The 140,839-nt window shown below is 38.8% G+C and overlaps 14 protein-coding genes, 3 long non-coding RNA genes, 4 other non-coding genes and 1 pseudogene across 25 annotated transcripts in view; 15 read left to right on the top strand and 7 right to left on the bottom strand.

Moving 5' to 3' along the window:
- The window catches only part of LOC106429065, a 3,950-nt gene extending 899 nt beyond the window's left edge, over positions 1–3,051 (top strand). The window contains exons 1-4 of the long non-coding RNA XR_001285747.3: positions 1–1,073; positions 1,832–2,056; positions 2,503–2,703; positions 2,807–3,051. The exon at positions 1–1,073 is cut by the window's left edge and continues 899 nt beyond it. This is a non-coding gene — a long non-coding RNA (uncharacterized LOC106429065). The remainder of the gene's footprint in view (positions 1,074–1,831; positions 2,057–2,502; positions 2,704–2,806) is intronic.
- A 1,273-nt stretch (positions 3,052–4,324) lies between these two features.
- On the top strand, positions 4,325–6,547 carry LOC106357271. The gene is made up of 9 exons (XM_013796953.3): positions 4,325–4,592; positions 4,681–4,777; positions 4,848–4,972; positions 5,060–5,144; positions 5,246–5,378; positions 5,481–5,670; positions 5,758–5,881; positions 5,963–6,136; positions 6,210–6,547. Exons 1-7 carry the CDS (start codon positions 4,361–4,363, stop codon positions 5,766–5,768), a joined length of 873 nt encoding a protein of 290 aa, XP_013652407.2. The 5' UTR covers positions 4,325–4,360; the 3' UTR covers positions 5,769–5,881; positions 5,963–6,136; positions 6,210–6,547.
- Positions 6,548–10,211: 3,664 nt separating this feature from the next.
- Positions 10,212–13,278, top strand: LOC125575771. Its single transcript, XM_048734840.1, has 2 exons — positions 10,212–10,714; positions 10,965–13,278. The coding sequence occupies exons 1-2, from the start codon at positions 10,212–10,214 to the stop codon at positions 11,671–11,673; spliced, it is 1,212 nt and encodes a 403-aa protein (XP_048590797.1). The 3' UTR covers positions 11,674–13,278.
- On the top strand, positions 12,023–13,161 carry LOC125609954 (ATP-dependent DNA helicase PIF1-like). Its single transcript, XM_048781583.1, has 2 exons — positions 12,023–12,491; positions 12,578–13,161. Exons 1-2 carry the CDS (start codon positions 12,023–12,025, stop codon positions 13,159–13,161), a joined length of 1,053 nt encoding a protein of 350 aa, XP_048637540.1.
- Positions 13,279–19,701: 6,423 nt separating the features above from the next.
- On the top strand, positions 19,702–21,304 carry LOC125575770 (peroxiredoxin Q, chloroplastic-like). Of its 2 annotated transcripts, none has more exons than XM_048734839.1 (4): positions 19,702–20,039; positions 20,545–20,682; positions 20,758–20,847; positions 20,926–21,304. In XM_048734839.1, exons 1-4 carry the CDS (start codon positions 19,836–19,838, stop codon positions 21,142–21,144), a joined length of 651 nt encoding a protein of 216 aa, XP_048590796.1. In that variant the 5' UTR covers positions 19,702–19,835; the 3' UTR covers positions 21,145–21,304. The 2 variants fall into 2 exon arrangements, with proteins under 2 accessions (XP_048590796.1, XP_048590795.1); XM_048734838.1 differs by having other exon boundaries at positions 19,708–20,039; positions 20,542–20,682.
- A 16,125-nt stretch (positions 21,305–37,429) lies between these two features.
- Positions 37,430–38,843, top strand: LOC125575769. 4 transcript variants are annotated; one of them, XR_007314352.1, is made up of 4 exons: positions 37,433–37,708; positions 37,809–37,958; positions 38,090–38,565; positions 38,641–38,843. It is a non-coding gene; the product is annotated as an uncharacterized LOC125575769 (long non-coding RNA). The 4 variants fall into 4 exon arrangements; XR_007314355.1 differs by having other exon boundaries at positions 37,434–37,708; positions 37,809–37,939; XR_007314354.1 differs by having other exon boundaries at positions 37,430–37,708; positions 37,789–38,565.
- A 1,375-nt stretch (positions 38,844–40,218) lies between these two features.
- On the top strand, positions 40,219–42,808 carry LOC106377604. Its single transcript, XM_048734833.1, has 7 exons — positions 40,219–40,911; positions 41,000–41,401; positions 41,502–41,600; positions 41,686–41,733; positions 41,811–42,424; positions 42,516–42,587; positions 42,666–42,808. Exons 1-5 carry the CDS (start codon positions 40,240–40,242, stop codon positions 41,892–41,894), a joined length of 1,305 nt encoding a protein of 434 aa, XP_048590790.1. The 5' UTR covers positions 40,219–40,239; the 3' UTR covers positions 41,895–42,424; positions 42,516–42,587; positions 42,666–42,808.
- On the top strand, positions 41,974–47,868 carry LOC106362840. Its single transcript, XM_022717419.2, has 11 exons — positions 41,974–42,042; positions 42,139–42,207; positions 42,804–42,938; positions 43,038–43,106; positions 43,200–43,286; positions 43,364–43,723; positions 43,807–44,235; positions 44,371–44,624; positions 44,712–44,793; positions 44,916–45,300; positions 45,397–47,868. The coding sequence occupies exons 1-11, from the start codon at positions 41,974–41,976 to the stop codon at positions 45,660–45,662; spliced, it is 2,205 nt and encodes a 734-aa protein (XP_022573140.2). The 3' UTR covers positions 45,663–47,868.
- On the top strand, positions 46,721–48,233 carry LOC125609953. Its single transcript, XM_048781582.1, has 3 exons — positions 46,721–47,596; positions 47,680–48,093; positions 48,195–48,233. Exons 1-3 carry the CDS (start codon positions 46,721–46,723, stop codon positions 48,231–48,233), a joined length of 1,329 nt encoding a protein of 442 aa, XP_048637539.1.
- Positions 48,234–48,424: 191 nt separating this feature from the next.
- Positions 48,425–49,242, top strand: LOC125575768 (protein AGENET DOMAIN (AGD)-CONTAINING P1-like). Its single transcript, XM_048734835.1, has 3 exons — positions 48,425–48,528; positions 48,610–48,708; positions 48,790–49,242. Exons 1-3 carry the CDS (start codon positions 48,439–48,441, stop codon positions 49,240–49,242), a joined length of 642 nt encoding a protein of 213 aa, XP_048590792.1. The 5' UTR covers positions 48,425–48,438.
- Positions 49,243–49,312: 70 nt separating this feature from the next.
- Positions 49,313–52,128, top strand: LOC106382266. Its single transcript, XM_048734834.1, has 7 exons — positions 49,313–49,369; positions 49,440–49,520; positions 49,595–49,651; positions 49,743–49,960; positions 50,047–50,128; positions 50,261–50,648; positions 50,891–52,128. Exons 1-7 carry the CDS (start codon positions 49,313–49,315, stop codon positions 51,166–51,168), a joined length of 1,161 nt encoding a protein of 386 aa, XP_048590791.1. The 3' UTR covers positions 51,169–52,128.
- Positions 52,129–53,947: 1,819 nt separating this feature from the next.
- Positions 53,948–56,608, bottom strand: LOC106426477. Its single transcript, XM_048781581.1, has 4 exons — positions 56,425–56,608; positions 56,098–56,129; positions 55,854–56,003; positions 53,948–55,759 (listed from the first exon to the last, which is right to left on the bottom strand). Exons 1-4 carry the CDS (start codon positions 56,606–56,608, stop codon positions 53,948–53,950), a joined length of 2,178 nt encoding a protein of 725 aa, XP_048637538.1.
- Positions 56,609–57,867: 1,259 nt separating this feature from the next.
- Positions 57,868–58,682, top strand: LOC125575767. The gene is made up of 2 exons (XR_007314351.1): positions 57,868–58,276; positions 58,362–58,682. It is a non-coding gene; the product is annotated as an uncharacterized LOC125575767 (long non-coding RNA).
- A 16,205-nt stretch (positions 58,683–74,887) lies between these two features.
- On the top strand, positions 74,888–78,907 carry LOC125575765 (annotated as a pseudogene).
- On the bottom strand, positions 76,214–82,352 carry LOC125575764 (photosystem I P700 chlorophyll a apoprotein A2-like). The gene has a single exon (XM_048734831.1). The coding sequence runs from the start codon at positions 81,143–81,145 to the stop codon at positions 80,018–80,020; it is 1,128 nt and encodes a 375-aa protein (XP_048590788.1). The 5' UTR covers positions 81,146–82,352; the 3' UTR covers positions 76,214–80,017.
- TRNAS-UGA lies at positions 76,941–77,033 on the bottom strand. The gene has a single exon. It is a non-coding gene; the product is annotated as a tRNA-Ser (tRNA).
- Positions 82,353–86,397: 4,045 nt separating the features above from the next.
- TRNAS-GGA lies at positions 86,398–86,484 on the top strand. Its single transcript has one exon. It is a non-coding gene; the product is annotated as a tRNA-Ser (tRNA).
- A 2,919-nt stretch (positions 86,485–89,403) lies between these two features.
- Positions 89,404–89,476, top strand: TRNAF-GAA. Its single transcript has one exon. It is a non-coding gene; the product is annotated as a tRNA-Phe (tRNA).
- Positions 89,477–90,911: 1,435 nt separating this feature from the next.
- LOC125609952 lies at positions 90,912–93,700 on the bottom strand. Its single transcript, XM_048781580.1, has 3 exons — positions 93,495–93,700; positions 92,104–93,410; positions 90,912–91,810 (listed from the first exon to the last, which is right to left on the bottom strand). The coding sequence occupies exons 1-3, from the start codon at positions 93,698–93,700 to the stop codon at positions 90,912–90,914; spliced, it is 2,412 nt and encodes an 803-aa protein (XP_048637537.1).
- A 3,797-nt stretch (positions 93,701–97,497) lies between these two features.
- Positions 97,498–99,930, bottom strand: LOC125575766 (ATP synthase subunit beta, chloroplastic-like). The gene is made up of 2 exons (XM_048734832.1): positions 97,954–99,930; positions 97,498–97,888 (listed from the first exon to the last, which is right to left on the bottom strand). The coding sequence occupies exons 1-2, from the start codon at positions 99,431–99,433 to the stop codon at positions 97,542–97,544; spliced, it is 1,827 nt and encodes a 608-aa protein (XP_048590789.1). The 5' UTR covers positions 99,434–99,930; the 3' UTR covers positions 97,498–97,541.
- A 9,431-nt stretch (positions 99,931–109,361) lies between these two features.
- Positions 109,362–109,435, bottom strand: TRNAW-CCA. Its single transcript has one exon. It is a non-coding gene; the product is annotated as a tRNA-Trp (tRNA).
- Positions 109,436–135,426: 25,991 nt separating this feature from the next.
- Positions 135,427–138,520, bottom strand: LOC106426916 (pollen receptor-like kinase 3). The gene is made up of 2 exons (XM_013867647.3): positions 136,753–138,520; positions 135,427–136,524 (listed from the first exon to the last, which is right to left on the bottom strand). Exons 1-2 carry the CDS (start codon positions 138,065–138,067, stop codon positions 135,956–135,958), a joined length of 1,884 nt encoding a protein of 627 aa, XP_013723101.1. The 5' UTR covers positions 138,068–138,520; the 3' UTR covers positions 135,427–135,955.
- Between the last annotated feature and the right edge of the window lie 2,319 nt (positions 138,521–140,839).

Here is a 140,839-nt window from a genome sequence, read left to right as displayed (position 1 = left end):
GTGGAAGGAAAGACCGGAAGCTAGCAGTGGCGTACCACAGACAGCATAATGGGAAGAGGTGAGACCGGTGGTTCTTGCAATGGGACCGTGGTCTTGTAAAGTGTACTTATGTGGAATGTCATCACAAGCTTGCCGTCTCGGCACGAGCTTCTTATCTCGACTTTCGCTTAGATCAAGCCTCTTCAATGGCTGCTAGTTGTGGAAGAGTTTCAAGACAAGTCAGTGACGATAAGGCTTGGTTTCTTCACTCAGCTCTCGAGACAAGCTTGCCGTAATCGGTACAAGCTCCTCATCTAGAAGAAACAGCACATGAGACATAACCTTATCTCCAGGTCATCTCTCCAAGAAGCCACGACCTGTTACATCCAGCAACTCAGTAATCATCTCAGAGTTCGATCTCCGTCACCGTTATACAAGAGTTGTCGAGCTTCTCATCACAAAAATCAATATTTGTGATCTCAGTGCAAAGGCTTTGCCGTCAGAAGCTTGGCTAGTCCACTCATCTCCAACGTCACGATGCTATCTTCTTCAAAGTTGCCGACACATTAAAAATAAAAAAGATAAGTTTTCGAACTTTATAATATGACCTACCAGTATTAGAAGTTGCATTGCTAAATAATCACTGGATCATCATCCTTTTATTATAAGCTCCGCCTTGTCTCGTAACGTGTTTAGAAAGCTAATTGCCTAGCTTTTTCTTTTCGAGAATATACATGTTAAACATTACTATACATACGTATATCACGTTTTGACCATATTATTTTTATGATCACAGAAAATCTGATGATCTCATGATGAGCTCTGTCACTATGGAGCGTGAAAGACTGAGCCTTCTTGTGGGCAAGCCACCATGAGCGAGTTTTTCTTGCATAGAACTGGGGTCCACATGAAGGTTATAGGCCAAGATCAAGCATAAGTCAAGTTCGATCTTGGCAGTTACGTGATCTCTACCTCGGATGCTTGTTTCTTCTCCACCTCAAAGACGAGCTCATAGTCTCCGAAGTGGCACGAGATATACGTTCGGTCACGGCACACACGATCTCAACACGAGATTTCGGGTCGGCAATAGTTCGGTAAACGTGTATTTTAGACACGAGTTTAAATTGAACTTGCTTTTTTTAGGCACGAGTTTACGGTCAACTCGCTTATTTTTTATTATTTTTTTTTGGTCAACTCGCTTATTGTTAGACACGAGTGTACAAAAACTCATCTTTGGCTAGCCATAGGTTTACAGAAGCTCTCCTTTCACTAGGCACGAGTTCTCAGTAAACTCGCCTCTGCCTTAGCATGAGTCAAGTAAACTCGTCTTTCGCTAAGCACGAGTTTAAAGCAAAATCGCTTTTTATTGGGCACAAGTTCGAAATAAACTTGCCTAAATCGTCATAGGCATGAATGTGTCTAGTTCATTGTCTAATAAACCCTATTCGTAAAATTCACAAAGACCTACTTCATCTCTCTCTACGAACTTGAGAGACTTACTGTTGGGGATACATCGTCCTCAAGGTCCATTAGACATTGAACTAGACTCATATTGCTAAGAAGTCCTAGGTTTCATCTTTCTATAAATAAGGAGTTACCTCCTTCTGAGAAAGAATCTCTTCTTCTCCATTTTAAACTTAGAACACTTCTAACAAAGATATAGATTTAGATTTACTTGATCACTCTTGTAATACAATCTTTGATCTATAAATTCTTTTTGATGTTCATTTCTCATTTGATTATTTGAACATTTCTCCTAAACGTCAAAAATCTAATCTCTTATATTTAGTTTCTTTTATTGTATTGATTCAACAAACACTATCAGCATAAACACCATTTTTGGATTAAACAGCTCTGATGGAATGAGGTGAGATGGCTACGGGTGTGGCCTATGATGATTGGTCTCGATGCTGCGTCTCGTCTTCTCCGATACACATATACATATGTGAAGACGAAAGTGACACAGGTGATGAGCAAGCAAGAGAGATGAGGAACAAGGTGATGAAGCTGATGGTGGTGAACGACAAGCCTGAAAACTTCTTTCAGGTTTTCACTTTGACGGCTAGGTTTAGTGAAGGTGGAAATATATATGCCTACACACACATACACGATTTAGAAATCCCCTAGACTATATTTGAGAAGTGATTTTTTAAAAATTTGCTTACATTTCATCTCTACAAAGACTCTCACAAAAAAAAAATATGACATGGCACACTTAAATAGATGACATGGCTTATGAATAAGATGACATGGCTTGTGGATACTTAATACTCTTAACATTATTCCCGGAAGAAAAACTATATGGAAAATATATGATTCCTATATTCAATCAATATGGAAAATTTATTATTCATATATTCAATGACGTGAATTCAATGACGTGTATATATATATATTCATATTACCTTGCAATAATCATTTAACAAAAAGCTTTAGGCCATGTCGTCTCACACACCTAAAAAAAATTCTTCTTCTCTTTTGACCAACACTTATTCAGTTGAGGAAAAACTCAAACCCCTGCAGGTTCCTATCGACGATGATAAAGAATACATTGAAGCTATTAAAGAAGCAAGTTTTGGTGTTCAGCAAAGTGTCTTCGTCAACTGTTTTGTACAATGTTGCTTTCAAATAATACCATAACTCCAGAAAACATATGGAATGTTACTTGGAAAATACTATCAACAGATATATCATGCAACGAAAGGAAAAAAATGGATGATACAAGTAAGATCCTTTTTTATCCAAAAAAAGTAGGATAAGTAATACTAATTAAATTTCATTATAATGCTCAATGCTTATAATTTAAATTTGATTCTTTTTTTTTCAGATTTAAATTTCTCAGAAGATCAAATTAAGAGTTTAGCTTTGGCGGATATCGAATCACTCATGCGTATCAATGGAAGCTCCTTGACAATATTTAAGATTTGAAATGCCTTATCAATAATATAATCTCTGTCTATTGTTAAATGGTGGCTTTGATTGCAATTCTATTTATCTTTTATGTTGTATTTTATTAATATTAATTTAAAATATGTTATTATAATTAAATAACAAAGGCATTTGTGTTCAATACCTAATGATCTTTTGATACCCTTCATATATACAATTGTTTCATTAGGCGTTTTCCTTGGTCTTCTAAACTACAAATTCAAGAACATTGAAATACATTATTACGTGCACATGAGCTACGCCTGGTGAGACAGTTGTGTGTGTTTTTTGGACACTTGCAGGTCTCTTGGCAACCATGCATAATTTCAGTTATTAAATAATCTCACCAGTTAAAACTTTTATTGGAAGATACATGCATGTATTCAATAGTTTAATAAATTACGAAGTCAATAAAATTAATATTAAAAATTCTGGTATAGATATACAAAAATCAATTAGACGTGCTCATAATGATTCATATTCCAATTTATATTCCAAATTAAATATGTAAAAGTCACATCTTATTCCAATTCGGTATGCATATTTAGTTATGATAACTCTTATTTATAGTTATGGGTAACTCTTATTTAGTTATGGTAACTCTTATTTATTACCATATTTAGTTATGGTAACTCTTATTTAGTTATTGTAACTCTTATTTATTACCATATTTAGTTATGGTAACTCTTACAATTGCGTGTCACGCATGTCATGACGGTGACTTTGTGACTTCAATATTTCTTAAAGATGTAAATTTTACTATTTCACTCAATTGTTTTGTATATTTCCCATAAATAGAAAAACCCAAAAGGAAAGAAATAATTATGGAAAATATATAATTTTCACGTGAATTTGACTTATTATGCTACATATAGTAACTATTACAATTGCGTGTCACGCATGTCATGTCGGTGATTTCCTGACTTCAAAATTTCTTAGAGATGTAAATTTTACTTTTTCCCTCAATTGTTTTGTATATTTCCCATTAATAGAAAAACACAAAAGGAAAGAAATAATTATGGAAAATATATAATTCTCACGTGAATTTGACCTAGTATGCTACATATATATATATATGATAGACAACTTTAAAATTCACTACCCATATTAAAATTGCTCTCAAGTTTTACAAAGTTTATTGCAATGTCAGTTATATTTAAGAAAAACAATTCCTTTGTTCTTGTGAAAAACATTGATTCCGCTGATGAAACACAAAAAATCAAAGTGAAGGTTCTGGTACTTTGGAAGAGCTACAAGAGTTCTGGAAACACTCATGAGATGGTGTTGATTGATGAAGAGGTTTGTTCTTAATCCCATAAAAACATGTTTATTTATTTATAATTTATATGATTATATAAATTCATTCATGTTCTCTTAAAAGACCTTTTAGTTATCGTTGTTATTTTTGTGTTTATATGGAACAAGAATTCATGCTCAAGTTGAAGAAGACTTGATGAAGAAACACCTAACTGTTCTAAAAGAAGGTGAAGCTGTGAGCGTCAATACTTTCCAGTTGAAGGACTATCTTGGGGAATTTAGGACCAATCCTTATCCTTATAAGATTACATTCTTCAGAACAACTAAGGTGAAAGCAGCTGATGATTTTCTCGAGTATTATCCCGTAAAATACTTTTCAAACTTTGAAAATATATTATCCGGAAAGCTAGACAAAAACGTTTTGGTTGGTAAGTTATATTTTCTATTTTGAATAATTTTGAAAATATTCTTCTATTTAAATTCAGGATTTATGACAGAGTTCTTTTATATTTTCAGATGTGATTGGTCAAATTGTGAATATTGGACAAATGGAGCAGATAAAAACAAAGGGGAAGGATAACTCAAAGCTTGACATTATTCTACGAGATACAATGTGAGTTAGTCTCCAAATAATTCTTATAAACTTTTCGAAAAAAAAATTAACTCAAACAATATATATGCAGGAATGTTCATCTGACATGTACTTTCTGGAGTGACTTTGCGAAGAAAGTGATGGACTATACTAAAGAGAACAATACCACCATTGTTATCTGTGTGATTAAGTTTGCATGTATCAAGGAGTACAAAGGTAACTATAATCCTTGAAAGTTATTTATACCTACCTTTGTGCAGTTCCTTTTACAAATAATTTATTAAATCTTTGATTAATATGTAGGTAATATCTCTATATCAAATGCGTTCAACTCAACGCAAATCTTTCTCAATCCAGAAACTGCCGAAGTGAAAACGTTTACAGCCATGTATATCACACTTACTCCAATAATTTTTTTTTATTATTAGTCTTTTACTTCAAATAAAGTCTTTAAGTTGTTCAAATATTGTATTGTTCATGTTTTTTAAGGTTATCAGGCGACAATCAATTGGTCACACATAGTGACAGCAAAGTGTCATTTGGATCTGCAGTTTCACTTCATGATGAGATGCTGGTGATAAATCCGAGGAAAACAATTTCAGGAATTCTTGATTCAAGATCGGTAACTAATATTTTTTATATTTACTTTCAAGAGTTTTCTTTTTGTATTATTTTTATGAAAATTGAACAAAATTTAACGTGTGCTCAAATATATTTAAAATAGGTTGGAACCTGTGTGGTTGTAGCCAAAATCGATTATGTTGATTTGTCAAAAAAATGGTACTATGTTGCATGCGATGCAAAAAGAAAGTTCAACCATATGGAGATGATTCTGATGATGAGGATGATTGTCTTCAACACAAACCTCGATACAACTGCCCAAAACACAATGACATCGAAGATGTTATCTACAAGTATTAACATTTTATTTTCATCATGCATGATCTTATTAATTATTAGATAATTTGATACTAATTTGATTTTTTGTTTGTTTGTTATAGTTATTTCTTGATTCTGCGTGTCTCTGATGAATCAGCATCAATAACAAAGTTTCTTTTGTTTGACGAAACTGCAAATAAACTCATTGCGAGGCCCGCTTTAGAGTTAGTTGAAGAGGCTGCAGAGGTATTGTTTTTTTTTGTGAAGTATATATTGATATATTGGCAGTCGGATATTTAATTGAAAATTATTTCTATATATTTTCAGGAACTTCCTTCTTTCGTTCCTCAATCTCTAACAGACTTAGTTGGGAGAAATTTTTTATTCAAGATCAAAATAGAATCAAAGAATCAAAAAGGCAGTAGTTCACCTTATATTGTTGATTTAGTGGCTGATGATGCAGATATGATTAAAGAATTTGAGGAACTGCCTATAATGAAGATAATATTGTATTATTGTTTAATTTTTTATACATTGATAACTTTACAAAAAAGTCAATTGTTCATTTTTGCAGTCACCTATTGTGAAGTTTTCTGATCACGAGTGGGAAGCAGCAGAGGAATTTTCAAGAACGCCTTCATCCAAAAGAAGAGAAGAAACTTCGTGTTTGATGTCAGTTGAGGATCAGGGTTCTTCAACCAAAAAGCAGAAGATGATGCAAGTGAAAGTTGAGCAGCGTAAAAAAAATGATTTATTTTTTTTTTTTTACCGGTTTTCCGTTGTTTTCTCATTAGCTTTATTGATTTGGTTTTATAATAATTAGGATCACTTATGATCTGCATCAATTGTTTCGTGGTAGCAGCTATTTCTTATATTCAGCTTATTTTCCTATTAATAAAAATATATTTTGTCTCTTTTTGTCACTTAATTTAACTATTTTAATAAAAAAAATAAGTAATATCAGAAACAACAAAAATGTTATTTAAACTGACGTATAAACACAAAAGTACATTAAGAGAGTTAACAACAAAATATTCTGCCATGCAATGTACGTAATTTTTGATCAGAATACTTTTTTGGAGATAATGGAAGGGAAAGACGCAGGAGTAGCGTATATATTGGGAAAGTCTTACGCAAAGGCGAAGCAATCTTCTTCCGTGTTGAAGAAGTTAGCGGTGAATGTTATGTTTGCGTTTATGAACACGAATTGCAGAGGAACAGATGTTGTGGTTAATCTTCCTCATACTTCTCTGCTTCAAATTGGGATGGTTTATTACGTCTGAAAGAGAGAGAAAGATGTTTAGGATAGTACTGTCCTGAAATAAGCCTCCATCATGAAAAAATAAAAATTATATGTACGATTTGATTTTAAATAAGAATCTATCATTTTTTGTAAAAAAAAGGAATAAAATCTATGACATTAAAAGTAAATATATTTTTGCGTATATTTCACAATTTTTCTAAACAATAAAATAGAAAGGTTTGTGTATATCCTAAAAAAAAAATTACAACTCACATAGAAACCGCATAGACTTGCAATTAAAAAGCTCTAAACAATAATTAGAGCTTCCTAAGCTCTAATTGACTTGTGTATATCTGTTGTCCCATAAACAATAAGGTCAAAACACAAATACAATGAAGCGTTCAAGCACAAAACCAAACAAGCAAAACACAAAACATGGACCCCCATATCAAAAGCGTAAGTGATAATCTATATACTCTACAAAAATATGCAAGAAGTACTTACTTCAGCTATGTTCATAGGTGGAAGACCAAGAAAAGAACAAGCTTCTCCGACCGAAACAAATGATGTGAATATGGATGAACAAGATGAACAAATCACTGATAACACAAAAGCACCACCTCCTTTACAAAAGCGTTATTTTATTTACGAGTTTCTCTTCATTCAAACTATTTAACTACCAAAAGTTATAATCAAACTCCACAGGTGGAAGGCAAAAAAAACAAACGCCTGCAGAAATAATCCAAAGCTCCACTACGGTTTTGGCACAAAGCAATGAAGTTATATATACACCACCTGCTTATCAAAAACGTAAGTGCTTATTATCAAACAATTTTGCTAACCATATCAATTACTTGAAAGAAAGGATAACTTCAGGTGGGAGACCAAGAAAGGCTAAATCATCTCAAACCCCTGGAACATCATCAACTATCTCAATGAATGCAAGAAAAGAAAGAAGGAAAATTCTTGACGAAAAAAGAAAAGGTGTTAACAGCAGCACAGCTTCAGGTTAAGTAAATTTCTTTTAAGTGATCAACATACTGACTTTTACAGAATTTAGGAAACTCTGAAAAAAAAATTATATTCTCAGATTTTACAGGAGCCACACATGTGGGTACACATGACATTAGTGGAATTGGTCAACCAAGCAATCAAGAAGAAGGTTAACATTTATTTCAGAACATTGTAATGTTCAAATCATACCCTCAAATGCGTATATGTTTAACACAGTTTTCATGAAACAGAATTTTTCTTAAACTCTACGAATACAGAGGATTTCATGGCTTTCATAGCAACTGATTCTGAGCATGAAGGAGAATCTGATTCAGTAGGTAATTAATTTCAGTATGTTGGAGGTTTATGTCGTTACAACGAACTTTGCCCGTATTTGACTACTTATAAAATAATGTACAGATTTGGATCCGACTGGACATTACAATTCATCTCATTATCAGTCTGATGATGATATCGACATTCATCATGATAAAGACAGTTAAATACATCAACAGAAAAATTTAAACCACAATCAGATTGCTTTGAAAGGATTTATCACAAAGAGGAATGCAGCTAGAACTGTCGAACTAGGAGAATCAGAGAATGGTAATTATTTCACATTATTGTTTTTTTAATCTTTGTTTTTAAGCTGAACTTTAAAATTCATTATCTACAATATATTATTATTAAATGTATATTTGTTGCTGGTTTATTAATCTCAGGTTACTATGATGATGGTGATCCTTTATATATGTGTCAGCATTGTAAAGCATACATGTGGTTCGGTGAACGGATAAACAAAAGAGTCAAAAAGACACAACCTGTGTTTACTATGTGTTGTAAACAAGGCAAAGTCAAGCTTCCAATACTTAAGACTCCACCAGCCACATTGCTAGCATTATTTTATAATGGAGATGAAAAAAGCAAACACTTTCGTGAATTCATAAGAGCATACAATATGATGTTTTCATTCACATCACTTGGTGGGAAAGTTAACCATTCTGTAAACAATGGAAAAGGACCTTCTGTATTTCAGTTATGTGGTGAGAATTACCACAGGATAGGTGATCTTTTTCCTGGTCCCAACAAAGATCCAGCATTTTTGCAACTGTATATACATTATACGGTGAATGAGATACAAAATAGAAAAAAGCTTACATGTAATATATAAATTTATATATGTATATTTTCTATTGAGTGGCAATTTTATTATTATTTAGGAACATATTTTTATTCTAACTTCTTGAAACATTTTATGTAGTAAAATGGGATCTGCTGCAAGTTTGGATGAATCAATCGTTGGACTTCTAAAAAAAATGTTAGACGCTCACAATCCTCATGTCAAAGCCTTAAGATCAGCAAGAGAGAAGTTTGATGTCACCAAACCCACTGAAGGTTTGAGATTAAGGCTGCCAAGTGACAGATATGCTGATGGAAGAACTCATAACCTCCCTACTGCAAATGAAGTTGCAGGTTTAATTCCAGGTGACTTCAACATTGGTTTGAACACCCGTGACATTATTATTGAGAGTAGATCAGGGAAGTTACACCGGATTAGTGAACTACATCCTGCTTATTTGCCACTCCAATATCCACTACTATTTCCTTATGGTGAAGATGGTTTCAGATTGGGAATCGACATTGGTTTTGTTGATACAGCTGGTCGAAAAAGGAAAACTGTGACAATGCGAGAGTATTTTGCTTTTCTTGTACAAGAACGGGAGGGAGAATCTCCTACTATAACGATGGCAGGACGATTGTTTCAACAATTCTTGGTAGATGTCTACACCATGATTGAGACAAATAGACTGCGTTATCTGTTTTTTAATCAGAAGAATCTTCGGTCTGAAAACTTCGACAATATTCAAAAAGCAGCTGACCAAGGCGACTGTAATTTAGCAGACCAAGGTAAACGAATTTTTATACCATCTTCTTTCACTGGAGGTAAAAGATATATGATGCAACACTATCTTGATGCGATGGCAACATGCAAAAATTATGGTTATCCGGATATTTTCATTACAATTACTTGTAATCCTAAGTGGCCAGAAGTTACAAGGTATCTTCAGAAACACAACTTAAAATCAGAAGATAGGCCAGACATATGTTGCAAGGTTTTCAAAATGAAACTTGATGGTCTAATACACCATCTTACAAAAAAAGGAGAGAAAGGCACTTTCGGAAAAGTTAATTCAGGTAATATCTTATTTACTTTGTTTTATTTTTAATAATTATAAATATTTCTATATTTTCTAAACAAAAACAAACTAATTTATTATTATTTTATTTCAGCTTTGTACACAATTGAATTTCAGAAAAAGAGGCCTTCCACATGCACATATGGTACTCTTTTTGCAGCCAGATTCAAAAATGCCTACCGGTGAAGATATTGACAAGTATATAAGTGCAGAACTTCCTGATAAAGATCTGGAACCGTACTTGTACGAAGTTGTAGGAGATTCTATGATACATGGGCCATGCGGACCTGCTAATAAAGCCAATGTATGTATGATTGATGGCAAGTGTTCTAAATTCTTTCCCAAACCTTTTAGTGCAGTCACTAAAGTTGATGCTGGATTTCCTATTTACAAACGGAGGGAAGATGGAAGAATGGTTCACAAGAAAGGGTTTGACTGTGATAATATATATGTTGTTCCATACAATAAGGATCTATCACTTCGTTACCGTGCTCATATTAACGTTGAATGGTGCAACCAAACACGCTCTATCAAGTACCTTTTCAAGTATATTACTAAGGTACCTGACTATGTGAATGCATCCGTAGGAAGAGACGACGGCAATGATGATATTGTTGATGAAATAAAGAAACACTATAGCTGCAGGTATTTTTTTTTACGATTTGGAAATAATATTATTAATTCTGTAGTATTTTGATAATGGTGAGACTGACTATCAGATTTAAATTATTGTTAGGTTGTTCACGATTTTAGATTAGATTCAAGTATTGTGATGACTGAAAAATATTATTAATTCCTTTCCTATCTTTTGAAAATAACATGGAAAAGCAATCAGATTTATCGTATGATTCTTAATGTTCATTAGCTGAATTTTAGTTTGGCTGATTTTTTTCAGATACGTATCCGCATGTGAAGGTACTTGGAGAACTCTTGCGTTTCCTACTCACTATCGGACTACACCAGTAGAAAAACTATCATTCCATCTCCCAGGTCAACAACTGGATGTTTACAATGAAGATGACCCTGTTGAAGAAATACTAAACCGAATTTCTGTCGGGAAGTCAAAGTTTGTAGCCTGGATGGAGGCCAATAAGATATATCCAGAAGCAAAAAATCTCACTTATGCAGACTTCCCATCGTACTTTGTCTGGCATCTAAAAACCAGAATGTGGAAACCAAGGCGGAGGGGTTTTGCAATCGGAAGGATCACTTATGTGCCACCATCTTTAGGTGAAGTGTATTATTTAAGGGTTTTGCTAAATATAGTCAAAGGTCCAACAAGCTTTGAAGAGATAAAAACAGTATACGGCATAATCCACGAGAAATTCAAAGATGCATGTTATGCATTGGGTTTGCTGGATGATGATAGAGAATACATTGAAGCTATTAAAGAAGCAAGTCTTTGGAGCTCTAGAAAGTATCTACGAAGGTTGTTTTCTGTAATACTGCTATCAAAGAGTGTCACAACTCCAGAAAATGTATGGAATGCTACTTGGGAAATACTATCTGAGGATATATTATATAACCAGAGAAAAAAGAAGAAGAATCCCCGTAAGATACATTTAATACCAAAATTATTTTTAATAATATATCTATTAGCTTGATGTCACCAAGCTTATGTCCAAAGTGTTGAATTCCATCTTTTATTTTTCTTACAGATTTGACTTTATCAGAAGATCAAATTAAGAGCTTAGCTTTGTGGGAGATTGAATCGCTCCTGCGTATCAATGGAAGTTCATTGGAAAAATTGCTGCACTGCTTTTGCCAGGTGGCCGGACAGCTCACTCAAGATTTGGAATACCAATTAATGTACACGATTTTACAACATGTACAATGACAAAGGGTTCAGATTAAGCAGAATTGGTACAACAAGCTAAGCTCATAATTTGGGATGAAGCTCCCATGATGTGCAGACACTGTTTCGAAACTTTAGACAGAAGCTTGCGTGACATAATGGGATGCAATGAGCCTTTTGGAGGTAAAGTTGTTGTTTTTGGAGGAGACTTTAGACATATTCTACCGGTAGTTACAGATGATGGTAGAGTAGAGACTGTTTTGGCTTCTCTGAATTCATCATATCTGTGGAATAGCTGCAAGGTTCTAAGACTTACAAAAAACATGAGACTTATGGCAGGAATTACTGATAGTGAAGCTAAAGAACTTGAAGCTTTTTCTAAGTGGATTCTAGATATCGGTGATGGAAATATCAATCAACCAAATGATGGAGAGGTTGAGATTGATATTCCTGAAGATTTGCTGATAACTGAGTGCGAAAATCCTATAGAAGCCATAGTGAACGAAGTTTACGGAACATCATTTGCAGAAAAACGAGATCCCAAGTTTTTTAAGGAAAGAGCTATATTGAGTCCACGGAATCAAGATGTTGATAGTACTAACGAGTATATGCTATCACAACTATCAGGTAGCATTTTGGTTTTTAAAATATTAAATTTTGTTGCTAAAATCAAGGCATGTAATCTTATTTACGCTGATTTATATTGTAAACAGGTGAAGAAAAAATCTATCTCAGTTCTGATGGTATAGATAAATCTGACAAAGGACCGAAGGATACCATGTGTTACTTTCAAGAGTTTCTAAATAGCATCAAGATCTCTGGATTGCCAAACCACTCTTTGAAGTTAAAGGTTGGTGCAATAATTATGCTACTTAGGAACATTGATCCTCAAGGTGGTTTATGTAATGGTACAAGGCTGCAAATTACTCAGTTGGCTGATCATGTTATTGAGGCTAGAATGATAACGGGTAATAGGACTGACAGAGAAGGTGGTGAAAGGGTCAAAATACCAAGGATGTTTGTATCTCCGCCAGAAACGAGATTCCCTTTCAGGATGCGTCGTAGACAATTCCCAGTTGCGGTTTCTGTCGCAATGACCATAAATAAAAGTCAAGGTCAAACACTAGAAAAAGTTGGGTTGTATCTTCCAAGACCAGTTTTTAGTCATGGACAATTGTATGTTGCTGTTTCAAGAGTAAAGTCAAGATCAAGACTGAAAATTCTTATCACGGATAAACACGGTAAGCCTAAAAAAAACCATGAATGTCGTGTACAAGGAGATCTTTCAAAACATTGACTAAGTTTTAGTTTTTTTTTCAAGGCGTATGGTCACTTTTTTGATTAATACATAGATTTTTTTTTATATTTTAGCAACTGAACGTGGTATTAATGATCATTATAGTATTTGAGGCTACTTTGCATTCTGGAAACTGTGATGATTTGAGAATGAACTTGATTTAACAGAGCATGGGTAATAAAAAAAAACCGATTAACATTTCAACCTGCATCCAATGCACATCTCACCGTTGCATCCAATGCACATCATCAACTCTATGGACATCACTCATATGATCAAACATTGAATTATTTTAAAAATATTTAACAGAGCATATCAGATAGATCACCCTGTCAGAATAATAGAATTTTTAATCAGGAAACAATTCAGTCAAAAAGTGGATTATTCTTCCCTAAAGTTTTAATGGAAACCAAACCTGTACAGCAACACGGTAAAAGACCTATTCTCCTATCGAACTGGCTGCCACAATGAGTATGAACAGGAGAACACACGAACAAACATAATGAAAACTCAAGTGACTCAAAAAATTTGAAAACGTAGTAAAAAAGCTCACCTGCCATGGAGACATTCCAAAGAAAAAGCTTCTTAGTTCCTCATCTTCCACATCTCTAATAGCCACCGCGTGCGGTGAAAGTTTCACAACTTCATCCTAATATCACAGGATTCTTTAAAACCAATTCAAACAAACACTATAGTAATCATAAAAGGGCTAATGCTCAACGGTAATGGAGTTAGCAAAGCCACGATCAAGTGTAGTAACTTCCATTACAGGACCGGCGAACTGTCTTGCTCCTCCTCCTCTGGTGCTGTCTGTTTTCTCCATCACTTCGCTGCTTCGTCCAGCTGAAGCTTTAATGCTTCGGGCATTTTCACCACCGCTGAAACTTATTCTCAAGAACCTTCTTCTCTCCAGCTTTAACGTCCACTATATACATATAATTCTACTTTCATGACAAAATTTATATATGTTATAAATAAATAATAATTTTCCATAATAAAAGTATAAACACTAAAGAATTTAACTATAACGTGCACTTTATACATATAATAATTCTACTTTCATATAAAAATTTATATATGTTATAAATAAATAATAATTTTACATATAAAATTTATATATGTTGGTTTGCATCAGCGCGGGCAGATCATAAAATTAATATTAATAATTCTGGTATGCATAAATCAATTACACATGCTCATAATGATTCATATTCCAATTTATATTCCGAATTAAATATGTAAAAGTCACGCATGTCATGTCGGTGACTTCGTGACTTTAACATTTCTTAGAGATGTAAATTTTACTTTTTCACTCAATTGTTTTGTACATTTCCCATTAATAGATAAACACAAAAGGAAAGAAATAACTATGGAGAATATATAATTCTCACGTGAATTTGACTTATTATGCTACATATATATATATATATATATATATGATAGCTTTATAATTTACTACCATATTAAAATTGTTCTCAAGTTTTACAAAGTTTGTTGCAATGTCGATTATATCTAAGAAAAACAATTCCTTTGTTCTTGTGAAAAACATGGATTCCGCGGATGAAACACAAAAAATCAAAGTGAAGGTGCTGGCACTCTGGAAGGCCTACAAAAGTTCTGGAAACACTCATGAGATGGTGTTGATTGATGAAGAGGTTTGTTCTTAATCCCAAAAAAACACGTCAATATTTATAATATGTTTATATGATTATATAATTTCATTCATGTTGTCTTAAAAGACCTTTAGTTGTCGTTGTTATTTTTATGTTTATAGGGAACAAGGATTCATGCTCAAGTTGAAGAAGACTTGATGAAGAAACACCTAACCGTTCTGAAAGAAGGTGAAGCTGTGAGCATCATAACTTTCCAGTTGAAGGACTATCTTGGGGAATTTAGGACCAATCCTTATCCTTATAAGATTACATTCTTCAGAACAACTAAGGTCAAAGCAGCTGATGATTTTCTCGAGTATTATCCAGAAAAATATTTTTTAAACTATGAAGAGATAATATCCGGAAAGCTAGACAAAAACATTTAGGTCGGTAAGTTATATTTTCTATTTTGAATAATTTCAAAAATATTCTTTTATTTAAATTTGGGATTTATGACAGAGTTTTTTGATATTTTCAGATGTGATTGGTCAAATTGTGAATATTGGACCAATGGAGCAGATAAAAACAAAGGGGAAGGATAACTCAAAGCTTGACAATATTCTACGAGATACAATGTGAGTTTATCGTATGATTCTTAATGTTCATTAGCTGAATTTTTATAATGTAGTATTTTGATAATGGTGAGACTGGCTATCAGATTTAAATTAGTGTTAGGTTGCTCACGAATTCAGATTAGATTCAAGTATTGTGATGACTGAAAAATATTATTCCTTTCCTATCTTTTGAAAATAAAATGGAAAACCAATCAGATTTATCGTATGATTATTAATGTTCATTAGCTGAATTTTAGTTTGGCTATTTTTTCAGATACATATCAGCATGTGAAGCTACTTGGAGAACTCTTGCTTTTCCTACTCACTATCGGACTACATCAGTAGAAAAACTATCATTCCATCTCCCAGGTCAACAACTGGTTGTTTACAATGAAGATGACCCCGTTGAAGAAGTACTAACCCGAATTTCTGTCGGGAAGTCCAAGTTTGTAGCCTGGATGGAAGCCAATAAGATATATCCAGAAGCAAAAAATCTCACTTATGCAGACTTCCCATCGTACTTTGTCTGGCATCTAAAACCAGAATGTGGAAACCAAGGCGGAGGGGTTTTGCAATCGGAAGGATCACTTATGTGCCACCATCTTTAGGTGAAGTGTATTATTTAAGGGTTTTGCTAAAAATAGTCAAAGGTCCAACAAGCTTTGAAGAGATAAAAACAGTAGACGGCTGTTATCTTCCACAACTACTTATTAATTGAAACCTCACATTCCAAAGAAAAAGCTTCTTAGTTCCTCATCTTCCACATCTCTAATAGCCCTCGCGTGCGGTGAAAGTTTCACAACTTAATCCTAATATCCAGAAAAAACAGGATTCCTTAAATCCAATTCAAACAAACACTAGAATAATCATAAAAGGGTTAATGGTCGACGGTAGTGGAGTTAGCAAAGCCACGATCAAGTGTAGTAACCTCCATTACAGGACCGTCGAACTGTCTTGCTCCTCCTCCTCCGGTGCTGTCTGTTTTCTCCACCCCTTCACTGCTTCGTCCTGCTGAAGCTTTAACGCTTCGGGCATTTTCACCACTGCTGAATCTTATTCTCAAGCACCTTATTCTCTTCAGCTTTAACGTGCACTTTATACATATAATAATTCTACATTCATAACAAAATTTATATATGTTATAAATAAATCATAATTTTACATACTAAAAGTATAAATACTAAAAAAATTTAACTATAACGTGCACTTTATACATATAATACTAAAGGTACGTTGCGGAGATTCTCTCTCTCTTTCCTAGAGAGAGAAATTCTCTCAAACCCTTCTTAACAATTTCAGATCTTTCAGAAGGGGGAGAGATTTAATCCTTTTTTGTATGTGATATATCTTCGATCTCTGATCGATTTTGTCTTCCGGTTAGCGGATTTAGCTCTCGCGTTGGCGAATTTTTGATGTGCTTCTTCAATCGCTTCCGAACTGATTTTCATGCTCAATCTTATCGGATTGTTGATTGAAGATAATAAACCCGATCACTATGGTCGGTTTCATGAAATCAGTCTTTCGTTGTTTTTCATCACTATTCCGTCAGCTTCTGTTCGGAAACCAGTTTCATCGCGTCAACCGAAGCTTCTTCTGCAGAGAATCAGTGTTTACTGGTATTTGGCCGTTAGAGGTGTTAAAGTAAAGCTTCTCAAAGAAGGAAGGGAAAGTTTGTTGGATTTTTAAGCTCAGTTGAAGACGATTCAGTAGAAGTTGGTGTTTTAACAACGGTCTGACAAAGAATCAAATTTCAACTTGGTTTAAGCTTCCACTGTGCTTAACTCGTGGTGACTCTGACTTTCTTGATCAACTAGCCTCGGTTCGAGCGAAAGACTTCTTCAGCGAGTTCGAGATTCAGATGAGAAAGATTGCGGTTCAATAGAGGAGGCTCATGCTGTTCGTCGTTTGCGGCGGTGTGGCGTCTCAGACTTCTCAACACACGGCGGCGCGTAAGAAATGCGTATCTCCACGCTTGAACATCATGCATCAGAAGATTGTGACGCGTGTCTGCAGCTTTCAGTCGATAGGATGCGTGGAAGTGTTCGTGGCACTCGATGGGGATTTAGGTCATTAAACTGGGCCTAATCTTTGGGCTTTAAATTTATGTTGAGTGTATTAATTGAAATTAGAACTGTAACCATCTCATGTATCTTGGTCCGCTGGGATTTGGGGATTTAATAAAAATCCAAAAGTTGACAAAAAAAAAACATATAATACTATTTCCATAACAAAATTTATATAGGTTAAATAAATAAATAATAATTTTACATAATAAATTATAAATACTAATTAACTTAACTATACCCGCACATCAGCGTGGGCGGATCACCTAGTAGGAATTATTTAGTTTTTTTTTTTTTTTTTTTTGACAGCAAACGGCTCTTCTATTACTCAAACTTGAGGTGGTCTGGGGAGCCAGACCGGAATAGAACAACCAATAAAACATAATGATCTATGAAAAGAACGTGCATTTCTAGCTAGCGCATCCGCAATCTCATTCTGCGTCCTTGGAATGTAGGTAATCTTGAAGTCTGAAAAACACAACCGAAGAGTTTGAATGTTTTCCAGCTCAGTTGAGAAGTTGGGCCAATCTTGTGGCTGCTCTATCATTTCTATCAAATCCTTGCAGTGCGTCCCAAACTTTTGACAAGTCGAGTGTTGTATCATGCTCTCCATTGCCCACTTTAAAGCTTCCAGTTCCGAGTGTAACGATGTCTCCCTCCTCCGTAAGTTCCTTGACCCCATGAGTTGTATCTTCCCCATTGCATCCTTCCAGACCCATCCTATTCCACTAAATTGAGCTGTGGAAGTCCATTAACCATCCACCATGCAGATATTACCCAAGCTTAAGACTTGTGGTTCTTCAATAGTCTGTACATTTTGCAGAACCGGTACAGAGTCTCTTGCATTGTACCAAGCTTGGCACTCACTCTCTGCATACCTGACTAGCTCCAATGGATCTCTGTTTATGCCTCTAAACAACTTATCATTCCTAGCTTTCCAGATATACCAAATTATCCAAGGATAAGGATCTCTATCCTCTTCTGGTTCCATAATATCATTCTTCCTCCAAAAAAGGAAGTCCATATTAGCGTAAATACTCGATACAGGAAAGATTTCAGAGCTCGATGGTGTTGATGATAACTCCCATGCTTGTAAGGCCGGTGGACACTCAAAGATAGCATGAGTAACGGTCTCTTCTGGCGCTCCACATCTTGGGCAATAATTGTCACATCTCATGTTGCGTCGTACCAGATTTCTTGTTACGGCTATCTGTCCAAATATTAGTTGCCATATAAGATGGCAGATCTTTTGTGGCGCATTCACCTTCCAAGCAAAGGCTTGAAGTTTTGTGATGCTTGGCTGTAGAACTTCTAACTCCTCTTCATCTCTCATCAAGTTTGTCGCAACCCAATATCCCGATTTGACAGTATATTGTCCAGTCTTTATGTAACTCCAGCAAAATGTATCACATCGATAAGTAGGACTAATGGCCAAACTCAGAATCATCGGGATATCCTCTTGAGCTACATATTGCTCCAGTAGTCGAGTATCCCACTCTTTGGTAACAGGATTAATAAGGCTGCTGACAAGCATCTTAGGATTCACTGTTGGAGCTCGGGCACGCGCCGGCCTAGCTGGCATCATAGGGATCCAAGGATCTTCCCACACATTAATTTCGTACCCTGAGCGCACATTACTTCTAATTCCCAGAAGCAATAACTTCCTCGCAGCAGTTATACTTGTCCATACATAAGATGGAGTATCTACAGTGCCTATTCGCAACGGCGAACTGAGACGGTAATATCTTCCTCGGAGAACTCTCGCTACTAGTGAATCCAGAAATTGCACAAGTCGCCATAGCTGCTTTGCTAGAAGAGCTTGGTTAAATTCATGGATCATACGGAAACCAATTCCTCCCTCTTCTCTAGGCGCACACATCTTTTCTCATTTTGCCCAGTGAACTCTTCTTTTCGGAGGATTCGAGCTCCACCAGAACTGTGCAATGGCACTTGCTAGATTCTCACATATCTCCAAAGGAAGCAGGAAGCTGGACATGACATAGGTCGGGAGAGCTAGCAATATCGATTTAATCAAAACCTCCTTCCCACCCTTCGATAACCATCTACCAGTCCAGCCATTCACTCTATGTAGGAGCTTCTCCTTTAGGAAGGCAAATAATTTGCACTTTGAACCACTAATGTCCTCTGAGATTCCTAGATATGAGCCCATCCCATCCTTTAGTAGGAATTATTTAGTTAGAGAACTGGTTTGGTTCAAATTAATTAATGAAAAACTAAACCAACTCCGGTTAATAAAACCGGGTCCTTACAGCTTGGAAACACAGTGAGGACGTGTTACCACAGACACCAATCTTTCCCTATCTTTATCATCTTCTTCCATATCACAGTTATTTGAAGGAAGTGCGTGAAGCAGTGGCAAACGTCTTGATAGGGAACAAAAAGACATGGCTTCTTCTTCTTCTTTTTTCACTTTCTCTAGTCAGACCACACTGCACTCCCATCTTCACAGAAACACCTTTCTCACCAAAACCCAATTTCCAGTTCCCACAAAATCATCAGAATCTAACTTCTTTGGTCTCAGACTCTCTCCCTCCACCTCTCGCTCTCCCCTCTCTCCCTGTTCTTTCAAAAGCTCAATCTTTGCTAAGGTACATTCACGAATCTTCCCATATCCTATTCCTATTGATAGATGTTTTGTTGGCTACAACGGGGTAACGAGTTCTGTGAGTTAATTTATTATTTTGAGAATATCATATACAAAAGTTTCTTGAGTTATGCTATATCTCTGCTAAGACGGTTTAGGTGTTGCATGATTAAATAATTAGCACTCGATGGTCAGAAACATGAAGGTATGAAATGTATACAAAAATTGAGATTTATGTGCTAATGTCTGTTACAAGAATCGAAATCTTGGTTACGGATGTAAAAGTTGAGTCTTTGGGTCTGAATTCTAATAAAGTGCACACTTAAACACAGATTCAGCAAACAAAGATAAATCAACTTGTTATTGAGACTTAAACTTTCAAGTCAGCTAAATACTAGAATGCTTCTGAATATGTTGATCAGATGACCAGTTTACGTTAGGCCATGGACTGTTCTTGTCTTCTTTATGAAGATTTATCACATGACTATTGATTCTTTTTCTGTTAGCAGGTTAACAAGGGGCAGAGTGCACCAGACTTCACACTAAAGGATCAAAATGGAAAGCCGGTGAGCTTGAAGAAGTATAAAGGGAAGCCTGTTGTTGTATATTTCTACCCTGCCGATGAAACCCCTGGCTGCACCAAGCAGGTCTTTCCTTTGGTTTAGTTTCTTCTGATCCGATTTTGGTGATTTAAAGTAAACATGGTTTACTTTGTACAATAGGCTTGTGCGTTCAGAGACTCTTATGAGAAATTCAAGAAAGCCGGCGCAGAGGTCATTGGCATAAGTGGTGATGATTCTGCTTCTCACAAGGTACATTTAAAGAAAAAAAGCTCTGATTTCTGAATCTAAAACCGGCCATTTCATTTTCAAACTTTTGAAACATTGCAGGCCTTTGCAAGCAAATACAAGCTTCCTTACACATTGTTGAGTGACGAAGGGAATAGGGTGAGGAAAGATTGGGGAGTGCCAGGAGATTTATTTGGGGCATTGCCAGGGAGACAGACTTATGTTCTCGACAAAAACGGTGTCGTTCAGCTCATCTACAACAACCAGTTCCAGCCTGAGAAACACATTGATGAGACCTTAAAGTTCCTCAAAGCTGCTTGATCTTGTATTCTTCTCTTCTTCCTCATCTGGATGACTGGATATTTACAACAACAATTCATGACGTTCCTCTATTGTTATCATTTCTCTTTTCCCAATGACTCCAAATCAAAACACCAAACTTGATGATAAAACAATAAATATAAGAGTTTAGTTTCACAAATTTTTTTTCCTTTTCACGTAAACAAAAGACTTCACTGACGTCATGAAAAAAATATATGAAAAAAATTAATATCTTAAATTTAATCAAATCCAAATTTAATCTAAATATGTAGTAAAATTACAAGTAGCTTTGTAAGCACTGAACAATGAAGTCTTCCCGAAAATCTGCTTATAAGTTTAATCTTATAATTAAGTTATATAATTCTGAATTTTATTTTGATGAACAGTTATTTTTTGAATCATGTAAATTAAAATTGAATAAATTAAATAGTTATGAAACAGATAAAAATTATAGTAAATCAATTCGTGAGAATTTTGTAACGTATGTTCAATTAATGTTTTTTTTTTTCAACAAAAAAACATAACTATACTAAGTAAATTCCTGAACCCAGAACCATCTCGGAGACCCAGGAGAAAAGCAAGGCAGCGAGAAGGCGTCCCTCTTCGTGGAAAAGGAAAAGGCTCGCACAAACAACGGGTCCACTCACCTCTACTCCTTCGGTGGTTCCATCCAAAGCGGGCAGTGCCGAAAGGAAACCATCTACTCTGGCTCCTTCAGACAATAAATCTTTCAAAGTATCAGACTCTACGGTGGCTTCCGTATTGAAGCCGTTGTCGCCCCAATGAGTGTTATGTGCTGGAACTGTCAAGGTGCTGGTAGTACTGAGACAGTTGATCATCTCCGGGAGTTGAGACGCAAGTTTTTTCCGGATTTTCTTTTTTTTAATGGAAACAAAGCAACAGTCTGATTACGTGAAAGGGTTACAGAAAAGTTTGGAGTATGATCAGCTAATTACAGTTGATCCGGTGGGTCTGAGTGGTGGTCTGGCTTTAATGTGGAAAGATAGTTACAAGGTGGTGATCTTAGAATGCGATAAGAGACTTATTGATCTGAAAATCTCTTATGGATCGATGGTTTTCTTCCTGACGTGTGTATATGGGGATCCGGTAGCAACAAGAAGAAGAGCGGTATGGGATCATCTTGAGAATATTGGTTTGGCAAGAGATGAGGCTTGGATGTTGGCTGGGGATTTTAATGAGCTCATGTGAAATGGAGAAAAAGTGGAGGGGCTGTAAGGAATGAGTCAAGCTTTTGGGATTTTAGAAATATGGCGCAGAATTGTAAACTCCAAGAAATACGTTACTCAGGGAATTTCCTTTCTTGGGGAGGTTGGAGAGAGACAGGTTGGGTTCAGTGTAGACTGGATCGAAGCTTTGGCAATAGTGAATGGTTTTCACTCTTCCCATGGGTTAAGATGGAGTATCTCGACATGTTTGGCTCTGACCATCGGCCGATAAGAATATGTTTTGCTCACGAAGCCTTTGGCTCTCACAGTAGTAGATTCTTCTTTGATAAACAAATGATGAAGAGAAAAGGGTTTGAAGACATCGTTAAGCAGACTTGGGGTGTTATTTCAGGAGACACTAGCAATACAATGACAAGAATAATTCGTTGCAAGCGAGGCATTAAGCGATGAAAAAGGCAAGCTGATCTCAATTCACGGAGTAGGATTACTCGTCTCAAGGTTCTGTTAGAGAGAGAAATCTCAAAGTCAAACCCTTCCTTCCAAGTGATGAAACGCCTCAAACAAGATCTTGCTTCAGCCTATCATGAGGAAGAAATTTATTGGAGACAGAAGTGTCGTGAGGAATGGCTGAGAGAAGGTGACTGTAACACTACATTCTTTCAGAATTGTGTTAAAGGAAAGAGGATGCAAAACAGAATCTTAATGCTCCTAGATGAATGGGGGCAAGAGAATTTCTCAGAAGGTTCAAAAGGAAATATTGCTGTGGAATTTTTTCGAGATTTGTTCAGAAGCTCTGATCCTTTTGATTTGGAGACATTGTTTACGGGTTTCAGTAGCAGAGTGACTGATGACATGAATGTGATGCTTAGTGCTCCGGTTTTAGCTGAGGATATCCGAGTTGCAGCTTTCTCTGTCAAAGGTAGCAGTGCACCGGGGAAGGATGGGCTTACTGGTGCTTTTTATCAAAAATATTGGCACATCATTGGTCCTGGTTTGACGAGTGAGATACAAGGTTTCTTCAGGACGTCTGTGATGCCAGAAGGATGGAATCATACGCTGATCAGTTTACTCCCAAAGATTACCAAACCAACCAGAATGCAAGATATGAGGCCAATCAGTCTTTGCTCAGTTCAATACAAAGTGATATCAAAAATCCTTTGTAACCGCTTGAAGAAGGTACTTCCGCAGATTATCTCAGAGACTCAATGTAACACCCCCAACCGTTCTAGGCATAGGTCAAACCACCGGCCAACAATCAAACAAGAACATGACCGACGGCCCGACCGTCTACCAAGGCTCAGGAGCGCTACAAGACGGGTTAACGGGCAATCCAGCCAAAGTTACAAAAAGTGCAATTTGTAACTAGGCCAGGCCGCCCACTAACACGTCCCGTCAGACCAAAGCCTAAGGCTTCTCAACCCGTACTCCAATCTGACGTTGTGTTAGCTCGGACAAGCTAATATCAGAACAACAAGGCAGTTTCACAAAACATTCGCTTTATTTATCTTATATAATATCTGGTTTACAATACACAAAATATTATACAAGTGGTGGCATGCCAAGAAAGCGAAAGTACATACTTATAGTCTGAAAGCGTCTTAAGCAAAAAGATGCAAATCTACACCAGCCAGCCTAGCCTCCCGCGCTTTCTACGAGCTCACTACTGGTCACCTGAAAACAACAACGAGTGAGGAGTGAGTAATCTAGCATTACTCAGCGAGTTACAATCCCCCACTAACAAATACAACCCCTCGCTATCCCACCCCAAACAATCTAAAGCGAGAGGTTCACCTAACAACACAATTTAATAACAATGAGCAATATTCGAAATACGCAGCGGTAAACCATAGCAAGATAACTAGCATTACGCTAATTACTAGCTTATCACCAAACTCAAACTCGATTTAAACCAGGGTTTAACAACCCAAAACACGATATAATATATATAACAAACTCGGGCCCTGGTGACGTTAGGTTCCTCCTTCACTATCGGCAATATCCTATCTCCCTACCACAAAGGCCGGAAGAAGGAACTTTCAACCGACCGCGGCCCACAGTCCTTCGGGTCACCGCGCGACAGCCCACAGTCCTTCGGGTCACTGCCCCATTACACCGTCGTGTAATACTCAGCCATAGTACATGACACCGTTCGTCTGAGTCTTCCCGATCCAGCGAATAAGGGGTTTCCTTGAACCCGCCGGGTACGAGGTCTGAAGGAACACTAACTCACCCCAATATGCCTAGCATTGTGGGTTACACAAATGCTATCGGCCAATATACGATTAATACTAAACCCGGTAAAAATAACACAAGGTTTCAAGTAATAATCACAACACAATCAACCACATTCCAGAATCTAGCATAAAGACTAATTCCAGAATACCTAACTATCCACAACTTAGCGATATCATCTAAGCATTCTGCATTCGCTAACTAACCAATCAACCTAACCATTAGCATGCTACTACGGTTCTCAAGCAATAACTAAGCATGCTATCAACTTAATCAACATAACCTCAATTATTAACTACTCAAACCGTTACTCAGTTAGACCTGGCCTCCTGCCATGATCCAACTTCCAAGTAACGGGACCCTGCATAAAAACAACTCAGCAATCAATTGATTATAACTCACAGTTTTTGGTTGACCGTGGCCTTGACCCCAAACCCGACTTCTGTGATCCGAACCCTTTCCCGACCTTCACAAGTAGACCCACGTCTGGACTGATCTTCACTTGAACTGGTCTCCACTAGAACTGATCTCTCTTCACTTGAACAGAATCTTCTCCAAGTGCTGACTCAAAATCGGCAGAGTAACTGTTCTCGAAAACTGCCTAAATCGCTCGAAAACTATCGAAACTCGATCTTTCTTTCTTTGCTTTCTCTCTCACGTTTTTCTCTGAGTTTCAGGTGTGCTGGATGGTTTAAAATGAGCTGGGGTCGTGGGGTTTATATAGGATGCAGCAACCAATCAGAACAAGCCGTGTGGCAGCCCGTGTGTCGCCTCGCATGGCTCCGGACGCATGCGTCGCGGCACCTCGTGCTCCACATGTCTGATGGCATGACCAGGACATCATGCAGAGTGACACCATGCCCTCCAGATGTCTGATCCACGGCCTGACCTCATCCAGATTGACACTCAGCGCACACATGTCGCTCAGCATGCTCCGATCGCAGGTTTCGCGGCACCTCGTGCTTCTGGGTGTCAATCAGCATGCTGTGCTCTCCTGGGCTTCAACACCTCCTGCTTCCCTTGCCACATACCATGCCAGGCAGGTTACATCACGTCCTTATCTCATAGATAAGGCCAGCTCGAGCTTCTCGGTCCATTCGACTGATTTCGACCCTTCCGATGAATTTTCGTCCCGCGATCAATCCCGAATATTTTTCTACGCCCGTTCTGATGAGATGAATATTTTTAATAAACTCCAAGTGAATCCTGACCTTGATGGAAAATATTTCTCGAGCCTCCGGCTTCCTCGAAAAATCGATAATACCAAAATTAGGGTTTTCGCCCAACTTCGGGTTTTCCCGTCGTGCTTCAATCCCGTCGTGCTTGCTTCCTGTCCTGCTTAATTCCCGTCCTGCTTCCGACTTATAATGTCTTCAGAATAATATTTTACTGATACGAAGATATTCTGAGAAAACTTCGCGATGAAGAAACGTCAATCTTCAAAAACGTCGAGCTTCTAAACCGTCGTGCTTCAAAAATGTGATTCTTCCAAAACTGCCGTCTGATCAATCTAACACTTTTCTAACCATGGTCCAGCAGCTTATGGTTCACCCAAGATCAATTCTTCGACCATCCATTGCCCGCGGTAAAACCACTAAATAAAAATATTTTTTTTTTTTCTTTTAAGGGTTTCTACATTCTCCCCCCGTTAACAGAATTCGTCCTCGAATTCTAAGGCTCTGAGGGGCCTCCTTCTTCCATTACAACGTCCTCTCGGAATAACTCCGGGTGATCGGTTTTAAATCTCGCTTCATCCTCCCAAGTAACATGAATCCTGTTTTGTCTTCCCCAGAACACTTGTACTTGAGCAATCTCACGCTTTTTGAGCTTCCGAATACGCCGTTCTCCTAATCTGATTGGTCCTTCCGGATACGTAAGGTTTGTCTCCAACTCCTCGATTCTCTCGGGTTCAACAGTACTTGGATCCCGTATATGTTTCCGAAGCATGGAAACATGGAATACTGGATGTAGATGCAGATCTGCTGGCAGATCCAATCGGTAAGCTACCTCACCAACTTTCCCGATGATCCTGTACGGACCAATGAACCTGACCGCAAGTTTCCCGCCCTTGCCAAATCTGTCCTTCCCTTTCTGTGCAGTAACCTTCAAATAGACCCAATCTCCTATCTCAAAAGTTACTTCTCTTCTTGACTGGTCTGCGTACTTCTTCTGACGGTCTTGAGCCTTCTTCATGTTGGCCTGAATCGTCTCCAGTTTAATCATGGTCTCCTTAACAATAGGTGACCCAAACATTCTTCTTTCACCCACTTCCGTCCAACACATAGGCGTCTTGCATGGCCTTCCGTATAATGCTTCATAAGGTGACATCCCTATGCTCGAATGATGACTGTTGTTATACGAGAACTCAACCAACGGTAAATGCTTCTCCCAAGTTCCTGCCCAATCGAGAATACACATCCGCAGCATGTCCTCGATGGTCCGAATGGTCCTTTCCGTTTGGCCATCTGTTTCTGGATGGAACGCCGTGCTTCTGTACAGTTTAGTTCCCAAGGCTTCTTGCAGTGCTTCCCAAAATGATGCCGTGAACCTTGGATCGCGATCTGAGACGATGTCAGAGGGTACACCATGTAACTTCACGATTTGGTCGATGTACAGCTCGGCCAAAACTTCAACTTTATCAGTGTCCCGCATAGGCAACAAGTGTGTGACCTTGGTTAACCTATCCACAATCACCCATATCGAGTTGTTCGATCTACCTGGAGCAATAGGTAATCCGGTGATGAAATCCATGGAAATAGAGTCCCATTTCCATTGAGGTATCGGAAGACTCTGCAACAATCCTCCTGGAACTTGATGTTCCACCTTGACTTGTTGACAAGTTGCACACTGAGCAACCCATTGTGCTACTGATCTCTTCATGCCCGGCCAATGATAGTATCTTCTCACGTCTCGGTACATCTTCGAACTTCCAGGATGGATACTGAGTAAAGAATGATGTGCAATCCTTAGTATCTCATCTCTCAGCCCTTGTCCTTTAGGAACCGTGATCCTCCCATTAATTAGCAAGGTTCCGTCCTCCGCCAAGTAGTATCCCGCATTATTTGGCCCGGCTTGTCCTTTGAGTTCTTCAGCAATCTTCAGTAACTTCTCATCCTTAAGTTGTTCTTCTCGAATTCTCTGAATCAAGCTGGCCTGATTCACCGCTTGAAGTCCCAATGGCTCGCTTGTCTGCCCTTCCAAAACGACCAACTTCACTTGTTTCAACTCCTGGTTCAATAGCTCCACTTCTTTCTCTAAATCTGCGTCCAACTTTCTTCGACTTAAGGCGTCCGCAACAACATTCGCTTTACCAGGATGGTAGCGAATCCGTATGTCGTAGTCTGCCACAAACTCCATCCACCTACGCTGGCGCAGGTTGAGATCTGGCTGAGTGAAGAGGTATTTAAGACTTTGGTGGTCCGTGTATACCTCCACTTCTTCCCCGTACAAGTAAGATCTCCAAATTCGCAAAGCGAACACCACGGCCGCTAACTCCAAGTCATGTGTACTGTAGTTATCCTCATGCTTCCGTAGTTGTCGCGAAGCATATGCAATGACTCGCCCATCTTGCATAAGAACACAACCTAACCCAACGCGTGAAGCATCCGTGTAAACCGTGTAAGGTTTACCTTGCTCGGGCAAAGCTAACACAGGTGCGGTCGTGAGAGCTTCCTTCAACTTCTTGAATGCCCTCTCGGTTTCTTCCACCCATAAGAAAGGAACTCCTTTACCGGTAAGTTTAGTTAAAGGCTTTGCAATGGAGGAAAAGTCCTTAACAAACTTCCGATAATAGCCCGCAAGTCCGAGAAAACTCCTCACTTCTGTCACAGTGGTAGGTCGAGGCCATTCTCGTATGGCTTGGACCTTTTCTGGATCAGCAGCCACGCCCTCTCCTGATACTATGTGACCCAGAAATCCTATCTCTCTCTTCCAAAACGAGCACTTGCTGGACTTGGCAAATAGCTTCTGATTCCGTAACCTCTCCATAACCAGTCTCAGATGCTCTTTGTGCTCTTCCTTACTTTTCGAGTACACCAGGATGTCATCAATGAAAATGATCACGAACTTGTCGAGATAGTCGTGAAACACTTCATTCATCAAACGCATGAAAGCCGCAGGCGCGTTTGTGAGACCAAAGGGCATAACTACAAACTCGTACTGCCCATACCTCGTCCGAAACGCCGTCTTCATAATGTCTGACTTGGCAATAGGAATTTGGTGATACCCTGATGCCAAATCAATCTTCGAAAACCAACTAGCTCCCTTTAGTTGGTCTAACAACTCGTCTATCCTCGGAAGAGGATACTTATCTTTTATCGTGATGTTGTTGATACCACGATAATCGATACACAACCTCATGCTTCCATCCTTCTTCTTCACAAATAACACAGGAGCTCCCCAAGGTGAAGAGCTCGACCGGATGAATCCCTTTTCCAATAGATCTTCCAATTGTTTCTTTAGCTCGGCTAATTCCGCAGGTGCCATCCGATATGGTGCCTTAGCTATAGGTTTTGCTTCAGGCTCCAAAGTAATGGTAAAGGGATTACTCCGAGGTGGAGGTAATTCCTTTAGTGGTGCAAAGATATCCTCAAACTCTTGGACCACTTCTATGTCTTCGACCTTAACTTCATCATTAGTGGCTCCTCCACTAACCGATAAGGTCACCAAATATACATCCCCGTCTTGAAACAAATCTTGTACTCTCATCGCTGCTACTAAAGACACGGTCATACTAGGACTGATTCCATAGTATACCATCTCTGGTCGTTTACCTCTGCCGAACAACAACCTTCCCTTTCCACAGTCGATCTGAACTCCGTAGCTCGATAACCAATCCATTCCAAGGATTACCTCGTACCCTTTCAAAGGCACAACTAACAGATCTGCCACAAACTCTTTGCCTTGAATGACCAATGGAACATTCTTGATACACTGATTTGCTTGAAGGGTTCGGTCTGCGGGGGTCAAAACGGCCACGTCTATCCTGTCAACCACAAAACAATCCCAAAACCGGGCAGCTACTTCAGGGGTCACAAAACTATGTGTTGCCCCCGAGTCGAACAATACATGTGTGGGTTTACCAGCAACATGTATGGTTCCTGCCACAGTAATCCAATCAACAATATCTTAATCACAAAAATACTAATCAAAATTCTCACAACCATCAATCATCATCCTAAATTTCTAAACGCGCAACCTAGCGATCAAGCAATCTATACCTAACCAGCATACTAACTAGATTCCAGCAACTAAATTTCCATTCAATAAAAAGAAGAGGTTAAGCACCCACAATACCTGTGATGGGACCGCTTGACGGTCCTGCATTGTCTGGGTTTTCTACACCTAAGGCATAAACTCTACCTCCTAGGTTTTGCTTCTTTGGTGCTGGCTCAATAGCTGGACGGCTAGGAGGAGCTCGGATTGCGAGAGGGGTCGCAGGGATTGGCTTGTTTGGACATGACGATGCATAATGGCCCTTCATACCGCAAGAGAAACAAGTAACATCTTCCATCCTTATAGATGAATAACCCTGCTGGTTACTCCGTTGTCTGTTGGGACAAAACTTAGAAATATGTCCCGGTTGATCACATATGTAACACACCACAGTGTTACCACGATTGTTGGCTTGGCCTCCAAATCCTCGCCCTTTTCCTTTGTAAGATCTTGGACCCTTGTTGAAATTTGGCCTTTCTCCTTGGCTAAACTTGGTGTGTCCACCAGAATGTGGTAAGGTCTTCCTTTCAGCCTCCAATACAGTTTCAACATTAACAGCTTTTTCCACTAGCTCAGATAAGCTGCTAAAGTTGCTTCCAGCTAAACGACTTCCAAGCTCCGGCTTCAATCCGTACATAAAGTTACGGATCATAGTTGCTTCATCTTCACGCCCATCAAAGACATGTCGCCTCAACCTTGTGAACTCAGATTCGTAACTCCTCACTGGCCTATCTCCTTGAACAAGGTTCATGAACTGGCGCTCCAATCGATGCTTTGCTTCTGGAGGAAAGTATTTCCTCTCAAACTCTCCCTTGAACGACTCCCATGATGTGATGTTGTGTCCACGCTGTCTGTCTATGCTGTCCCACCATCCTGTGGCGTCGCCTTCCAAGTAGTACACAGCGATCTTCTTCTTATACTCCTCCGGGCACTCCATGGCTTCAAAATTCTTCTCCATCATAGTAATCCACTTGTCGGCCTCAATAGGATCGGATCCTCCTTTGAACTTGTAGGATCCAATGTTCTTCATGGTAGATAATAGCTTGGAAACTTCAGGGGGTTGAGTACGCCTGCCTTGGTTACCAAGTGCCTCGGTCATCACGTCATGTAAAAGCTTCAAGGTGTTTTCGGTTCCATGATCTTGTGGTCTTTCGGTGGCACGGTTCTGATCTGGCCTTGGGTTTGATTGAGCGGATTGATCATGTTGATGTCTCTGGTCCCAATTACGACTTGGGCCAATACTCGCCATACTGTCTTCTCTCACTCTAGTCATGTTACCGTAAACAGGAAAAGATCTTGTTCTCTGCAGAGGGCTCCTATCGTGTCCAAACATCTCACTAATGCCATTTCCATTATCCTGATCTGATCTGTGACCCAATCCTCCGCCTGTCCAATCCATACCCTCTCCCCATATCCGACCTCGTCCATCATCACCTGTCCCGCGATTAGCCATCTGCACACAATAAAAAGGGTAAGTCATATTCCTACCACGGGAAGCGGCTGGTTTCCTAATCATCTTTTTGCGACTCCTTTGACTCGATAAAACCGTTAAAAAAAGCACTTGTGTCACGCATGGACGAAACCATGCTCTGATACCACCTCTGTAACGCCCCCAACCTGTTCTAGGCATAGGTCAAACCACCGGCCAACAATCAAACAAGAACATGACCGACGGCCCGACCGTCTACCAAGGCTCAGGAGCGCTACAAGACGGGTTAACGGGCAATCCAGCCAAAGTTACAAAAAGTGCAATTTGTAACTAGGCCAGGCCGCCCACTAACACGTCCCGTCAGACCAAAGCCTTAGGCTTCTCAACCCGTACTCCAATCTGACGTTGTGTTAGCTCGGACAAGCTAATATCAGAACAACAAGGCAGTTTCACAAAACATTCGCTTTATTTATCTTATATAATATCTGGTTTACAATACACAAAATATTATACAAGTGGTGGCATGCCAAGAAAGCGAAAGTACATACTTATAGTCTGAAAGCGTCTTAAGCAAAAAGATGCAAATCTACACCAGCCAGCCTAGCCTCCCGCGCTTTCTACGAGCTCACTACTGGTCACCTGAAAACAACAACGAGTGAGGAGTGAGTAATCTAGCATTACTCAGCGAGTTACAATCCCCCACTAACAAATACAACCCCTCGCTATCCCACCCCAAACAATCTAAAGCGAGAGGTTCACCTAACAACACAATTTAATAACAATGAGCAATATTCGAAATACGCAGCGGTAAACCATAGCAAGATAACTAGCATTACGCTAATTACTAGCTTATCACCAAACTCAAACTCGATTTAAACAAGGGTTTAACAACCCAAAACACGATATAATATATATAACAAACTCGGGCCCTGGTGACGTTAGGTTCCTCCTTCACTATCGGCAATATCCTATCTCCCTACCACAAAGGCCGGAAGAAGGAACTTTCAACCGACCGCGGCCCACAGTCCTTCGGGTCACCGCGCGACAGCCCACAGTCCTTCGGGTCACTGCCCCATTACACCGTCGTGTAATACTCAGCCATAGTACATGACACCGTTCGTCTGAGTCTTCCCGATCCAGCGAATAAGGGGTTTCCTTGAACCCGCCGGGTACGAGGTCTGAAGGAACACTAACTCACCCCAATATGCCTAGCATTGTGGGTTACACAAATGCTATCGGCCAATATACGATTAATACTAAACCCGGTAAAAATAACACAAGGTTTTAAGTAATAATCACAACACAATCAACCACATTCCAGAATCTAGCATAAAGACTAATTCCAGAATACCTAACTATCCACAACTTAGCGATATCATCTAAGCATTCTGCATTCGCTAACTAACCAATCAACCTAACCATTAGCATGCTACTACGGTTCTCAAGCAATAACTAAGCATGCTATCAACTTAATCAACATAACCTCAATTATTAACTACTCAAACCGTTACTCAGTTAGACCTGGCCTCCTGCCATGATCCAACTTCCAAGTAACGGGACCCTGCATAAAAACAACTCAGCAATCAATTGATTATAACTCACAGTTTTTGGTTGACCGTGGCCTTGACCCCAAACCCGACTTCTGTGATCCGAACCCTTTCCCGACCTTCACAAGTAGACCCACGTCTGGACTGATCTTCACTTGAACTGGTCTCCACTAGAACTGATCTCTCTTCACTTGAACAGAATCTTCTCCAAGTGCTGACTCAAAATCGGCAGAGTAACTGTTCTCGAAAACTGCCTAAATCGCTCGAAAACTATCGAAACTCGATCTTTCTTTCTTTGCTTTCTCTCTCACGTTTTTCTCTGAGTTTCAGGTGTGCTGGATGGTTTAAAATGAGCTGGGGTCGTGGGGTTTATATAGGATGCAGCAACCAATCAGAACAAGCCGTGTGGCAGCCCGTGTGTCGCCTCGCATGGCTCCGGACGCATGCGTCGCGGCACCTCGTGCTCCACATGTCTGATGGCATGACCAGGACATCATGCAGAGTGACACCATGCCCTCCAGATGTCTGATCCACGGCCTGACCTCATCCAGATTGACACTCAGCGCACACATGTCGCTCAGCATGCTCCGATCGCAGGTTTCGCGGCACCTCGTGCTTCTGGGTGTCAATCAGCATGCTGTGCTCTCCTGGGCTTCAACACCTCCTGCTTCCCTTGCCACATACCATGCCAGTCAGGTTACATCACGTCCTTATCTCATAGATAAGGCCAGCTCGAGCTTCTCGGTCCATTCGACTGATTTCGACCCTTCCGATGAATTTTCGTCCCGCGATCAATCCCGAATATTTTTCTACGCCCGTTCTGATGAGATGAATATTTTTAATAAACTCCAAGTGAATCCTGACCTTGATGGAAAATATTTCTCGAGCCTCCGGCTTCCTCGAAAAATCGATAATACCAAAATTAGGGTTTTCGCCCAACTTCGGATTTTCCCGTCGTGCTTCAATTGCGTCGTGCTTGCTTCCTGTCCTGCTTATTTCCCGTCCTGCTTCCGACTTATAATGTCTTCAGAATAATATTTTACTGATACGAAGATATTCTGAGAAAACTTCGCGATGAAGAAACGTCAATCTTCAAAAACGTCGAGCTTCTAAACCGTCGTGCTTCAAAAATGTGATTCTTCCAAAACTGCCGTCTGATCAATCTAACACTTTTCTAACCATGGTCCAGCAGCTTATGGTTCACCCATGATCAATTCTTCGACCATCCATTGCCCGCGGTACAACCACTAAATAATTATATTTTTTTTTTTTTTAAGGGTTTCTACACTCAAGGTGCATTTGTCTCAGGAAGACTTATCTCAGACAATATTCTGATTGCCCATGAGATGGTACATGGTCTCAAAACCAATACCAAAGTCTCCAAAGAATGCATGGCGATCAAAACTGACATGTCAAAAGCCTATGATCGGGTTGAGTGGAACTTTCTTGAGGTGCTGTTGGAGAAAATTGGTTTTGACAGAAGATGGGTGTGTTGGATTATGGCCTGCGTTACTTCAGTCACATTCTCGGTTCTGTTAAACGGTAATACTCATGGGTTTATCAAGCCTGAACGAGGCATTCGGCAAGGAGACCCTTTATCTCCATTTCTCTTTATACTCTGTGTAGAAGGCTTGGTTAATTCTCTAAACAATGCTGAAGCTACTAGACGCATCCAAGGGATTAAACTATCTCCGGCTTGCCCTTCTGTCCACCATTTATTGTTCGCAGATGACAGCTTGTTGCTGTGTAACGAAAACTCGAGGGAAGCAACTGAGATACTAGAATGCCTTAAACGTTATGCTGAAGCTTCTGGCCAGGTTGTCAACCTGCAAAAGTCGTCAATAATCTTTGGAGCAAAGGTTCCGGAAAGTATCAAAGTGGAGGTCAAAAACATCCTAGGCATCGATCAAGAAGGTGGAGAAGGCTCTTACTTAGGGCTGCCAGAATGTTTCAGCGGTTCGAAAAGGAAACTTTTATCAGAGAGAAACTACAGGGAGACTAAATGGCTGGTTTGCAAAATCACTCTCTCATGGAGGCAAAGAGATTCTGTTGAAATCAGTAGCGCTTGCTCTTCCGGTATTTGCAATGTCTTGCTTTAAATTGCCAAAAGATTTATGCTCCAAGCTAACAAGTGCTATGATTGAGTTTTGGTGGAGTAGTGGTACCAACAAGAAAAAGATATCATGGGTGGCTTGGCAGAAGTTATGCAAACATAAGGAGTTGGGAGGATTAGGCTTTAAAGATATTGAGAAGTTTAACCAAGCATTACTTGCAAAGCAAGCTTGGAGAGTATGGAAAAATCCAGATTCTCTGTTGGCCAGGATCTTACAGCAGAGATACTTCTCTCGGTCAGTCGTACAATTGTATATTGGTACTTTGATTTTTCTCGGGTCAGATACCTTTGTATTAGAGATGCGAGTAGTGAAAGGTGTTTTCCGAGCTCTCTCAAGTAATATGTCGATCTTTGGGGCAGCGTTGGTAGCATGATGGATCTGGGATTTCACGGCCCTTAATTTTGCTGTAGTTTTAGTTATGAAGTCTTGAAGGTCGCGTATGTCCGATTTTTCGCCAGAAGCTTTCCGAGCCTGTCGGCCTTTGCTGCGAGTTATCTCGGTTTGTTTTTCGGCTAACTCCTCCTGTTTGACCCAGTAGAGGTTTTCCTCTTCTTCCGTGTCCTCTTTCGTATCGTCGGAAACGTCGTTGGGATCCAAGTTGACAGGCTCGACTTCAACGACCTCTGTGGCCCTTGCGGGAGGTAGAGGGTTTTCAGAATTCCGTTCCTCGGCAGGGGTTGTTTCGCTGGGTTTTTGACCCGAAGGACGTTCCCGACACGTTCTAGGCCTGTAGAATGGAGTTGCGAAGTCAAGTTTTCTTCCGCAGATTTTCGTAGATCCGCGAGGGAGGACTGCACGGGTTCTTACCGTTAAGGTTTCGACCTTTTTCATCAAGGTATCCACGAGTTTGTCATGTTCTCCCGACCTCTTTTCGTCACCAGAGAACATCTTTTTGAACTCCTCGAGCGCCGCTACGTTAGCTGTTGCGTTGGCCGCGGAAACAGCCGCTTCTAGAGTGGTTTGATTGTCGTTGTTTCCTCCGTGGAGAGGAGTTTGCAAGTTATGTGTGTCGTCAGTTGTCATGTCTGTTTGAGCGTCTTGCGGCTGAGAGTTAGATTGATCCGTATCTCCCTACTTCTAGCGCCAAACTGTGGAAACCGAAATTCGCACTGTCGATATCCCTAATTTCCCAGAGGTCTCGGATATCTGCTAAGCCACACGCCAAGCAATCTGAAGACGAAATAAAGACGAGAAAAATAAGAAATCGAAAAGAGAGCAAAATAGATCTTTTTCCGAATTCGCATTACAACAAGGTAAGAGTCTAGGCTACGAGAGCTGTCGGCGAGATTCCTAGTTCTAAAACCCTAAGACTGTAAAACCTAATTGAGTTGCAGCTCGAATAACAATAACGAAAAGTTGCCTAAAATTGCTCTAAGTGCTAAGTTTGCTCTGAAAAAGTTCTCTATTTGTGCCTCTCGCCTACGACTCCTTATATACTCCTCCAAGGTCGGTTTTAGCTTTTCTCTTTCTACCCTTAAGCCGTCTTAAGTGAAAAAATGGAGATGTTTTATTTTTCCGATCTTCATGTGTATTCGCGGAAACTTAAAATTTTTTCTTTACGAGGATTACTTTTCGTAAATGCGTTCATGCCGATTTTTAGGGATATTTGGATGTTAACTTCGTCTTGTCTGTTTTTGACCCCAACACTAATTCAACAAAAATCAACATTGCAAATTTTGGTTCCCACAAAATCAATCAGCATTCGCTTTCTAGATTCGTCTATTGACTAGATCTAATGATCTCAACAATCGTTTGTCGATCAATCAGAAAGAGTCGATCGATGATTTTAGAGGAATATCGATCGATACACCTTTCATGACGCCGATTGATTATTCTATTAGAATATCGATTGACAAGCTTCTAGCAAACTTTGCGCGCGGGTTGATAAAGTACTTACTAGGGTTCCTAGATCAGTTATCACTTGTTTCTAGCAATCCAAGTTCAATGAGGATATATTCATAGAAAAGACCAAGCTATCACTTATGCCTAGTGATTCTAAAATCAGGGTTCTAGTTCGCGACTCTAGAACACAAGCAGTAAGAACATCCTATTGATGAATAACACAACCTAGCAATTCTATATTTTGGGCTAATCCCTCGTAACCTCACTACAAGAAATATAAATATTGGTAGCACATCACGGTAGCACTAATTCACAAACTGCTACTAAAAACGGCTAGTTTGAATGTCTAACTCTATTATAGCATTAAATCAACGCTACCTAGTATTTTGCGGGGCTTTTACGAAGCGGGAAGATAAAAATCCAATTTTTATACTTGTGACATTCATTGGTGCCAAATACTTAGGCTCCGAATGGTAACAGCGGATTGAGCGGTGCGGGACAAGCGGTCTAACTGCGGTGCGGTTTTGACAGTTATAAAAACGTATAGATATATAGTATATGTAGAGATTTTTGTTACTGTTAAGTGCGGTGCGGTGCGGGACGGATGTTACCATTCGAAGCCTTAGTGAAAAAAATAACTTTTGCCACCAAAATATTTTGTTTTAGTATAACTATTTTTTTTTCTCTAGTTCTTTTCGTTTTTTTTTCTTCAGAAGAAGAAAAAACCTCAGTCCTCTATTTTATCTTCTTCTCCGTTCGTGAACAAAAAAAAAAAAAAAACTTGTCTCCATTACTTCAATCGAGCTTCTTCATCCTCCATCTTCTTCTATTATGGGTCATCTCTTTCTCTAAGTTTCCCTTTAATCGATTTACTGAAATCGAATCAGCGAAACTAAATCTAGAGATTGAAAAGTATTAGCGGAGGAGGAGACGGAGCCACGACGGAGATTCTGCCGGAGTTTCAGTGACGGTAACATCGGCTGCCTTTCTGCAAGCCTGGTAACGTCTCTTGTATGTTTATAAGCTAAAGCTTGTTCCTTTGAGGCTTTCCTTAGATTTGGTCTCACAATTTCTTTTAGCTACTCTGTTTCTTTTGTAGAAGAAGCAGACATTTCTGGTGCTTCTGATTCCAAGGAGATTTTCTAGGGTTTGTGATTTCTGATCTTTGTTTCCAGAGCAACCTGAGTTTGACGATGAGATTAAGGAAATCGTTGTGAAGTTTAACTTCAGGTAACCTGTTGCCTCTGAGGTAAGACTCTTTTCTTTTGGCTCTTGTGTTGAAGATGGCTTAAAAAATTGAGTGTTGACCCTCTAAGCATGAACACAGTCTCAGGCTTATGATGTTTGTATCTGAGGGGAAATTGGATTTGTTTGCAATAGGTAGATCGATAACTGGTTCTGGGCTATGGAGATATATGAATCCAGCGTATCATCTCAAAAGGCCGAAGCATTTTGGCATTGCTTTTCATTGTGTTCGTCTCTGTTTCTATGGACGTTTGGGATCGTATATATCTTGCCCGAGAAAATGAGTTATGTTTTGTATGAATATCTTTTGTAAGAGACAGTTTTAGTATCATGTAAGCATTAGCTTATGCTGATTTTTTATGTTAGGGAGCGTAAAGCTGTTCGGTTCGTTGATGATGGCCAGAGTTCGTTCCTTTGGTTTAGAACAATTTTAAAGCTCATGTCTGAACCAATTTTAAAGCTTATGTTTCTCTTAATTATCAGGTATGCATGTTTATTTCTTCTTTCTTCGAGAGTGCATTCTCATACACAAGACTGAGGAGCTTGTCTTGTGTCTGAATTGCCTTTTGCTGTGACTGGACTGTATTGAAACTGCAGTTTGATATCTTGTGGTGAGATCTTATTTGTCTTTCTCTGAATCTGATCGTAGCTCTTATTACTGAGTTTAAGTTTTATATCTGTTGCAGATGACTGAGCCCATCTTAAAGGCTGCTAGGTATTGATTCGGTTGGAATGGTGTAGAGCCTGATGAGTGACGAAGCTTCAAGGGTTGCGAGTGCCAGAGTACAGAAAATGGAATCCTTCATTTTGATTTACATTTTGCACTGCAAATTATGTGACAATTAACACTTCAGCAATAATAAATTTGAAAAAAAAAACAATTTTTTTTCTTCAAATTCTATACCCTAAACATGCCCTAAATCCTAAATTGTGAAAATTTTATCATAAAATCCTAAGATAACACAACAAGTAATATGATAAAAAGAAAATCTAATACTGATAATAAATTAGAAATGAACATTTGTAATTATCAAACTTTTAAAAGTCATAAAATCCTAAGATAACCCTAAACATGCCCTAAATTTCAACATCCAACACTTATAATAGATTTCAAATGAACATTTGTAATTATCAAACTTTTAAAAGTTATAACTTTATAAATTTATATTTTATTGTTTAAATCTTAATTATAAAATTGAACTCCAAAACACCAAGTATGTTTTTAACCCCTAAACTCAAAACATAATTAAAACTCCAATTTGTGTTACAGAATAAATAAATAAATAATTAAAAGGGCAATTGTCAATAATAGCACCTTTTGAAGTTTATGTCTCAAAAATAGCACTAGAAGGAGAAAGTCACAAAAATAGGTTTCATTAAAGGGGTAATTTACCCTTATACCCTTTGTTATAAGAATAAAAAAAAATTTCATTTCTTTCGATCGTGAATCGTGTCGTCTCCTCTCGGGAATCTTCATACCCTCACCGGCACTGTCGTCTCCGACTCGGGAATCGTCGTCTCCGGCTCGGGAATCATCTTCTCAGACTCGGGAATCATCGTCTCCGGCTCGGGAATCATCTTCTCCGGCTCGCTAGTCATCTTCTTCGGCTCGCTAATCATCTTCTCCGGCTCGCTAATCATCTTCTCCGGCTCGCTAATCATCTTCTCCGGCTATCTAATCATCAGCGTCACACTCTCTACTCTCAAAATCGGACACAAATCACTATGTAACTTTTTAAAATTAGGGTTTTTGAATTAAAATTTGGGAAGCTTGCGTTTTGATTTTGATTTGTTTGTTACTCTTTCTTATTAACCAGCGAAGCAAATGAAAGACTTTTGAATTGTGGGAACACAAAGTTGTTGGAGTGTAATTCATCTCTTTGAGGTATGTTGCAGATTCAACCTTATGTGTGTTTTCTTTCTGAGAGATTGGTCTCCTGGTTTTTGCTTGTGTATAGACTTGCTCGTTTTAACGTAATATGATTGGTAGAATTCTAGTTCATGTGAAAGCATGTGTATAGACTTCAGGAAGGATTTGTATTGTTTCAGGAAACTCTTCCTGAAAATTGGATTTTTTTTTCTTGTCTACGCAGGATAGAAACAAGATGGGAGATTCAGTACCTCTAAAACTAGCACTGCCAGAGCTGAAGTATCCTATTGGTTCACAGCCAAAGGAAAAGTCAGCAATCTACCAATATTCCGGCTCAGAGTATATCTCTATTGTCAAAAGCATCCTAAAACCAGATGAGATGATAAGAGTCCGAGGATCATTTCTGGGACCTATAATGAAGCTCAGTGAGAGAGGATTGAAGTTATCAGCAAAGATAGTCTACGCCATTCTCACTAGAAGCATCGTTTCTGTCAAGGAGAATGAAGCCTGGTTCCATTTCGGTGCACAGCCAATGAGGTTCTCTATAAGAGAATTTCATATGATGACAGGCTTGAAATGTAGTGGTACATTAGAAGGACCACGAAGGAAAACCGAGAGATTTAATTGGGAATTGCTAAAGGGGCGTAGTCATAAGTTAAGTGACGTGGTGGACCAGCTCAGAAACACAAGAGAAGATGCTTCTGAGGAGAGAGTATGCCTCGCAATGATCATCCTGGTAGAGAGCATATTATTGCGGAAGAGCAAAGGAGGGAGTTTTCCTTTGGAATATGCGAAAAATGCACAGGATATGACATATCCATGGGGAAAAGAGGCTTACATTGTGCTCCTGAAGTCAATTCAAAACGCTGTCGCGAATCATTTGGAGAATAAATCCAAATTTGAGTTGCAAGGTTATCCTCTAGTATTCCTTCTTTGGATACTAGAGTCGATTCCTTTGCTAAGGAATAAGTTCAGTAAGTGTGTACCAACAGTTGAGGTTCCTGGGCCGACTTACTTGTGTGAAAAATACACTGAGGTAGAGAATCCATCACTTGATAGGGTTTTACAGGTTGAAGCTGATACAAAGGTAAGCTTTTCCAAGTATATGTTTCTCAGTTTATTTGGCTTCTTCTTTTTAATATGTTTCTCATTGGTCTTTTTTTAAATACTCTCAGCTGAAGGTCCATTGCATACTACCTTCTATTCCTCATGATCCAGAAGATGATATCTCCATTGAAGACAAATATAGTGACGAGCTGGAAACAGTGAAAGATGTAACAAAGAAAGGGTACAAGATTACAGCCGATGACTGGGAAAATAGGTGTGTAGACACATTTGACACATTGGATGCTCTTATTCAAATGATGGCAAATAAGGAGACTGGCCAAGCTTCTACTCCGATTGATGAGGATTCAGTAAATGAAAAAGTGAACAGGATCATCACGGTAATGGAGGAGAATCTGAAGAGCATGAAGGATCGAATGTCATTACTGGAAGAAGAAAACATACATCTTAGAGCTCGTGTGTCAGAGTTGGAAGGAAACAACAATGTTTTTCCCACTAACGTGACACAAAAGGTAAATTCTCAAAACATCTTCTTTTACATTTGCATTTTCAAGTATTTTTTGGAAGATCTTGTACATATTCTTGAATGCCTTCCTAATATTTGACAAACAGCGATCCAGTGGGACACCTTTATCTCCAATGTCTCACACGCAACCATCGAGTGAGACACCTTTATCTCCAATGTCTCAACAGCCTAATTTGACACATGAGGTATGTAACCAATAAATATTGTTGAGTTTTGAAGTAATATTTGGAAAGCTTTTGTACTTCTTGAATGCATTCCTGATTTTTGCAGGAGACAATGATTGAATCAGCTGCATCTCCAAAGTCTCAACAAAATGAGGTATATGCTCAAAAATTTTTAAGAAAATATTTGGAAATTCTTGTACAAAATCCTGAATGCCTTCCTGATTTTTGCAGGATTACACGCAACCATCGAGTGAGACGCCTTTATCTCCAATGTCTCAACAGCCTAATTTGACACATGAGGTATGTAACCAATAAAATATTGTTGAGTTTTGAAGTAATATTTGGAAGCTTTTATACATATTCTTGAATGCGTTCTTGATTTTTGGAGCAGACAATGAATGAATCAGATGATGACACTCCTGCCCTTGATACTCAAGTATTCTCTCCTAATCTGACAAAAGAGGTATATGCTCAATGATATTGTTTTCACAGTTGGAGTTTACAAATTAGTTTTGGGTGATTTTTTTTTACATATAAAGGCTTTTCTGATTTTTGACAGAAAGAAACAGAAACGTCTACCGATGAGAGGCCATCCAATCCTAATCAAGATGGAAAACCAGATGATGAGGTAATATTTATTCTAGAAATTATAGTTGAATGTATTCATGATGGCCATTCCTGATATTTTTTTGCAGATTGTGAGAGAGAAATTAACAAGTGAGTCACCTGCTACTCAGAGTCAAGTTTTGCAGAAAGAAACAGTGGAAATGAATGAGACACCTTCTTCTCCAATAGCTCCAAAGAGTATTGAAACTCCCGTTTATACTCCAAGTCAGACTCAGCAGGTACATGGTCAAAAAAAAATCTTGGATTTTTAAGTTAATGTTTGGAAGCTTTAGAACGTACTCTGGATTGACTTCGTGATAATTTTTACAGATTGAGAGAGAGCCATCGGATGACACGCCTGCCCTTGATACTCAAGTTTTTACTCCTAATCTGACAAAAGAGGTATATGCTCAATGACAGTTGGAGTTTACAATTAGTTTTGGGTGATTTACATATATAGACCTTTCTAATTTTTGGCAGAGGGAAACACAAACCTCTACTGATGAAACGCCACCCAAAACTAATCAAGAAGAAGGAAAACCAGATGATGAGGTAATATTTACTCTAGAAATTATAATTGAATGTATTCATGATGGCCTTTCCTGATATTTTTTGCAGATTGTGATTGAGTCACCTGCTGCTCAGACTCAAGTTTTGCAAAAAGAAACACTGGAAATGAATGAGACACCTTCTTCTCCAATATCTCCAAAGAGTATTGAGGCTCAAGTTTTTACTCCAATTCAGAAACAGCAGGTAAATGTTCAAAAAATCTTGGAGATTTCAAGTAATGTTTGAAAGCTTTTGTACGTGTTTTTGATCCCCTACCTGACTTTTTTTTGTTTTTTTTTGCAGACGGTAACAGAGGAAACGTATGAGGCTACACAGCCATTGACTGAGATCATTTCAGCAAACAATAAAAAGGTAAGCATAGAAATGTCTTTCATAAGTACAACTTGAATTTTAAATTGTAGAAACTTCTTCATAACTACCTCTTTTATTTTACTGTTATTACAGGAGGATACACATGCTGTGCATCACACACCTTCCTCTCCATTGTCTTCACTAATTGCACTAGTTATTGAAGAAAATAAGAATGCTTTGGTAAGAAGAAATATTTAAAATGTTTATGTAATATTTTTCTATTCAACTAACTCTTACCATTTACTTTTGTCTTATAGAGTGAGACAGAAACTGCGACCCAATATTTTTCTACAAGTGAAGGAGAGCATACACAATCAAGCAGAAAGAATCAAGCAGAAGAATATCTCAAGGATACTACAGAACCTACTACTGAGCTAGTTTCCACAGATGTTTCGAAGACACAGCCTCTTACTCCGCAAACACAGCACCTTCAGACAAGTGAGGGAGATCAATCCGATGAGACACCATCAGAGCAGAATCAAGCAGAAGAAAATCTCAAGGATACTACAGAACCTACTACTGAGCTAGTTTCCACAGATGTTTCGAAGATGCCGCCTATTACTCAGCAAACAGAGCATCTTCAGACAAGTGCTATAGATTTTTCAGAAACAAACGAGGTATGCATCGAGTATATTTGATCTTTAATTATTATTCTAACAATTTAAAACCGCTGATGTTACTGAATCTTCATTTTTAATAGGTTGAAGTAAGCAGGCTTCTAGCTCACTTTCAAATAGGCGCAGAGGTTGAGATTTTGTCTACTGATGACGAAATATGGTATCCAGGAAAGGTTGTTGATCTTAAACTGTGTGAAGGACTAGAGGAGCTGACAGTTGAGTACACGACACTCTTCACAGACCAACATAGACTTCAGAAACTTCAGGATACTATCACGGCTGACAAAATACGTCCTGCAACACCAACTAGTGACCAAAAATCCTTTGAGATGATGGATAAGGTAGAAGCCTTTTACAACAATGGCTGGAGCAGCGGACAAATTAGCATGGTACTTGGTGATAACACATACTCGGTGTGTCTCTATACTTCTATGGAAACTATTCTATTCAAACATTCAGATTTGCGAATTCATAGAGAATGGAAAGATGGAGTCTGGAAGATGGCAGATAAGGTAAATCATAACTAGAATTATACTTCACGTGAATTGTTTGATATACATACATTTTAGTTTCAGGAATGGTTTCCAGAAATTCCGATTGCAACAAATTTGATAATATTTTGCTTGGTGTCTATTGTTTGATTAAAGGTGAAGCCTGATAAGAAAAGGAAAGCTGCTGCCTCATCACAAAATTCAGGAATGGATAATGTTTTCCTAAGAAGGAGCGAGAGGGTGCCTAAACGATCTAGAGACACAAAAACTCCATTCAAGTCTGACAGAAATCCGGCTTTAACTGTAATACCTGAGATTATACCTGCAGTTGATCCGTTTTCAACTCCTGCGGAACATAAGCTTTCAAGGCTTCAAAATTGGATGACATTAAAGCCCGGCATGCATGAAACGTAAGCATGTTTCTGTCCTTGTCTATATATTCTTATATTTATGTATAAGAGGTTTGGTAATTCCTTTGAATCTTTAATCGACTGCAGGTCCCTATCAATCAATGATAATAAGATAAGGAAATCTTTCTTTCAAAGCATGGAAAATGCAAAAAAGGACCTTAAGAAAGAGGTAATTTGTTTACATATGTTCTTGCCTTGAGCTTTTTTTTAAAAAAAAAATTCAGGAAGGATTTGTTTAGTTTCAGGAATTATATAGTAACAAATTAGATAATGTTTGCCTTTTTTTTGCAGCACATTGATGGAGCCTTTGCAATGCTAAATTGCAGAAGAAATGAGAATGCTGCTTGGTTCCACAACTACAAGATTCCAAAGGCGTGCTTCCTACCTATGGAGTTCTTGCATTGCTTGCTCTCTGATGATTTGGCTTACAAGAAAGAAAAGGTCAAAGGAAAAAAGATTTTCAACGATTTATTTAAAGATACTGTGAGAGGGAAGGTATATCCAGAGAAGACATGGGGAGAAGATGTTGATGTTGTGTATGGGATTACTCTTGGAAAAAAAAGCAATGTCTGGATTGGGATGGAAATTCATTTGAAGAAGAAAAGAATCACAGTATATGATTGTTTTCAAAAGGAAAGCAACAGCATTGATATTCCTCAAGTGAAAAAGTTGGCAGGTATGTATAAACAATTTGTATTTGATGTATTCAACTGTTTCTTGGTTTGAAATATTCAACTGATTCTATCTTGATATTGATTTTTAAATATGACAGTGTTGATTTCTAATCTGCTGGTGGAATCTTCTGGTGATGAGGTAGATAAAGTGAAGATGATTCCATTTGAGATTGAGCAGGCACAAGGTTTACCCAAGACAAAACATCCTTTCAACTGTGGGATATTTCTTGTCAAGATTCTGGAGTGCCAGTCATTGAAGATAGGAGACATGACAAAGATTAATGATGACAATGCATTGGAGCTAAGGAGAACCTTGTCTTGTGAGATCTTCAACCAATTTGTGGATGAGAGCTTTGGGAAATGAGAATGATGCATGAAAACATTTTTTGTTTTAGTTAAGACTCGGTTTTAGTTATGACTGTTTATTTTGTTATGTTGTTGGCGTCTGGTTACATAAGAAAGATTGGAAGGATATCAAGTATTTTTTTTGGGTATCATATATCTTGGAAGGTTAAAATAATGTTTCTGGATGGGTTTCCAGAAAAAAAGTTAAGTGTTTCAAATGTAAAAAAGAATGAAATGAGATTATATACTAAGGATTGGACATGTATATGGTAAGCTTAAAATTGTGATGTTTACAGACAACAAAAATTTAGAACCACAAAGGATCGAACCCAGAGGGAGAGAGTTTGCGTATTTGGATAGTGTGGGAGTTTAGCCACTAGGCCAAGAAGAATCATCTGTTAATGGATTACATTTAATTTTATTTAACTCCAAACTGTAACACAAAAAAAAATTAAAATTGATTTTGAATCCACCACATATCGAACCCGGGGATAGAGAGACTTTTGAGTTATGAAATGCCTTGGTTTAACCGCTGGTCTGAGGAGAATCATCTGTTAAAGAATATTACATAAGCATACTTAAACCAATTAATATAGGATAGGTTTCCAAAACAATACATTTCGATTGAAAAAAGACAAAACTCTTGCCGTCTCAACACTCTCGCCGTTTCAAACTTCTCGAATCTCACTCGTCTCCGCCTCTCGAATCTCTCTCTCATCTCCATATCTCTCGATCTCCGACGAAAACCCATCTCCAGAACTCTCTCTCTCTCGATCTTTTACGCGAGCTCTCTCTATTCTCCGAGAAAAACCATTTCTAGAGCTCTATCTCTTTAAGGTATGTTGCAGATTCAACCTTATGTGTGTTTTCTTTCTGAGAGATTGGTCTCCTGGTTTTTGCTTGTGTATAGACTTGCTCGTTTTAACCTAATATGATTGGTAGAATTCTAGTTCATGTGAAAGCATGTGTATAGACTTCAGGAAGGATTTGTATTGTTTCAGGAAACCCTTCCTGAAAATTGGATTTTAATTAATTTAGACAAATAAATTTTTCTTGTTTACGCAGGATAGAAACAAGATGGGAGATCCATTACCATTAAGACTAGCACTGCCTGAGCTGAGGTATCCGATTGGATCAGAGCCAGAGAAGACGATATCGATAAACCAACACTCGATAGTTGCTTATATCAAAACTGTTAAGGAAATTCTAGGAAATGATGAGTTCAACAGAATAAGAGGGACGTTTTTGGGACCGGTGATCAAGCTTGGAGAGAGGTCTTTGAAATTATCAGCTAAGATAGTGCACGCAGTTCTCACCAAAAGCATCAAGACAGTGAAGAGACACGAAGCATGGTTCCATTTTGGTGCTCAGCCAATGAGGTTCTCTATAAGAGAATTCCACATGGTGACTGGTTTGAAATGTAGTGGTGAAGCAAGAGAACCACGAGAGGAAACCGAGAAATTTAAGTGGGACTTCCTAAAAGGGCGTACTCATACAGTAAAGGACGTGGAGAAGCAGCTCAGAAACACAAGAGAAGATGCTTCTGATGAGAGATTCTGCCTTGCAATGCTCCTCCTGATTGAGAGCATACTACTACAGAAGAGCCTTCTCGACGGTGGCACAACTTTTACTTTGGATTATGTGAAAATAGCGCAGGATATGGATGTCTTGATGACATACCCATGGGGGAGAACAGCTTATAATTTGCTGTTAAAATCACTTCAGAGAGCTGTCGACAAAAGCCTCGACAAAAACAATTATGATTTGCAAGGATTCCCTATGGCATTTCTTATATGGATACTTGAGTCAGTACCTTTGCTACAGTATGCATTCAGTCAAGTTGTTCCTATTCTGAGCGTTCAACCGTCTACCCCAATATTTTTGTGTGAGAAGTACCTTCAAATAGCTTCTCCACAGCTGATAGATGTTCTCCTAATTGAAATCAAAGATCATGTAAGTTTTTACATTATTTTTTTCTTGTTTCTGTTTTGCCTTATGATTCTCCATTTAAAAGCTAATTATTTTTATGGTTTCAGCTTAAGGTCACATGCATCCTACCTCCTATTTCTAATGATCCAGAAGCTGATGTTTGCATGGAAGACGAAGCTAATAAAGATCTGGATGACATGGCCGATTTATCCAAGAGAGGTTATAAGTTTAAAATTAGAGATTGGCGAAACATGTCAGTAGACCTATACGGTGCTAATGAACAAATAAGAAGAGCATCTTTACTGTTTGGGAATGGAGGGATGAGTCAAGCTTCTTCTTCGTATCAGGAGGAGTCTTTGGAATCAAAGATCAACAGAATCAGCGAGATGGTGGGAGATAATTTAAGGATCATGAACGATCGTTTGTGTTTGATTGAAAAAGACAGGAAACAGATTAAAGAACGTGTGACAAAACTAGAGAAACTACAAAGAGTTACTTCATATGAAACTCCAAACAATGAGGTAACTTTTTTTCGGAAATTAAAATTAATGTTTATCTAGTTCTTGATTCAGTTTTTTTTTTGAGTTGTCAAGTAATTTTGGAAGATGTTATACATATTTAGGATTGCCTTCCTAATTTTTGTTGTACTTGCACAGACTGACACAACTCCATTTCATGAGACGGCTTCCAGACAAGGTGAAGCCAATGCAGATCAAGCAGATGAACAACTTAACAATGAGGCAAGTATAATTTTGAAAACTGTTGGTATTTATAAAATTATGAATTTGGTTGTACTTAAATTAATTTTTGGAAGTTCTTGTACGTGTTCATAATCCCATTCCTGACTTCAGGATACACGAGAGCCTATGAATGAGATCACGAAAGAGACACCTGGTTCTCCAATAGCTCAACAGAATATTGAGACTCCAGTCCTTACTCCAATTCAGACGCAGCAGGTACCTTCTTTAAAAAATTGGACTTTTCAAGTAATTTTTGGAAGCCCTTGTACGTGTTCATTCAACCATTCCTGAATTCAGGAGACTCACGAGCTTATGAATGAGATCATTTCACCAAACATTTCCGACACACAGCCAAATACCCGAGCTCGCAGAAATCTTTTAACAGAGCAAAATAAGGTATTACTTTCATTAAAACCTTTAATAAATATACAGCAACTATCAAAATGACTGGATATCCTTGAATCTAAACCATCACAGGATGTAGAAAGCAGAGTTCAAAATCCCTTTGAGATCGGAGCAAATGTGGAGATTTCATCACAAGATGACAATACTTGTCATAAATGGTATCCAGGAAATGTGTTGGCAACATATTTGGTTGATGGGGTTGAGATGGTGAAAGTTGAGTACTCCGTCCCGTCTCTGGACGAAAAGAAGAGGAAAAGGAGTGTTGAGACACGTGTATCAATTGACAGAATACGTCCTCAACCACCACCTGAGAGATCTGGAGCGAAGAAAAGTTATGAGCTAATGCAGGACGTGGAGGCGTTCGACAATGGTGCCTGGTGCGCTGGAAAAGTTAAAGTCATTTTGTTTGATGGCTCGTGTTTTGTCTCTTTGAACAATTCTAAAGAACAAATTTACTTCCACCATTCTGAGATGCGAAAACCAAGAAAATGGGTAGATGGTGTTTGGGAGATGACAAAAAGGTAAAACAAATGCCTTGGATCACTTGAATTGAAAAATAATGTCATTTGTTTAATATCTCGGTATTGATTTTCAGATGGAAGAAGAGCAGACGCAGAGTGTGAATCCAAGTGAAGGAGATGGTGATAAAAAGGTATGAAATATTTATACATCATACTAGGAATTAAGATATAAATGTATCTGAATTTTTGTCATTCAAAAAGGGGAAGGCGAAGGCTGTCGCTTGTAAGAAAAATGAAGCAGCTGGTCCATCAGAAGATGGTGTTGGGAAAATGGCAAAAGAGGTAATAAAAATGAATAAGATCCACTTGAATTGAAGTTCAGGTCAATAGTTTGATATATCGGTTTTGTTTCACAGATGGAAGTAAAGCAGGGTAAGAGTGTGAAACCAAGTCAAGACGATCATGCAAAAAAGGTATAAAAAATATTTTTACTTCATATTAGGAAGGCATTCAAGTATAAAGATAAAAACGATCCTGAATTTTTGTCTTTATTTTTAATTAAAGGGGAAGCCTGATGTTGGTAAGAAGAAGAAAGCAAATGCTCAGCCAGTAGATTTGCTTCCTTTTCTACAGCGAGAAGAGAAGAGGCCAATACGACCTAGAAACCCTCCTATACCTGTAACACCTGAGGTAATCCTTCCAATTGATCCATTTGTGACACCTGAATTTCCTCGGTTTTCAAGGCTTGCACACTGGATGGATCTACGGGGCATATATCGTGTGTAAGCAACTTTTTGTCCTCGCATAAATATTCCTAATTTATTTTGTAAAAGTTTCGATTGATACTAGTTAATTTTATCAACTACAGACCGTTTTATATCAATGGAAAAGAAATTGAAAAAGAGTTCTTTCAAAAAATGGACGATGCAGAAAACAATCTCAACAAAGAGGTAATCAACACTCTGTTCTGTCTTCTATTTGATTGTGTCATATGTTTAGGAAGAGGTTGAGTTGAGCTATGCTAGATGTCCATGTTATAGCAGTTCTATATGAAGTTTCTAACTATATTGTTACATTGGCAGCACATAAATGTTGCATTTGAAATGCTAAATTGTAAGAGGGTTGAGCAAGGTGCTTGGTTCCGCAACAACAATCTTCCAGCAGCATGCTTTGTACCAGTCAAATTCTTAGAAGTGGTTGGGTACGCTTATGAATCTGTCAGGAAGCCACATAAGAAAAAACAAACGTTATTGGAGGGCTGTGTAGGCGAACTTGTGAAAGGTTTAATACATCCAAAGAAGGTATGGCTGGAAGATGTTGATGTTATATATGGTGTCATTGAAGATAAGTTGAGCTATCACTATATTGGGGTGGAGATACAATTGATGGACAACACAATCACACTCTTCCATTGTGGTCTTCCAAAAGCAAATATCAAACGTGCTCTTAATCAAATCCAAGAACTGGCAGGTAAAAACTCTTTGTGATTTATTAATTTTATCATTCAGTGTAGAAAAATCAGTTTAATTTATATTGTTACATTGATAATGGATAGGATTGTGAAAGTATGCGTATCCTGAAAAAAGAATTTTAGCTAATTTAGAAAATAAAAGTTTGTCACTTGCTGCTTGTGCTTGTGATGCATTTTTACATATTCATTTTGTTGTCTGTTGGTGATTGATTTATTGTATAATTTTGGGTATTTATGACAGTGTTGATTAGTGCCATAAAGATGGAACTTCTTGGTGAAGAGGTTAATTTCGAAGATATCAGTCCATTTGAAGTTAAGTTTGCAGAAGGGCTTCCAAAGACAAAATTTCCATACAACTGTGGTATTTTTGTTGTGAAGATGCTGGAATGCAGGTCACTGGGATTGAAGAGCATGGCTAATATAAATGATGAAACTGCGATGGACTTACGAAGCAAGCTATGTTGTGAGATCTTCGACCAGTTTATGGATAAAGATTTCCAGGAAGGTCAAAGGAAGTGAAAATGTCATATTTGTTCTGTTTTCTACTCTGTTTTTCTACTTTGATATTAATTATCCCTAACGTTTAAGTTTAAGTTTGTAATGAATTATCCCTAACGTTTTTTTCATTTAGATTGTTATTGAAAAATTTTTAGGATGTATTGATGAATTGTCAAATGCTTATGGTACTTTTAGGATGAGTTTCCAGAAAAAGAGTGAGAAAGCAAAATGCACCAAAGCCTAGCAAATTCCTTTAAAGTTTACAAAAAAAATGAAAAAGAATGTGATCCGATGTTGATTGAACTCGTGAACTCTCGAAAGATGAATCAAAGTGTGCAGCCGCTGTGCCAAGGGTGTTATACTTGCCAAAAGCTATAATAAAACGAAAATAACTTTTGAATATTTAATTAAAAACAGAAAAAAGTGTGAGTATACACAACGGGGATCGAACACGGCTTATTGTGTGATAAGGGTACACTAAGAGTAGAAGGGCTTGCCACTAGGCTATGGTGGATATTCGATAACAGAGTAAATGTGAACTTATTTATTCACAGACGATAGATTTATATAATCTGGATATCATTTTAGGTATTCAGGATAGGTTTCCAAAAACAAATTCCTTTAAAGTTTACAAAAAAAAATGAAAAAGAATGTGATCTGATGTTGATTGAACTCGTGAACTCTCGAAAGATGAATCAAAGTGTGCAGCCGTTGTACCAAGGGTGTTATACTTGCCAAAAGCTATAATAAAACGAAAATAACTTTTGAATATTTAATTAAAAACAGAAAAAAATGTGAGTATACACAACGGGGATCGAACACGGCTTATTGTGTGATAAGGGTACACTAAGAGTAGAAGGGCTTGCCACTAGGCTACGGTGGATATTCGATAACAGAGTAAATGTGAACTTATTTATTCACAGACGATAGATTTATATAATCTGGATATCATTTTATGTATTCAGGATGGCTTTCCAAAAACAAATAAGCAAATCAGATAACCAAGTTACAAGAACACTAGGCCAAACCATTACAAAATAGTGAAAAACATTGAACAAGTTTTTTATTTAGGTTGTTAATTGAAGAAACAACACAAGAGAAACAAAAGTACTTATTCATTTAAAATAAAAACTGAAAATCAAACATAATGTGGTCCTTAAAAACATAAAAAGAGAAGATGATAACATGAAATTACTCATGACACAGCCAACTTTCGCCAAGTTTATCCCAATCAGGGACTTTGACCTTCACATCAGCAAGCATTCCTTCCGCTTCCGAGTGCTCTTCTTTGAGTTTCTCCAACTCAGCAGTTAAATCAAATTTTCCATCAGCTTTGATAATATCTTCAAGCAACTCGATTTGGACAGCAATTGAATTTGCTTTGCTGGATGCCAGATTCCAATCATTCTCAGATAGCCTGTATTCGTTGGACAAACGAAGAAGAGCCCTGTAATGTACCACAGTTTCCTTCTTCCCCTTATTGAAACCTTCGGCGGCATCACATCCGTAAACCTCCTCTATGGGACGCTTCATCATCTTCTTTGAACTTCCTTCCATTGAAACTTTGTCCTGCAACAAAATCGAAACTAAGATGTTATGATAAAATAGAAATAGAAAAAAGTTCATGAATTGAATGGAAAATGAGAAAAATCGAAAACTAACTTGTATTGCAAAAGGATAAATCAGACGAAATGAAGTGAGTGAATAAAAGGTCTGATATCGTCCCTTATATTTATAGAACTAAAAGGAACTCTTCGATTATTGAAGTCAGTTAAAATAAACTCTTCCGTTACTGAAATAACCAATCATATAACAGCCAATCTTGACGAAAAGAAACTCTTCGGTTATTGAGTTACATGATGTCGTTTGGAAGAGACTCTTCGATTCCTGAGATATATGTTTGAACAAAAAAAAATCAACCATTACTCGTAGGAGAGTCAAACCCGGGTCGAACAAATGTTTCGGTATCATAGGTTTCGTGGTTTAGCCGCTAGGCTGAGGAGAATCATCTGTTAGTTGCTTCCACATAATTGAATTTAGCCATACAATTAATAGTATAATACATTGGAAAGATCTTTGATAGTTCAGGATGGGCTTCCAGAGTATGCATGAATAATATACATGAATATTAATGTGCTTCTTTCTTAAACTAGAAAAAAATGAAATGAGATCAAAACTAAGATTAATATCTACACATTTGGAAAATTTGATAATGTGATTTGCAAATTTTGGAGGAAAAAAAAATATATACACATCTCATAGGATTCGAACCTGAAGATGACTAGGAGGAAAGAGGGAATTAAGGTGTAGTAGCCACTAGGCCAAGTTAATTTCAGTCATTACATGTTGTAAGTAAAGTAATATATTTCTTTTATTTTTATTCAACTTAAATTTTTTTTAAAAACTCTGATTAGTAGGGGAATCGAACCCGGGTCGAGTCAAGCGTTACAATTTCGACAGATAGGTGTTTTAGCCGCTAAACCGAGGAGAATCATCTGTTACACTTTTCCACATAATTATTCTTAACAGAAAATGTTGTATTATAAACCTTGGAAAGGAACTCGGTATTTCTGGATGGGATTCCAGAATAGTTGAATATTACTGTGTTTTTTTCTAGCAAAGAAGTTTAAACTAAGAATTGAAATGAGATCAAAAGATAATGTTGTATATTACAAAAGTTGGAAGAAATCATACTTATTCAGGATAGGGTTCCAAAAGAAAAAATGTATATTGGCTTGTGCATATCATGTAACCATCAAATAGCCAACATCCAAATAATAATCGATAAAAATGTAGAACTTCATCCTATAGGCCTCTGGCATGTGATCTTGTTGTGCCCTCCTGTGCCACATCTGCTGCACTTGTGGGACTGAGATTTAGATCTAGGAACCCCAAACTCGCCAACGGATCTCTTTCTCTTTGTAGGAGGGCGTCCACTTTTCTTTTTGGTAGCTGGAGGTGGGCAAGACAGTTCATCAATATTCTCTGGATAGGTGGACGTTGACAACTCTCCACCAGGATGTATGCTTTCAGCATAAGCTTTAGCCCACGTTTCTGTCAAGTGAGAAGCATCAACAAAACGGTTTTCATCTCTCTTGATATGCTTAGCAGCAGCGATGGCATGGATGCAGGGGATCTTGTCAATGTCGAAAACATTACATGTGCAATGCCGCTTCTCCAAGTCAACAACAAACTTCATTGTTTCATTCTTCACCTCAAACTCGCTTCGATCAACTTGATACACATTCAACAACATTGCGGCCCCTAACCTAGATACCAATTTCTGCACAACTTTTGGAGTAACCAGGTGCTTATGTTTCGCAGCCGCTTCGCGTCGCTCAAAAAACCAAGTGGTCATCGTCAATCTGATAGTTTCAAGGAGAGAGATAATGGGCAACTCACGAGGCATCTTCAACATAGAATTGAGAGACTCTGCAATGTTGGTAGTCATGATATTATACCTGTTCGCAGGCGCATAGCTTCGTGCCCACTTCCTAAAATCAGACTCTTCCAGATACTTAGCCAATTCAGGACATTTATCCTTTATGTCCTTGAAGATTAACCAGAACTCGTGACACGTATAGGCATCAGCAGCGCTTTCCACCAGAGGTAGCAACCCAGTCTTCGCATATGTAGGAGTGATGTTGCGGAGCAGATGGATCCTGCAAATTCCATGGTGAGATAAGGGATATACATCCTCCAACGCTGAAGAAATGGAGTTAGCCCTGTCTGATACAAAAACAAGATCCGAAGCGTCCGGGATCTTCTGGCTCAAACCTCTAAAGAACCATTTCCAAGAGGCGCCGTTTTCTGCGTCAACCACTGCAAAGGCGAGAGGATATAGATGATAATTCCCATCTTGAGCACAAGCTGCCAATAAAGTCCCATTGAATTTTCCCTTCAGAAATGTACCATCTACTGCAATAACTCTCCTCATCAATGAGAATCCCCTTATCGATGGACCAAAAGCCACAAATGCATACTTGAACTTTCCTGCAGCATCAACATGTTGATAAGTCAAGGAACCAGGGTTTGTTTCTGTGATTTTATACAACCACCTAGACAAATTGTAATAGCTGTCTTCAGGAGTCCCTCTAACCAAAATCTGAGCTTCTTCTCTCACTCTCCAAGCTTGTTTGTAATTGATGTGAACACCATGCAGCATCCTGACCTGTTCAATGATCTGTTTCGGTTTGAGACCTTCCTTTTTTTCTCCATAATTGCTGGAAATCAAAGAACCCAACAACTTTGCAGATGCTTGTCTGTGGTTGGCTTTCCTGTGTGTTGTATCGCATGTATGCTCATGAACATACTTTTTAACAACGAAAAAATCTGAAACAGGTAGCTTGATAGCACGCATCCTCCACGTGCAATTTTCATCAACACAACTCAAAAGCACTCTTGACTTGTTAGAAGAGACAGTCTTGTACTCAAACTTCCACTCTAAAGCCCATTTCTTCATCCTCAACATCAACTCTCTCTTTGTCTTAAAATAGCTATTCACCTTAATATCGCCAGCTCCTCTCGTGGTTGGTGAAAGTCCAATATGGACAGGGCTAAAATCCGGAAGAGCATTCAGAGGAACTGTAGAAACACCTTCATATAGAAGACTCTGCAAAAGTCAAGTAGTTTTGTAAGGCATAATACTTGATTATGAAGCATATCATGCAAACACAAACAGAAAAAGGAAATTAGGGACAATGTACCTGTTTTTCACTCTGCACAGTAGAAAGAATCACTGGATTAGCATTCAATGGAACAGTAGAAGCAAATGTATCAGAAGCTTGAGTGTTACAGCTAGCTGAATCAGGAAGAGCATTCAGAGGAACTGTAGAAACACCTTCATATAGAAGACTCTGCAAAAGTCAAGTAGTTCTGTAAGGCATAATACTTGATTATGAAGCATATCATGCAAACACAAACAGAAAAAGAGAATTAAGGACAATGTACCTGTTTTTCACTCTGCACAGTAGAAAGAATCGCTGGATTGGCATTCAATGGAACAGTAGAAGCAAATGTATCAGAAGCTTGAGTGTTACAGCTAGCTGGATCAGTACTAACCTGCAAAAGTCAAGTAGTTCTGTAAGGCATAATACTTGGTTATGAAGCATATCCTGAAAAGTCTAAGTAAGAAAAAAATCATACAAACCTTAACACACAAACGACAGGTTCCATCAAATGCTCTAGTCTTGGAAATGAAAGTTCTGAGCTGACGAGTATTACCTATCGAGAGTGGGGGGAAACTTTCAATAATACATTTCATATCCAATGAAAAACCATAACTCAAACTGATTTCTTCCTCTTTAACACTAAAATCTTCAGAGACAATCTTCATCAAATCTTCATACAGTAGATCTTCTTCTATGGAAATGATTGATGCATTCCTCTTCAAATCAACAAGAAACTCCCACTGGAGAGATTCTTTTGAGATCCATTGTCCACAGATGCACAAAACTTCCATTGTTCTACAAAATCAACTTCAATTCATCAACAAATGAATAATATATAACAAAACCTAGATAATGTATAACAAAATGAAATGATTCAAACCTTAATCAAATCAGACACACGAGAGAGAGAATGAGATGAATAGACGTAGAAACGACAGATCAATTGAGAAACGACAACGACGACGATAAATAAACGGAGAGACGACGACGACGGATCAACGGAGAGGCGAAGACGACGACGACGACGGAGAGACGATGACGACAACGACGGAGAGACGACGACGGAGAGACGACGACGACAACGACGGAGAGACGACGACGACGAAAGACAGCGATGAGGAGAAGAAGAAGCGATGAAACGAGGACGGCGACAATTGATTTCAAATTTTTTTTTTAAATTAGTTAAAGAAGAGGGCATAAGGGTAAATTACCCCTTTAATGAAACCTATTTTTGTGACTTCTGATCCTGAGTGCTAGTTTGGGGAGGAAAACTTGGTTTAGTGTTCTTTGTGTCATTTTCTCTAATTAAAACTCTATTTTTTCACACCATAACATATAATATTAAAATTAAACTTAAAATTTAATTTTTTAATCGTAAGTTATAACTTACAAACATAAAACCTTAAATCTTCAATCAAACTCCATACCCTAAACCCTAACTCCAAACATTAACCATATCTCCATTTAATAAAAACCTGAAATCTAAATTTTAATTTTTAAAAGAAAAACTTTATACAAGTGTGTTATAGCAAAGAAAGAAATGTCATAGAAACTAAAATGTTAAAATAAATAAATAACAAAACACAATTGACAAAACAAAACAAAATAACAAAACACAAACAAAAGAAATGTTTTTTTGGTTAATAAACAAATAAAGGGACTGAAAATATGAACCACTAATACATAAGTACGCGGATCACCATATTAACCGTTGATATCCTTTAATCCAAAGGTCAGATTTAACCTTGTTGTGTTTCTTCTCTTGTCCTTCTCTCTCCCCTGTCGTAACTTTTTCTCCTCTATCTCACAGTTTTTTTTAATTCTTCCTCTGTCAACCTTTATCACTGATTTATTCCGGAGGTGTTATTAGTTTATATATTTTGATTGATTTAGAAATTTATATAATATTTATAAATCCAAGTAAAATATGTAAATACGAAAGTTTTCTCTCGGATTTGAGTCTTTGTATTTTTAACTAAAAAATCCAAACAAATCTATTCAAATCTATTATAAAATCAAATATATTAGTAAATCCGTACGATTGAATAACACTTGATTTAATATAGAATTTATGAATCATTAAACCAATAACACATGATTTTAATACATATTTGAAAATCATAGAACCAATAACACATGATTTTAATACAGATTTAAAAATCATAAAAACAATAACACTAGATTTAGTTCGGATTTTCAAATCTATTAAAATACGACAACCAATAACCCCTACTCCATTTTCATCCTCTATCTCACTGATTTCTCTTTTCCGTCTCTCTCCCCTGTCGAACTCATGAAGTTTGTGGCTTTTGTTTAGGGGTTTCGCTAAGCTTAACAGAGCAAACTTTACTAAGTCGAGGCAAGAGAAGCGTGTTGCTCCTACGTCCATCTTCTCCGACTCCCTCTTTCTCTCTCCCACGGCTCCATGTCTCTCCATCTCCATACTGGCTATGTCAATGGTAATGAATCCCGTCCTTCTTTTTAGATCTACAAATAACTACTTTCTCATCATCTCTCCTCTGTGTGGTTTTAATTTTGGTGAAGGTAGAAGAATTGAACGAGTGAAGAAGAAGCAGAGGAGGTATGCGACTGGCGTAAGCGAATAGAGGTTGTGGAGGCTGGAGTAAGAGAACCAAGGCCTGAGGCGGATGCCCCGGAGGCTGTAGGCGCTGCATGCGGAGGCTGGAGGCGGAGGCTCTGGTAGCGGCGGCTTAGGTTTAGGTTAAGCTTAATTATGTTTTGGTTAGTTAATTAGTTTTAAACCCGGTTTGTATGTAAACTGGTTTAATTTATAAACTGAAAACATTTGTAATCTGGTTTAATTTGTAAACCGAAATCAGGTGTAAACCGAATTTTTAATATCAACCGAAATCATTTGCAAACCGGTTAATTTATATACCGAAATCAGTTGTAAACTAATTTTTAATATTTAATAATAATAATAATAATCAATTTTTTTTTTAATTTTTTCAGCAAAGGATATATTAATTTTAATTTTCATAGCATTGAAAATATGTCAATATAAATTGTGTCATGGCAAAATAAAAACGCGATAGAAAAGAATTTACTAGCTAAAATATGGTGCTATTAAAACAGTTTAATATAGTACTGGCTAAATGCTATAATATCTTTATTTTTTATAGCACACGAAAATACGCTACGATAGAAGAGGGATCTACCATAGCTGCGGCTGTCACGGCGTTCTTCGAAACGCTACAAAAACGTTATGGTAGCACATTCTCGACGTTACTAATGCTGATATTTCTTGTAGTGCCTATTTGAACTGTAAACCTAACATGTGGATCTATTCAAACATAAAGTTTGTCACAGAAATCATAGATATGCAGAGATATAAAATTGAAATAGATATAAAAACCAAAGGATTTCCAGGATAACTCTGAAAGATTTCCTCCCTTCTCTCCTAACCTAAGAGAAAACAATAAATAAAATAAAGTTTAGCCGTCAACAATGGCTTAGAAAACACATAAATAGGGTTTTAGGTCGTCCAAGGATATTCTGGTAATTTGTGGTTGTTTCTGGACTTCAGTCGGTCATAAAATATGCTTGGCCAATATTCTGGCATCACCATCGATCAATTCTAAGGGTGCACCGTCGATCCACAGTCCTTCATCTCCTCTACAGCTTTCGGGAGGCAGACTGATCATTCTTTAGTAAAACGGGCATAACTTCTGATACAGGATGCTGATTGACCTCAAACTGGTGGCATTGGAAAGCTAACTCAAAGCTCTATCTTGTGTCAAATGATACGCTCAATCTAACGGTGGGAAGATCTCCATACATAGCTAAATATCTGATGCGTCTGTGCAGCTCTGCACTCAAAAGGGCTCCAAAAGACAACAAAATTACCACTTTCCTCCAAATCGTCTCTGAACCTGTAAATACTCAAAATAGACTCTATACTAAAACACTTATAAACCATGGCTAAAAGTGGGTAAAATCCATGGTCTATCACTTGACTTGTTCTCTTAGAACATTGAGAAGAGACTTTGAGTGATCACTTAAATCTGAGAGAAACATGTGTGTGGGTGAGAGCAGACATTTGAGAGAGTAAGCAATTTCTTTTGTCTACTAATATTTTGTGTATAAAAAGTTTTCAGGAAGACCATGAGTAGTGAAGAAGAAAGGAGCCGACCTGGAAAATTCTTTTGCTGGTTTATCTAACTTGCAGATGAGAGCTTTGAATGATTCCATGACTAACCTTATGAATACAGGTGTAGATCATATCTACCAGAGGCTTGATGAGCTTCAAGCCGCCCAACAGCCGCGTCCTCGAACCGGAACAAGGAGCGAACGCTCAAGGAGGTCCAACCGGTCCGATGATGAACCTCAAGAGGACGATGATAGATCCATCAACCGACCTAGGAGAGGTCAAAGAAACCGTGATCAAGGTGATGTTAACCCTTTTGCTAGAAATGAATGAGTTGATGATAGCTTAGGAGGTGTGAAGCTAAAAATTCCCACTTTTGATGGCAAAAATGATCTGGATACTTATCTTGTATGGGAAAGAAAAATTGAGCTTATCTTTGATTGTCAAAACTTTTCTGATCTTAAGAAAGTTAGATTGGCCGCAGCTGAGTTTACTAGCTATGCTATTAATTGGTATGATCAAGTTGTGACCCACATGAAGAGAACAGGTGAGCGTCCAGTAGCCGCATGGGACGATCTTACAATGGAAATGAGAAGACGGTTTGTACCTGACCACTATCAGCGAGATCTACACCAAAAACTCTGATGCCTGCTCCAAGGCCCAAAAACAGTGGAGGACTATTACCAAGAGATGAAGATCTTGATGATCAAGGCAGACGTGGACAAGCCATTGGACGCAACTATGGCCAGATTTCTTACGGGTCTTAACTGATACATTAAGGATCGAATGGAGCTTCAAGAGTATCGAATGGTGGAGCGGATGTTACACAAGGCCATTCTGATCGAACAGCAAGTTAAAAGAAAAGGTTTCTCTAAGCCGGCCTTTGCTTCTAAACCGGCCTTTGCTCCTAAGCCGGCCTTTGCTCCTAAGCCAAGCTATAAAGACAAAGGTAAGTCTTCGACCATAACAAATACTGCTTTTATAACTGATTTTTCTGCTCGTGTTGACAAAGGAAAAGCAATTGAGACTCCTAGTAGAGCAAGAGACATCCGGTGCTTCAAGTGTCAAGGTCTTGGACACTGTGCCAACAAATTTCCTAACCAACGAGTGATGATTCTCATGGAGAATGGTGAGGTTGAGTCCGAGGATGAAAAGGAGGACAAGGAGGATCTTAGACCAGTCTTTGATTAAGAAGAAGAGCCATTTGACTATCCACATCATGAGACACTTATTGTCATTATGAAACCTTTGGACGATGTCTTTGGCCCCATTTTTGACAAGGAGGACGACTACTCGGTCGATGACTTTGGCCCGATCTTTGAGGCTGATTCCGGACCGATCTTTGATGAAGAGAACAACTATGACTACCCAGCTCACGGTCCACTCCTAGTCAATGAAAAGGAACAAATGAAGAATCTCTTTCACTCTAGATGTTTTGTTTCTGAGAAAGTTTGTTCTTTGATTATTGATGGAGGTAGTTGCACTAATTTTGCCAGTGACACCCTTGTAAGGAAACTTGGGCTTGTTACTAGGCCTTTTTCTCGTCCTTTCAGGTTAGAATGGCTAAACGAGGCTGGTGAGCAGTACGTGAAAAAACAAGTCACCGTCCCATTTACCATTGGTCGATATGAAGACGAGGTCGTTTGCAATGTCCTTCCCATGGACGCGTACCATATGCTCTTGGGTCGACTATGGCAGTTATATAAGAAGGTTGTGCATGATGGGTTCACAAACTGACATTCCTTTGATCATAAGGGAAAGAAAATCACCTTGCTACCTTTGACTCCTTTGGAGGTTCATCAAGATCAGGCTCAACTTAAGAAAAGCCGAGACAAAAAGCCCAAGTCAGACGAACCTGAAAGATCCAACAGAAATTCCAACTTCTTTATCAAAGAATGTCAGGTCAGAAAGTCTTTGTTTTCGCAAAAGCCATTTCTTTTACTTGTTTACAAAGAATCTCTTATGGCTTCTTCCTATGACCTTGCACCGGAGATTCCGAGTGAGTTGCTAGATGTTTTTCAGGATTTTCTGATGTTTTTCCAGATGAGAATCCCAAGGGATTGCCACCAGTAAGATGCTTTAGGCATCAGATTGATTTTGTCCTGGACGTGTCTCTACCGAACCGACCAGCATACCGCACCAACCCGGTGGAAACAAAAGAACTTCAGAAGCAGATTGGAGAGCTTCTTGAGAAGGGCTACATCAGGGAAAGTCTCAGTCCTTGCGCCGTGCATGTTCTCCTGGGCCCAAAAAGGATGGTTCTTGGCGCATGTGCGTGGACTGTCGTGCCATCAATAACATTACGGTAAATTATAGGTATCTGATACCTAGGCTTGATGACATGCTTGATGAGTTTCATGGTTCCTGTGTTTTCTCTAAAATTTATTTGAAAAGTGGCTATCATCAGATTAGGATGAAAGAAGGTGATGAATGGAAAACTGCCTTTAAAACGAAACTATGGTTGTATGAGTGGCTTGTCATGCCATTTGGTCTTACTAATGCACCTAGCACTTTCATGCGTTTGATGAATCATATCTTGAGATCATTCATTGGTAATTTTGTGGTCGTTTACTTTGATGACACTCTTATCTACAGCAAGAACCTTGATGATCATAAGTTGCACTTAAAATATGTTCTTGAAATCCTTAGGAAGGAAAGACTTTTAGCGAATCTTGGTAAATGCTCTTTTGGAACAGATCATGTGGTGTTCTTAGGTATTATTGTAGGAGCTGATGGACTTAGAGTGGACGAGGAGAAGATCAAATCCATCCGGGACTGGCCTAGTCCAACGACCATGGGCGAGGTGAGAAGCTTTCATGGTCTGGCCGGTTTCTATCGGTGGTTTGTTCATAACTTTAGTACCATCGCAGCCCCACTCACTGAGGTGATCAAGAAGAACGTTGGGTTAAAGTGGGAACAAGCTCAAGAAGAGGCATTTCAGATTCTAAAAGGGAAGTTGACTCAAGCTCCTTTACTTGTTCTCCTGATTTCTCTAAGACTTTTGAGATTGAATGTGATGCCTCCGGAGTTGGTATTTGTGTTGTTTTGATGCAGGATAGGAAACCCATTGCTTACTTCAGTGAGAAGCTTGGTGGAGCCACGCTCAACTATCCCACTTACGACCAGGAGTTGTATGCTTTGGTGAGGGCTCTTCTGACGTGGCAGCACTATCTTTGGCCGAAGGAGTTTGTGATTCACACGGATAACCAGTCCTTGAAACATCTTAAGGGCCAGCAGAATTTGAACAAGAGACATGCACGTTGGGTTGAGTTCATTGAGACATTTCCTTATGTGATCAAATACAAGCAAGGTAAGAAAAATGTGGTGGCCGATGCCTTGTCTCGTAGGTATGCTCTTCTCTCAGCCCTTGAAACAAAGTTGCTTGGTCTTGAATTTATAAAAGATATTTATACGACTGATCCGGATTTCAAAGAAGTTTTCAGAAAGAGTTCCAAGGTGGCCTATGGGAAGTACTATCGAACTTCTGGATTTTTATTCTTTGATAACCGTTTGTGTGTGCCTCAATGTTCTTTGAGGGAATTGTTTCTCAGGGAAGCACACGGAGGAGGCCTTATGGGACATTTCGGAGTCAAGAAAACACATAAGGTCGTTCATGAGCATTTCTTTTGGCCGATCTTGATTAAGGATGTGGAACGGATCTGTGGTTGATGTGTAGTGTGCAAGAAAGCCAAGTCCAAAGCACTAAACCAAGGTTTGTAATCCGCTCTACCCATTCCATCTCATCCTTGGGTTGATATTTCAATGGACTTTGTGCTTAGTTTGCCTAGATCTAAATCTGGTCGAGACTCTATCTTTGTGGTGGTTGATAGGTTCTCTAAGATGGCTCATTTCATTCCTTGTCATAAAGCTAATGATGCCGTGCAAGTTGCTGATTTGTTCTTTAGAGATATTGTTAGGTTGCACAGAATGCCTAAGACCATTGTTTCTGATTGTGATGCTAAGTTCCTTAGTTATTTTTGGAAAACTTTGTGGTCTAAGTTAGGAACGAGATTGATGTTTTCCACCACTTGTCACTCACAGACCGATAGTCAAACTGAGGTTGTAAACCAGACCTTGTCCACATTGATTAGATCATTCGTTAAGAAAAATCTTAGACTTCAGGAAGAATGTTTGCTTCATGTTGAATTTGCTTACAATCATTCCATGCATTCTTCTACTAAGTTTTCTCCTTTTGAAGTTGTTTACGGTTTCAAACCCTTATCTTCGCTTGATCTTTAGCCTTTGCCTTTGAGTGAAAGATTTAATACAGATGGCAAAAGGAAGGCGGACACCATTCAGAAGTTGCATGAAAAGGTTCGAGCCAACATTGAAACCAAGACAAAACAGTTTACAAGGAAAGCAAACAAGAAGAGAAACAAGGTCGTTTTTGATAAGGGTGATCTTGTTTGGGTTCATCTAAGGAAGAAACATTTTCCGGAAGAAAGAAAGTTTAAACTCATGCCTCGGTCGATGATCCATTTCCGATCCTTAGGAAAATCAGTGACAATGCTTATCAGCTTGATTTGCAAGGTAAGTATGACATTTCTTCAAGCTTTAATGTTACTGATATATCTCTTTTTCTTGTAGATGATCCGGATTTGTGGACAAATCCTTTTGAAGAGGGAGGGAATAATGCACCTCAGTACGAGGACCAGTCCATGGAATCCCCCCAGCAAGGAGATCCGAACTTCTCATTCTTTTCAGCTGAGGTTCACCAGTCCGACCGTACCGGACAGACTGACCGAGCCGTGTACCGGATCGACCCGCCTGCGTCCGGAAGGGAACTCAGATTGGAACCACGTCCAGACGACCAAACCGGAGCTCATCTTTCCTGACCAACTCGCCAATCTAAGACTGATGGCCAAGCCAAAATCATCTTCGAACGAGCCAATTCCAATTAAGACTGCAGCTTCTCTCTCTTGGCCCGTTTGGTCCGTACCACATGTACTGATGGACGTGCTGATGGACTGATCGGGAACTTTGATCAGTTCATGCATTTTGATCATCTGGATTTCTCTAAGGCAAGAATCCTTAAGATTTCTGAAGACTTGGCCAACGTTTGGACCAGACTCATGCGTGAAGAACTCCCGGCCTTTCGCACCAATCGTCCCACATTCGTCCATCTCCTTACCGCCGTGCACACATCAAGCCCGGATGAATCTAGACAAAAGTAGCCGAAGGGTCTGGTCGACCAGTCAACATTATTTTTCGTGCCTTGACTAGATCTAATCAAATTTTTATTTTCTATGTCTTGTTTTTCTACATTTATCATTAGTATCTTTGACTACAAGTACTATAAATATGTAATCCCTTTCATTAAGGAATTAAATTGATTTTTCTTCTTATTTGAGTTTATACTCTTTGTTCTTTGATTAGAACACTTCTTGTTTTCTTAGTGTGGTTAGCTCCAAGTTGACACCTCTTTCTCGTTGGACTTGAGCGTCATATCAGGAAACGGATCGAGTTTGCTCTTTTGTTGGACCAGTGCGTCATATCCGGCAACAAAGTAGTTCGGGAATATTAGCAGCCTTTCCGCAACTGTTGTGCGACCCATCATTCCATCAGTTCTCCACTCGTAGTTCATATCCAATCTTACCCGTCGAGTGATCCTTATTTAGGGTGCATCAAAAACCCTACGGGGCACAAAGTACATTTGCAAAGTACTACAAATAAACACCAGGGTTGATACATGGAGCAAAAAGTGCAGAGTCCGGGAGCACACACTAATTTCTACTTATCCAGACGTGGAAAATAGCTAATTCTGGCGTTTGAATCACTACACCAGGTAGATTCACACCCATCAACTAATTGATAAAACTGGCGTTTGCTTAACCCTTGTCAGGGTCGAAGTCCCACCATCACGAGATAAAACACTGAAAGTGGCTTTCTGCATGGAGAAGAGTACATCATTTTAGGATCCTGATGGGGGCCTACCTACAGGTGGCAGAGTGCGAGTCCTAACCCGAGATCGGTAGTAGCCTACCCAAGGGAGGCGGAGTACGATCTCGAAGAAAATAACCTCCGGGTTCAAAACGACCTCCGGGTCTAGAGCAACCTCCGGATTCAAAACAACCTTCGGGTTCAGAGCAACCTACGTGAAGGACCCTAAGATCGGCTCATTCAAATGGATCATATTTGGATATGAACTCCAGATGGAGAACTAGATGGAATGAAGGGTCTCACGAAGGATGCGGATTCGCCTTCGATATTCCTGACTCCAAATGGTGCTTGATATGACTCACAATACCACCAAGTAAAGGATCTCTCGTCTTCGCTTGATATGACTCACAAGACCAACGATTTGAGGAAGTGTTTACTTGGATATTATGACTCACCAAGAAACAAGACAAGTTCTTAAATGAAGAACAAAAAGTTTAACTCAAACTTTAGACAAAATCGATTTCTGATTATTAAAATGAAAAGAGTTTCATACTTATAGAGTTTTGTAGATCTAGGAATTAAATGAAAAAGTAGATCTAGATCTAGATCTAGTCTTTAATACGAAAATAAGGAGATAAGACTAGACAAGGTGACTGTTTGGCTTCTATCCAGATTCGTTGTATCCTGAAGCATGAACCGCGGTAAGGAGAACGACGGATGTGGGGCTGTCCGTATGAACCACCATGTCCGGATCATGAACCAGACTGGACCAAGTGCGTCCTATGTTTTCAGAAAGGTGAAGGTTCCTTGCCTTAGTGAGATTTTGTAGCATCCCCGATCCTGGATAGGATTGTCCGGGACGAGCCATGGTGCGAGGAAACGCACCAGTAAGGTCTTATTACCTAAAGACAAGCGTGTCATGATCCAAAAACGTGGTTAGGGAACAGCTGAGACTTAACCAAAACAGGTTGGAGACAAGCTCAAAGGAGTTGGTCGAGTGTTACGGTAGCTGGACGATACAATGGTGATGCTCGGAGGTAGCTCACCAAGCGTAAGTCAGCATGGATCATGGGAAAACTTAGTCTAGGTCTGTAAATAGACCAAGAGACTTATAAGGATTGAATAAGATGAGGAAACCAAGCTGGATGAAGTGTCTAGCAGCTAGGCGATGCAAGCAAGAAGCTCAACCAGCTAGACGAAGCTCGGTGGGAGCTCAAGTAGAGTGTGTCAGCTCCCTGAGCTGGATGGACTAGCTCACTCAGCTGGGTCAGCTGGGGATCAGCTCAACTCAGCTGGACTGAGTGTTCAGGTCTCAGACCAGTAGGACAGGTCCGGGCGGTTACCGGGCCGGTTGGTTGGCCAAGGATGGCTATGAGCCGGTGGGCTCTTGGGATTGAGCCAGGGGTTTGGGTAATCCATGAGGGCTCCAGTGTGACTTGTCTAGGAGTGGATAAGCAGGATCAGAACGTCTGGTAACTGTCATAGGCGAATGGGTGTGATCTGGACCATTGATTAAATCAATGGCCAGAATTGAAACCGAAGGGATGCAATGGTTAAGAAGTAACCACCCCTTCTTCTATAAAAGGCAGGCAAGTCAGTGCCTTTGCAGTCACGCCATGGCTTCCTCCTACACCCTGAAACACAAATAAAAACAGAGAAAACACAGAGAGTTGGTCGGATTCAATATCCAACCCAAGAGTGGTGTGAAGGCCATAAAGAGGCAGTTTTGGGAGAGATCAAAGGGGAAGTTATGAACGACCCTTTGATGGGTTTTGATTCCTGTTATTAACACCCAAAGAATCCTCCAGGGCCTGAGAACACATGCAAATAGTCAGGGAAGAAGAGGGATGGCCGGATTCCACTTCCTAAGGTCAAGAGAGCCTTAAGGAGAGAGGTGTGTGGGAAGGCAGTTTCATGGGAGTTGGGAACGACCCTGTAATGGAGTTTGATCATGGATGATCACATCCTAGGCTTCCTCTATGTCTTGGGAACACACGCAAATATACAGGAGAGAAAGAGGAAGGCGGGACTCCACTCCCAATGGCATAGACAGCCTTGAAGGCGGATGCAGTGCAGAAATCAGTTTCATGGGAGTTCAAGGGAAGAGATGAGCGACCCTTGCCTGGATCTTATCATTACTGTAAGTATATGATAAGGGCTTGATAAGACATGATGTAGGCGTGCTTTGGAGGAGCATGGACGTCCATGATAAGGGAAGACACATGATCTAATCAGATCATGTATAAGGTAACCGGTTTATGATTACTTTCCGATTTATGTTTATGTCTCTTGTGGAACTGGTCCTGGCCAAGCATGGCACGTATGACATTTAGGAATGTAAAGAATAATCTGAGTTTAGAAAGGATTAGAGAAGGAGAATAAGAGATTAAGAGACTGATTATAGACTAATGGAGAATCATAGTGAAATGAGTAAAGATAAAGATTGTTTAGAACTGTCTAATCTTATTATGAGATGGGATTACAATACTTATAGGAGATACATTAGGGTTTTAAAGTACAAGGAAATGACACTAGTCATAAGCATGTGAAGTAAAGGCAAGGAGGGAGCGTCTCTTTTGAATTCAACGGATGGCAAAGCTCACATGCTTTTGCTTTGCCTTTACAGCCTGTCCAAAGACTGGATGGATAAGGCTCGTCCCGCCCTTATCTCTAAACGGTCTGATCAGCTTTAAACCTTCCGTGTACTCTAGAGGCTTCACTCATCCATCTCCTTCTTCCTTCATGTTTCCTAAGCTGTACGGTCATGCCCTATCCGTACATGCTCTATCCGTACATGCCCTATCCGTACATAGGCCGCACACTCTCCCATTACTTGCACAACTCCTCTTCTCCTTATCATAATGACTTCCTCATCTCAACACTCCCCCTCAAGCTTAGCTTTGTGAAAGTCTAAGCTTGGATAGCCATGAGATCTTTCTCATTAAAAACCTCACCAAGGAAAACCCATTGGGACAATACCTTGATGAGGGAAAAAGAGTAAAGACCTCACAGCCAAAGGGGATCAGCTCCTTCTCTTCCCAAGATCAATGGGGCCCAACCTTATGTGAATGAACTCCATTGTCTTCTGCCTTGCAGCCTTGATAAACACATCCGCTAACTGATCTTCACTCCTTGTGTAGCATGGCAAGATGACTCCTAAGATGATCATCTGCCTCACTTTGTGACAATCAATTTCAATGTGCTTGGTTCTTTCATTGAACACCGAGTTGGAGGCAATGTGGATGGCAGCTTGGTTATCACAATGCATTGTCATTGGCGTGGCTTGATCAATCTCCAAATGCTTCAAGATGCCTTTGATCCACACTAGCTCGTTGGTAAGCTTCAGCATAGCTCTATACTCAGCTTCTGCACTTGAACAAGACACCACCTTCTGTTTCTTGCTCTTCCAAGTAACCAAGTTGCCTCCAATGAATGTGCAGTAGCCTGTGGTTGATCTCCTGTCTGCTCTATCACCAGCCCAATCTGCATCACAGTATCCAACCACTTCAGTGCTCCCATTGCAACCCATCCATACTCCTTGATCAGGTGAGCCGTTGAGATACATCAAGATTCTCTCCACCATGCGCCAGTGATGCTCCTTAGGCATTTGCATGTGTTGACTCACCTGATTCACAGCAAAACAAATGTCAGGCCTAGTTATGGTAAGATAAATCAATTTGCCAACTAGTTTTCTGTAGAGTTTAGGATCCTGATAAGGTTTGCTGTCTTAAATCTCCCCCTCTCGTGGGACTTTGTAACCATCCTCCATAGGCATCCTTGCTGTCTTGCCTCCATAAGCACCTGCACCTTTCAAAAGATCTAGTGTATACTTCCTTTGGGACATGAACAAACCTTCCTTGGATCTACATATCTCAATTCCAAGAAAGTATTTCATTTCTCCCAAGTCTTTAATCTCAAACATGGATTTAAGAACTCCTTGGTTGCTATGATACCTTCCTTATCACTTCCTGTGATAATGATATCATCAACATACACAAGGAGTGCAATCATACCTGAGGGAGTAGTGAGTGTGAAGAGAGTGTGATCTAGTTCAGACTTCTTGAAGCCTCGGCCATTGAGAGTAGTGCTCAGCTTGTTGTACCAAGCTCTTGGTGATTGCTTCAGCCCATAGATAGCTTTCTTCAACCTCAACACATTCCCTCTCTTCACTAAGTGTTCAAGGCCCGGAGGTGGATACATATACACTTCATCCTCAAGTTCTCCTTGTAGGAAGGCATTCTTCACATCCATTTGCCATAACCCCCATCCAAGATTCACAGCCAAGCTTAATACAATCCGGATTGTGTGTAGTTTAGCTACTGGTGCAAAGGTTTCTATGTAATCTTCTCCATAAGTTTGAGTGAAACCTCTTGCAACTAGCCTTGACTTCTTCCTCTCAATCTTTCCATCAGCCTTATACTTGATTGTGAATATCCATCTACTAGTCACAGCCTTCTTCCCCTTTGGTAACTCACTCTCATATCATGTATCATTCTTGATCATAGTTCCTGCCTCAGCTCCAACTGACTCCTTCCATTCTTTATCCATTATTGCCTCTTCATAGCTTCTTGGGATGTAGTTCTCATCCAAGTTAACCATGAAGGCACAATGTTCTTCAGGGTATTGAGCAAAGGAACACACAACTTGAGAAGGATGCTCCACAGCTTGGGCATTGTAGTACTCTCGCGTGTTTACACAAGAGGAAGGATCCTTTCTCAGCCTTGTGCTTCTCCTCAATACTGGTTTTTCTTGCTCTTGAACCGACTCAGCTTGTGCATGCGGTTCTTGTGCTTTACTCTGATGGTCTTCATCTCCTTGGTCTTGCTCACCTTGATGATGAGAACCTGAGTTGAACTCTTCTCCTTCCTCACTCAAGCCGACTCCTTCTTGGCCATTTTCTTGAGTTTTAGGTTCACTTCCCCCCCTCATGATCAAGGTGAGGTGTTTGAGCGGCTCTACTTGGTTCAGTTGAGTTCTCTTCTTGGCTTTCACTTCTTGTGGACTGATCCTGGTTCATCTTGATACCGAGACCTTCTAAAATGATCCTTAAGACTCCAGCCTTATCTGATGTGAGATCCTTCAAATCTTCTTGATTCTTCTCCTCATAGTATCCCCTTTCTTCAATAAACTTCACATCTCTAGATACAAGCACCCTTCTAGCTTCTGGATCATAACACTTATATTCTTTTGGAGTTGTTGAGTAGCCAATGAACATTGCCTTTCTGCTTCTTGCTTCTAGCTTGTTCCTCAACTCTCCTGGTACTAGAACATAGCATAAGCATCCAAACACTTTCATGTATTCCAAGGATGGCTTGCGCTTGTTCAGAACTTCAAATGGTGCTTGATCCTTCAACACCTTTGTAGGCATCCGGTTGATGAGATAGCAAGCAGTGGATACAGCATCACTCCAGAATCTCTTAGGTACATTGGCTTGGAACATCAGTGACCGAGCCACCTCCATCAAGTGCCTGTTCTTTCTCTCAGCTACACCATTCTGTTGTGGTGTTTAGGGACAGCTTGTTTGATGAAGGATTCCATGATGATCTAGATGACTCTTGAACGCATAGCTTGTGTACTCTCCTCCATTATCTGATCTCAAAATTTTAATCTTAGCATGATAATGGTTAGTCACATAAGCTTGAAAGTTCTTAAATGCATCTATCATCCTATCTTTTGATGGAATTAGTGTTAACCAGGTGTATTTAGATTTTTCATCAATGAATGTGACAAAATACTTATGATTATCTCTAGATAAGCTAGGTGAAGTCCACACATCAGTATGAATCAAATCAAAACAATTTTCATAGACAGTAGATGTTCTTGGAAACACATTCTTACAATGCTTGCCTAAAATGCAAGCCTCACACTTATTATTTTCAAAAACCACACCTGGTAACATCAAGTTCAAAGCCCTCTCATGGGAATGTCCTAATCTAGCATGCCACAATGCATTTTTATTCAAACTAGAAGCAGAAGTAAATCAGCAGTTATAATTGGAAACAGGATCAAGCTTCTCAAGCATGTATAAGTCTCCCTTTGTAACTCCTTTTCCAATCAATTGGCTGCTCTCAATATCCTGAAACTTCACATCATTAGGACTGAATATAACATTGCAATTCAAATCAGTAGTGCATTTCTTGACTGAAAGTAAGTTTGATGTGAATTCCGGAATATAAAATGCTCTAGTGTTCTTATCAAATAGCTTTAAGTTTCTTATTCCCTTAATAGGTATCTTATCTCCATTTGCAATCATCACACATCCATTAGTAGGTTCTATATCTTTAATCAGGTTGGTGTCACTAATTATATGATGAGATGCACCAGAATCTATAATCAATGGTTTGGATGTATTGCTAGCACTATGGCAGATACTAATTTGTGATCTATATGCATTCATCCTAGCATTTCTATCAATGCAATGCTCAATTCCAGTCTTACTATCAATCCTAGCAATCTCAGCCACATTAGGAGTCATTTCTATAGTTCTAGCAATCATAGATGCACCAAATGAATACACATGAATGTTACCATTATCCTTGAGCATTTTGATGAGTGCATCCATCTCGGATCTCCTGATGAAGTCTTGATCATTGCCTCGGGGGTTGATAGCTCCAGTATAGGTCACCAAAGCCTTTCCATCTCCTTCACGGTTCTCCACTTCAGTTCCTCGGTTAGATGGCCCTGCTCCGCTTGATCCTTCAGTCATGTGAGCTTTTGCCTCTCTCTCCTTCATGAACTTAGCCAGCTTCAAGTGGGGATGGAGTATCCAGCACTGACTCTTCTTGTGTCCATGCTTCTTGCAATGATCACAATTCCCATTGAACTTCCTATCCTCATACTTGTTGTAACCAGCTTTGTTTGCTTGTGGAGTCTCTTCCCGGTCAGATTGTGCAGCATTTGCAAGAGATAAAGTCTCCAAACAAACCCATTGAGCCCTGCTCCTTCTGTATCTGAGCACACACATCCTCAAGATCAGGTAGCTTCTCGGACCTTAGCATGTGCTGGATGAGACCATTGTAACTCGCATTCAATGTGAGCAGCAACCCAAAGACCTTGTCCTGCTCACGCCTTTCATTTAGAAGCTCTGGATCAACCGTGCTTGGCCTCAGCATCTCCAACTCAGACCAAAGAGACCTGAACCTTCCCAAGTGCTTAGTGAACTCCATGTCATCTTGAGTTAACCCATTGATTGCCTTCTTGACTTCAAACACTCGGTTCAGGTTAGAAGTGTTTCCATACACTTTCTTCAGAGTATCCCACAGCTCCTTGGCTGTCTCACAGTAGCTATAAGCATCTAAGATAGCCGGCTCCAAAGAGGCATGAAGAACTGACATCACCATCATGTCTTCTTGTTGCCACTTCTCTACAACACTCTCCGTGGGGCTCTCCTTGTCACCCTCCTGAGTAATTGCCATTGGAGCCTCACCAGATGTGATATGCTTCCACAAACCCTTGCTTCCCACAGTAGTCTTCACCATCCTAGACCAGACTAGGTAGTTGCTTCCTTTGAATGTCACCGCGACCTTCATCTTCATACCACTCTCCATCTTGAACAGCTTGACGTCTACAGCTTGAACAACCGGTTAGATCTTGTACTGAGAACCCACGCTGCTCTCTAGAACACAAATTCACTCTTGAGTCTTCAAATGAACCTCCCATGGATCACCAAGACACACACAAAACACTTTGAGCTTTTGAACTCTAAAGAAACTCTCAGACACACTCACTTGTTCTCTTAAAGTTTCAAACTTGAATCCTTAAAAGAATCACTCACGAACTCAGATTGTAATCAACCTGGCTCTGATACCATATGAAATTTAGGAATGTAAAGAATAATCTGAGTTTAGAAAGGATTAGAGAAGGAGAATAAGAGATTAAGAGACTGATAAGAGACTAATGGAGAATCATAGTGAAATGAGTAAAGAGAAAGATTGTTTAGAACTGTCTAATCTTATTATGAGATGGGATTACAATACTTATAGGAGATACATTAGGGTTTTCAAGTAAAGGGAAATGGCACTAGTCATAAGCATGTGAAGTCAAGGCAAGGAGGGAGCGTCTCTTTTGAATTCAACGGATGGCAAAGCTCACATGCTTTTGCTTTGCCTTTACAGCCTGTCCAAAGACCGGATGGATAAGGCTCGTCCCGCCCTTATCTCTAAACGGTCTGATCAGCTTTAAACCTTCCGTGTACTCTAGAGGCTTCACTCATCCATCTCCTTCTTCCTTCATGTTTCCTAAGCTGTACGGTCATGCCCTATCCGTACATGCTCTATCCGTACATGCCCTATCCGTACATAGGCCGTACACTCTCCCATTACTTGCACAACTCCTCTTCTCCTTATCATAATGACTTCTTCATCTCAACAGCACGCCCTTGAAAACTACATATAATGTGATGTGATCTAAGGACCTAGTAGTTGAGGAAGGGGTAGGATCATAGTTGGTATAACCTGTCCTTATGGTGTGTTGGACGGATGCATTACATCGGCCATTCCATATGGAGCGGGATATGGAAACTTGGTGGGTGTTGATCACGGTCTGAACCATCACAGTGTGATCTCTGGATGGTTGTGAATGACCTTTCACCAAGGTGGTTTCATGACGGTTGCAACAGTGTGATCGGAACTGTTGTGAAGGAGGACTAATGGCCGCATGGCCTGTTAGGGATGGTGATGGCGTATACTATCAACCCTAGTCTGGACTGTGACTGATGGTATGATGAGTGTCTAGCTAGGATACACGAACGTCTTGTGAGACTAATCGGCTCCGTTGGGAAAAGGTCCCATGGCCGGTTAGGTAAATGTGAAGACTTATCAGTTTTGAGTCATGTAGGGTGGTTGGTTGATTGATTTAGGATCTGATGGGCATTATTAGTCCATGAGAGGACTTGGCTCCAGGGGAGCATACGCTGAAGACTTGATAGCACAGAACCATGGCCTTGGCCGGTTCAGGGGTGATGTCCATGGCCTTGGCCGGATCATGATCAGGATCCATATGATCTGGGTCGATTCATTGGATTCCGATTATGGGAATCTCTTAGTACCAAAGACGAAAAATATTTATTTGATATTATGGATGACTGGTTACGGAGGGACCGCTTCGTTTTTGTAGGTTGGTCTGGTCTATTGCTCTTTCCTTGTGCCTATTTCTCTTTGGGGGGTTGGTTCACAGGTACAACCTTTGTAACTTCATCGTATACTCATGGATTGGCTAGTTCCTATTTAGAAGGTTACAATTTTTTAACCGCTGCAGTTTCTACTCCTGCTAATAGTTTAGCGCATTCTTTGTTGTTACTGTGGGGGTCCTGAAGCACAAGGAGATTTTACTCGTTGGTGTCAATTAGGCGGTCTGTGGGCTTTTGTTACTCTCCATGGTGCTTTCGCATTAATAGGTTTTATGTTACGTTAATTTGAACTTGCTCGATCTGTTCAATTGCGACCTTATAATGCAATCGCATTCTCTGGTCCAATTGCTGTTTTTGTTTCTGTCTTTCTAATTTATCCACTAGGTCAATCTGCTTGGTTCTTTGCGCCTAGTTTTGGTGTAGCGGCTATATTTCGATTAATCCTCTTTTTCCAAGGGTTTCATAATTGGAAATTGAACCCATTTCATATGATGGGAGTCGCTGGTGTACTGGGCGCGGCTCTTTTATGCGCTATTCATGGTGCTACTGTAGAAAATACTTTATTTGATGATGGTGATGGTGCAAATACATTCTGTGCTTTTAACCCAACTCAAGCCGAAGAAACTTATTCAATGGTCACCGCTAACCGCTTTTGGTCACAAATCTTTGGGGTTGCTTTTTCCAATAAACGTTGGTTACATTTCTTTATGTTATTTGTACCAGTAACTGGTTTATGGATGAGTGCTCTTGGAGTAGTCGGTCTAGCTTTGAACCTACGTGCCTATGACTTCGTTTCCCAGGAAATCCGTGTAGCGGAAGATCCGGAATTTGAGACTTTCTATACTAAAAATATTCTTTTAAACGAAGGTATTCACGCTTGGATGGCGGCTCAAGATCAGCCTCATGAAAACCTTATATTCCCTGAGGAGGTTCTACCACGTGGAAACGCTCTTTAATGGAACTTTAGCTTTAGCTGGCCGTGACCAAGAAACCACTGGTTTCGCTTGGTGGGCCAGGAATGCCCGACTTATCAATTTATCTGGTAAACTATTGGGAGCTCATGTAGCCCATGCCGGATTAATCGTATTCTGGGCCGGAGCAATGAACTTATTTGAAGTGGCTCATTTTGTACATGAAAAGCCCATGTATGAACAAGGATTGATTTTACTTCCACTTTAGGCTGGGGGGTAGGTCCTGGGGGAGATGTTATAGACACCTTTCCATACTTTGTATCTGGAGTACTTCACTTAATTTCTTCTGCAGTTTTGGGCTTTGGCGGTATTTATCATATTGCTTACCCTAGTGAATTTTACGGACCTACAGGGCCAGAAGCTTCTCAAGCTCAAGCATTTACTTTTCTAGTTAGAGACCAACGTCTTGGAGCTAACGTGGGGTCTGCTCAAGGACCTACAGGTTTAGGTAAATACTTAATGCGTTTCCCGACTGGAGAAGTTATTTTTGGAGGAGAAACAATGCGTTTTTGGGATCTGCGTGCTCCCTGGTTAGAACCTTTAAGGGGTCCTAATGGTTTGGACTTAAGTAGGTTGAAAAAAGACATACAACCTTGGCAAGAACGACGTTCTGCAGAATATATGACTCATGCTCCTTTAGGTTCCTTAAATTCTGTAGGGGGCGTAGCTACTGAGATCAATGCAGTCAATTACGTCTCTCCAAGAAGTTGGTTATCTACCTCTCATTTTGTTCTAGGATTCTTCCTATTCGTGGGTCATTTATGGAATGCGGGAAGAGCTTGGGCAGCGGCAGCAGGATTTGAAAAAGGAATTGATCGTGTTTTTGAACATGTTCTTTCTATGACTCCTCTTAACTAAAGTAGTAGTTAAAATAGGAAAGTAAAAATCGGGTCATATTAAAAAGTCTTGTTTCTTTCTTTCAATTCAATCTCGTTTTTTCTGGCTCGGCTGGATAGTATAGCCGAGCCATTCTCCTTTTTTATGATGATAAGAAGTAAAAAAAGCCAATAAAGAAAAAAATCTATTCATCCAATAAAAGGAGAGAGAGGGATTCGAACCCTCGATAGTTATTTTTTATGAACTATACCGGTTTTCAAGACCGGAACCATCAACCACTCGGCCATCTCTCCAAAAGATAATTTCTATTTTATCTTTTTTCGCCAAATATAACATAGCTCGATGAGTTAATACGATCACTATGTAGAAAAAGATATAGAGTGTGACTTTCTTTATAAGTCTATCAATTGGTCTATATAAATGAGATACATGATCCAGTCTACCCATTTGTGAAGTAAAAAAGAACCTTTAACTTCATGTCTGAATAGAATAAAAGTGGTAAAAAGAAGTTGGAAGTAAGGCATTTCGAATAAACGGATTCATGATAAAATCCCTTTATTTATTAAAAATTTTTAGTGGGTAAGAGGATTAAATGGTGTATATTGTTATTAGCTTGGAGGATTAAAAACATGACTATTGCTTTTCAATTGGCTGTTTTTGCATTAATTATTACTTCATCAATCTTATTGATTAGTGTACCCATTGTATTTGCGTCTCTTGATGGGTGGTCGAGTAACAAAAATGTTGTATTTTCTGGTACATCTTTATGGATTGGATTAGTCTTCTTGGTGGGTATCCTTAACTCTCTTATCTCTTGAATTCATTCGTTGCAGATCAAAAAATGAGATGACCCCTCCTATTCCACGAATTACACATTCAAATTCAATATAAGTCCATAAAATGCAAATAAAGAAAACAAAAAAATTAGAGGGGGGGTCGAACTTCTGTAACTTGAGTGAAATATGAATCAAATATTAATAAATAGCAATTTACTAAATATAACTATGAAATAGTAATAACTAATTAAATAAAAAAACGAATCAAAAATTGATATCTGATATCAATATAGAATATAATATTTTATGGAAATAGAGAATAATATATTATTGAATATAGAATTCTATATATAGATAGAGAATAAATATATTATTAATATATAATAAATATATATATTTATATATATTAATAGAATTGTTAATTGAACTTTTTTGGTAGTAGAGTTTTATCAAATGACCCCAAACCAAAGAGTGTATCTCGTATAGCTTTGAACAAATATTATCCATAAATTTCTTATCAAGAAGGCAAAAAAATGCGGATATAGTCGAATGGTAAAATTTCTCTTTGCCAAGGAGAAGACGCGGGTTCGATTCCCGCTATCTGCCCAAATAGAAATGGATTCAAAAAGATCAAAGATTCGGTATAGTTGACCGGGAAATATAGTAATTTTTGCCTCGCGTCCCAAAAGATAAGTATTAATTATAGTTAATAGAATCAAACTTACATTTGTTGAAAAAAAAATGTTGCGGAGACAGGATTTGAACCCGTGACCTCAAGGTTATGAGCCTTGCGAGCTACCAAACTCTCTACCCCGCGATGAAACAAAAAAACTTGGACTAAACTCTAATAAACAAAGACGAATTGAATGCGCCCCTATTCCATATCTGTACAAATAGAATAGCCTATTTAGACAGAATGGTAAAGGGGCCTCATCGAGCATAGAAAAAATAGAAAAATTAAAGGATACTTAAATCTTTACCAGCTTGATCTTGTTGCCCCTGGCAATAAACATGCCTGAACCATTTCCCGAAGGATGTGTCCAGATAGTCCAAAGTCTCAATAGTTAGCTCTCGGTCTTCCGGTCGAGAAGCAACGTCGGTGAAGACGTGTAGGTGCACTATTACGCGGTGGGGATTGTAATTTTCCATTAATTTTCCACTTCTCACTTAGCGACGGAATCTCACTTATTTCCTTTTTTAAGGATCGACGAATCAAATGATATTTTTGTTCTAATTTTTGCCTCTTCTTCTCCCTATAAATCAAACTTTTCTTTGCCATAATGCTTAAGTTCCTCTTATTATCAATGATAATGATACAAATCGGATCCTAGATGTAGAAATAAATATAAGAGTGCATACCTATATTTTTATTATTTTAATAAAATTAATAAGAAAAAATATTATTGCGGATAGAATAATTAAATAATTAACCAAATTTGCCCGACGTGGAGGCAATCAAGAAAGCCGCATAGTGAATATATAACCTACAGAAAAGTGAGCTAATCCAACCAATCTTGCTTGCACAATTGAAAGAGCTACTGGTTTATCTTTCCATCGAATCAAATTTGCCAAAGGTGTACGTTCATGAGCCCATGCTAAAGTATCAATCAATTCCTGCCAATAACCACGCCAGGAAATTAAGAACATAAATCCAGTAGCCCAAACAAGATGCCCAAATAAGAACATCCATGCCCAGACTGATAAACTATTCATACCAAACGGGTTATATCCATTAATAAGTTCTGAAGAGTTTAACTATAGATAATCTCTTAACCATCCCCTCAAATAAGTGGAGATTCATTAAAATGTGAAACGTTACCTTGCCATAATGTGATGTGTTTCCAATGCCAATAAAAGTAACCCATCCAATAGTATTTAACATCCAAAAAACAGCCAAATAAAATGTGTTCCAAGCCGAAATATCACAAGTACCACCTCGTCCCGGACCATCGCAAGGAAAACTATACCCGAAATCCTTTTTATCTAGCATTAACTTGGAACCACGTGCATCTAAAGCACCTTTTACTAAGATCAATGTAGTTGTATGTAAACCTAAAGCAATAGCATGATGAACCAAGAAATCTCCAGGACCTATTGTTAAGAATAATGAATTACTATTCTCATTAATAGCATTTAACCAGCCGGGCAACCATATGCTTCGACCCGCATTAAATGCTGGGCCATTTGTCGGAAGATAAAAGTACATCAAATCCATATGAAGTTTTCCCATGAGCGGATTGTATCCATTGGGAAAATATGGGTTCGATCAAGATTTGTTTTTCGGGAGTACCAAAAGCAAGCATGACGTCATTATGAACATAAAGTCCCAAAGTATGGAACCCTAGAAAGAGGCTGGCCCAACTTAAATGGGATATGATAGCTTCTTTATGGTCTAACATTCTTGCCAATACGTTATCCTCATTCTGTTCTGGATTGTAATCTCTAATAAAAAATATAGCTCCATGAGCAAAAACTCCTGTCATGATGAATCCTGCAATGTATTATTGATGGGTATATAACGCAGCTTGAGTCGTAAAATCTTGCGCTATGAACGCATAAGCAGGTAAAGAGTACATGTGTTGAGCTACCAAGGAAGTAATAACTCCCACGGAGGCTAGAGGAAGGCCTAATTGAAAATGAATCGAATTATTGATTGTGTCATAAAGACCCTTATGCCCCCGCCCCAACCGTCCTCCCGGAGGAATATGTGCTTCTAAAAGATCTTTTATACTGTGTCCGATTCCAAAGTTAGTTCTATACATATGACCCGCAATGAGGAAAAGAATTGCGATAGCTTGATGATGATGTGCCATATCAGTTAGCCATAAACTTTGCGATTGTGGATGGAATCCCCCAAGAAGGGTTAGAATGGCAGTTCCTGATCCTTGGGAGGTACCAAATAAATGACTACTTGAATCGGGGTTTTGAGCATACAGATTCCACTGACCCGTAAAAAGTGGGCCTAACCCTTGGGGATGCGGTAATACACTTAAGATATTATTCCATCGAACATATTCCCCCTTGGATGCAGGAATAGCGACATGTACTAAATGACCTGTCCAAGCCAAGGAGCTTACCTCGAATAGTCCTGGCAAATGATGATTCAGACGAGATTCAGCATTTTTGAACCATGAAACTCTTGGTTTCCATTTTGGTTGTAGGTGTAACCAACCCCCTATTAAGGATAGGGCAGAAAGAAATAATAGAAAAAGAGCTCCAGTATAAAGATCTTCATTAGTACGTAAACCGATTGTATACCACCACTGATAAACACCAGAATAAGCTATATTCACCGTGCCAAGAGCACCTCCTCGAGTAAATGCTTCCACAGCCGGTTGACCAAAATGAGGATCCCAAATAGCATGAGCAATCGGTCTTACATGTAAAGGGTCTTGTATCCATGTCTCAAAATTTCCTTGCCAAGCTACATGAAACAAATTTCCGGAAGTCCTCAGAAAAATTATTGCTAATTGCCCGAAATGAGAAGCAAAAATATTCTGATAAAGACGTTCTTCAGTAATATCATCATGACTCTCGAAGTCATGTGCGGTAGCAATACCAAACCAAATGCGACGAGTAGTGGGGTCCTGAGCTAAGCCTTGGCTAAACCTTGGAAATCTTAATGCCATAATGACTTTCAAATCCTCCTAGCCATTATCCTACTGCAATAATTCTTGCTAAAGAAGAACGCCCATGTTGTGGCAATTCCACCCAGAAGGTAATGGGTTACTCCTACAGCACGTCCTTGTACAATGCTCAAGGCTCTAGGCTGAGTAGCAGGAGCAACTTTTAATTTATTATGAGCCCAAACAATGGATTCAATAAGTTCTTGCCAATAACCACGCCCGCTGAATAGAAACATTAAACTGAAAGCCCATAAAAAATGAGCACCTAGGAAAAAAGACCATATGCAGATAACGAAGAACCATAAGATTGAATTACCTGAGATGCTTGTGCCCATAAGAAATCGCGGAGCCACCCATTAATAGTAATGGAACTCTGTGCAAAGTTTCCTCCGGTAATATGAGTTACCACCCCTTGATCGCTTATACTACCCCAAACATATGACTGCATTTTCCAACTGAAATGGAATATTACTACCGAAATAAAATTGTACATCCAGAATAGTCCTAAGAAGACATGATCCCAAGCAGATACTTGACACGTTCCTCCTCTTCCAGGCCCATCACAAGGGAAACGAAAACCAAGATTTGCTTTATCTGGTATTAACCGCGAGCTACGAGCAAATAAAACACCTTTCAACAGTATCAATACCGTCACATGAATTGTAAATGCATGAATATGATGTACCAAAAAGTCGGCCGTTCCTAATGGAATAGGTAGCAAAGCTACTTTGCCACCCACTGCTACTAACTCACCGCCCCCCCAAGTCAAACTGGTGCTCGCTGTTTCACCAGGGGCTGTTACACCAGGTGCTAAAGCATGGGTATTTTGTTTCCATTGAGCAAGGACTGGTTGTAATTGTATAGCAGTATCTGAAAACATATCTTGTGGACGCCCTAAAGCACTCATGGTATCATTATGAATATACAAACCAAAACTGTGGAAGCCTAGAAATATACATACCCAGTTGAGGTGTGATATGATTGCATCGCGATGCCTCAGGACACGATCTAATAATCGTTGTATCGATTAGTTGGATCATAGTCTCTTACCATAAAAATGGCTGCATGCGCAGCAGCACCAACTATGAGAAATCCACCAATCCACATGTGATGTCTGAACAATGATAGTTGTGTAGCATAGTCAATAGCTAGATATGGATAAAGGGGCATGAAATACATATGGTGAGCTACAACAATAGTTAAAGAGCCTAACATAGCCAGGTTAAGAGATAATTGAGCATGCCATGATGTTGTTAGAATTTCATGTAGACCTTTATGGCCTTGGCCTGTAAATGGACATTTATGAGCCTCTAAAATATCTTTTAGACCATGACCAATACCCCAGTGGGTCCTATACATATGACCTGCTATTAGGAAAAGAATTGCGATAGCTAAATGATGATGTGCTATATTGGTTAACCATAGACCCCCGATCACTGGATCTAATCCACCACAAAAAGTAAGAAAGTCTGAGTATTTTGACCAATTCAAGGTAAAAAAGGGGGTTGCTCACTTGGATAAAGTTGAGCCAAAAAATCCCGATTCAAGATAAATTCATGAGGAAGTGGTATTTCTTTAGGATCTACTCCAGCATTTAGAAATTGGTTAATCGGTAAAGATACATGTACTTGATGTCCTTCCCACGAAAGGGACCCAAGTCCTAGTAGCCCTGCTAAATGGTGATTCAACATAGATTCTACATCTTGGAACCAAGCCAATTTTGGAGCTGCTTTGTGATAATGGAACCAACCAGCAAAAAGCATTAAGGCTGCGAATACCAATGCGCCAATTGCGGTACAATAAAGTTGTAATTCACTAGTTATTCCAGATGCTCACCAAAGCTGAAAAAAACAAGAGGTTATTTGTATTCCTCGGAAGCCTCCGCCCACATCTCCATTCAGGATTTCTTGGCCCACTATTGGCCAAACCACCTGAGCACTAGGTCCAATGTGAGTAGGATCACTCAGCCATGCTTCATAATTGGAAAAACGAGCACCGTGGAAATACATGCCACTCAGCCAAAGAAAGATGATAGAGAGTTGGCCGAAATGGGCACTAAATACTTTTCGAGAGATTTCCTCCAAATCACTGGTATGACTATCAAAATCGTGAGCATCAGCATGTAGGTTCCAGATCCAAGTGGTAGTATCAGGTCCCTTAGCTATTGTTCTTGACAAATGACCGGGTTTAGCACATTCCTCGAAAGAAGTTTTTATGGGATCCCTATCTACCAAAATTTTGACTTCTGGTTCCGGCAAACGAATAATCATTGAGTCCTCCTCTTTCCGGACAACACATACAAAGAAACCCGCCAACAGTCACTCAAATAATTAGTGAACCGATGATAGATGCTTAGAATTTTGTTCTCTTCTATCTCCCATCCATTCATCCATTTTCTTTAGTTATTCACTAGAGCAATTATGATCTGGAAGTCGATCTGGGGCAAGTGTTTGGATCTATTATGACATATCCATAGGGTGCTCAACGGACCCCCCCCCCCTTTTTTTTTATTAAAAAGCGTTTTCGCACCTTTACATTAGTATTGGTACACAAATAATTTTTTTTATAACCTAATCTAGTGTATTCATATTTCAATTATAAGTTCCGAAATATAGCCTATTTTTTATGTTTTAAATAGAGGATATTATCCTATTTCAATAACCGCTTATTAGTCATTCTTAAGAAACATTCTAGTATTGATATTTAGTCATTTTTAAATCTCTTTTATTCGTTTTAATAGTCGAAAAGAAAAAAATAGAAAATGCTAGATATAGATATTATAGATATTCTCATATTCATGTACTACTTATCCCTAGAGAATACCAGATTAAATAGAACGATTTGAGAAAAGGATATAATAAAAAAATTTTATGGGATTGGTTATTCTGATAGAAAAAAGAATATGGTTTATTTGACCGAGAGGGCCAAGAAACTAAAAAACAATTAATAGTAAAAACAAATAAAGATATATTATAGAATAAAAAAAAAGAAACAAAGAAAAAGTTCTTATTCGAAGCGCCTCGTGATCGTCAACCAATTATGTGCTTCAATATAATTACGAGGAGTAAGCGTTATAGCCAGTTTCCAATACTCGGCGGCTTGAGCAAACCAAGCCTCCGCCATTTCAGAATCTCCTTGCTGAATGGCCTGTTCTCCACAGTCGGAATAGGCGGGTCAATTCCCTCCCTGAGAACCGTACTTGAGAGTTTCCTACCTCACACAACCAACTCTTTTGTTTTGGTGTACCAGTTTTTTTCTCTTTAACCTACTTTAACTTTATATCTAATTGAATGAGATTTCTTATAGATATTCATTCGGTTTTTCTTGGATTAAACAAAAGAGAGTAATTACATGAGTTTCAAACTTTCGTTTTGATTTAATTAATATATTATTAATTAATATTAATTAATATATTAATTAATCTAATAATAAGTTTTATGTTTTCTCCTACCTTCAGAAAAAAAGGCATGTCCACTGTTATTAGATATTAGAATTTTCTGAAAGGTAACTATCCCGCTTTCATATATAAATTTATATAGAATCGTTGAAAAAGACTTTTTTCATACTTCATAAAAAAGAAAAAGACTTACTGTCTTTAGGATCTGATGCTACACCGTTGCTCAATACCTTAGGGGATCCACTCTATTACATAAGTAGATTCCTAAGATTTATCTCATATTATGATATAAATAAACAGCTCTTTTTGTATCGGTCCAAAACCTTTCCAGTTGATCTTTACGGTGCTTCCTCTATCAATTAAATCTTTTTTTATCCATAGAAATAAAGTATTTAGGCATATCTAGTCTTCACTTCATATTTCGATCCATGAAGTTTATTTATTTGCTACAGCTTATAAAAAATCGTTTTGGACGATGCTTATGTAGAAAGCCTTTTTTTCTAGTATTTCATTGACTAGCTGTTCGTTCTTTTTTTCTATAGTGGAGATAGTCGCACGTAATGACAGATCACAACCATATTATTAAAAGCTTGTGGTAAAAAGGGGTTTCGTTCTAATGCCCGAAAATAATATTCTAAAGCTTTGGTATATTCCCCATTCCTTGTGTGGATAAGGCCTATATTATAGAGTATATAACTTCGATCATAGGGGTCAATTTCTAGTCGCATAGCTTCATAATAATTCTGTAATGCTTCTGCATAATTTCCATCAGATTGAGCCGACATCCATTACGGTCGTCATTCGCTTTAACGAATTCTCCGTTTCAGAACCGTATGTGAGATTTTCATCTCATACAGCTCCTCCTTTAGGTGCATAATGAAAATAATAAATATATGGATATGGAAAAATTTGATGTCATTATGAACTAAGCGGGGCTAACGTTTTTACAAGAAATCCCTAGCCAACATTCTTGTAAAAGATCTGTTCTTACTACCAAGTGGATTCATATTCATACTAGATAAAAATAAAAAAAGGAAACTCTAACAATTTCTTTGTTCTCAACGCCCCTAAATTTCCAGGAATTAGTCACTTCAACAGTCTTCAATAATTATACGGGTATCCAAAGTACGGACAAGATGGATGTTTATTGTTCCAACCATTTTAATTAGTCCCAATCCCAAAGAAGAAGAAAGAAAAGGAATCTTTTTGAAGAAAGTTTTCGTGTTGTTGATTTCTCGGCATAGTGCTTCTTCCCCTGTGCCTCCTATTCGTATATTATATTAGTCTAGTAGGATTGATCTGTAATACGGGAATCGTAGGTAAAAAAACCTTTTGCTCAATACTAGAATTCATAATTGAAGCATCTAAGGCTGCACTAATCGTGGATACATGACAGAAGGGATTGCTTTTTTATATTATAAACTTCACCTTCAAAAGCGTAAATTTTTTTTAATACTCATTTTTTTCTATTCCAAATCGGTGAGAAATAGAAAAAAATGATAATGATAATCAAATCGCACCATTAAGTAAATGCCTCTTTTTCTCTGGAAGTTGTCGGAATGACTCGTAGTAAGATATCAGCTACAATTGTAAAGGTTTTATCAATAAAATTTTCATTTATACGCGATCTTGGCATAGGTAGTAATCCATTCTATAACTCTTTTTATTTCCTTTAACTTTTCTCTTGTGAGAAAATTTTCTCACAAACAAAGGAATTTTATAGTACGAATTAACATAAAAGCGGACTCGTTTTTTATAAAAAAATATTCTATCTACTTCCAATTTTTCCGATCAAAAAAGGTATAGTACGATGAATAACTCGCTATTCACCCAGGTACTCAGTCATAATCCTGATGTCGGAGAGATGGCCGAGTGGTTGAAGGCGTAATATTGGAACTGTTATGTAGACTTTTGTTTACCGAGGGTTCGAATCTCTCTCTTTCCGTAGTTTCAACTAAATAACCAATCTTACGTGATTGACCACAACGTATCAATCAAATAAAAAAAATAGATATAAAATCTACATTTCTTTGCTATGGAAAATGATGGGAAGAGCAAACAAGGAATCCAAACCTCCCTACCAATCGATGATACATGAATAGGAAAAAGATTCACCGACAAAATTCCTTACCTTGTCCCTTTTTAGTTTTAATCAAAAAAGCGGGCAAAGGGGAGTTGTCCGAACTCTTGTTTTTAGTGATTTTTTTTTTACTTTACTTAGGTTATTTAAGTTTGGTGAGAATAATATTCTACGACAAGCAATTCATTTATTTTCAAACAGACGCATTTCCTCTCTATTATTTGATTGACTAACCCTTCATATTGGAATGTGTGAAGAGTCAGATGGTTTGGCAACTCCTCGGGGGCATGACTCAAGAAGATTTTGAACCAAAGTTCTAGAGTTTTCTTCATCCTTCACTGTAATAATATCTAGGGGTTTGCATCGATAACTTGGTATATCAACTATACGACCATTAACTAAAATATGCCCATGGTTAACTAATTGGTGTGCTTGAGGAATAGTCAAAGCCATACCCAACCAAAAAAGGATGTTATCCAAACGCATTTCAAATAATTGTAATAAAACTTGACCCGTTGACCCCTTGGCTTTTCCGGCGATACGAACATATTTAAGTAATTGGCGTTCTGTAAGACCATAATGAAAACGCAATTTTTGTTTTTCTTCTAAACGAATACGATATTGAGATTTTTTTCCGGAGCGTGATTGGTTTCTAAGATCGCTTCCTGCCCTAGGCCTTTTACTAGTTAGTCCCGGTAAAGCCCCCAGACGGCGTATTTTTTTAAAACGAGGCCCTCGGTAACGTGACATAAAGACTCCTTTTTTTATTGAAATTGTACAAAAACTAAACAAAATTAAAAAAACTGAACTAAATGATAATGATAAATAACGTAAAATCCACTCCAATAAACTATTTGAATACAAAGAGTCAGAAGATATATTCTCTCAATATACAGATTTTTTTTTATTGTATATACAATATATATAAATCAATAAATCACAAAAAATTTCCTTTATTTTCTTCATTTATTTTGCCAAGATCTAACCCTTTTACCCCAATATATATTCCTATATGGAAGTTTATATAACATAATATAAATGGCGTGGTAACTCTTGGAAAAAGATGAAAGATGTCTTTTCAATCTTTTTTTTTTTTGAAAGTACATTAAAAATCATGTAAAAAAATGAAAAACTATGTAAAAGCCAGCTATCGGAATCGAACCGATGACCATCACATTACAAATGCGATCCTCTAACCTCTGAGCTAAGCGGGCTCAACTAAAATAGTGTATACAAATTCACTAAACTACTAGATCGTATTAATTAACTATTCTATTCATATTTTTCCTTATCTATTTATAATTTATCATATTTTTGATATTCTAGAACAGAATATTGCTCAAATAAATAGTGACTATCACTAAATAAATAAAACAAAACCTTAATGAATTAATATAATATAGCAGTATATCGACTTTCTGATTTTGATTTCATGAGTTTCTAAATAAGAAAATTTTAATTAGACCGGAAAGCTTTTTTTTAATGTTAAATGATATCTGATTTGAAATTCTTGGTTTTTTTGTTCTAACCTCATGCAATTATTATTATTTGATACTTTTTCTCTTTTTTTATTCTTTATTATTTTACAGAATTACTTTATTATTTTATAGAATTATTAGAATGAATATTCGAATATTCATTTCAAATATAATTTTTTAGAATTATTCGAATTTCAAATCTACGAAGTAGACTTATAATCTTTTTCCATTGCACATTGTAGAATTCTAAGTTTCAATAATGATCATTAATTTCTTTTCATGGAAGTAAAAAAAATGAATCGACCGTTCGACTATTTCTTAAAATTGAAGACAACTATGAGAAAAGGAAGAACATATATATGTTCTCTATTATATAACAATTTTGAATTGCAAATACAAAAATGATAGAATCTTTGTTGATTAAACTGAATAAATATGGATGAGGCTAAAAAAAAATGCAAGAAGATACCAAAGAAATAAAATAAGTATCTGTATGTAATGAATTCCACGTCATAAGAAAAAGTGGAAAGACATCATAATGAGATCCTAATCTCAAAGCAAATAGGGGGATATGGCGGAATTGGTAGACGCTACAGACTTATTTGGATTGAGCCTTGGTATGGAAACCTACTAAGTGATAACTTTCAAATTCAGAGAAACCCTGAAATTAACAATGGGCAATCCTGAGCCAAATCCTGGGTTACGCAAACAAACCAGAGTTTAGAAAGCGGGATAGGTGCAGAGACTCAATGGAAGCTGTTCTAACAAATGGAGTTCAATCCCTTGTGTTGAATCAAACGATTCACTTCATAGTCTGATAGATCCTTGGTGGAACTTATTAATCGGACGAGAATAAAGATAGAGTCCCATTCTACATGTCAATACTGACAACAATGAAATTTATAGTAAGATGAAAATCCGTTGACTTTTAAAATCGTGAAGGTTCAAGTCCCTCTATCCCCAACCCTACTCCCTAAAAAAGTCTGTTTGACACCTTACCCTTTTTTTAGTTATTCAAGAATTCATTGATCTTTTTTCATTCATCCGACACTTTTACAAACTCGAATTTCTTTTTTTATTATATACAACTCTTGTGGGATATATCATACATATACAAATGAGAAAGAACTATCAATTTGAATTATTTCGAATCTAAATAATTTTTCATTCTAAAACTTAGAAAGTCTTCTTTTCGAAGATCCAATAAATTCCCGGTCCAAAACTTTTTTCATTTACTACTTTTGCGTTTCTTTTAATTGACATAGACCTAAGTCATCTCATAAAATGAGAATGATACTTGGTAATGGCCGGGATAGCTCAGTTGGTAGAGCAGAGGACTGAAAATCCTTGTGTCACCAGTTCAAATCTGGTTCTTGGCATAGGGCAGAGGACTCAAAATCCTCGTGTCACCAGTTCAAATCTGGTTCTTGGCATAGGATTGATTAATTTTGATAAGTTTATAGTCTTCAAATTAAACGTATCTTTAGTAAAAAAAGTGCAATAATCCTTTACCCCCCTCTCTTTTTTGTTCATGTTGTGGATCCATCCGTTCAAAAAAAAATGTATAAGACTTTATACCAAATACATATTCGAAAGGAAAGTTCTGGTTGAAAGAATAAAAAAAAAAGTAAAAAAAAAAGATCTATATCTATCTATAGTATCTAGAAGGGCAGAAATACCCCCAAGATTCATTAGATTAGATACAATAGAAATATAATTTTAACCCCCCCCCCCCCCCCATTTATTGTATTGCTTTCCAATCTTATTTATTCATTCCAAGTTTTTTTTTTTTTTTTTGACGTCGAACGGCCATTCTATTTCTCAAGCTTGAGGTGGTCTGGGTAACCAGACCGGAATAGAACAACCAATGAAAAGTAACTCTTTACGAAAGCTCCTAGCAGTCTTAGCTAAAAAATCAGGAAGCTGATTGCGTACTCGTGGTACATGGGTGATTTTGAAATCGGGAAAACAAATCTGCAGCGTCTCTATCTTCTCCAGCTCTGTCGCAAATCTTGGCCACTCCTGGGGTTCATTTATCATTGCAATCAGCTCATTGCAGTCAGTTCCAAAGCTCTGGCACGGCGAGTGTTGAAGCATGTTCTCCATCGCCCATCGCAGCGCTTCTACCTCCGAATGCAGCGCTGATTCACATCGAGTGAAGTTTCGTGTTCCCATAAGTTGTATGTCCTCCCTACTATGCATCCAGACCCATCCACATCCACTAAAGCGGTCAGAAGCTGTCCAAGATCCATCTAGTAGACAGATATTACCCAAGCTTAAGACTTGGTTTGCATCATTATTGGTAGCCTGGATGTGTGGCGGTATCGTCTCATTCGCGTTAAACCAGGCTTGACATTCACTCTCTGCGTATCGAACGAGTTCCAAAGGGTCTCTGTCTATACCCCTGAAAAGCTTATCATTGCGAGCCTTCCAGATATACCATATTAGCCAGGGATAAGGATCCCTGCCTTGGTCTGGTGCAATGATATTATTCTTCCTCCAGAAAAGATAGTCCATGTTTGTGTAAACGCTTGCCACTGGGAATAAACCTGGACTTGTAGGTGTTGCCGATAAAGACCATACTTGCAGGGCTGGAGGGCATTCAAATATTGCATGAGTTACAGATTCCTCTATTTCCCCACACCTTGGGCAATAATTATCGCACCGCATATTACGTCTTACTAGATTCCTCGTTACTGCTACCTGTCCCGTTATCAATTGCCATATAAGATGGCACATCTTCCTTGGCGCTCGTAACTTCCAAGCAAAGGCTTGAAGTTTAGTGATACTTGGCTCTAGTATTTCCTTTTCCTCTCATTGCTTCAACAGGTTCTGAGCAACCCAGTATCCAGATTTGACTGTGTATTGGCCATTCCTCGTGTAGTTCCAGCAGAAAGTATCTCGGCGATGAGTAGAGCTTATGGCCATGCTGCGAATGAGTGGTATATCATCAGGATGGACATAATCATCTAGTAGTCCTACATCCCACTCCTTTGATTCCTGATTAATGATGTCACTGACTCTCATGTTTAGGTGCATCACAGGCGCTATAGGTCTAGCTGGTCTAGCAGGTGTTTTTGGAATCCACGGATCCTCCCACACCCTGACATCATAGCCAGATTGAATCTTCTGTCTGATACCTAGCAGTAAAAGCTTCCTTGCTGCGGAGATGCTTGTCCACACATATGATGGGCTGCTAGTAGAGATCGCTCTCAATGGCGAGGTCATCCTATAATATCTCCCCCTTAATACTCGGGCAACCAGTGAATCAGGGTATTGGACCAGTCTCCATAGTTGCTTTGCCAGTAGTGCTAGATTGAACTCATGAATTAAATGAAAACCAATACCGCCCTCCTCTTTTGGTAAACAAACCTTTTCCCATTTCGCCCAGTGTATTCCTCTTTTTGGTGGATTCGAGCTCCACCAAAATTGTGCAATGGCACTAGCGAGGTTTTCACAAATCTCCAATGGGAGCAGAAACGTCGACATAACGTATGTCGGAAGAGCGAGTAAAATGGATTTGATCATTACTTCCTTTCCCCCTTTTGAGAGCCATCGACCAGTCCATCCATTGACTCTATGCATCAGATCATCCTTTAAAAATGCAAAAAGTTTACATTTAGAACCACTAATATCCTCTGGGATCCCCAAGTACTTTCCCATCCCTCCATCATTGTGTATTCCAAGTGTATCTTTAACCTCTTGCCGGGTGGCTGCATTAATCCTCTTACCAAAGAGTAAGGAAGACTTGTCAAAGTTTATACATTGGCCAGATGCTTTACCATATTTCCTGACTACTTTCATTACTTCTTCACATTCACAGGGCTCCGCCTTACAGAAGAAAAGGCTATCATCAGCAAAGAGAAGGTGGGATACCGAAGGACATGCGCGTGTAATACGCATCCCCGTTATCTTCCCTTGGTTCTCTGCATGATTGAGAAGGCTAACGAGCGCTTCCGTGCACAGAATAAAAATGAAAGGAGACAAAGGATCTCCTTGAGCAAACCTCTACCTGGAACAATATTCCCTCTTGGCTGCCCATTCATGAGAACTTTGTATTTGACCGACGTAATGCACCTCATAATCCAGGTGATCCATGTCTCAGAGAATCCCATCTTACGCATCACAGCTTCGATAAACGACCATTCCATCCTATCATATGCCTTACTCATATCCGTCTTGATGGCCATCCTCTTATTACGTCCACTCGGTTTAGTTCGTAGGGCATGAAACATCTCTTGAGCAATCATGATATTATCTGAAATCTGTCTTCCAGTAACAAAGGCCGACTGGGTTTCTGATATCAATCCTGGCAAGACTTTCTTTAGTCTCTGGCATAAGACCTTCGAGACGATCTTGTAGCTAACATTACACAAGCTTATGGGTCGAAACTGAGCCATATCATTAGGCTTAGTTGTTTTCGGGATAAGGCATATGTTTGTATCATTCAGACCATTGGCTATATGTCCTTCAAACAGGAATTTATTCACCATAAGAGTTAAATCCTGCTTGACTATATCCCAAAACTGTTGGTAAAAAAGTGCAGTCATCCCATCTGGTCCCGGCGCCTTATCTGGATGCATAGCAAAGAGAGCTAATTTAACCTCCCATTCAGAAATAGGAGCTGTGAGGCTGTCATTCATTGATCCTATGATCGTCGTAGGAACTTCAGATAGCGCCTCTTCAATGTCTTCTGGTGTAGATGATTCGAAGATTTGCCGAAAATAGCTAGTAGCAATGGCTACCAGGCCTTCCTCATCCTCAACTATGTTACCATCAACATCCCGAAGCTGCGTGATTTTGTTCCTCGCTCTCCTTTGCTTCGTTAAGGCATGAAAAAATTTGGTATTTTTATCTCCCTCTCTCAGCCAAAACACTCTACTCTTTTGTTTCCAGAACATTTCTTCTGCCTTAAGAGCATCAGAGAGTTCCTTCAACGCTGCTGCAATTTCCTCCGTCGTCGCATTGTCGTCTGCATATAAACCCTCAACTTTCTCCTTTAACTCCTCCACTAGCTTTGCCGAGTTGATATTGTGTTGTTTCCTCCACTCACTCAAGGCTTTTCGACAACTAGAAATATGTTCCATTATAGTCGCATTGGGGGGTAGATCAGGAGATTTCCATCCCTCAAGAATGACTTGCCTCAGTTCTTCATTGTCTAGCCATCTCCTATCAAATTTGAATTTCTTTGATCTTCTCGTTGGCTTTTTCAGTATGTCTGCAAGAATCGGACGATGGTCCGATCCCCATAATCTCAAGTACTTGGCATTAGAGTGTGGGAACTTCTCATGCCAATCAGCATTTCCTACTGCTCTGTCTAGACGACATCAAACAGTTACACGTCCTGCTCTCTTCCCTACCCATGAAAGCATGTCCCCTGTAAAAGGAAACTCTAACATCCCACAGTCTGTAAGGATTTGCTTAAAAGGTAGGAACGAGCTATCAGAACGCTGTCTCCCTCCTTCCTTCTCATTGTGATCCGTGATTTCATTGAAATCTCCAATCATGAACCAAGGTCTAGTTCTAGTTGTTGAGAAACGCGTAAGACGTTCCCAAACTTGATCTCGTCTTTCCAAAACAGGGTCACCATAAACAAACGTCATAAAGACTTTTATTCCATCAATGACTGCCTCAATGTCAATCATTCTGTTATTCGAAAATAAAACATTAACTTGAAATTCATCCATAAAAAAAAAGCTAAACCTCCGCTGAGACCAAGTGGCTCAACAGTAAACAAATGATCAAATCCTAAATTGGCCTGAATGTTTTGCAACAGCAGCCTCTTATTCATTCCCAGTTATGTGACTAAAGTTGACTAAGTTATATGCGCGATACAAAGTTCATAATGCATAACTCTTTTTTTTTTAGTTCATCCTATTGGTCGGCTTTTAGGAAAAAAGTATCTTTCAAATTGGAGATTAAGCTATCTATAATAATATGAATAAAACCTTAATTCTTCTGTTTGATTGATCTAAAAACGACTCGAATTCAAAATATTCCGCGAAGGTCCGTAGTTGTAGAAACTAAGGCTCATTTTTATCATTCAAATTTTTTATCATTCAATAAGCATCTTGTATTTCATAAAAACTAGGGGCAATATAATCCTTACGTAAAAGCCACCCTATCCAACTTTCGGGCATTAAGATCCATTTCAGCCGCGGATGGCTATCATAAGTGATTCCTAACATATCATAAGATTCCCGTTCTTGAAAATCCGTACTTTTCCAAACCCAGAAAACAGATGGAATTCTGGGATTACTCCTGTGAGTAAATACTTTTATGCAAAATTCTTCCGCTTGATTGACACCATATTCTATTCTCGTAAGATGATACACACTGGCTAAGAGGCCACCTGGTGCCACATCATAGGCACATTGGGAACGTAAATAATTGTAACCATATACATTTAACATTACAGCAATATAATGCCAATCTTCGGGCTTTATTTGTAAAGTCTCTGTTCCTTGGTAATCGAAGACCAACGATCTATGAACCAGCCCGCGTTTGGCTAGCCAAACGGACAAAGTGCCCTGTATCTTTTTTATTTCCCCCACACTTTTTTTATATAAATTTAAGTATTTCACATTTACCATGAGTTCTAATTTATGAAGATTTTTTTCTTATTCTCTCAAATCCTCCCTAATTAACTAATTCGTGGGAAGGTACTGGGCTTTTGTATTTAAAAAATGTTTCAACAGAGATCTCTGAATTAGATGATGGTGGATAGAGTCATTCCAGTCTGTGTACTGCGTACAACAAAAAACTTGTGATTGGTAGTAAAACACCGATTACCCTGTTGAGGTCTAATTCGATCCTTATAGATTTCTCTTGCTATTTTCTTACGAAGCTTTGTTATAGCATCTATAACAGCCTCTGGTTTAGGTGGACAACCCGGCAAATAGACATCTACAGGATTTAGCTTATCAACCCCTCGAACAGTACTATAAGAATCGGTACTGAACATCCCCCCTGTAATTGTACACGCTCCCATAGCAATAACATACTTTGGTTCATGCATTTGTTCATATAATCTCACTAAAGAAGGAGCCATTTTCATTGTTACTGTACCTGCTGTTAAATTAAGGTCCGCCTGTCTAGGACTTGATCTTGGTACTAGCCCATAACGATCAAAGTCAAATCGGGAGCCTATTAATGAGGCAAATTCAATAAAACAACAACTGGTACCATAAAGAAGCGGCCATAGGCTGGAAAGTCTTGACCAATTTGAAAGATCATTTAACGTAGTTGAAATAACTGAGTTTTTTGTTGTTCGATCAAGTACGGGAAACTTAATGGAATTCATAATTGTTTCAATGGTTTTTTTTTACTTTTTTTTATTGTTATTGTACAAGTATTCAGGAAACGAACTAAGACCATTCCAACGCTCCTTTTCGCCATGCATAAACTAAACAAAGAATTAGGATAAGCACGAAAATGAAAGCTTCTATAAAAGCGGATACCCCTAGTACATCGAAACTCATTGCCCACGGATACAGAAAAACGGTTTCAACATCAAAAACAACAAAAACTAGAGCAAACATATAATAACGGATTCTAAATTGTAACCAAGCATCCCCGATCGGTTCTATACCTGATTCATAACTAGAAAGTTTCTCCGGCCCCTTCGTAATTGGAGATAAAACCCCGGAAATTAGAAATGCCAAAACAGGAATAGCACTTGATATTATTAAAAATGCCCAGAAAATATCATATTCGTAAAGCAGAAACATAGACGAACTCCTATGAATGTGGAAAAAATACCCGCTTAGTCAATTCCAATCGGAGTGGATTGGGCAAGGTATATATAACTCTTGCGTCAAAACAAAAATTCAGGTTAATCGAATCATTTATTTTCGTTTGGTTGCTGTGGTAGACGTCTCCTTTTAAGATTTATTGATTGTAATCTTATTTTCAGTACACTTATTACTTAATATTTCCATGTTTCTATTACTAATAGTTTCTCATATTAATAATATAATATTAATATGATTAATAACTAGTAATTTTTTTTATTTCTGTTTCTTAAATTTGCTTTATGTTTTATTTAAAAATAAAACAAATTGATAAAAATATCTTCGTTTTTAAAATTATGACGTATCAAAAAATCCACTTACGACTATGAAAATGAATGAATAAAAAACGTTTATTCTAAATTATAAGTATCTATCTAGATATATCTATAGATAGTGATTGGATCCACTGAAATCAAATGAAATCAAATTTGGTTTTCCGTTTTATTCTGAACGACCCCCAGGACTTATGGTTTAGGGTCTGGGAGTTTTTTTATGAACCAACAAATTGAAAGTAACCAGTTAGAAATAAAGAATACAATAAAAAGTCAAAAATTATCCAATTATTTGGATTTGAATGTCATTTATTAGAATAAATTTATTAGTTAGGGCTATACGGATTCGAACCGTAGACCTGCTCGGTAAAAGAGCTCGAACTTATTATTATCAAAATGATTCGAACTCTTTCAAAGACCCAACATGCATTTTTTTTGCATTGGGCTCTTTCATTAACTGATAGAAAGATCAGTTAGTCTACCATATTTTTTCTTAAAAAAAAAGATAAGAAATGGTTCCAAGTACTCTGATTGATTATTTTTTAATTCTAATACAATACAGAATAACTACCAAAGTGTTTCAAAGAAGGGTTCTCTTGACGTAGGTTTGCTTTTGGTCTAGATCAACTTAAGTTAAATATAGTCTCTAACATCCTGATTAAAAAATCAAATATGAAACTTGCTACACCTTAAGGTTCATAGGACGAAAAGATCATTTTTGAGTTCCTTATACTCATTCTGCCTAGCATTAAGTAGACTGGGTATTCACCCTATCAATATCTCAAATCAATGATGGGTTCTATTAATTCCCTACCGAAATGGGGTACTTTAATAGGACCTAATGTCAGGCTATTGTTCTCCTCTTTTTCCTAAAAAAAAGTCATGGAGTAAGACATCGATTTATTAATAAGATCAATCAATTGGTTTGATTGCGTGATGGACTCCTCTGAAAAACTTTGGCGCACGTGTAAACGAGGTGCTCTACCTAACTGAGCTATAGCCCTTGTGTTTATGATCCACATTTTATCTTATCTTATCATGTAGATAATTTCTTGTCAAGATTAATATTATATGATCGAACATTATATCTCTTTCATCTCGTTGTTTATTGGTATTGCTTAGAAATAATATTGGATTTATAATCCTATCGATGTGATAAGTATCCCCGTGCCTTCTCTTTACGATGATAAATAACCTACTTAACTCAGTGGTTAGAGTATTGCTTTCATACGGCAGGAGTCATTGGTTCAAATCCAATAGTAGGTATAACTTATTAGACACCATGATCAATGGTGTCTAATAAGTTTTTGTAGCCAGCTTTTTTTTTTTTTTTTCTCGCTTTTGGATCCTATTTTTTTATACGTCAGCTAGTTACAAAATCAAATCGTATTGAGAGCCTCGACGCGTGTCCGAGCTCGTCTGAGAGCTAGATTAGCCTCAATTGTTTGTCTCTTGCCTTCAGCTTTTCTCAAGTTCGCCTCTGCTATTTCAAGAGTTTGCTGAGCTTCTTGTGGATCAATGTCACTATTCTTCTCTGCATCATTTACTAAAATAGTAATTTCATTATTGCCTATTCTAGCAAAACCGCCCATCAGAGCCATTGTTAACCATTGGTTATTAAGGCGTATTTTCAAAATACCTATATCAACAGCTGTGGCAATCGGCGCGTGATTTGGTAATACGCCAATTTGTCCACTATTAGTAGATAAAATGATTTCTTTTACTTCTGAATCCCAAACAATTCGATTCGGAGTCAGTACACAAAGATTTAAGGTCATTTCTTCAATTTACTCTCCATTTCTAAGTTCGTAGCCTTCGCAGTAGCTTCATCGATGTTACCCACTAAGTAAAAGGCCTGTTCAGGAAGAGAATCAAATTCTCCGGAAAGGATCAAATTAAACCCTCTAATTGTTTCCGCTAGCCCAACATATTTTCCCGGAGAACCTGTAAATACTTCTGCTACGAAAAAAGGTTGTGATAAGAAACGCTCAATCTTTCGTGCTCTTGCGACGGTTAAGCGATCCTCTTCGGATAATTCGTCCAACCCCAGGATAGCTATAATGTCCTGAAGCTCCTTGTAACGTTGTAAAGTTTGCTTTACTTGTTGCGCAGTTTCATAATGTTCCTCGCCAACGATTCGAGGTTGTAGCATAGTTGACGTTGAATCTAAAGGATCTACCGCTGGATAGATACCTTTAGCAGCTAATCCTCTTGATAGTACGGTAGTCGCATCTAAATGTGCAAATGTGGTGGCAGGAGCAGGGTCAGTCAAATCGTCTGCAGGTACATAAACTGCTTGAATAGAGGTTATGGACCCTTTTTTCGTAGAAGTAATTCTTTCTTGTAAAGAACCCATTTCGGTACTAAGGGTGGGTTGGTAACCCACAGCAGAAGGCATTCTACCCAATAAAGCGGATACCTCGGATCCTGCTTGTACAAAACGGAAGATATTGTCGATAAATAGAAGTACGTCTTGCTCATTAACATCTCGGAAATATTCTGCCATAGTTAAGGCAGTCAGACCAACTCTCATACGAGCTCCCGGCGGTTCATTCATCTGACCGTAGACTAGGGCTACTTTGGAGTCCGCAAGGTTTAGTTCATTAATGACTCCAGATTCTTTCATTTCCATGTAAAGATCATTTCCTTCACGAGTTCGTTCGCCTACTCCACCAAATACGGATACACCACCATGAGCTTTGGCAATGTTGTTGATCAATTCCATAATTAGTACTGTTTTACCCACGCCAGCCCCACCGAATAGTCCGATTTTTCCCCCACGACGATAAGGGGCCAAAAGATCTACTACTTTAATTCCTGTTTCAAAAATAGATAAGGTTGTATCTAAGTCTATAAAAGCAGGCGCGGATTTATGGATAGGAGATGTTGTGAGAGTATCGACAGGACCTAAATTATCAACAGGTTCCCCAAGTACATTGAAAATTCGTCCTAGAGTCGCTCCGCCGACTGGAACACTTAGAGGATTTCCCATATCAACCACGTCCATCCCTCTCTTTAAACCCTCGGTCGCGCTCATAGCTACAGCTCTAACTCGGTTGTTTCCTAATAATTGCTGTACTTCACAAGTCACATTAATTTCTTGACCAAGCGTATCTCGACCCTTAACCACCAGAGCATTGTAAATATTAGGCATCTTGCCCGGGGGAAAGGCTACATCCAGTACCGGACCAATGATTTGGGCAATACGTCCCAGGTTGTTTTTTTCACGTATTGAAACCGCTGGATCCGAAGTAGTAGGATTTATTCTCATAATAAAAAATATGTTCAATTTTGTTGCGAAATTTTTCGAATACAGAAAAAATCTTCGATAGTAAATTCATTGGTTAATTCAATAATAAATGGGAGTAAGCACTCGATTTCATTGGTACCACCCAAGCGAATATGCAATTCAATTTTTTACTTAATTAAATTTCAATGAAGGAATAGTCGTTTTCAAGCTCAACTAACCAAAACCTAGTTTTAAAATAAAAAATATATGAATAAAAAAAATTTTTGTGGAAAGTCTTTGATTTATTTGTCATAATAGGCAAGACTTTGTTTTATCTAGCCAATTCCGAAATGGAACTCTATTTATGATTCATTATTTCGATCTCATTAGCCTTTTTTTTTTCATATTTTCATTTTAGCATATCCGGTTATGCGTCCCATCGATATCAACCCCCCCTTGTTTTTCATTTTCATGGATGAATTCCGCATATTGTCATATCTAGGATTTACATATACAACATATATTACTGTCAAGAGTGATTTTATGAGATGATTCCGTACTACAATTTGGTGGCGGAACTTTAGGCCACCCTTGGGGAAATGCACCGGGTGCCGTAGCTAACCGAGTAGCTCTAGAAGCATGTGTACAAGCTCGTAATGAGGGACGTGATCTTGCAGTCGAGGGTAATGAAATTATCCGTGAGGCTTGCAAATGGAGTCCTGAACTAGCTGCTGCTTGTGAAGTATGGAAGGAGATCACATTTAACTTCCCAACCATCGATAAATTAGATGGCCAAGACTAGAAATTAGATTAGTAATTCACGTCCGTTTTATTAGTTTAATTGCAATTAAACTCGGCTCAATCCTTTTAGTAAAAAAAGATTGAGCCGAGTTTATCTAGTGTATATACTGTTTTTGATAGATACATACTTAATCTAGATATACAAAATCTGAAAAAAAAAGAAGATTAAACACAACTACACTTTTGTATTGTAGTGTCCACAAGAAATTCTATACGAAATATGGATTCTTAGGATTTTTTTATTCTTTTTTTAAGTTTCGTGTCAGGGCTTGAACCAAGTATCCCCACTTCTTCTACCCATTCTGCATGTTGTCCTTTTCTTTTCATTCCGTATTGGAATAAAAACTTTTTTTTTATATAGTATACGAGATTTTACTAAAAAAGTTCTTCATATCGCTTATATTCATAAGCGAAGAACAAATATTTCTTTTTTTTAATGAGAATTTTACACAATATAAGAAAATCCTTATTTTCATTTAGAATTGAAATTTATTAATTTCAATTGCTTTTACTTAATAATCTTAGCAATTAGCAATTGCATTGACATGCTTTGCTTACTCTGAATAGAAAATGAACTATTCAAATTTTTTTTTTGCATTTTTCAATTTTTTCATTGAATGACTATTCATCTATTGTTATTTTATTTTCATGTAAATAGAGGCCAGAAGCTCTATGGAAAAATCGTGGTTCAATTTGATGTTTTCTAAGGGAGAATTGGAATACAGAGGCGAGCTAAGTAAAGCAATGGATAGTTTTGCTCCTATTGAAAAGACTACTATAAGTAAAGACCGGTTTATATATGATATGGATAAAAACTTTTATGGTTGGGGTGAGCGTTCTAGTTATTACAATAATGTTGATCTTTTAGTTAACTCCAAGGACATTCGGAATTTCATATCGGATGACACCTTTTTTGTTAGGGATAGTAATAAAAATAGTTATTCTATATATTTTGATATAAAAAAGAAAAAATTTGAGATTAACAATGATTTGAGTGACCTAGAAATTTTTTTTTATAGTTATTGTAGTTCTAGTTATCTGAATAATAGATCTAAAGGTGACAACGATCTGCACTATGATCCTTACATTAAGGATACTAAATATAATTGTAATAATCACATTAATAGTTGCATTGACTCTTATTTTCGTTCTCACATCTGTATTAATAGTCACTTTTTAAGCGATAGTAATAATTCCAATGAAAGTTACATTTATAATTTCATTTGTAGTGAAAGTGGAAGTGGAAAGATTCGTGAAAGCAAAAATGACAAGATAAGAACTAATAGTAATCGTAATAATTTAATGAGTTCTAAGGATTTCGATATAACTAAAAACTACAATCAATTGTGGATTCAATGCGACAATTGTTATGGATTAATGTATAAGAAAGTCGAAATGAATGTTTGTGAAGAATGTGGACATTATTTGAAAATGACCAGTTCAGAGAGAATTGAGCTTTCGATTGATCCGGGTACTTGGAATCCTATGGATGAAGACATGGTCTCTGCGGATCCCATTAAATTTCATTCGAGGGAGGAACCTTATAAAAAGCGTATTGCCTCTGCTCAAAAAAAGACAGGGTTGACTGACGCTATTCAAACAGGTACAGGTCAATTAAACGGTATTCCGGTAGCTCTTGGGGTTATGGATTTTCAGTTTATGGGGGGTAGTATGGGATCCGTAGTAGGCGAAAAAATAACTCGTTTGATCGAGTATGCTACCAATCAATGTTTACCTCTTATTTTAGTGTGTTCTTCCGGAGGAGCACGAATGCAAGAAGGAAGTTTAAGTTTGATGCAAATGGCTAAAATTTCTTCGGTTTTATGTGATTATCAATCAAGTAAAAAGTTATTCTATATATCAATTCTTACATCTCCTACTACCGGTGGGGTGACAGCAAGTTTTGGTATGTTGGGGGATATCATTATTGCCGAACCCTATGCCTATATTGCATTTGCGGGTAAAAGAGTAATTGAACAAACATTGAAAAAAGCCGTGCCTGAAGGTTCACAAGCAGCTGAATCTTTATTACGTAAGGGCTTATTGGATGCAATTGTACCACGTAATCCTTTAAAAGGTGTTGTGAGTGAGTTATTTCAGCTCCATGCTTTTTTTCCTTTGAACAAAAATGAAATCAAATAAAACAGTTAGTTTATCATAATTAAACGAAAACCCTGAAAAATTCATTTTTCTTTAGAATCATTTTTTATCGATATTCTTGTTTACTACTCAGTAAACCTTTATCAACAAGATAAAAAGTGAATTTTTGCTTTCGGGAAGTTCAAATTCGACTAGAAAAATAAAACAAAGTTTTTTTCCTCTCTTGCTTGCATATGGATAGATAATTCAAATAGAGATATAGATCTATAGAGAGTCTTGCATCGTTTTGCATTTCCCGAAAATTCCCTGTTGGTGGATCAGATTCCAATCAATTTTGTATAAAATTTTAATGGAATAAAAAATTTTCTTTATTAATGACTATTAAAAGACAAAAAGAACAAAAAGAATAATAAATCTAACAGGGAGATTATGATAATACATCTATTTTATTTTGAAAGATTAATAAGTCCATTTATTTAGTTTGGCATTTCTTGTACCTATTTTTTTATTCTATTTCTAGTAGGTTCTATTATTTCTATTAGGTTGTATATTAGTATTCGATATATATTTACTTAAAGATACTTAGTATAATTATATAATATATATAATAGAAATAATAAAACTACAAGATATTCTAAGATATCTTTAGAATTCAGAATATAATAATAACAGGTACAAATATTAAATTGAGGTACCCCATTTTATGACAACTTTCAACAACTTACCCTCTATTTTTGTGCCTTTAGTAGGCCTAGTCTTTCCGGCACTTGCAATGGCTTCTTTATTTCTTCATATTCAAAAAAATAAGATTTTTTAGATCGGATGAGACTGAATCGTATAACTCCCCTTTTTATTTTAAAAACTTCGATCTGATAAGACCCATTTGGTAGAATATTGTATAACACATAGATTCCAACAAACATAACTAAAAAAAGTTTTTATGCATGTGTAAACGTATTATATGGGGTAACTCAATTTGCGCTCTTTTGAAAAAATGGATCATCATCGGACCGCTGGATGAAATTCAAGTCAATGTATTTATTTGTATGTATATAGTTATCAATGTATTTATTTGTATGCATATAGTTATCAATGTATTTATTTGTATGCATATAGTTATAGGGGACATATAAAGGAAGGAGATTTTATTATTTTAGATATAAACAATTATATAAATTATTCCTAAAGTAAAGGTTCGCAACAAAATAGTTATTGTTGATGAGAGTTACTTTGAAAACAAAAAAAGGAAAGTCATATTTTCTCAACTCCAAAAAATTGTATAACTGGATCTAATATATATGAGTTGGTGATCAGAATCTCTATGGATAGAATTTATAACGGGGTCTCTTGCGTGTACCAATGAGAATTTTACTACACGAGAAATTGAGCAAAAAACTGCTGAATTGGCTTACTTCTTGCGTGTACCAATTGAAGTATTTTGAAATGAATTCATCTTTAAAGTTTAAAGACTAAAGTCTTTGGCAGTAGGAAGAAAAAACGAAAGAATTGCTTTCTTTTTTTTTCAATTGAACATTCATCTATTCTTTTATGCTTGTTTTTTTTATATATTTGATAGAAAAGAAAGGGAGTTTATTCGTCTCGAAAATAGAATCATATTTTTTATTTTAAAAATTCAAAAAAGTTCTTTTAGTATTGATCGAAAAAGGGGGAATAACATCCTGGAAATACAATTTTTTTCTTTATTCTAATTGTAAGTGTATTCTGAGTCTATTTATGTATTCTTTCTAGATTCAAAGCAAAGACTAAGTATTGAATCAAAAGAAAAAAGATAAAAGGGATTATAGGCTCAATACATTCTATTTGAATTGGAATAGAAACTCATGCTCGATAAAAATAGTAGATCTAATAGAATCCACAAATGCGGTAGTTTCATTAACAATTCACAGATTCAAAATGGCAAAAAATAAAGCATTCATTCCTTTTTTTTTTTTTACATCTATAGTCTTTTTGCCCTGGTTGATCTCTCTCTGCTGTAATAAAATTTTGAAAACTTGGATTACTAATTGGTGGAATACTAGACAATGCGAAACTTTCTTGAATGATATTCAAGAAAAAAGTGTTCTAGAAAAATTCATACAATTAGAGGAATTATTCCAGCTGGATGAAATGATAAAGGAATACCCAGAAACCGATTTACAACAATTTCGTCTAGGAATCCACAAAGAAACGATCCAATTCATCAAAATACACAATGAGTATAGTATCCATACAATCTTGCACTTCTCAACAAATCTAATATCTTTCGTTATTCTAAGTGGTTATTCCTTTTGGGGTAAGGAAAAGCTTTTTATTCTCAATTCTTGGGTTCAAGAATTCCTATATAATTTAAGTGATACAATTAAAGCTTTTTCGATTCTTTTATTAACTGATTTATGTATCGGATTCCATTCGCCTCACGGTTGGGAACTAATGATTGGTTATATTTACAAAGATTTTGGGTTTGCTCATTATGAGCAAATTTTATCTGGTCTAGTTTCTACCTTTCCAGTCATTCTTGATACAATTTTTAAATATTGGATCTTTCGTTATTTAAATCGTGTATCTCCGTCACTTGTAGTGATTTATCATGCAATAAATGGCTAAAAAACGATTCACTGATCCAATTCTACCATTTCTTACTTTATACATCATAACCAAATCAAAGTCGTATTTACTTTACTCTTTTTTACCCACGAGGGATTCCTTGTATATTTCAAAAAAAAAAAATCTTTTTTCAGTAAATGTAAATAGCAGAATTGTGGCTAGGGAAGTATATTATCGATCTACCTAACTTTATGGTAGAAATTTTCGGGATAAACGATTGGACCATGCAAACTAGAAATACCTTTTCTTGGATAAGGGAAGAGATTACTTGCTCCATATCTATCTCACTCATGATATATATAATAACTTGGGCATCCATTTCAAATGCATATCCAATTTTTTCCCAGCAGAATTATGAAAATCCACGAGAGGCAACTGGGCGTATTGTATGTGCCAATTGCCATTTAGCTAGTAAGCCCGTGGATATTGAGGTTCCACAAGCGGTACTTCCTGATACTGTATTTGAAGCAGTTGTTAAAATTCCTTATGATATGCAGCTAAAACAAGTTCTAGCTAATGGTAAAAAAGGAGCTTTGAATGTGGGAGCTGTTCTTATTTTACCGGAGGGGTTTGAATTTGCCTCCCCCCCCCCCGATCATATTTCACCCGAGATGAAATAAAAGATAGGAAATCTGTCTTTTCAGAATTATCGCCCCAATAAAAAAATATTCTTGTGATAGGTCCTGGTCAAAAATATAGTGAAATAACTTTTTCTATTCTTGCCTCAGACCCTGCTACTAATAAATATGTCCACTTCTTAAAATATCCTATATACGTAGGTGGAAATAGGGGAAGGGGTCAGATTTATCCTGATGATAGCAAAAGTAACAATACAGTTTATAATGCTACGGCAGGAGGGATAATAAGTAAAATTTTAAGAAAAGAAAAAGGGAGATACGAAATAACCATAGTGGATGCATCGAATGAACGCCAAGTAATTGATATTATCCCTCGAGGCCTAGAACTTCTTGTTTCAGAGGGCGAATCCATTAAACTCGATCAACCATTAACAAGCAATCATAATGTGGGTGGATTTGGTCAGGGGATGCGGAAATAGTACTTCAAGATCCATTACGTGTCCAAGGCCTTTTGTTCTTCTTAGGATCTGTTGTTTTGGCACAAATTTTTTTGGTTCTTAAAAAGAAACAGTTTGAGAAGGTTAAATTATCCGAAATGAATTTTTAGATCTGTCTATTTCGCCTTATCAAATTAGTAAAAAGGAAAGAACCAAAAAAATTATCAAAAGCCTTTTTGCCTCTCTTTAGACTTTCGATTTCGACCAGGTGTCAGGAATTACTTGTCTGATAGTCCTAATCCTAGTATGTATATTAAGAAGAATTCACTTTACCCTCTTTTCTTTATTTTTCAATACAAATTTGTATTGAAAAATGGGAGGGGGTGTGATGTAACTCTGTCGTTAGTGACCAATTGAAATTGATAGAATGTATCAATAATCAAGAGTTTTTTTCTAATGTAATTTAGAATGGAAAAATTTGACTAGATACTAAAATAAGGAAAGCAAGCGCAGAAAAAAGGAAACTAGAAATTGGCGAAATAACAAATTTTAGGGACTATAGGGAGTATTACTTGTCTTGCGAGTCTTCGACACAAGAAAAAGAATTGTAGACATCCTTTTCTTGTGTCGATCTTGTCATTATTAATTACATTCGTTAAAAAATCATATTCTTAGTTTACATATATATTAATGTTTATATATATATAAGGTTTTAATATATCTATATTAGTATATATATCGTATATATAATTATTAATTAATTGAATAATAATAGTTACTTTTTGTAGTTTTATTTATTTTAATTTCAAGTTTGATGAAATAATAAAAAAATAAGAAAAAACTTCTATTAGTATAGACAAAATTTTAATGATAAATCTAATGATAAAAAATATTGTGTCAGTCGGGAAAGCAGAAAAATAAAATTAAGTGATCCCCCTCCCCCCCTTTTTTCGATCTTTGAAAGGTTAATAATAAATACTATATGCTCGTAACCTACTAATCTAATTAAGTTCATTTTTCAAAAATACGATAAAAATTGTTCTGATTATTAGCAGTTCAACGGGACCCCCTCGAATCAGACAAAGAAGGAAGAGTTGGGCCCCGTTGAGTTCTTATGTTTTCACGTCTATAACTTAGTTCATCCAATTTCTACAGGGATGAACCTAATCCTGAATATGAACCATAAAAAAATACCTATTAAACCGATCACAAGAATACCAGCTACAGTACCTATTACCCAAAGAGGAATCCTTCCAGTAGTATCAGCCATTTATCCCGCTTCCCTCCACATTTCATCGAGTGGTCATGCTAGAAACATAAACAGTCAGAGATAATTATGATATATAATCCATCCGAATGGGATAAGAAAATTACTACTCTTTGTTTTTTATTTTATTATTCTACGCTCTTTTCTTAATTTTACTTCATTTTAATTGAAGAAATAATTTGAAAATAAAACAGCAAGTACAAAAATGAGTAATAACCCTCAATAGAGACTGGTACGATTTAATTCAACATTTTGTTCGTTCGGATTTGATTGGGTCATAGCTCTATAAATAATTGAATTCAGTTTATCGTTGGATGAACTGCATTGCAGATATTGACCCCAAAAAAGAAACGGTAGGTACAGCTAGTCCATGAACAGCCAACCAGCGCACTGTAAAAATTGGATAGGTCCTATCTATAGTCATTGGGTCCTCCTAAAAAGATCTTCTAAACTCGTCGAGTTGTTCCAAAGAATCAAAACGACATGTTATTAATGGAATGCCCTGTCGGCTCTCTGTAAAATACTCGTTTGGACGAGGGCTCCCAAACACATCGTAAGCTAAACCGGTGTTGACGAATAACCAGCCCACAATGAATAGGGAAGGTATAGTAATGCTATGAATGACCCAGTATCGAATACTGGTAATAATATCAGCAAAAGAACGTTCTCCTGTGCTTCCAGACATACTGAACTCCAGATATTCTTGTAGGGAATCGATTCTGTAAAAGATTAATTAGTAAATTCAAATTCACTGAGATTACATCTTTGTGAGATCGTCAATAAAGAACCAAGGGTATTTTTAGAGTCTACAGAATCAGTATAGCTATCATTCTTCTGACACAGCAACGCAATTTGAATTAGTATAGAACTGAAGTGTTAGATAATTTCCAGTAACAAGAAAAGGAAGAATAGTTTTGGATCAATTCAAAAGATCAACAAATAATAAAAAAATAATAATACTAAATCTTTGGAATGCGTGTATTGTTTTGTTGTATTCAATTTAAAGGTTTTTTCTTTCTTTAACTAACTACAAAGATGATGAGTTTTTCACTCTATTTTCTATATAATATCGAAAGAAAAAAAAAAACTAAAACCTAGAAAGGAAACGATAATAGAAATTGCTAATTACAAGTTTTAAAAATCTAGTTAAAATAAATAACTTTTTTTTGACTGATCTCGTTCTCCGTGTAGGATACTGCTTCTTGGTTTAATTTCATAGATTAAATGAAGAAAACTGCTCTACTATATTAAAAATTGAATTTATTTCAATTTGAATAAATGTAGAAGGGGGCGTATTCTAGGTTCTAAGGTCACTTAAAAAAAAGAATCAAACAACTTTTTAAAAAAATTTTACATGTTTATTCAAAAAAAGTTCTATGTTTTAACTGAAGTTATATAATAGAGTTATCTTTTTTACGTATTATTTTTTCTTATTAATTTCTTAAAGAGTTTTTCAATGAATCAGTTACGTGAATTCTGAATCCTGAGATGGTGCAGATGCCAAAGACGATGAATTTCGTTTTTTCTTTTTCTCTATTTTTGTTCATACCACCGATAATGCTTGATAACACACAAATTTTCTATCTAATTTTTTTTAAAACTTCGGGAAGTACTTTAGAAACATATGTATAAAAAACATATTTTATTGAGTCCCTTCATGCCTACTATAACTAGTTATTTCGGTTTTCTACTAGCAGCTTTAACTATAACCTCAGTTCTATTTATTGGTCTACGCAAAATACGACTTATTTGAAATTAATTGAATGAATCTTTTTTGATCAAAAAAGATTTATATGGTATTTCATATGTTTGATAGTTCCTTACCATGTTAATTACCCAACTTTGGCCATTGAGATTCGTCGGCAATACAGATTAAGAGCTAGGAATAGATAGTACCTCTCTTTTCTCCCTTTCAAAAATGAAAACAAAAGAAAATTGAAATGATTGAAGTTTCTTTATTTGGAATCGTCTTAGGTCTAATTCCTATTACTTTGGCTGGATTATTCGTAACTGCTTATTTACAATACAGACATGGTGATCAGTTGGACTTTTGATTAATTAACATCTCTTTTTTTTTACTGACCTCCTTCTTGCTTTCATATGCGGGAGGTCGAATTTAGATTGCTGCTCAATTATTTGCGAACAGTGGAATTTTGACACAATCTAATAAACAAGAGTGACATCACGCTCTGTAGGATTTGAACCTATGACATTGGGTTTTGGAGACCCACGTTCTACCGAACTGAACTAAGAGCGCTTTTCTTGTTTTTTCTAAAAAAATGAAAAGGCTAGAAAGAGGACATTCTTTAACTCGAATCGATTTTGTACGTATATACTATATCATAGTATATCTTAAAATTCATAATTTTATGTATGTCCAATTTTATTAAAAAAAGATAAATCTAAAATAGATTCCTCGTTACTGCTCTTCTGAGCAGTAATTAGGTAGGGATGACATGATTTGAACCCGTGACATTCTGTACCCAAAACAAACGCGCTACCAAGCTGCGCTACATCCCTTTCGATTGGTTTACAATGTCATTGTAAACAATTCCTATCTTGTTTTCCACATCCTTCTTTTTTTTTGTTTCATATCAGATAACAAACATATATATAATTATAATTAAAAAAATTAGTTTTTTTAGGCAAATCCTATCAATTTCAAATTTACATAAAAAGCGCTTCCATTTGAAAATGGAATCTATAAGATCCTTCTAGTAGACAATATTTCAATTCTAATTTTGAAGATGGGAGGGTGGGGGGGGGTTACATATACAAATACAAGAACTTCTTAACTACATGTACATCTATAGTTATATATATTACTATATATATTGTAATACAATAAAGAAGAAAGAAGGAGGATTTCAAATGCGAGATCTAAAAAATATCTTTCTGTAGCACCGGTACTAAGTACTCTATGGTTCGTTTCGTTAGCAGGTTTATTAATAGAGATTAATCGTTTATTTTCAGATGCATTAACATTTTCCTTTTTGTAATTCTAGTTATTAACATCAGAAAGGATAAAAAGATTTAGAGATACGATCGGGGAATAACCCCCCCCCCCTTTTTCTAATTCTTTTTTATTCTAAAAAAAGAATTAGAAAAAAAAGGGGGCCGAAAGGTCATAAAAACGAGGGTTCAGGATCCAATTAAAAAAAAGTGTTTCTAGGGAAAGAGTATCCTACGAGATACTTAAAAAATACTGTACAAAGATTTGAAATATAGTTTTCAAAAAATCATTATATTACTTATTATTTTCTTTTTATTTAATTACTAATTAATATTCATTGTAACGAAACATTTAAGACATTTTTTTGAGTTAATTAATAGCTTCTATTTATTTTTTTGTTCTTGTTCTTTATGGACCCTAAAATTAAAATAGAAGATTGGGGGTGAATCATAAATCCAAAGGAGGTTTTATGGCCAAAGGTAAAGATGTTCGAGTAACAATTAATTTGGAAAGTACCAGTTGTGTTCGAAATGATATTAAGAAAGAATCGGCTGGAATTTCCAAATATATTACTCAAAAGAATCGGCATAACACTCCTAGTCGATTGGAATTGAGAAAATTCTGTCCCTATTGTTATAAACATACAATTCATGGGGAAATCAAGAAATAGATAAAATTGAGTGCTTGTATGTCAAATTTTATTTTAAGAACAGGAATAATGAAAGTATCTACGTATTATTACATATATATAAATATAAACAAATAAAATAATAGAAAGAAATCAAATCCTATATTTTTAATTCTATATAAAAACTCTATCCTATATAGAAATAGAAATCCTTTTTATTTTGATCCGATCAAAATAGGATTTTATAGGTAAGGAATAAAAAATTATGAATAAATCTAAGCGACCTTTTACTAAATCCAAGCGATCTTTTCGTCGGCATTTGCCCCCGATCCAATCGGGGAATCGAATTGATTATAGAAACATGAGTTTCATTAGTCGATTTATTAGTGAACACGGAAAAATATTATCTAGACGGGTGAATAGAGTAACTTTAAAACAACAACAATTAATTACTATTGCTATAAAACAAGCTCGTACTTTATCTTTGTTACCTTTTCTTAATAATCAGAAACAATTTGAAAGAAGTGAGTCGACCACTAGAACTACTAGCCTTAGAACCAGAAAAAATAGACTTATTCTTCAATTGAATAACTAATCTGAAGGAATTAAAAAAGAGGTTAATATTTTGTTCAACAAATCCAATCAAGAATCAAAATTTGATTTTTACGTCTGTTTCAGTCATAAAAAAAAAAGAATCGTCGAAAAGAAAAAGAAAAAGTCTTTTTTTAGCGACTATATACCCTCGTTTTGTTTTGACGACTTTTTTTTTATAATCCTAATTTCTACTCTACCCTCCCCGAGCTTATTCTACTTAAGAACTCTATTTCAAATATTTTAGTGGATTTCTTCCAATCCCCTCATTTTTTTATCTCATTTGAAATCTTATAAAGACAACTCCCATTTAATGCTATTGATAAAAAAGATTTGTCTAAGTCACTTCATTTCTTTTTGTCCAAGTTACTTCTCTTTTTGTCTAACTCACTTCCTTTTTTCTTTGTGAGTTTCAAGAATATCCCCATTCATAAGACTGAGATCCACATCTATGAATTGAAAGGTCCGAACGATCAACCCTGCAATCAGTTGTTAGAATCAATAGGTCTTCAAATCGTTCATTTTAAAAAAATTGAAACCCTTTTTATTGGATGATCATAATACTTCTCAAAAATCGAAATTCTTGATCAATGGAGGAACAATATCACCATTTTTGTTCAATAAGATACCAAAGTGGATGATTGGCTCATTCCATACAAGAAAGAATCGCAGGAAATCTTTTGATAACACAGATTCCTATTTCTCAATCGTATCCCACGATCAAGACAATTGGCTGAATCCCGTAAAACCATTTCAGAGAAGTTCATTGATATCTTCTTTTTCTAAAGCAAATCGACTTCGATTCTTGAATAATCCACATCACTTCTGCTTCTATTGTAACAAAAACATGCTTTTTTGGAGAGAGATACTATTTCACCTTCGTCAATCGAGTCACAAGTATCTAACATATTCATATCTAACGATTTTCCACAAAGTGGTGACGAAAGGTATAACTTGTAAAAATCTTTCCATTTTCCAATTTGATCCGATCCATTAGTTCGTAGAGCTATTTACTCGATTGCAGACATTTCTGGAACACCTCTAATAGAGGGACAAAGAGTAAATTTGGAAAGAACGTATTGTCAAACTCTTTCAGATATGAATCTATCCGATTCAGAAGAGAAGAGCTTGCATCAGTATCTTATTTTCAATTCAAACGTGGGTTTGATTCACACTCCATGTTCTGAGAAATATTTACAGAGGAAAAAACGGAGTCTTTGCCTAAAAAAATGCGTTGACAAAGGGCAGATGGATAGAACCTTTCAACGAGATAGTGCTTTTTCAACTCTTTTATCATGAGTTTTCATGAATTTTAATTAATTTTTGGAGCACTTTTGGAAGTGGCCAGAAATGTAGCTGGAGACTTCCCAAAGGTACTTGGTATGTGGGGATGGTTGGCTGAATGACTAAGTACCAAAAGGAAAAGTCTATGCAGGTATAAGAGAGCTGTACGAGTAGACGGGGAGCTGGGCGAAGATACCTCGCAGCTCTATCAGCTGGAAGAGGGTAGATGGAACCTCAAGTGAAGTGGTTCAGCTCAGCTAGCTGGATGAGCTAACTAAACAGCTAAGTCAACTGGGACAATGAGCTAACAAGCTTCGTGGATGTGGCAAAGGTATGATCTAGCAATGTTGCATAGATCTAGATAGAATGGTTAGGGTAATGGAACCTCGGATTTGTATGATTTGATTTGGGATCATGATCGACCTTGGAGCTAGCTGGTAGTTGAGTATACTAACCATTAGCTGAGGTGATTCGACCAGGCAAGTATTATATTGGCTGTAGACCAATTGTTAAGTAGAGAATATCCTCTGCGTATGAGTTAAAATGATCTAAGCTAGGGAATGACTAAGTTAGTCTTAAGCTAAGGTCTAAGTTAGCCCTCGCCTATGGGCGATGATACAGATAAAGGGTAAAATTTTGAGAGGTTCGGTCAGTGTATGGACCAAGCGACGTGAGGTATCGACCTCGGCTTAGGCAGCCGGGTCGGGGCCTTACAGATTTGGCTGATCAAAGTGCATGAACTAATCAACAGAGTCGATCAGTCCATCAGTACGGTCGCCGGTACGTCCAGTATGAGCCAATCGAGCCAAAAGAGAGAATTCTCGATCATTTTGTGAAACCTCATGATCCAAGTCAAGTCTGGCATGATCTTTCTCAAGTCTGGCATGATAATTCTCAAGCCTGTCATGCAAGTCAATTCTGGCTTAGCTATCAGTCTTGGCTTGTCGAGTTAGCCGGGAGAGACAGGCTTTAGTTCGGTCAGTTCGAGCATCTAGTCGAGGATCTGGACGAAGCTCCAATCCGGACGTTCGCGGGTCGAGCCGATAGACGGCCCGGTCGATCTGTCTGATCTGATCGGTAGGATGAACCTCAGCTGGGATGTCTGGAACATTCTGATCGGTCGGGTCCATGGACTGGGGCACATCATTCCCTCCTTCTTTAAAAGGCTTTGTCCACAAATATGGATCATCTACAAGAAAAGGAGAAAGATCAGACACATTAAAGCTTGAAGAAATATCATACTTACCTTGCAAATCAAGCTGATAGGCATTGTCATTGATCTTTCTAAGGATCTGAAATGGACCATCGACCCGAGGCATAAGTTTAGACTTTCTTTCTTCTGGAAACCGTTCCTTCCTCAAGTAAACCCAAACAAGATCACCCTTCTCAAAGATCACCTCTTTTCTCTTCCTGTTGGCATATGTTTTGTACCCTTTGGTTTTGGCTGCAATGTTTGCATGAACCTGCTCATGTAACTTCTTGATAGTGTCTGCTTTCCTTTTGCCATCTGTGCTAACTCTTTCACTCAAAGGCAAAGGCAAAAGATCAAGTGGAGATAAAGGATTAAAGCCATAAATGACTTCAAGAGGAGAGAACTTAGTAGCAGAATGCATAGCATGGTTATAAGCAAACTCAACATGAGGCAAACATTCTTCCCAAAGCTTAAGGTTTTTCTTCACCAATGATCTAAGCAATGCAGACAAAGTTCTATTCACTACTTCAGTTTGGCCATCAGTTTGTGGGTGACAAGTCGTAGAGAACATCAATCTGGTTCCTAATTTAGACCACAAAGTTTTCCAAAAATAGCTAAGGAACTTAGCATCACGATCAGAGACAATGGTCTTAGGCATTCCATGCAATCTAACAATTTCCCTAAAGAACAATTCAGCAACTTGAACAGCATCATCAATTTTATGACATGGAATGAAATGAGCCATTTTCGAAAACCTATCCACAACCACAAAGATGGAGTCTCGGCCAGTTTTAGTCCTAGGCAAACCAAGAACAAAATCCATAGAAATATCTACCCAAGGATCAGAAGGAATGGGTAGAGCCGAATACAAACCGTGATTAGATGTCTTGGTTTTGGATTTCTTGCAGATCACACATCGGCCACAAATCCTCTCAACGTCCTTCATCAAGCTTGGTCAGTAGAAGTGATCATAAACCGTCTTGTATGTCTTCTTGACTCCAAAGTGTCCCATAAGACTTCCTCCATGAGATTTCCTGAGAAACAATTACCTCAAAGAACGTTGGGGCACACACAAGCGGTTATCAAAGAACAAAAATCCAGAATTTTGATAGTATTTTCCACAAGCCACTTTGGAACATTTCTGAAATATTTCTTTGAAATCCGGATCAGTCACATACAAGTCTTTGATAAATTCAAAACCAAGTAGTTTAGTTTCAAGGGCTGAAAGAAGAATATACCTTCGGGACAAAGCATCAGCCACAACATTTTTCTTACCTTGCTTGTACTTGATAACATAAGGAAATGTCTCAATAAACTCAATCCAACGTGCGTGTCTCTTGTTCAGCTTCTGTTGACCATTAAGATGTCTCAAGGACTGGTGGTCCGTGTGGATAACAAACTCCGTAGGCCAAAGATAGTGTTGCCACGTTTGGAGAGCTCTCACCAAAGCATATAGCTCCTGGTCATAGGTGGGGTAGTTGAGTGTGGCGCCTCCAAGCTTCTCACTGAAGTAAGCAATGGGTTTCCTATCCTGCATCAAGACAGCACCAATCCCAACTTCGGAAGCATCACATTCAGTCTCAAAAATTTTAGAAAAATCAGGAAGTACAAGTAAAGGAGCATGAGTCAACTTCACTTTTAACATCTGAAAAACTTTTTCTTGGGCTTGTTCCCATTTGAAACCGACGTTCTTCTTGATCACATCAGTCACTGGAGCAGCAATGGAACTGAAGTCCGGAACAAACCGTCTATAGAAACCGGCCAGATCATGAAAGCTTCTTACCTCGCCCACGGTCGAAGGACTCGGCCAGTCTCGGATGGCTTTGATTTTTTTCTCGTCCACTCTAAGTCCATCAGCACCTACAACAAAACCTAAGAACAACACGTAATCTGTTCCAAAAGAGCATTTACCAAGATTGGCAAAGAGTTTTTCTTTCCTAAGAACTTCAAGAACAGATTTTAGATGCATCTTATGATCTTCAAGGTTTTTGCTATAGACAAGAATGTCATCAAAGTATACAACCACAAAATGACCAATGAATGACCACAAGACATGATTCATCAAACGCATGAAATTGCTAGGTGCATTAGTAAGACCAAATGGCATAACAAGCCATTCATACAATCCTAACTTGGTTTTAAATGCGGTTTTCCACTCATCACCTTCTTTCATCCTAATCTGGTGATAACCACTTTTCAAATCAGTTTTAGAAAAGACACATGATCCATGCAACTCATCAAGCATGCCGTCTAACCTAGGAATGTGATGCCTATACTTTACCGTGATGTTGTTGATGGCATGACAGTCCACACACATGCACCAAGAACCATCCTTTTTGGGCACGAGAAGGACAGGAACGGCACAAGGACTTTGAGGCTTTCCCGGATGTAGCCTTTCTCAAGTAGGTCATCAATTTGTTTCTGAAGTTCCTTGGTCTCCACCGGATTGGTACGGTAAGCTGGCCGGTTTGGTAGAGACGCGCCTGGAACAAGGTCGATCTGATGCTTAATGCCTCGTACTGGAGGTAATCCCTTAGGATTCTCATCTGGAAAAACATCAGAATACTTCTGCAAAACTACTAAAAGTTCACTCGGAATCTTCGGTGCAAGGTCAGAAGAAGAAACCATAAACGATTATTTGTACACAAGTAAAAGGAATGGCTTTTGAGAGTAAAGAGATATCTTGACCTGACTTTGTTTGATATAAAAATTGGATTTCCGTTGGGATGATTCAGGTTCATCTGGCTTGGGTTCCTTGTCACGGTTCCTCTTGAGCTGGATCTGATCTTGATGAACCTCCAAAGGTGTCAAAGGAACAAGCGTGATCTTCTTCCCTTTATGATCAAAGGAGTGTCGGTTTGTGAAGACATCATGCACGGCTCTCTTATCAAATTGCCATGGCCGGCCCAAGAGAATGTGGCTTGCGTCCATAGGAAGAACGTTGTAAACGACCTTGTCCTCATATCGGCCAATGGTAATAGGGACAGTGACTTCCTCTTTCACATACTGTTCTCCAGCCTCGTTTAGCCATTCCAACCTGAAAAGACGAGAGAGAGGCCGAGTAGCAAGTCCTAGTTTCCTGACAAGAGTGTCACTAGCAACATTAGTACAACTCCCACCATCAATAATCAAAGAGCAAACCTTTTCAGAAACTAAACGTCGAGATTGAAAGAGATTCTCCCTTTGTTCCTTTTCATTGTTTTTGGGTTGGACACTCAGAGTTCTTCTTGTGACAAGTAGAGGACCATGCCCTGGATAGTCGAAGCAAGGCTCCTCATCATAGATCGGGTCAGACTCATCATCAAAGGCTGGGTCGGAACCATCGACAAAGCGGCCGTCCGTCTCATCGAAGATAGACTCGACCATGCCTTTCCTAGCAACGAGTAGTGGCCCATGATGCGGATATCCAGAGGACTCGTCCTCTTCATCAAAGATCAGATCAAAATCTTCCTTGTTCTCCAATTCATCATCAGATTCAACTTCTCCATTCTCCATAAGAATCATCACTCGTTGGTTGGGACAGTTTTTGGCAAAGTGTCCTAGACCTAGACATTTGAAACACCTAATGTCTCTTGCTCGGCCAGAAATATCAACTGCCTTTCCTTTGTCATCACGAGCAGAGACATCAGTTTTAAAAGCATTATGTGTTGTGGAAGAAGACTTACCTTTTTCTTGGTAGCTTGGCTTAGGAGAAAATGCCGGTTTAGGAGAGTAGGCCGGTTTAGAGCTAATGGCCGGCTTTGAGAAACTCTTCCTCTTAACTTGTTGCTCGATTAAGATGGCCTTGTGTAGCATCTGTTCCACACTACCATACTCTTGAAGCTCTATACGGTCTTGGATGTCGCGGTTGAGGCCAGGGAGGAACCCAGCCATAGTGGCGTCCATGGGCTCATCTACATCAGCCTTGATCATCAAAGTTTCCATCTCCTGGTGGTAGTATTCCACAGACTTAGTGCCTTGAAGCAAACGTCTGAGTTTCTGGTGGAGGTCTCGGTGATAATGAGCAGGAACAAATCATCTCCTCATCAGCATGGAAAACTCATCCCATGTCTCAATCGGTCTCTCACCTGTTCTCCTCCTGTGGGTCACAACTTGATCATACCAATTAATAGCATAGCATAGCCAGAGAATTCAGTAACAACTAGTCTAACTTTCTTAAGTTCAGAAAAGTTTTGACAATCAAAGATATGTTCAATTTTTCTTTCCCATTAAAGAAAAATATCAAGATCATTTTTACCCTCAAAAGGTGGGATTTTTAGTTTCAAACCACTTAACTATCATCCGTACGTTCATTTCTTGCAAAAAGATTGACATCACCTGGATCTCGGGTTCTAGGACCTCTTCTTGGACGGTATACTGATCTGGCCTCGTCCTCTTGGTCATCCTCCTCTCGGATCTCATTGTCGGACCGAGTGTTCCTACGCGGACGGTCTCTTCTTGCTCCGGCTCTAGAAGAAGCTTGGCTGGCCTGGATCTCATCAAGCCTCTGGTGGATCTGATCTAAACATGTGTTCAACATGTTAGACATAGAATCATTCAAGGCACGCATTTGAAGATTAGACAATCCAGCAACTGAGTTTCCGGGACGGTTCCGTTCATCATCACTACTCATGGTCCCTGAAATTTCTTAAACGCAAAACATTAGATAAAAATCCTCACTCTCTCAAGTGTTTGATCCTCACCCACACACGTGTTTCTCTCAGAATTTGGATGGTCACACAACAAGTTTTCACTCAAAGTTCTAAGAAGAACAAATCAAAGAAACTCAATGGACAAAATCCAAGCAAACACAAGGGAATTTTGAAAGAGAGAAAGATAAGAGACTTTTGGTTTTGGGAATCCGTTTTAACCACCTCAAAGGCTGGATTTCTCCTCAGCCAGCAGGCTTTCTCTTCCACCACCAATCCCCAAATGAAAAAAAAAACTTTTCGATTTTTTTTTTTTTTTGATAGATCTTTTCTTTTTTTTTTGATACATTGAAGATGGTAATGAGGGGCCTGTATTCAAGATAGATAGATGAAGAATGTTTATGAAGAAATGAAAAATGAGAAAGATGAAAGATTTAGAAGATACCAAACGAGTGGCTCTGATACCACTTGAAGGACCCTAAGATCGGCTCACTCAAATGGATAAGATTTGGATATGAACTCCAGATGGAGAACTAGATGGAATGAAGGTTCTCACGAAGGATGCGGATTGGCCTTCGATATTCCCGACTCCAAATGGTGCTTGATATGACTCACAAGACCACCAAGTGAAGGATCTCTCGTCGTTGCTTGATATGACTCACAAGACCAACGATTTGAGGATGTGTTTACTTGGATATGACTCACCAAGAAACAAGACAAGTTCTTAAACGAAGAACAATGAGTTTAACTCAAACTTTAGACAAAATCGATTTCTGATTATTAAAATGAAAAGAGTTTCATACTTATAGAATTTTGTAGATCTAGGAATTAAATAAAAAAGTAGATCTAGATCTAGATCTAGTCTTTAATACGAAAATAAAGAGATAAGACTAGACAAGGTGACTGTTTGGCTTCTATCCAGATTCGTTGTATCCTGAAGCATGAACCGCGGTAAGGAGAACGACGAATGTGGGACTGTCCGTATGAACCACCATGTCCAGATCATGAACCAGACTGGACCAAGTGCGTCCTATGTCTTCAGAAAGGTGAAGGATCCTTGCCTTAGTGAGATTTGGCTGATCAAATTGCATGAACTGATCAAAAGGGTCGATCAGTCCATCAGTACGGTCGCCGGTACGTGCAATATGAGCCAATCGAGCCAAAAGAGAGAAGTCTCGATCATTTTGTGAAACCTCATGATCCAAGTCAAGTCTGGTATGATCTTTCTCAAGTCTGGCATGATCTTTCTCAAGTCTGGCATGATCCAAGTCAAGTCTGGCTTGGCTATCAGTCTTGGCTTGTCGAGTTGGCCGGGAGAGACAGGCTTCAGTTTGGTCAGTTCGAGCATCTGGTCGAGGATCTGGACGAAGCTCCAATCCGGACGTTCGCGGGTCGAGCCGATAGACGGCCCGCTCGATCTGTCTGATCTGATCGGTAGGATGAACCTCAGTAGGGACGTCTGAAACGTTCTGATCGGTCTGGTCCATGGACTGGGGCACATCACTACGGGTTCAAAACGACCTTTGGGTCCTTAGCTACCTATGGGTTCAAAACGACCTCCGGGTCCAGAGCAACCTACGGGTTCAAAATGACCTCCGAGTCCAGAGCAACCTACGGGTTCAAAACGACCTTTGGGTCCAGAGCAACCTTCGGGTTCAAAACGACCTTAGGGTTCAAGAGTGACCTCTAGGTCCAAAAAGAGGCCTCCGAATCCGAAAAGAGGCCTCCGGGTCTGAAGCAAAAGTCTACGGACTCATCATGGGACATCCATAAGTAACCTACCTAAAGGTGGTGGAATGTGATATGTCCATGCATTCAAGTCTACGAACTTATTTCATTAATATCGTCAATAACCTACCCCAGGGGGTGGAATATGATACTTATTTGCATACGAGGCCTACTTCAGAGTGGCCGAGCGCAACATCTAAACCGACATTGATAGTGGCTTACCTCTGGGGGCAGAGAGCAATGTTGCATAAAAATAAGAGTAGCTTATTCACGGGAGTAGAGCTCGATAAACATCCTAAGACCTATGAGTTCTTGGAAGAAAGTCCTTAAAACCTATGGGTTCCTCGACTAAAGTCCTTGAAACCTACGGTTTCCTGGATGAATATCCTTAAACCCTCTGGGTTCCGGGACAAAAATCCTTCCAACATCCGGGTTCGTTGACGAAAGTCCTTCCAACCTCAGGGTTCCTGGACAAAAGTCCTTAAAACCTACAGGTTCTTGGACAAAACTCCTTAAAACCTTCGGGTTCCTGTACGAAAGTCCTTACAACCTTCGGGTCAAAGTCTATCCAACCTCCGGGTTCCTGGACGAAATTCTATGCAACCTCCAAGTTATTAAGAATCACATCCCTAAACCTATGGGTTTTAGGAGGATGTATCTCCAAACCTTCATATATTAGGAGAGCATGCCCAGGATCCTTCGGCTTCCATGAATGCATGATACAAGGTCAGCCAAGCATTGATAGTGGCCTACCTCCGGCGGCAGATTGCAATGTGATACACAGTTGAGAGTCTCCAAGAATCAATTTCAGGTTCAACTAACGTTCCACCTTCTTTATCCGGCATGGATACTACTGATCGCTGCAGATAATATGTCCAAGAGATCAACTCCGGTACCAAAAATCAGATAGGTTATCTCCCGGTACCAGGACAAACATGCCGAACGTCCCCTTGCCAGAAGTCAGGGTACAATCCTGAGACGAGGCTAAAAGCTACATCATCAAAACCTCATGGAGCAGGGAGTAGGCTAAACGCAAAAACCGGGACCGGCATGAAGACTTCAATGAAAGACCACTACATCTTTTACAAGCTCAACAAATGTCACAATCTTAACGACAAGATTTAAAAGAGGTGCATGCAAGACCAGCAGAATCAAGGATGAGGATCCCCAGTTTTGGCCTCTGGGTATTAATAAACCTCCTCGCCCTGCTGATCCTTAGCCTCGCCAAGATTCTCCTTCTCATAAATCCTGGGTCTTGACCCATATACTCCACATGATCAATGGAGCCATAAAATTCTCAAGAAATTCAAATTGAAGTCATGGCATGAACTAAAGCCGAGAGTAGCTATAGGAGCAGCACAAGCATCTTAGAAAAGAGAAGAAGAAAGTCTTATAAGACTGGTTCGATCTTGCGCGATAGTGTAAGGCTCCACATGCGATCAAGTGACCCTCACCAGGAAAGAAGGCACCACAAGCCTTTAGACCATGTAACTTTACTGCTAGGAAACTCTCCTACTTCGAGATAAGGATTCCCATGTGCAGGCCATCGGAATCGAGAGTACAACCAGATCCATGTGATCATCATCAGTCAGACAAAACACATGCCCATTGAAGCATGTCTGTATGTCTATATGCATTGGTCCAGGCCACGACATCACGCCCACGGGATGTACCGGCGAATATACTACTTGATTCAGACCATGTATCTATATTGAACCAAGGATTATTCTCAAGGCCATATATCTTCAGTCAGGCTATGAATCCTCTCAGACCATGTGCACGTACATCGAAGCACTGCCAACAAGATAGTTTGATGGCTCAAGCTTTAACTTCTTCTTTAGAACAAGGAACTTGATACTACGGTGCAACTCATGAGGTCTTATGAGGAAAATCATGTTATTTCCTGCCTTCAAACAGGAAACCAGAAAATAAGAGGCAAACTGTTGGGGAAAATAATCATTGAAGAGATTACTCCAGCTTCAAGGTTCCTGCCTCCGACTTCAAAGGTCTTATCCCCGGGCCAGGGTCCTGCCTCCGGCTTCCAGCTTCCAGACGGAGTGATTTCTCATGCTTTAGGATAATAGAATCTTCCTTAAGATAATGTAACCAGCTTAGACAAGAAGGAATCTTCCTGAATCCTTGATAAAGAGGAAGTATTTCAATATATATGATCATCCTTAAGAAAAATAAAAATATTCTATTATCTAAGGATATAATGAATTATTACAAATTCTAAGAGAGAGGCACGGCATCTCTTATAAATATAGGTTTCTTAAACCAAAAGAAAGGGTCCAAGACGTCCATCACCAGAGCTCACAATTCCACAGCGTCCAAGGCAATATTCCACACCTAGAAGACCTTCTTCTTCGACACGCCTAACAACAGGCAAATACCTGCAATTGCTATCAAAAAGATGAAGTTCAATGCTCATTGCAGCACGCTACAACTTCATCTATTGGCTCTGGCCACGATCTCATGTCCATCAGCAGGACGGCTCCATGTTCATTGTAGCATATCCACAAGTTTACCATCTGTTTCGGCCATGTGCTCTCTAGAACAAATGACTCATATCAACTACAGAACCACGTGCTCACTAGGCCACGTGCCACTAGACCACGTGCCCATCAGGCTACATGCCAATCTAGGCTGCGCGCCTCCAATCCATGAACTATGAACGGCTTGATTACTCACTTAAGGGTATGTAGGCAATCCCCACTGAAGGATGCAGCTATAAATCCAAACACATTCCATGGTTCCGTGACATAGCTCTCAAAAGATACCTTTAGAAGCAGGAACCATCGACTAACGATCCATCTCCCCTGCTGCTATGAGAGTATCCACGACATATACTGGCCCATACCCATATGGCAGTATCCTAGAAGTAGGATCTCTTGGTTTATCAACAATCAAAGTAGAGAAGACATTGCAACGACATGTCTCCTTCTCCCTATCATTACTTAGAGTTGAGCACGAATCGTGTCGACTCAAATATACCCTGACAAGTATCGATTGGTGTTCATCTGATTCCATCGATCGATATTCATCTATTGGCATCGGTCGACACCAATTTGAACTGCCGAAGCTCATAGAGCTTTCAACTTCAAAGTCTCCCTCCTGAAGCTTCTCCTCCTTAACCACTAGTCAGAAATAATCCTATATGATGGCATTCACGTGGTACTTCAGTGCTTCATCTCCTTTCCCCTTTATGAAGGTCTCTTGCTTCTTAACAGCTTCTCATGTCTGAACCACTTGTGTCTCCATCTTCTTTACATGTGTATTCAAAGATTCAAACTTTGCATTCAGCTATGAGTAGACAGCATCTATCTTCCCATTGACATGCACCATAAGCTTCTGCTGTCCCTCAAGAACTTGATCAATCATTGCTTCTATCTTGCTCTCTCGATTCTGTGGTGGTACTTTCTGATAGGAAGAGTTTCCATAATTTATGTTGCTGCTGTTGTTGAAGTTGTTGCTGTGGGGTTTCTCGAACTGTGAACTCTGGTTGAAGTTACTCCTCTGTCCATTCCCATAGGAGTTTTTGTATCAACTCTGATTCTCAGGTTTCTGATTTTGAAAACCAGTACCACTGATGAAATTCACATCCTCCTTAAAATCTCCGTCACTGTTGACATATGTAGTTTACATATCTCTGTAAAGCTAATGTGCTTCTTGAGAAGCTTGTGAACCCTGTCCAGTTTAGCCTTAACATCATCCAACTCCTCCTTTCCTAGGGTGGCCGATTTTCTCCTCTCAAAATCAGTGTTGTTGGTGCTAGTGCTAGATGCCAAGTTCTCAATCAGTCTCACAGCCTCCTCTGATTTCCTAGTGTTGAATTTGCCTTCACTAGATGTGTCCAGAGCCATCTGATATGCCAGCGCGATGCCTCTGAAGAAAGTGCTGAGCAGCTTCACTTCATTGAATCCATGGTGTGGACAGTCTCTCTGATAGGACTACAATCTGATCCATGAGCTTCTGAATGACTCTGTAGTCTTCTGAGTGAATGTAGCAATCTTCCTCCTTAAGTCCTCAGCTCGTGACTCATCAAAGAAATTGCATAGGAACGCATTCTTCATGTCAGCCCAGGATGTGAGAGATCCTGGTGCTAACTGCTTAAGCCAGCGCAAAGCTGAGCTTGCAGAAAAGATAGTCCTCAGAGAATCCATTGGCTTTAATGGCCAAAACCAGATCCTCAAACCGCCCTAGATGGTCCACAGGATGGTTGTGTGACTAACCACAGTATGGTGTCTGCGCCACGAGTGTAAAGTACTGGGGTTTCAGCATGAAATTGTTCCTCTGAATAGGAGGAGGACGAATAGCAGATCTGTTGGCGTAGTACTGATCTAGACGATTGTAGTCAGCCAACGTTCTGGGTCGAGCAGCCTAGTCTACAACTTGAGGAACTGCATGCGCTTCATCATCTTGATCATCTAACCTCTGACTTGCTGCATTACGCAGATGACCATCCTGGTCATGTAGGTCTCCATTCTCATCCCGCTCTAGTATTAAAGTCGCAGCCATGTGTCGTGTTGGGGCCAAAAACGGTTACGACGGAATTACCACCCGAAAATCCCCGGAGATCGTATTTCCGAAAGAGATAGTAAAAAGAAGGATACAACTTTCGTAAAATATAACCAATACAGAGTTTTTACGAAGAAGTATCCTTGAAGATTCAAACCAAAGTTCGGGCTCGCTGCGTAGCGATCGAGCTCGAGCCAAAGTTCGGTCGCTGCGTAGCGATTGAACCCTTCCGAACATCGATACAACACCAATCCATGCATTCTCGTCAACCCTTCGAATGCTATCTCCCGGAGACCGTAGCAAGCTCAGTCCATGTCTTCCGCTATTCTAACTCATCGATCAAACTTCGCGGATTAGAAACCGCGGAAAATTCGTAGTAAACGTGTCGAGTCGGTAGACGGCCCAAAGGTACCTAAAACACGACTCGAGGCCCATCCTACGATTTCCTAACCAAAAGCCCGTAAACCACAGCATGGTTTACGCTTGGCCCACAAGGAAGGATAAATATCAAGTTTCCGCGGATAAATACAGAAGTTTTGAAGATAATTGTGAAGATCGGGAAAAATGGAATAACTCCATTTTTATGCTATGACGCCTTAAGGGCAGAAGAGTAAAAGCGTAAACCGACCTTGGAGCTAGTATATAAGGAGTCCTAGGCGAGGAGCATGAGGGATATAACTTTTTCAGAGCAAACTTAGCACTTAGAGCAATTTAGGCAATTTTCCGTTTTTGTTATTTCGAGCTGCGACTCAATTAGGTTTAGCCGTCTTAGGGTTACTAGAACTAGGAATCTCGCCGACAGCTCTCGAGCCCAGGCTTATACCTTGTTGTAAACGCTCATACGCAAATTCGGAATAAGATCTTCTTTGCTCTCTTTTTCGATTTATTATACTTTGTCGTTGTTATTCTCGTGTTCTGATTGCTTGACGTGTGGTAATTAGCAGATATCCGGATCCTCTGGGAAATTAGGATTTTCCTAGTTTCCATATTTAAACGGAAATCGACAGTGCGAATTTCGGTTCCCACAGTTTAGCGCTAGAAGGAGGGGGTACGGATCAATCTAACCCGCAAAAGCCACATCACTCTCAATCAGACATGTCAAATAACGACGCGGATAACGTGCAAACTCCTCTTAACGGAGGCAGCGGCACCGATCTCCACACTCCAGTAGCGGACGTATCCACGGCCAACGCACAAGCCAACGCCGCGACGCTCAAGGAGTTTAAAAAGATGTTCGCCACCTATGAGAAAAGGTCGGAAGAACAGGATAAGCTCGTGAATACCTTGACCAAACAGGTTGAAACCTTAACGGCAAGGACCCAAGCAATCCGTCCCCGCGAAACCACCAAAATCCGTGGGAAGAGGCTCGACTTCGCCACCCCACTCAATAGAACATGAGTCACGCGGGAACGACCTTCCGGTCAAAACCCTAGCGAGAAATCTCCCATCGAAAAGGGGAACCCTGAAAGTCTTCCGCCCCCTGCAAAGGATTCGGAGGATAACGAAGCCGAACACATTGACCTGGATCCTAGCGATGTCTCCAACGACACCGACGAGGATGTCGACAGACATCCAAGAAGGACCAGAAGCCGATCCGCTCAGGAAGGCTCCCCGTTCGAAAAACCAATGACGGAATAACAGGAAATCGCCTATTGGAACGAACAAGAGGAGCTGGCTGAAAAGCAAACCGAGCTCACTCGCAGTAAACGCCGACAAGCTTGGAAATCCACTGACGAGACATCGGATATCCGCGATCTTCGTGACTACATCACCAAGACTGCGGCAGAAGTGAGAGCCGTAAAGTCTCAAATCCATCATGCTACTAGTGCTGCCCCCGAGATCGATCGACTGCTGGAAGGAGCTCGAAAGACCCCCTTTACCAGTCGCATTTCGGACATGAGGGTGTCCGATCCGGGAAAAATCAAAGTACCGAAGTACGATGGTACGGCCCATCCAAAAGCGCACCTTCAGGCTTTCCACATCGCGATGGGAAGAGCAAGACTGAAGGATGGCGAAAAAGATCCCGGCTATTGCCGCCTGTTCGTCGAAAATCTTGAAGGAGCAGCGCTCGAATGGTTCGCACGCCTTCGTCGCAACACCATCGGGAGTTTTCGACAGCTCGCATCGGAATTTCTCAAACAGTACTCTGTTTTCATAGATAGAGAAACTTCCGATATTGACCTCTGAAGTCTCTCCCAGAGGGAAGACGAACCCCTCCGCGAGTTTATCAGTCGGTTCAAGCTGATAATGTCCAGGGTCAGCGGGATAAGCGACAAAGTGGCCATCGACGCGCTGAGAAAGACGGTCTGGTACATGTCGAAATTCAGAAAGTGGATAACTCTCGACAAACCGCGAACGATCCAGGACGCCCTCCACAAAGCGACGGACTACATCATAGTCGAGGAAGAAACTAAAGTCTTATCGCAAAAACATAAGGCGGCAAGACCATCCTCGAAAGACGTGGATCCGAAAGGGAAAAAGAAGAACTCTCGTAACGACAAGTACGTCCATCACGAGGGGGAAGATCTCCAAGGGGGGCATAACTATGCGATCAATTCGGATCAAGGCCGGACCATGGGCAACACATGGACTCGCAATCAAGGGTATGACGAAAACACCTTCTGCGAGTTCCACCAATCCCGAGGACACTCCACGACCAACTGCAAAGTCTTGGGAGCAAGACTGGCCGCAAAGCTACTCGCTGGAGAGCTCTCGGAAGTAACTAGCATCAAGGATCTCATCCTCGATTCTGATCGCCCTACAAAGACGGACAGAATTCCGCCCGCTGAAAAATCCCCTCAACGAAACCAACCTGGGGATAAACGCGGTAGGAGGCCGGACGACAAGGGGAACGATAACAATCGTCGCAGAGTCAATATGATCATCGGAGGATCACAATACTGCAGTGATACCGTGTCGGCCATCAAGGCTTACCAACGGAAGGCAGAGTCGAGTGAAAATTGGCCTACATGGTCTCCTCCTCGAGATGGCCAAAATTGCTCGATCACCTTCACAAAGGAAGAAGCCGGCGGTATCGACCAACCTCTCTGCGACCCGCTCGTCATAGATCTTGTCATACGAGATTTAGAAGTCGGAAGGGTACTCGTCGAAACGGGAAGTACGGTCAACGTAATCTTCCGCGACACTCTCAAGCGGATGAGCATCAAACTCGGAGAAGTAATTCCGACGCCAAAACCGCTCACGGGTTTTTCAGGCGAAGTATCGATGACTCTTGGATCGATCCGATTGCCAGTCATGGCCAAGGAGATCACGAAAATCGTCGAGTTCGCGGTAGTCGATCATCCCGCTATCTACAACGTGATCATGGGAACCCCATGGCTCAACGCCATGCAGGCAGTTCCGTCAACCTACCACCTGGGTCTCAAATTCCCAACGCCAAGCGGAGTCGCGGCCATCTGGGGATGCCAAAAACAGTCGCGGCTATGCTTCCTCGCAGAACACAAGTTAAGGCAAATCACGACTTCTGCAGCTGTAAACGGCAAGCGCACAAAGATAGACCGATCTTCGGCCAAAAGCGCCCCAGGAAAAGACGAATTAAAATCGTCTACCGACGCAAACGCATCGGACGTCGAAGCTCGACACAAGTCTGAAGCCCACGCTACAACTCAACCGGAACATCCGGAAAATAGCTTTGACCCAGCCACGATCGACACGGTCAAGGCGGACATCGCGACATCTACCACCGAGTAAGAACACTCGCAACATGAAACAGAACTACGAGATGGCTTGATCCTCGAAAGGGGTACGTAGGCAGCTCGTCAAAAGACGAGTTCAGCTATCCCCCTCTCTAAAAAGGGGGGGGGGAGTGGGTGCATATACTCGTATACTCCCACTTAGAAAAATCTTCATTATTGTAATAGAGTTTTTAGAAACTTCAAAAACTTTTACTACAATATACGTTGTCCTTTTTATCGAAAACGTTTACGCTTCAGTAAAACACAAAAGAAACTTTCAAGACACGCCTGGAAACATTAAGACTCTTGTCTGCGGCCTCATCCAGCCCAAAAAATCGTAAAAATTATCATCTTTCAAACACACAAAGATACACGTATAATCCCCGAAACAACTGCGAGACGTCGCAAAAGTTAAAATTCGAGGATAATACTAACAAATTGTCCGAACGCGACCACCAAAACCTTACACCCCGTTCGTCGATTGGCCGCCGACGAACACACTAGCCGTCTTAAACAAACGCAATTCGATCACTCTTTTGATCTTCAAAACGTCCAGCACAAGGACAAAAGCGCGCTACAACAAAAACCCGAAATTTTGGTCTAGCACTTCCAGTTGACTCTGAGAAGATGCTCGATTCGTACCATACAAGTCATATAAACCGAGAACCTATCGCGGACTTTAAACCGATGCGAATCCGGAAGAAATCGCAACAGGAAAAACGATAGCCGGCTAGTCACCGCACAAACCTTAACCGAAAGTAAACCTAGGTCTTGCCCTAAACCCAACGCTCTGGTCTCAAACATCTCAAGGCATGATATCTAAAAGATACGAGATCCTAAACCATGTCTCTCCGTTCGTATCTCAATGTTCTCGAAAATCGTAAAGATAAGTAAATTTTTACGAAAATCACGAACGAACCAACAGATTGAACATCTAATCAGAACTAAATACGATACGACAACTCGTATTTACTTCGACCCTACTCAGGAAAACTCGAAACGAAACATTCATCATATAAATAAACCGCGTAAGGCGGCAAGGGATTCAAAGCCACCAACGGCCAGTCCCGGTAAATACAAATACGGCCATCTGGGCCTAAGCAAAATCCAAAGGCCACACTCAGCCATAAACATAAAACAGAAAGACGAACATCTTTCTTTCGATAACTACTCCACCGCTCATAATCCAAAGTCAAAGTCTCCGGACAACGAAGCACCGAACGCATCCGCGGGACGATCCACTTCCTCGCCACCATCGGGAAACCCGGTCGAAACCTCCTCGGTATCAGGGGAAACCGGGATGGAATCCCAGAACCCTTGAATCCGCTCGTCGATCGGAGGGATAAGCGCCTCAGCGTGGGCACGTTCATTCATCCCACTTTTCATCAAGCTCATTTCCTCCTCGAACACATAGTCATCGGCTCGCGTCCTCCAAAGACTTCCGACCGAACCGCGGCACTCACGGAAATCACCCACCGAGGTAAAGGCGTTCTTGAGGTTCCCATACTCAACCTGGAATTGAGAGGCACGAGTCTTCATCACCTCGACGATTTCTCTTTTGCCTTTCCTTTCCGCCTTACGGACAGCCCGCGCATGATCACGAGTAAGTTGCGCTTCTCGCTCCAAGATCTCGCCTTGCACGCGAGCGAGATCTCGTTCCGCTTTCTCTGCTTTGAAACGATAGATCATAGCCTCCCTATGACTCGCTTCAATGGCCGAGCCAAGCAAGTTAAGGCCCTGCGAAATCAATTAACGCATTCTAAGCAGAAAAGGAAAAACCTAGGCAATCATGAATATTTTCGAAAAAATCATACCCCGTTGATGATTCGGGACCCTTCCGTGACTATTTTCGGCCTCGCCGACTCTTTCGCAGGTGGAGGAGCATCAAAACCCGGTGGTAGACCGGCAAAGAAATCATCAAAGTCCGGGATAGGGGCCTCGCTCGAGCCACTCCCATCGCCATAAGCTAGGTTCGGATCCCATCCTGGAAGCATAGAGTCATCCATCGAAAATTCTATATCACCAAGGTCGACATCTTTTCCCTTCCAAGAGCTCGACTCCGGCACGGCTGGTGGGGCTACAGCGGAACTCTGGTCATCAGGTTCAGAGTCACTTCCCGTGTCCGCAACCGAGGCAGGACCAGGGTGCACGAACCTCAGTGCCCTCCGAACCCTCTTCGGCGTAAAGGAAGTCCAAAAGAAGGGACCATTCCTGAGAAGATCCCTCACCTCAATAGTGTCCTCAGGGAACGGAGCAAGAGGATTGATGAAAGGACGATCGTTCGGTAACCTCCAGAACAGTGGAATGCAACTCTCTTCGACAGACGCAGCGTCTAAACGAACAAAGAAGAAAAACTTCTTCCACGAGTTGAAGTTCGAAATGAACTTCTTAACCACTGACATAAACTTCCGAGGGACCAGCCTATGCTTGTCTGTATCTTTGACGAGTTGAAGCCTCAAAAGCGCTTCAAAATGATCGACGGAAAGGGAAAGGTCATGCTCGTAGCTCAGGATCAGGATCCCAATAAGGTGCTGAATGGCAAGGGGAGTCAACTGGCTTATCGCAACCTCGAAACGGTCCAATACTCGAACGAGGATTTCGGGGATTGGGAACCATAAGCGACAACGCACTACGAACGCCTCGTAGCAAGTGAAGTAACCCTCTGGGGGGCTGTTAGCACACTCTCCGAGATAGGGAACTCGGAACTCCACAGCATCCGGGATATGGTAGAACGATCGCATGGTCGCAAGAAACTCGTCGGTACTCCTGCTTGCATCCTCTTTCTCGACTCCGCGATGGGTCAGGACCGGGAACGACTTCTCTTTGGGAGGAGTCATCGAACCATAATGAGCAACCCACCATGCCTCGTTCTCGGCGGGATGTACCGAGTGAGGCACGAACTCCATCTTCGGAACGATGAGCTCTTCATAAGCACTCGCGGACGAAGACCCTTTTTTCGCAACCTTTTTCTTGCTCGACATCTTTACTATTCAAGCTCGGACTTTCGGATATTAATTGGGTGGAGAGAAAAGAAAGAAAGTTTTTCTTAAGAAAGATCTTAGAGAAAGACAAGAAACTGAAAAAATTGTGAAACAAGTTACCTCCCTTCTTATAGGCATGAGGATTTACTATTCAAGCTCGGACTTTCGGATATTAATTCCATCCATCACGCCTAACTTGCCAAACATTCCTAACCGCACGCTAGGATCCTGCGATGCATGATCCTAACGGGCTGGGGGGCTAACTGTTGAGGCCAAAAACGGTTACGACGGAATTACCACCCGAAAATCCTCGGAGATAGTATTTCCGAAAGAGATAGTAAAAAGAAGGATACAACTTTCGTAAAATATAACCAATACGGAGTTTTTACGAAGAAGTATCCTTGAAGATTCAAACCAAACAAACCAGGCTCGGTCGTTGCGTAATTACTGCGCATACACGCCGTCCGGTCGCTACATAGCAACCAAGTTCGGGCCGATATCGGCCGCTGCATAGCGATCGAACGTCCGACCCACTCGTTCGCTATGTAGCGACCAAGCTCGAGCCAAAGCTCGGTCGCTACGTAGCGACCGAGCGATCGTCCCGCTCGGTCGCTACGTAGCGACCAAGCTCGAACCAAAGCTCGGTCGCTACGTAGCGACTGAGCGCTCGTCCCGCTCGGTCGCTATGTAGCGACCGAGCTCAGCCAAGCTCGGTCGCTACGTAGCGACCGAGCGTTTGTCTCGCTCGGTCGCTACGTAGCGACTGAGCCCGAGCCCTCGCTCGGTCACTACGTAGCGACTGAGCCCGAGCCCTCGCTCGGTCGCTACGTAGCGACCGAGCACTCGTCCCGCTCGGTCGCTACGTAGCGACCGAGCTAGAGCCAAAGCTCGGTCGCTACGTAGCGACCGAGCGCTCGTCCCGCTCGTTCGCTACGTAGCGACCGAGCGCTCGTCCCGCTCGTTCGCTACGTAGCGACCGAGCTAGAGCCAAAGCTCGGTCGCTACGTAGCGACCGAGCGCTCATCCCGCTCGGTCGCTACATAGCGATCGAGCTCGAGCAAAAGTTCGGTCGCTGCGTAGCGATTGAACCCTTCCGAACATCAATACGACACCAATCCATGCATTCTCGTCAAACCTTCGAATGCTATCTCCCGGAGACCGTAGCAAGCTCAGTCCATGTCTTCCGCTATTCTAACTCATCGATCAAACTTCGCGGATTAGAAACCGCGGAAAATTCGTAGTAAACGTGTCGAGTCGGAAGACGGCCCAAAGGTAACTAAAACACGACTCGAGGTCCATCCTACGATTTCCTAACCAAAAGCCCGTAAACCACATCATGGTTTACGCTTGGCCCACAAGGAAGGATAAATGTCAAGTTTCCGCGGATAAATACGGAAGTTTTGAAGATAATTGTGAAGATCGGGAAAAATGGAATATCTCCATTTTTATGCTATGACGGCTTAAGGGCAGAAGAGTAAAAGCGTAAACCGACCTTGGAGCTAGTATATAAGGAGTCCTAGGCGAGGAGCATGAGGGAGAGAACTTTTTCAGAGCAAACTTAGCACTTAGAGCAATTTAGGCAATTTTCCGTTTTTGTTATTTCGAGCTGCGACTCAATTAGGTTTAGCCGTCTTAGGGTTACTAGAACTAGGAATCTCGCCGACAGCTCTCGAGCCCAGGCTTATACCTTGTTGTAAACGCTCATACGCAAATTCGGAATAAGATCTTCTTTGCTCTCTTTTTCGATTTATTATACTTTGTCGTTGTTATTCTCGTGTTCTGATTGCTTGACATGTGGTAATTAGCAGATATCCGGGTCCTCTGGGAAATTAGGGTTTTCCTAGTTTCCTTATTTAAACGGAAATCGACAGTGCGAATTTCGTTCCCACATGTCGCGAACGGATGTCGATCGATGTTCTGATTGAAGTGTCGATCGGTGGTAGCTCACAACTGTCGGTTGACAGACTCGGTCGACTTTTGCTGCGAAGTGTCGGTCGACGAACTGATATTGTTGTCGATCGATGCGGACCTCTTCTCTTTGCGGATCGTGCATTCCAAGAGTGTTGGGTCTGAGAATAACAGTTATTTTTCCTTGTTGCTTCTGGTACCGATGGGCATGCACCTAAAAGAAATTAAAAAAAATTATCAGTTTTCTTAAAATAGTAGAAAACCTAGAATAAATTTAACTAAACAAGATCTAATGGCGATCAAAGCTTGCCAACAACGGCGCCAAATTTGATATCACTCAAATTACCCTAAGGAGTGATTTACTCTCTCAAATAAGAGGTTCAACTATAGTACTTAGGGATCGAATCTACGGAGAGCTAGGGCACATAATAGATTTAATCAGATTGTGATTAAGCTAGATAAATAATGTAAATAGTAAATTGCAAGGTGAACAAGGTAGTTGTTCAGTTGGTTGGTTTGAGGTTTTGTAAACAATATGAAAAAGCGTTAGACTTAGGGTTTCTTTTCAGGTAATCATGATTATAATAGTATAGAAGCTAGGGTTGTATATTGAATATTCTAGAACTCAAACTAAGTAATAGTCTATCAACTTTCGTTTGTTTAGACTATCTATTATCTGGGTCTCAGATCTCAACTATCGTTTGTTGATCTTGAGATTGTGTCGATCGATACCAACTATTGATAGTCGATCAATACACCTTTCAGAACGTCGATCGATACACCGATAGGTTTGTCGATCAATGTTCCTTCCAGCAAGCTTTAGCGATCGGGTTTGAATTCTGTTCACTAGGTTTCCTAGATCAACTTTCGTTTGTTTCTAGAAATCCTAGCACAATATGATCAGTTCAGGTAGAAGACCAAGCTTCCGCTTGCGCCTAATTATCCTAATATCAAGATCTTGTTAGCTACTCTAGAACACAAGCAATAAGATCAACTCAATTGATGAATATCACTAACAATTCAGCAACTTTATATTTGGGGCTACTCCTTCATAATCCTATTTGAACCCTAAACCTAACAAGGTGAATTACTTGAGACATAGTAAAACAAGAAATAATAAAACTACATAGAATAGAATGGAGTAACAAAACTAGAGTTCCAATACAAAGTTCTGAAGGAGTCTTGGATCTTCTCTCCAAATCTACTAAAACTCTAAGTGTTGTTTGCTGTGAAAACAAAAAAGTAAGAAAGTGTGTGTTGTCTAGAACAATGACATAGCACATAAATATTAGGTTAAAAGTCGGCCAGGGGTATTTCTGTAAGTATGTCTTGAGGGTTTTAAGCCGGATGGAAACCTAGCTGGGTTTTGCGCACTTTGCTATCAATCGACGGCACAAGGTGTGCGTCGGTCGATGTTGGTCTCTGATCGTCGGCCATCAGACATGTTCGATGGTCAGCTAGGAGCTTTTTCTCATTTTCTAAAATGCATCAAAATCACCATTTTTCTCCAAAACACTCCTTAACCTGTAAATGTGTAAAAAGACTCCAATACATAATAAATAGTTCCTAAAACACATCTATACCATAGCTAAAAATGGATAAAATCTATAGTATATAATATGTGCAATCAAGCAAAGACCACCAAAAAATAATAATCTTTTGAGCTATGTATCATCAATTCTTTTTGGTAACAAATTATGTTTATAAAATATCTGATTATATTATTTTGATATGATATTAATTTAACCTGTATGAATTCTTTAATTATTGTAATTTTTTACTTTGTAAGCTACTATTAAACATTAGTTTATATATTATTATCAAAATGATGAACTATTCTGATCAAAATCATACCACCAAAAAACAAGTGAATTCCGAAATAAAAATCCTTCAGGAACCTGTCAGAAATGCTCATTCGCGACAGATTTCTGACGGAACCATCCGTCGGGCTATGTCGTAGGGAAAAAGAAAACTGTCAGGAATTCGCTAGGATGTCCTAACAAATTCTAACAAACGATTTATCTTTACATAGACTGTCGTAGTATGAAATTAGGCTAAACTTTAAATATGAAAAAATCCCCTTTAGTAGAAGTTCTCTATATTTCCTAGAAGCATTGATGGAGGGACCTGAAGCTAAGATTTTTCTAGGAAAAATGAAGGTCGACGTAGCAGGAGTAGTGACTTCTTGGCTATTATTCTCCAATATATGTGTACAAAAACAACCATAATTTAATAGTAAAAAAAGTTATACACTTTTTGTTTTATTTATAAACAACTTACGTGATATTAAAAAAATTTAATTGTGATTTTCTCGTATATTACAATTATTTATTAGTAGGTCAAATTTATAAATCGTCTTTTAAAATGTGTATAGATTGAAAAAAAAATTAGACATGTACTGGTAAAAATTCATTGTATAAACACAAAACATGGATTTATAAACAACAATGTTCCTTGAAAAATAAAGCAAAAATAAACGACTAATACGATTTTAGTCTCCTAACAAAAAAAGGGGGAAAAAGTTCTATGAGACAAAAAAAAGGAAGAAAAAGGTGGTATTCTCTTGGCCTCTTCCTAATGAACAGATAAATATGATTTTTGTCGTTAAGAATAAAAGTATCTTCATTCCTATTTATATAAACATGCTTTTTACTTTCTCTTTAAAATCTCGTCAAATCGTTATTCGTTCTATTCTTGTAACAATTTCTTTCATGTTTTCCCTGTCATCTGGATTACTTGCAATACACACAGCGCCTATCCGCAGCAATTCTACCATTTGTTGCAACGAATCAGTATTACTCGATATCTCTGGATCAATAAGTTCTTCTTCTTTATGCTGCGCCACCGAAGATTGCACCCATTCAATGATATCTGTGCCACCTTTGCCGTTGTTTAGGTACTGCGAAGGGAACTTTCCCGTCATGATCTCTAAAAGGATTACTCCGAGGCAATATACATCAGATTTTGGTGAAACCTGCTGGTTTTGAGCGAATTCCGGGGATTTAAAAGCGAATAACGCCTGCGAGGCGTTGTCAGGCTGAAGAAGTGGGAGGAATGCGTAATCACTGACCAGTGGCTCATAGGTTTCACTTAATAGAACGTTACTGGACTTTAGATTTCCATGGGGAAGTTCGTAGGACGCAAACTCTTCATGCAAGAACTGCATCCCAAGTGCGACTCCTTGTATAATCTTCAACCTTGTTGACCAAGTTAGCTCGGAATGAAAAGTCCCTCGATCTCCTGAAATTGAGAAATAGACATTCGAAATGGATCAATATTAACCTCATTTGTTTTCATTAAGAAAATCAATTTGCGTAATCTGCATAAATATCCCATGCGACAATACTGGTTAGAAATATAGTATTTTAAAAATACTAAACAAAATACGGAGGATTAACCCCATTACAGACTGTAGTTTCATGCAAAGATAGATTCTAAATCAATTGAAAAATAAAAATGTAGCAGTACCGTGCAAAACGTAGAGTAGACTGCTTTTCGGCATGTATTCCGAGACTACAAGCTTTTCTTCACGACGGTAATGATAAGCTAAAGGAGTAAGAACGTTAGGATGTCGTAGTTTCCCAAAACGTTGTAGCTCAACATCGAACGCATCACGTGACAGCTTGTTCATATCCCTGATCCGCTTTACAACCACGGATAATCCATTGGCCATGACGGCCTTATAGGCCGACCCTAGGCTACCGTTGCCTAGCACCTCGGCCGCAGCCTTCATGAGATCGGGTAAACCAAAGGAGCCTTTCTCGCTGTTTACCATTATAATGTCTCCCATGCCGCCTCCTCCTCCACTTTTCCCATGATGGGTTGAACCTTTTTTAGAGGATCCGTCCGCGTTACTTCGCTTCTTGCTCGCCTCAACAGGCTTCTTTACGGAGTCTGGCATGCGTACTTCCACGCTTTCAGTGTCACTTAGGTGGTCCTTGCTGAGCATCCTGAACTCGGGCTGCCTCTTCTTCTTCCATCTTGTTATAATTGCCACCAGGATCAAGAATATCAAAAGAAAAAGTATGACCATAAAGACGGCTTTCCCGGTGACTTCGTTAGGGTTTTTTCCTAACGCTGGTGGTTTATCATCGCAAATGATATTCAGCGGCTGTCCACAAAGCTTCTGGTTGCCTTGAAAGTTCATCTTCACAATATTTCTTTCTGCTATGCTCTTTGGGATCTCTCCCTCCAGGTTATTGTTGGAGAGGTCGAGTAATTTAAGATTCTTGTTTCCATCTGTAAGCAAAGGTATCTCACCAGAGAACTGGTTGGCTTGCAAGTGAAGCTCCTCCAGGCCCGTGAGTTGCATCAAGGATGTGGGAATATTCCCAGTGAAATCGTTGTGATCTAAAAATACGCGCTTAAGTTGTAGCATATCCTTGAAGAAATCAGCAGCGATCTCTCCAGAAAAGCTATTGTTTGACAGCAAGAGCGATCTCAGGCCATGGAGCTTGAAGAAAGGAGGGAGTGGGCCCGAAAGAAGATTATTGTCAAGCCTGATTGTCCTTAGGTTTGGGAGATCCTTTAGATCCTCGACATGGATGATCCCAGAGAGACCGAGCTTGGTAATGTGAATACCGGAGACTGTTTGACCCCTTTGGCAGTATATCCCAAACCATTTGCCATTGCAAGGATCGGTTCCAGTTCTCCATGAATTCAGGTCCCCTTTGGTTATATTCACCGAGGTTTTGAACCGCATGAGCGGCTCAGACTCGCTGACGTGTTGCAGAGACGGGGTGAAGGAGAAACAGAGGAGGCAAAGATATAGAACAGCAGTCATGGGTTAAAGAGAAGAAAAGGAGCTGCTGTTCTTTGTTGTTGTGGTTTTGCTCTTTTTGAAGAAGTTTATCACAAAGATGATGTATGGTGATGCCTCTTCGTCTATGAATGTTGTTTTGCTTGGATTTTGTTTATTGTTCAAAATGTTAGACATTGTTTTTGAGGGTTCATAAAAAAAGGGAGACATTTTTTTCTTGTCTTAGGGGAGTTAGCGAGCAAAGTTTAGCCTTCTCCTTACCAAAAATAGCTTTTTAATAATTTTCTAAATTAAAGATGGTTCTTCATTTTTAATTAAAAGGAATTTAAGATCCCAGAGACTTTCTTGGAGAATTTATTACGACCATGGGTTTCTAAAGGTTTTAACATTCGTCCCACCACAATTCTCGGGTGTCTTTTTTTAATTTTTTGTGCATCATCAGTCAGTTTATACATGATTTTTTTTTTTATCAAATATATATGAATTTTCATATGTGAATCAGTTTATATATGAATTTTTAATAACCATTTTCAGTTATAAAGTGAGGCTTTTTGCAAAATTGACCTACAACTCAAAGTCAAACACAAAACTAATCTCTTTTTTTTGGAAATTAGTTATGCCTTATTCACCCCACAAGTTCATATAATTAACGAAAATGCCATCAATTTTTTTTATTTTTTTTTTTCAAAATTGATATTTTTACTCTCACACCCTCATCATCTTCAAGTAATTACAAGATTGTCATTGTCATCAATACCCTAACCACCATGAACAACCAATTTGAAGTTCTTAATGCTCCCAAAATCGATTTACCCTTCTTCTTTCTCCATTATTATGAACTAAACACAACATCTCTCTCACTTTCTCTCCACATTAAGCTAAAAAAATCCAAGTTTTTGATTCTACATTTTTTATGGTTGATAGAGTCAAAGAAGCTAACGATTCTGGGTGGGTCACTTTCGTTTAAGATTATGTGTTCTTGTAGAAGTCTTATGTGTGCTAAGGAAGTTATCTCCCCAATTTAAAGTATGAAATCGAGTTTTTTTTCCAGATCTGTTTGTCCAGACAACTTACAGGACTTCCTAAATCCTGGACTTCATACTTACAGGACTTACATGATTTTATTCCGAGATTCTGGTCAAACCTCGTAAATCCTGGACGACTTACAAGTAAGTCGTCTGACGGACGACTGAATTGTAAGTCGTCTATGTATAATTAAATATTGAAGTTTTTTTTTCCAATTGCAAAACCAACCTATGACGACTTGATTGTAAGTCGTCTAGTTTAAAAAAATATTGATATTTTAATTTTCACGAGACGACTGAAATGTAAGTTGTCCAAGAAAGTCAAACTTCTGAAATAATCTAGTCAAATGCAAAACTAACATATGACGACTGAAATGTAAGTCGTCTATCTTTTTTGGAGTTTTTTTAAACCAAACAAAAGTTGACGACATATTTTCAGTCGTCTCAAATAACAGATTTCAAAGTCAATTGCAAAAATAACCTCTGCGTTGACCAAACGACTTATATTTTAGTCGTCTGGAATACTTAGATTGAAGTCGTCCGCGTCGACCTAAATGGACGACTTCTCTGGAAGTCTACTAGATGACTTTCGTGGATGTCGTATGTGTCAATGTTTAATAAACTTGCATTTTCTCTAAAACTATATAGACTTTTAAAAATTTTCTTGTTAATTCATGTTTCTTAATGAATATTTGGGCTACTGAATGAAATTTATAACTTAATTGGTGATATTTATGAGGTTACCAACACTCACGTTAATTAAATTTTCTAACTGATCCGAGAAGACTTCCATGGAAGTCTTCTTCGCTAGTTTTAAAGTCTTCTACGCTAGTTTTTGAATAATTTGTATTTTTAAGAGTGATAAGTAACTTCAAGATATGTAAAACTCATATTTACAAAATATGTTCTCTCCCTTAGTTTTACTAAATTTGACTAAGTTTTTCAAATAAAAAATATGATATGCCTTGACTAGTTACTATTGTTTGTTTCCATCTCTTAAGTATTATTGTTATATACACTAATGATGATTATTGTTACGAGTTGGAAGAAGGGTTAAAATACTTCTTAAAATGTTGTATCAATATGAAGCTACCAACATTCTTGTTTCTTAAGATGAGAAAAATGCCATTGGAGTTTATTATTGCATATGAGAGATCCAAAGATAAGAAAAAGGCTACTGAAATCTATTATTTCATTGATTTGTAAATGTGTAAACACATTGTTAGCACATGTATTACATCTTGGGAAACATTATTACTGATTTTACAAAAAAATTCACAACTAAAAGAGTAGACATGCAATTCACAAAACAGACTACAAACAAAACTATTATAGATCATTCTTCTACAAAGACAAGCTTGGACTCCACTTGATATGGAAGAAGACTTTGTCAGAAGACTTCCAGGAAGTCCAGACGACTTCTAGGAAGTCCAGACGCCTTCTAGGAAGTCCAGACAACTTCCAGGAAGTCCAGACGACTTCCAGGAAGTCCAGACGACTAAAATGGAAGTAGTCTAGAAGACTTCCTGTAAGTCGTCTAGTGCATTATATATTACATGACTAACAGTTAAGTCGTCTGAGAAGTCTTCCAGATCTGAAAAACCTGCATATCAAATCCAGATCTGAAAAATCTGCATATCCAAAAACATTCAAATGACTTAAAAACAGAAAAAATGAGTAGAAGATTAGATAAATCTATCTTTATAGAACACACAAAAATACATATATAAAATTAATAAATCTACCTTTAAATGAGTAGAAGATGAGTACC

The sequence above is a fragment of the Brassica napus genome, chromosome A6 (assembly GCF_020379485.1).
Source record: "Brassica napus cultivar Da-Ae chromosome A6, Da-Ae, whole genome shotgun sequence".
Lineage (NCBI taxonomy): Eukaryota > Viridiplantae > Streptophyta > Magnoliopsida > Brassicales > Brassicaceae > Brassica > Brassica napus.
The sequence above is the reverse complement of the archived record's forward strand: the minus strand, read 5'-3'. Positions and strand labels throughout refer to the sequence as shown.

What these genes read in the sequence shown, in the direction of transcription:
- LOC106357271 (XM_013796953.3), top strand. Translation starts at nt 4,361, where the DNA reads ATGAAGAAACACCTAACTGTTCTAAAAGAAGGTGAAGCTGTGAGCGTC. An exon ending in ATTATTCTACGAGATACAAT is followed by an intron (nt 4,778 to 4,847) that starts GTGAGTTAGTCT and finishes ATATATATGCAG; the next exon opens with GAATGTTCATCTGACATGTA. An exon ending in ATGTATCAAGGAGTACAAAG is followed by an intron (nt 4,973 to 5,059) that starts GTAACTATAATC and finishes ATTAATATGTAG; the next exon opens with GTAATATCTCTATATCAAAT.
- LOC125575771 (XM_048734840.1), top strand. Translation starts at nt 10,212, where the DNA reads ATGGTACTCTTTTTGCAGCCAGATTCAAAAATGCCTACCGGTGAAGAT. An exon ending in AAGAAACACTATAGCTGCAG is followed by an intron (nt 10,715 to 10,964) that starts GTATTTTTTTTT and finishes GATTTTTTTCAG; the next exon opens with ATACGTATCCGCATGTGAAG.
- LOC125609954 (XM_048781583.1), top strand. Translation starts at nt 12,023, where the DNA reads ATGGGATGCAATGAGCCTTTTGGAGGTAAAGTTGTTGTTTTTGGAGGA. An exon ending in TATGCTATCACAACTATCAG is followed by an intron (nt 12,492 to 12,577) that starts GTAGCATTTTGG and finishes TATTGTAAACAG; the next exon opens with GTGAAGAAAAAATCTATCTC.
- LOC125575770 (XM_048734838.1), top strand. Translation starts at nt 19,836, where the DNA reads ATGGCTTCTTCTTCTTCTTTTTTCACTTTCTCTAGTCAGACCACACTG. An exon ending in AAAGCTCAATCTTTGCTAAG is followed by an intron (nt 20,040 to 20,541) that starts GTACATTCACGA and finishes TTTTTCTGTTAG; the next exon opens with CAGGTTAACAAGGGGCAGAG. An exon ending in ATGATTCTGCTTCTCACAAG is followed by an intron (nt 20,848 to 20,925) that starts GTACATTTAAAG and finishes GAAACATTGCAG; the next exon opens with GCCTTTGCAAGCAAATACAA.
- LOC106377604 (XM_048734833.1), top strand. Translation starts at nt 40,240, where the DNA reads ATGAAGCTCAGTGAGAGAGGATTGAAGTTATCAGCAAAGATAGTCTAC. An exon ending in AGGTTGAAGCTGATACAAAG is followed by an intron (nt 40,912 to 40,999) that starts GTAAGCTTTTCC and finishes AAATACTCTCAG; the next exon opens with CTGAAGGTCCATTGCATACT. An exon ending in AGCCTAATTTGACACATGAG is followed by an intron (nt 41,601 to 41,685) that starts GTATGTAACCAA and finishes TGATTTTTGCAG; the next exon opens with GAGACAATGATTGAATCAGC.
- LOC106362840 (XM_022717419.2), top strand. Translation starts at nt 41,974, where the DNA reads ATGAATGAATCAGATGATGACACTCCTGCCCTTGATACTCAAGTATTC. An exon ending in ATGGAAAACCAGATGATGAG is followed by an intron (nt 42,208 to 42,803) that starts GTAATATTTATT and finishes TATTTTTTGCAG; the next exon opens with ATTGTGATTGAGTCACCTGC. An exon ending in ATTTTTCAGAAACAAACGAG is followed by an intron (nt 43,724 to 43,806) that starts GTATGCATCGAG and finishes CATTTTTAATAG; the next exon opens with GTTGAAGTAAGCAGGCTTCT.
- LOC125609953 (XM_048781582.1), top strand. Translation starts at nt 46,721, where the DNA reads ATGGGAGATCCATTACCATTAAGACTAGCACTGCCTGAGCTGAGGTAT. An exon ending in TAATTGAAATCAAAGATCAT is followed by an intron (nt 47,597 to 47,679) that starts GTAAGTTTTTAC and finishes TTATGGTTTCAG; the next exon opens with CTTAAGGTCACATGCATCCT. An exon ending in ATGAAACTCCAAACAATGAG is followed by an intron (nt 48,094 to 48,194) that starts GTAACTTTTTTT and finishes ATACATATTTAG; the next exon opens with GATTGCCTTCCTAATTTTTG.
- LOC125575768 (XM_048734835.1), top strand. Translation starts at nt 48,439, where the DNA reads ATGAATGAGATCACGAAAGAGACACCTGGTTCTCCAATAGCTCAACAG. An exon ending in CTCCAATTCAGACGCAGCAG is followed by an intron (nt 48,529 to 48,609) that starts GTACCTTCTTTA and finishes TCCTGAATTCAG; the next exon opens with GAGACTCACGAGCTTATGAA. An exon ending in TTTTAACAGAGCAAAATAAG is followed by an intron (nt 48,709 to 48,789) that starts GTATTACTTTCA and finishes AAACCATCACAG; the next exon opens with GATGTAGAAAGCAGAGTTCA.
- LOC106382266 (XM_048734834.1), top strand. Translation starts at nt 49,313, where the DNA reads ATGGAAGAAGAGCAGACGCAGAGTGTGAATCCAAGTGAAGGAGATGGT. An exon ending in AAGGAGATGGTGATAAAAAG is followed by an intron (nt 49,370 to 49,439) that starts GTATGAAATATT and finishes TCATTCAAAAAG; the next exon opens with GGGAAGGCGAAGGCTGTCGC. An exon ending in CTACGGGGCATATATCGTGT is followed by an intron (nt 49,961 to 50,046) that starts GTAAGCAACTTT and finishes TATCAACTACAG; the next exon opens with ACCGTTTTATATCAATGGAA.
- LOC106426477 (XM_048781581.1), bottom strand. Translation starts at nt 56,608, where the DNA reads ATGGAAGTTTTGTGCATCTGTGGACAATGGATCTCAAAAGAATCTCTC. An exon ending in AGAAATCAGTTTGAGTTATG is followed by an intron (nt 56,130 to 56,424) that starts GTTTTTCATTGG and finishes ATGCCAATCCAG; the next exon opens with CGATTCTTTCTACTGTGCAG. An exon ending in CTGTGCAGAGTGAAAAACAG is followed by an intron (nt 55,760 to 55,853) that starts GTACATTGTCCC and finishes TGACTTTTGCAG; the next exon opens with AGTCTTCTATATGAAGGTGT.
- LOC125575764 (XM_048734831.1), bottom strand. Translation starts at nt 81,145, where the DNA reads ATGGCATTAAGATTTCCAAGGTTTAGCCAAGGCTTAGCTCAGGACCCC.
- LOC125609952 (XM_048781580.1), bottom strand. Translation starts at nt 93,700, where the DNA reads ATGACGTTTGTTTATGGTGACCCTGTTTTGGAAAGACGAGATCAAGTT. An exon ending in ATCCTTACAGACTGTGGGAT is followed by an intron (nt 93,411 to 93,494) that starts GTTAGAGTTTCC and finishes TCGTCTAGACAG; the next exon opens with AGCAGTAGGAAATGCTGATT. An exon ending in GAATATTGTTCCAGGTAGAG is followed by an intron (nt 91,811 to 92,103) that starts GTTTGCTCAAGG and finishes GGATTAATGCAG; the next exon opens with CCACCCGGCAAGAGGTTAAA.
- LOC125575766 (XM_048734832.1), bottom strand. Translation starts at nt 99,433, where the DNA reads ATGAGAATAAATCCTACTACTTCGGATCCAGCGGTTTCAATACGTGAA. An exon ending in TACGAACTTAGAAATGGAGA is followed by an intron (nt 97,889 to 97,953) that starts GTAAATTGAAGA and finishes TTTGGGATTCAG; the next exon opens with AAGTAAAAGAAATCATTTTA.
- LOC106426916 (XM_013867647.3), bottom strand. Translation starts at nt 138,067, where the DNA reads ATGACTGCTGTTCTATATCTTTGCCTCCTCTGTTTCTCCTTCACCCCG. An exon ending in TCTACTCTACGTTTTGCACG is followed by an intron (nt 136,525 to 136,752) that starts GTACTGCTACAT and finishes TCTCAATTTCAG; the next exon opens with GAGATCGAGGGACTTTTCAT.